At 28.0% G+C, this 141,886-nt stretch overlaps 4 protein-coding genes and 3 non-coding genes across 8 annotated transcripts in view; 3 read left to right on the forward strand and 4 right to left on the reverse strand.

Annotated features, from left to right (window-relative positions):
• The first annotated feature begins 11,848 nt into the window (after nt 1–11,848).
• LOC129963367 (putative neutral sphingomyelinase) lies at nt 11,849–28,159 on the forward strand. Its single transcript, XM_056077701.1, has 8 exons — nt 11,849–12,186; nt 15,779–15,875; nt 16,320–16,396; nt 19,021–19,204; nt 22,569–22,790; nt 24,587–24,707; nt 26,585–26,704; nt 26,794–28,159. The coding sequence occupies exons 1-8, from the start codon at nt 12,143–12,145 to the stop codon at nt 27,177–27,179; spliced, it is 1,251 nt and encodes a 416-aa protein (XP_055933676.1). The 5' UTR covers nt 11,849–12,142; the 3' UTR covers nt 27,180–28,159.
• A 1,239-nt stretch (nt 28,160–29,398) lies between these two features.
• On the reverse strand, nt 29,399–104,194 carry LOC129962950 (very-long-chain 3-oxoacyl-CoA reductase-A-like). Its single transcript, XM_056076954.1, has 11 exons — nt 104,132–104,194; nt 68,466–68,652; nt 32,761–32,807; nt 32,605–32,680; nt 32,197–32,313; nt 31,706–31,770; nt 31,567–31,611; nt 31,217–31,327; nt 30,795–30,860; nt 30,029–30,175; nt 29,399–29,649 (listed from the first exon to the last, which is right to left on the reverse strand). The coding sequence occupies exons 1-11, from the start codon at nt 104,192–104,194 to the stop codon at nt 29,497–29,499; spliced, it is 1,077 nt and encodes a 358-aa protein (XP_055932929.1). The 3' UTR covers nt 29,399–29,496.
• Nucleotides 50,454–62,664, forward strand: LOC129963872 (transaldolase-like). The gene is made up of 8 exons (XM_056078451.1): nt 50,454–50,668; nt 51,324–51,447; nt 53,502–53,609; nt 54,852–54,983; nt 56,456–56,516; nt 58,806–59,050; nt 61,209–61,276; nt 62,053–62,664. Exons 1-8 carry the CDS (start codon nt 50,605–50,607, stop codon nt 62,208–62,210), a joined length of 960 nt encoding a protein of 319 aa, XP_055934426.1. The 5' UTR covers nt 50,454–50,604; the 3' UTR covers nt 62,211–62,664.
• On the forward strand, nt 68,458–68,618 carry LOC129964417 (U1 spliceosomal RNA). The gene has a single exon (XR_008784194.1). It is a non-coding gene; the product is annotated as a U1 spliceosomal RNA (small nuclear RNA).
• A 12,101-nt stretch (nt 104,195–116,295) lies between the features above and the next one.
• On the reverse strand, nt 116,296–116,456 carry LOC129964418 (U1 spliceosomal RNA). Its single transcript, XR_008784195.1, has one exon. It is a non-coding gene; the product is annotated as a U1 spliceosomal RNA (small nuclear RNA).
• A 3,007-nt stretch (nt 116,457–119,463) lies between these two features.
• LOC129964408 (U1 spliceosomal RNA) lies at nt 119,464–119,625 on the reverse strand. Its single transcript, XR_008784186.1, has one exon. It is a non-coding gene; the product is annotated as a U1 spliceosomal RNA (small nuclear RNA).
• A 17,585-nt stretch (nt 119,626–137,210) lies between these two features.
• Nucleotides 137,211–141,886, reverse strand: part of LOC129964112 (clotting factor B-like) — a 16,974-nt gene continuing 12,298 nt past the window's right edge. For both annotated transcript variants that reach the window (XM_056078799.1, XM_056078798.1), the window contains 3 exons: nt 141,852–141,886; nt 138,527–138,693; nt 137,211–137,418 (listed from right to left, as the gene is read on the reverse strand). The exon at nt 141,852–141,886 is cut by the window's right edge and continues 225 nt beyond it. In XM_056078799.1, the coding sequence (XP_055934774.1) occupies nt 137,245–137,418; nt 138,527–138,693; nt 141,852–141,886 (376 nt within the window). In that variant the 3' untranslated portion in view covers nt 137,211–137,244. The remainder of the gene's footprint in view (nt 137,419–138,526; nt 138,694–141,851) is intronic.

The raw sequence follows: 141,886 nt of genomic DNA on the forward strand, positions 1-141,886 counted from the left end.
AATTCTTCCAATTAACTTTGACAACAAGCAACTGAGAGTACAATTTCCTGAAGTATTTTATCAGTTTTATCTGAAACTTCTTATATGTATCTTATGGATTCTGATAAATATCTTTTATAAATAAAATTTTAAGAAAAGATCCAGCAAAAACGAAAGACTGTTTTGTTTTGCAATTTAAAATATTTTGTATGTCAATTTGATGGATTGATATTTCCTTCTTCAACATTTTCTTACAGAAGCCATAAGTAATAATGAAATTACAGAATAAACGTATATAAATGGTAATAAGAAGTTAGGCTACAATTTCGAATGATTTTTTTATTAATGATATTTAAAAGAAGACTCATTCCATTTTCTTCGTTATAATTCTATTCACATGAAAGTGTGTGTTGGCTCTCTTCAGACCAAATCTTTTGCTACAGAATTTGGTTCATTTATATTTTAGAAGTGAGAATAAGAATCTGGAAATGATTTCATGTGAATTTTTAATTAGTATTTTATTAATTAAAAAAAGGCTGAAATTTAAGATTTTCCCGCGATGCTTTCTGAGTATCTTAATACCTAAAAATGTTTTTTACGCCGTTTGAAAATTCAAAAATAACCTTTTTTTATATCAATTTAATAATTGTGCTAATTTTTCCTGTTTTCGGCATTTTTTTTTTTTTTTTTTTTTGCTTAATTCCTAATAATAGTTGACTTGACAATAATATTGTTAACTTGAAATTGAAACAGTTTCGAGGATTTCTTCGAATGTTTAATCTCTGTCAGAAGCAGTGAAATCTCCAACAGTGAAAGTTAAGGTAAAAGAATTCTATAGTGAATAAATCTGCTAGTAGTATCTGTGATTAAAAAGAAATTCGTAACATAACACTAAAATTAGAAAACAGATGAGCGTGTCTCCTACTTTTTTAACAATGCTGCGATGTCATAAGGTTAATCACGCTCACAATGAGCAAAAAAATCTGTAATATTAAAACAACGCTCTGACAGTTGGACGAAAGCAGGAAAATACGTCCAAGCGATTTAACAGAAATAAAATATAAATAATATTCCTAGTGAACCAGTTCGGCGTAAAAGGCGCTAATCAACATCATATAGTAATTTTTTTTTTTTGAAATTTTCAAGAAAAAGGCGAGAATTAGACAAAAAAAGCTAAATTTCCTTGTATATTAATATAAATGCTTCTTTTTTGCCGGTCTCTGAAAAATTAAATACTTTTTCTGAGAAGGTGCTAAAAGGGAAATCAAATAAGGTTAGACATTTAGGTCAAACCCTCCATGAGGGTTTGACCTAAATGGCAATTTTTTTTTTTTTTTTTTTTTTTTTTTTTTTTTTTTTTTTTTTACAGCTCGGCTACTTATGAGATAGATCAATTCACTTAATACATATTATTTTTATCTTTATGTAAATAATCTTTAGTTTTGATACTACCACTATGCTATAAAATTCGGAAAATATTATAATTTATTCAGAAACGGTACAAATGATATGCTTTATAACGTTTCTGTAGATTTGCTAGTGTAAAGAGAAACGTGCATTCGCTATCAAGCTAGTAATGTTACATCATATATGTAATAAAAAATTGATATAGATATTAATGCATCGCAATATCCAGATTTTTTATAATGCTTTATCAAATTAATATTTGCTAGATTTCTTGTTTATAAATATTCTTTTTTCCATACGATTTTTAAGATCACTATGTTGTTTTACAATAAACGTTATTCAATGCTTAATCACTCTCCCCCTGCAATTAATTGGATTATATATTGTAAATATATAATGCAAATAGTTGATAATGCCTTACCAGTTAATAGATATCAAATAAAATTCACCTTCTTGTGGTACTCTAATATATTCAATATATTTCTGTTTCACTTACAAAAATGGACACTATTTCATCACCAGTAGATTTCTGCTTGGAAAAGTCATTAGCCCTGTTCACTTTTAAAAGTGGAAAACAGAAGCCAACAAGGAGTGGAAAAATTCTTGGAGAAAAAAGACCTATGAAACTGCATATTCTTATGTCTTCTCATTATAGTGTCAGTATAAAATACTATCAATTGTTAATGCCCAACCAATTAAAAGTTATCAAATAAAATTTTTGCAGTAACCGTCTTCTCACATCACCCACACCAATTACATTCCAGCATCTCAAGAGTTAAGATCCGTTACAATGCTAACCACGACTTACATTAGTAGCACTAAGCTCTAATTTTTATCTGATTTCTTATATTTTCTTAGTACAAAGTGATTATACAAATACTTTACTAATATATGTCCTCCCAAATAAGCAAAAACTTAATATTAAATGCAATAATTACAAGATGTGTTCTTAAAAATGATATGAAAAAAAATATATTGTTCAACTCCTAAAGTTACAGTTATAGTAGCAAGATTTCGAAACTCTGAAAATTCAACACAGTTTTAACAACAACTGTGGTTCACCAGAACACGAACTACTTTTCCATTATTTTCGCAGCCTAACCGAGTTTTCTGCTATGGATCTAATCTGTTGAATCTCTTTCGAAACTAGAAGACGACATTAAGATATGCAAATTTCCAGCTCTGGCGTAAGAGTGTGTCATGACTGAAATCATCGTCTTGCATTAAGAAAGAGACAAGAGGTTGTGATTTGAGTGCTGTTTTTAATTTTTTAACTTTTTGACATAAGCAAAAGATCTATTATACTGAAATAGAGCGGCGAAGTGGAGAGGTTTTTTTTATCTGAATGGACATAATATGACAAAGACATTGAATATTTACTGTAAAAAACCATCGGCCACGACGATGGTTTACGCCATTGGTTTCCATCCATTACAAGTTTTATGGGATTTGATATGCAAATTTAAAGAAACTTATTGCACATGTGATCGTTTTCGTCCTGATTAGCCTTTCATTCTGGGCGAGATTGTTGCAAAAGTGCACTAGTGATAGAAGAAGATAATCACCCAATATCATAAATCGACTCAATTCTCATAGGGACTTCCTAACAACTAGAGCGCCTTCAGTTACATTAATTTGTATCCCCTTTAGAATTGTAATTAGGAATTGCAGCATCTGTGTACTAAAGAAAATGCTTACATAATAAAATAATTCAGCAGCAAGAAAAAGTCACCTGTTAGCTAATTAATGCCTTACAATTTTGCAAATTGATACTTTTAGGGAATAGGATTTTACATGTCCGCTTTCTCTATTCTTAATCGTGTAATCGGCGATTCAATTTTTTGCGGCTATATTATAAATATAAAAAAAAATATTCGTGGACTGACTTTATATGATTATCTTTTTAACTAAAATACAATTTTTCTCAACAATACAAAATCGATTGCTGTCTACTATAAGCCCTAATCATGTTTTTATTAGTAAACTAGTTGCTTCTGGCGCCCAACAGGTTCCCTGAAAATGCTGATTATATTTAATTTGAGATTAATTGTTTAAATATAATTTCATATTCATGATTCCGCCAAATATAAAAACTTTGTCAGACATCAAAACTTTTATTTTCATTGTCTTATATAAGTTCTCTTCATTGTGTACAGGAACTTTTTCAATGTCCTATAATCTCAAAATGCTATTAAAAACTTAAATGTCTGATTTAGTTATCTTCTAAATTTTATGCTATTGTAATTTCACTTTTTTATCCGTTTCGTAAAACCGCACAAATGTTAAACAGGATTCTCCTTTTTCAGTTTCAATAACAGAAGAAAATCATGCAATTAAGTATTTTCTAGAACAATGAAGGCAAAAAAAAAATCAGGTAAACTTTGCTTTACTATTAAACTGGCCTAATTGAAAAAAATAATTTTTTAAATCTTGACACAATGTAAAATTCATTTTTGTACAGTGGTATTTTCGGAAGTTATTGCGGCAAAACATCGAAATTTAATTTAATTTTTAATTAATTAAAGTTTTTATTACGATTTTTAAAAAAATCACTCCGAGGTCCACATTTACACCCTCCAAGGTATATATATATATATATATTGTCTAAGATGGATGTAAAACACACACACACATTCATGTTTATAATTAATAGAAATAATTTATTATTAAAATAAATAATGTTTGCATCTAAAATTAAAATTAAATTAATAAAGTAAATTTGCGATTATGGGCAATCCAATTAACCTAATAACAATTAACCAATTGAATAAGATAGTTTTGAATTCACATAATTTTTAATTAAAGTAAGCTGCAAAGACATTTTACCTAAACTCTAAAATTTAAATAAATTGGTCTATGGTTTCAAACGACATAGACAAATACATAAAAAATATTGCACTCATTTCATTTTTCTCATAGTTTTTGTAGAAGTATAATTCATTTCTTCTACCTTAACCCACTATTATTTTTTATACTTTTCATGAACTCTCAGCTTTTATTTAATATTATTATTATTTCATCATTATTTACAAGAAGACGGTTAAGGAAGGACTTTATAATCTTCAGTCTTGATCCAGTTAACGGAACCGGGACTCATACTCTTTATTTCAGCATCACTAACATGAAGTATTTTGATCCACAGCAAGGTATTTCTTGTGTGGATCATAGCTTATGTGACTTCATATAAATTTTTATTACTGAGTGAGTGAGTTTGAGTCTCGAACCCGTAATCTTCTTGAAGTCTATACTCTACCGAATCAAATAATTTTGAAAAGTGATCTGTATGTAATAAAGGTACAACCTTATTCTGATTTCAGAAATTTAAAGAAATTATTATCATTATCACTCCCTGCCCCCCCCCGAGATTAATATCTTGCACTCATTAATAGAATATCATTAGAGTTTACTTTGAAATATTTAACGATATTACATTAATTCACTATTGATTTTTGATCATGTAATAAGGAAAATAAATACTGAAGAAAAATCCAAGTGATATTTTAAACTGCATTATTTTCAGAAGATATTCAAAAATTCATATGATCTTAAACTCTAATACTATTAAAACTATTGGTATCAAATAATTCATTTTAAAACTTCATCCTTATTTGGAAGGTCTATCGACAAATTCAGTCAAATCTGACATATAATCCTATAAAACGTCCAATTTGAAAATGGCTTTATATAATCTTGTTCAGATATTGATATTTCCTCGCAAAATTCAATCGACTGCACGCTTGTATTTCGAGTTGTTGATGGTAATGTATAATGAATTAATGATGAGAAAATCATTAATGATGATATGATTGATCCTTTTAAAGAACCGAAGCAAATAATTGATATCAGCTTTTTTTCCAACTTTTTCGTAGCTTCTAGATGTCTGCCAATCAAAGTAGAAATAAATTTCCCTAACCTAGAAATATTTAAATTCTAATTAAAATCGTCCATCTACCAAAAAATTTCGAGTAATTTAAATTAATTCCAGCAGTGAAAGGTTTGTCTGATGTTAATTTATTGATAAATTTGAAAGGAAGAAGGTAAAGAGAATAGAATTTTAATTTAACATTTCATATAGTGGAAAACTATAAATACATGTAATATAAAAATAAATGTTTACTTTTTCAAATTATTTTATTATACAGGGTGGCCATAATTAAACTGACAGTGCTCACAGTGTTCTGTAGCGCGATCTATTTACGAGAATGACGCCACATTTTGTAGGAAGAATAAACAAGACGAAAGATTCCGTAAAAAAAAATTAGTTCCAAAAGTCACCGCTAGGGGAATATTTGGCGCTGTGTAATAGAAAATAGAGTGTTAGCAAATACAAATCCATACGGAAATAAAATTACCTTTTATTTTGCACATTCAAATCATGTTCAATGTGGCTGCCGTGTTTGTGGACCACATATTGCATTCTGTGCACAGTATTCACAACAGCAGAAAGTAACATTTCTGCAGGAATCTCCCGTACAGTCCGTGATATGTTATCCTTCAACTTAACCAGGTCCTGGACAACTCCTTGATAGACCTTGGACTTAAAGTAACCCCATAGCCAGAAGCCGCTCAGCGTTCTCTGTTACCCAGTAAGTGAAATTGCAGATAGAGTCTTTATCGGTGTTTATGTAAATTTTTGGCTTTTTTAAAAGTGTTGCCATATTGCACATGAACTAAATCAGCAAATGTGTAAAATAAAAGGTAATTTTATTGATTTGCATTTGTTAACACTCTATTTTCTATTACAGAGCACCACATATTCCCCTAGCGGTGACTTTTAGAACTAATTTTTTTTTTTTTTTTTTTTCGCGGAATCCTTCGTTCCCCGTTTTGTTTATCTTCTTACAAAATGTGGCTTCATTCTCGAAAATAGATCGCACTACAGAACACTGCGAGCACTGTCAGTTTAATTATGGCCACCCTGTATATGCATATTCATACTTTGTTTTTTTATGAATATCTTTTATGAGTGTAATGTGAAGAAATACATTTTTGAAAATTTTGTCTTTACGGGGATATGGCGGATGATATTCTGCTTTTCAATACAATTATGTCTATAAATTATTCTCGCCTTATATTCGAAATTTTACTAAATAATTAATTAAAAAATTTTACCATTTCGTTAAATGCGCAAATCACGTGGTTTTCTTCTTCTTACGGAAGAATTTTCTTTAACAATAACGTTATTGCAAAAATTTTTAGTTTTAAACATACCGATTTAGAAAAATTAATGAAGATGTTAAAAGGTGAAGGGGTGGTTGAAATTAATTGGTACAATAGCGACTTTCTTTCTAGAACCGTCTTGTATACCGTTCATAGACGAATTCGGTATCTGTTAAATATATAACCTAACTAATTTCACATATACGCATTATTTTGCAACATTTCCTATCGGGAAAACTTTGATAGATTTGAAATGAAAAATATGAATTTTATCATAAGTTTTCAAAATACGTAGATTTTTATATCAATATCAAACTTATCATAAATAGAACGATTCTAATGCCGTATGTTATTACATTATGAACTCAGAATAAAATGTAGGAAGATTGTTTATATCGAGAACATCACTGCATATCTATATACAAGAATAGAATAAATATCTATAGATAGATATAATACTACAAATTTGTCCTCTTTCTTGAATTCGAAATACACAAGGAGTAAGTATTGCATTTGGAAGAATGTTCGGCCTTGAAATTTTGAAGTATTTTTAGATTTTAGAACTCCTGGTGTTCACTCCATCTAAATCCAAAAGTAGCAGCAGAGGTTTACTGACAAGGAAAAACCCAATTTCTCTTACCTAATTCCAAAATAACTCATTCTAATTAAATTTACATTTAAACCAATTTTAATTAAAACCAGTTAAATATTAATTAGATTAGTAAAATTCTTCACTTTCTTAATTTTTTCTCGTTAAAAATATTCTAAGATGTTTGAGAAAAAAAAACTTTTCTCAGTTTCTTTTACTAACCATCAAAAGATTGTCAGTATTTGAGTTTTATTTTTTATGAGATTCTCGAAGTTTAATTACACTGAGATCTAATTCTAGAAAAAATATGATTATATTGCATTTTAGATTTTAATACATAGGTCGAACACAAGCAGTAGCAATAAATCACACAAATTTGTTCTAACCTGATCATGGAAATATTTAAGCGGGTTTTAAAAAGGAATGCCTAATGACTATTTTGAATTTGATATGAATTAGACAAAATTCTTAATCTTCTGATTTTTTTTAATACTGATAAAATATTTCTGTTGCAACAAAAATAAATAAATCGAACAGAGTTACAGTAATTTATAAGTGGATAAAATTAGAATAATTATAATATATGAAAATTACATTTAATTAAAAGGGAATAGCTAAATTTAAAAATTCATAAAAAGTTTTCTTGGTTAGTTAATTTTCTAGAAAGTTAACAATACTTTTAAAATATATAATTATACGAAAAGGATTAATGCATAAGATACTGTTGAAGCAAAGGAAAACACCACAAAAAAAATCATATTTTTATTTTTATAAACCCTTTGTAATGCAGAAAAAAAAGAAAAAAGAAATTATCTTTGACAGCGATACCTTAAAGAAAATGTGAGCTTCCATTATTTCACACCAGGAAATTTTGATGAAATAATTTCATATGAATTCTTTCTTTTCTTCACTCACACTTCTAAGACCGAAGGCCAGGACGTTTCGCTCTAATGTGTCTTTTAGTTTGATCAGTGGCTGAATAGCATGTCATGCTAAATGAATGAATGTATGCTCTGATAATGGAGACTATATAAAACGAATGTAGTAGCTAAATTCGGTTTCATCACAGACACTTTTCAGGAATCCAGAATAATTAATAAAAAAAATATTCAATATGTTCTCCAAAAATCGATTCTTTTTAACGTTCTTACCTACTTAACGGAGTTTATAAATAAGAATTGTCAGCAGGAATCCAGTTGTATTTCGAGACTAAGGCGAATAAGCTCGCGTGCACGAACAAAAATTCACGATTGTTCTGACTACGCACAATATAGAATAATGTTGTTTGCTAAGAAGGCTGAAGAAAATTTTCTGTTGATATTCTTTCATATAATACTTAGAAAGATATTAAAAATGCAAATGTGAAAAACGAACTACTTAAGCATTAGATTCCCCATTGTTTATTTACATATGTATATTTAGATTTAAAAACTAAAGCATTTTATTTTTAAAAAACCAATCAAATCTTGCCTTTTAATTCCCCTACTTTCATTTTTATGCACGTGTTCTTATAGTTAAATACTTTTTTCCCCTAGGAGCTATTATAAGCTGAGATTCCTCAAAAAACGAAAAAAGAAATTTCTTTCAATTTCATACATTGATTTTTCTTGATGTGCTGCATATGAATATTCTACGAATAAATATTTTAATCATTTAAGATTTACTAAGATACTATTTATTATCCATAGTTTTTTTGAAAATTTAGAAACTCTTGAAAATTACATATAGTTTTTGTCGTAAAGAATAGCTGGAAAAAAAATGTATACAAGAATATTCCCTGATTCCATTATTATAATACTGAACGTAGAATCTGAAAAATTAGGTACTAATTTATTTAGCAAGTTTAGAGCATAGTTGAATAAGTTCTTTAAGGATAACTAAAAATCTACACTATCACTTATATTTATTTTTGTTGTCAGTTGTCGCCGGTATTGTTTGATTAATGAAATAGATTGAAATTATTTGATTAGTTTGATTAGTCTAATAGATTGAAAAAAACAGATATTTTACTATTATATGAACATAATTTACTTACTTCCGTGATCTCTACTGAATTCACATAATTTGGTTAATCGTATTATAGTCAGAGAATTATCACAGGAAAAAAAAGCATAGCAGATTAGAAAAACTTGCAAATTATGTGCCGAGGAAATAATAGTTACATAAACAAAATTAGGATTATTTTCCCTTCTATTCAATTGCCAGTTCTGAATTTTGTGACACAACCTGTTCTGAATTAGGGGACACAACCTATCGCCTTATTCATGCATAATATGAATTCTCCAATTTCTCTAATAAGTCTACATACAATTGATCGAAATGGTGCATGAAAATAAAAACTACTTTTTCATAATCATGATGACATCTTATACAAAAGAAAGAAAAGTCAGCGAAAATGTGCTATCTTAGTCAGTTGCCAAATATAGTGCAAATTATAAGCTACGTGAATGACATTTTAATCAGATGTCTGAAAATCTGCAAACTTAACGTCATCGACATCCACCGCATTGAGTTTTCAATTGGCCAATAAAAATTATCACCAAAATGCAGCATCTTATTTTCAATCTGTCAACTATTTAATCAAATGTAGTCATTTTGCTGACTTAAACCGTTATTTGGATATTTTGATTTTTACAATATATTAAATTCAAGATAGTTTAGAATTTATCTTATAAGTTAATGCGGGGGCCTCTACAATTGTTCAAAAGAGGTAAAGGTCATTACTGACATAATTTTCAATTCCTCATCATTGGGAAAGGGAGAGGGGCAAGTAGTTAACGACAAAGAGGTAATTGCTCCCCTACTAATGTCAGCTCTGCCCAACCCGTCCAAAAAAAAAGAAAGAAAGAAAGAAAGAAAACTGAAAAAATCATCTTTACATGTCCATGCGTATATGATAGTTTTAAAAAAAAAACCGCATTAGCAAGACAAATGAAATTTGGTATGTGTTTTTGCACCAAAATTAGAAATCTGTCTGAAATTTTGGACGAATAATTTTTAATATTTATTTATTTGTATTATGTCAAGATTAATTTCATGCTACTTTCGAAGATATTTTTATAAATTATATTTTATTATTTTTTTTACCTAGAAATATCACCTTAGATAAAAGAAAGTATATCTTAATTAGAAGAAAAGCATTTAAATTTCAAATTTTTGACAAATATCATATATGGAAATGATAAATATTTATATATACAAATATATGAATTGATAATTATTTATATATTTGTCAATTCATATATTTGTCATATATTTGACAAATATTTATGTAATAATGAAACATCATTACATAAAATTCTTAACACATGGATTCTTAAAACAAATTTCCATTCATACGTTGTTGACAACTTTTAAAAAATTTAAATAAAAAAATTGGAATAGATTTATTATTAGGGAAAATAAAATATAGATATTTAGATAAGCATATTTTAAAAACCACTTCAAACGTTTAAGTAACATTTTCATTCTAATGCCAAAAACAAGTTAATATTAAAAGACTTTTATTTTATTATTTGAGCTCTTATTATGTAAAAACAATTCATTCTTTAATCTATTATTCTATATTAATTACATCAGATTTTGGAGATGTTTTTTTTAATTTTATACAGCAGAGGAGAGGGGGAGATGAAAGGACAGTTTGCTTTTTCTCCTGTAAAAATTTCTTGGAAATTTTTTGAATTTTTCTTTTAAAGTTAAATTTTTTGTTTTTTGCTATCATTTATTTATTTCCAAGTTGATATTCCTTCATAAAATTCACAATTCCCATTTATAACAGAAATATTGTATACAGGCCATTAAGATACAGTTACAATTCAACAATTTCCGACTGTGCAGCTGCTTAAGGGTCGGAGAAAGGGTCGATTTAAAAAATAATTTGGCAGCTGGGTTAGAAACCCAGCTGCCAAATGAATAAATTTGTAAAAAATAAAAACTATAAATTATAAAATATTATGATTAGATTCTGTGTTTACACTGAATTATTGAAATTATTATTAAATAAATAAAGTATAAAATATTATTATTTGCTTATTTATGCAGTATATTGGGTTACAAATTATTTATTTAACCACCTAAGTTATATTCCACCAGATAAGTACTGTAAAATAAGAATTTCAAACATTATATTTATTTGAAGTTTGTTATTTCTTTCATAATAATTAAATAGTTGGATTTATAAATTGAGGAAATCTTTAACTAATAAGTTTTATTGACTTATACGATATTTTATTTCGATTATTTTTTCATGATATGCATATTTAAAAAATCACTCAGCTACTTATATAACAAATTAAATTAAAATAAAACATAATCATGTTAATTAAATTGAAAATGATTCGCGTGAAAATAAAATGATCATTTATTAAAACTGAGATCTCATAATATAGACTGTTCAGAGCCGCAATGCTAAATCGCTAACTGAAATTCAATAACATACATATTATAACAAAAATCAATTTATTATTAAAGAAGTCGTGCGTATTATCTGATCACATAAAAATCAAAAATAAATAAATAAATGGACTATTTCCTTTGGAAATCCCTTAAGATCGGTTATTGCTTAAAGTAAGTGAAATATTTCAGATCCATTATGGCTTATGCAAAAAAAAAAAAAAAAAAAAAAAGGAAGGGATTTTTTCTGTAATGCGGATGTCGATTTCCCATTCATTAAATACTTTTCCTTGTGGACGTGCCTCGATGAAGTAAAAGTGGAAGAGATCCTTGCTCTCCTTCAGTTCTTTGACCGATATATTTAGACCTTGTTCTGCTTTGTTGCCGATAGACGGCACTACAATCGAAATTATTCTGCTATACGGAACTACAGCTGGTGGTGAACTGTGTGTCTCTGTATCTGTACCCGTTTGATACTTTTTTTTGTGTGTGTTTTCCAGTATGGTTTTTACGCAAGTGGGGGATTTTTGGAACTGACCATATGCTTGTCAATGTATAGTTGGCTGAAAATTATCTTTTTGACACCTGGGAAACGGAAGCTTCTATAATACAGGAATGAAGATGGATTTAAAACTGAATATATTCACGTTAAATTGCTGGTAAGTTTTCTGTGCATAAATACATCTGGATTGTTTACGTTTGTGTATGACGTAAACTTGAATCGACAAGATCTTGTGAAATTCTATTCTGAATAAATATAATTTCTTACAAAAGCAAGCATGAAACATGAAAGAAAAGAATGTGTGATCTCAAAAAAATCATATAAATTTATTATTAGCTGTCATTTAATCAATTCATTGATCAACTTTTCTGTACAGTTCTATTAACTTCATAATATATAAACACAAACAACTTGTTGCGTTTATAAACATTTCATCTTTCTGATTAATTACAATCAATTTCAATTTGTTATTAAAATTAAGCAGATAGATAATTAAATTAAATAGTTATTAGTATGGAGTGGTTTGTTGTAAATTATAAAAAGCATGTTTATTTCATTGACAATTATTAGATTATAAAATCTCCCATGAATAAGTAATGTAAATATATTGTTTATAAATGAATTAATATGACATTTTATTATTACACAGGAAAACAGTTGAATTTAAACTATTTTGAATTTGTTTAGATTATGTGAAATGACCAAAGATATCAAAAATAAAACATTTTTCATTTAGATTATGCTTTTATACCATATTATTAATGAAATAATGATTTGATTTTAATTGAAATGAGTGAATAGTTTGAAATTTCTCTCAGTTTTTTTATTTTCATTTCATATTATTTAATTCTCTGATATTGAGTTTCTTTTTATCAGTGCTAATTTGATTAAAATCTAAAGTGCTGTATTTCTTTCGACAATATTTTGCAAAATATATATTTTTAAAAATCTGTTCACATTACTGTGTGGAAAGTAAAAGAAACACTTTCTCTGTTTTATGATATTTGTTTTCTAGTTGATTTTTGCATATATATTTATACTTTTTCATCCTTATTTTAAAGTATATTTAATACTCTTAAATTTATTTTCTTTAACAGTATTTGTTGAATTCATTTGCAATAAGTATTCTATGAATAGGTTAAGTTCATTTATTAGCAAAAAATTAAGTTCACTTATTAAATAATAATTCTAAAAGATGCCATTTCATCTTTTCAGTAAAACTAGGAAATAAATAAAATTCTTACTCTACTTTTCTTCTTTTATATGGTTTATTTTTTATCTTATAATAAAGATGAATGTGTATTGGTTCTCTACAGGCTAGATAGCTTGACCTAGACCCATTGGATTTGGCTCATATTTGGCATTTATGCCTGGATGTGTACCTGAGGATGATTTTTTTTTTTTTTTTTTTTTTTTGAAGTTTTGATTAACAATTAGGCAAAATTTTGGTGTTTTCCCACAATATTACTTGCTACTGTACCATACTGAAAAGTACAGTACAAAAATAATTTTTACATTATCTTAAAATTCAAAAAATTCTTTTAAATTATATATCAATTTTTGTTTTATAAAATTTATATTCTTAATCAATTTTTAAGAAATACTTTAAGCATATTTCCCAACAATTTATTTCACAGAAAATGAAATTTAACCTGCACAGACATTTTGCAAATGCATGCAAAAAAAATTAGCTTTTATCAATGCATTGCCATTATGTTGGCAAAAGTTGAAATTAAAAGATGAAGTTAACTCTTACTGCCAACTAAACTTAGAAAAGTGTATCTTGCAGCACATGTCTGCAAGAAATGAAATAAACTTGATATTTTCAGAAAGATATTTTCAGATACTCGTTTATATTTTCTACTTGATATTTTCAGATACTCGTTTATATTTTCTACTTGATATTTTCAGATACTCATTTATGAAAAATTTTATGTTACTGTCTTACAAAAACACATGATTTTGGATCATTCTACTGCCCATCTCAGAGACGATATGCTACTCATCATTTAAGGTTAACAATAGACTAGTTAGCCTAAAATTATGAGATTGTCTTAAAACAATGATATTCATAATTTGTGCAGATTTATTCATAGAACATAGAAATGTTTTATTATTATTTAAAAGTTGGAGTATCAAGGATTTTTCAGTAAATATGATTTCTTAGGACTAATGGCCTGCATAAAATTTGGACTTCATAAATTTATCAAAAGTACATGTTTTGACTGAAACAATATAAAATATTATTTACTACATTTAAATTCTTTTGGAAACAAAAAATTGAATTTTATGATAAGTCAGAGAAATTTTTATGAATATTGTTAAATTATTTTTAAAAAATTTGTTATGTAATACACACAATGTTGAATCCTTTTTCTGTACTCATATTTTGAAAAAAATGTTTGATTTCATCAAAAGAGTTTTTTATTAATCAAAGTTTAACTACTTCCAGTAAGTTTACATTTTATGGAGCTGATAGAAAATTAGAGAGACATAATATAATGGACAGAATAATGTAAGGTTTTATAATAATAAAGTTATATGATTATTAAAATATGGAGCTTGAAAATATTTTGCCTAAAAAGCTATTAAGAAATCAAATTGTATAAAATATTAAATTGAAAATTTTAATCAGCATTAATCACAAGGAACCAGTTGGTAATCAAAGGCGGCTGGTAATAAATGAAATAATGTTATATAGATTTTGTTAATTGTCTTGGATAATAAAAAGCTAATGAAATATTTGAAAAGCACTTACATGTCTTCAGTTATTGAATAAGAAAGTTTGAATTTTTTTATTTTACACATTTTTAAAATATCAATAAAATTATATAATTTGTTTTTGGTCTTCTAAATTTCTGCTAATATTTTCTTAAAATTTTCTTAAATATGATCATTTTTTTTGTAATTATAACATTGTTAAAAAATTAAGTCTTTGAGCAAGCATTGTGGGCAGGCAATATTATCATTAATACTTCATATGAAAACATGTAGCAAAAATATGTTTCCCTTAAATTCCATTTATTTGTCCCCAACTAAAACAAGCATACATGAATTGATGTTTGGTGTCAGAATTTGCTTTCATATTTATTATTAAAGCTTCCATTAGAATAACCTATTTAGAATTATATTCAATCAAGAATTTGAAAGATCTTAATTATTTTATATATCTATGAATAATAATGTTATGTGAAATTTCTACTCTTTGTTTTATTTATGCTATTTACAAAGGAATATAAAAGAAAATCTATGCACTTTTATACTTTCTTGGGTAAATTTTATTCAAATATTTAAAAATTTAGATTTCTTTATAAATGTGTAAAAGATTTAATAATAGTGACAATGAAGCAAAGTTCTTTCATTATTTATTTAATTTTTTAATTTAATATTTGAAACAAGCTAAATATAAATATATAGGATTTATTCTCATATTTTTATAGTGATGAATAATTTTCATGTTAAGTTATTTGCAGTGATTATTATGTCATAAAATGGTGGGGAAATTCTTGGTGGGTGTCATAAAATGGGGGAAAAGATTCTATTTTGTCATCGCAATACAGCAAATTTTCTCAAATTTATCAAAAGCAATGATTTATTTAGATTGCGATGTACATTTTTCTTTTTGTATTAATTATGTGTGTAGATGTTTTCTTTTATCATTAAAATGCTATGAAATAATTTATTAATTAAATTTTGATTTAAAATATTTATTCTTTAATCAAACTTGTTTTGATTCTTTATAATTATAGGGGCATTGTTGGTATCAGTAGACATAGAAAAGAACGGATGGAAGCAATAGCAAATCATATTGCCTCCTCTGACTATGATTTTGTCTTTCTGCAAGAAGTATGTAAAATTTTATCAACTATTTCTATTTATTTTTGTGGGAAATTTTTGAGAGGTATTTATGCCTTTGATAAAAAAAAAAAATAGATTATTGACTTAGCTACAAATTTTATAGCTTTGTTGACTGTGTATTTAATAATTCCTAAATAATCATATTTATTTGTATTTCAAAATAAAATTGCTTTTATGCTGATAAAAAAAAATTATTGTTCATTGTTAAAAACTTCACTTTAAAAATTTTTCTGTATATAATAAATTATAATTATTTTTTACTATTATTGTTTATTCCAGAATGCTTATTGCTGATAATACTTTTGACATATTAATATAAATTTGCAATTAAAAAATGCATATAAAATTGGGAAAAATTATTTATATTTGTGTGTAATTGAGAACTTGATATTTTAATTTATTGCTAAGAATTTTTTATTTTTGTTGTAACAGATATGGAGCCAAACGGATTTTCAAATGATTTGCAAGAAAGCTGCTGATATCTTGCCATATTCTTATTACTTTCATAGGTAAATATTGCTTTCTAATGTATAATATGTTTTTTATTGTAACACTGAAGTAGCTCATTTTATTCTATGAAAGAATACCAACATCCAAACTTTTGAGACATGAAAATATTCTTGAACATTCATCAACATTATAAATCTTTCTTTTTTATATACAGTTGTTATAATTCATTTATTTGATTTATAATTCACTTATTATTATGTTTAAAAAAGATCATTTGTGGTTAATTTAATGGTCTAAAGTATAATATATTAAATCATATTTAAAAAAAGATTTCTAATGTAATAAAAAGTAAATATAAACATGTAACTTTTAAGTGGAAAATTATTATCTGTTATACTTTAAAGGTTGTGCATTTTTGAAAATCTATTTATGTTTTATGGCAATTTGTAATCTGCATAGTACTATAGTCTTTTCTATGCTTATAAAATGAAACAAGTGTAATGATATTTAAATGTTATGAAAAATTTATTTGGTGTTAAATTTTCTGAAAATAATTCAGTGATGTTCAGATATTCTTTTTTTCTTTGTGTGTGTTTCCTCTTTTTTCTTTTTCCTCATCCAAATTCAGGATATCTGAGCTTTCTTTTAATAATAATAATCATTTACTCTTAAATCTCTTTAAAAGATACAGTCATTCTATTGCTTCATTTTCTTCTTAAAGCTGATAGTATATTATTAATGGAGCTGTCTGAAAGTGATAATAATTGGACACCTAAATTAATATATCATGAGTTGGTTAATATATCATGAGTAAGAGAATTAATGGAGCTGTCTGAAAGTGATAATAATTGGACACCTAAATTAATATATCATGAGTTGGTTTTAAAACTATATTCCGTGTAAATACTTATCAATTACCAGTAACATGGATAATCTTAGATATTAAAGCCTATGATATATTGTATAGTTTTATATATGTATATATAATATGGTAGTATCTCCTCTAACTTAAACTGAATTTCTTTTTTCAGTTTGTTGCATCTATGTTTAATCCCGGAAGATCTAAATCTATCTGTGTTTGTTTAATCTAATCTATGTTTTACAATTGATGATCAAGCTGGTTTAATGATAGTGGCTTTAAAATCAAACATATCTAATTAAATCCATGTAGCGAAGACTTTCGATAAATCTGAGGCATCTTTTACAGGTAAAATGGATTTGCATTGTCTGAAACAGAAGTCTGACTTAGCCCCAATATATGAACTAGTTTGCTTTCATGGAGAACTTTCTGGGAAAATTGGTCCATATTAATTAAGCACTTGAAATTTAAAAAGAAAAAACCATGCATTAATTGATTGATTTTTTAATTATACTGGTCAAAAACACAGCTAATAAATAGACCCCTAACTTTCTTTGTCTAATTCATGTTCCTCAACTGTACCATGTCTTATTTCACTTGAATGCTGATGAGCTAAAATAACTTAATGCTATGTCTATTTGTTTAAGCTGAATACACTAATGTTATAACAGACTAGATAAATTAAATACTTTTATATATTTTTATGTGTCTAATTATAGTGAAATATTATTTATGCATTATAAATAGTAAGCATACAATCTAGAATACAAATATATATATATATATATATATATATATATATATATATATATATATATATATATATATATATATATATATATATATATATATATAATTCAAAATGTACTAAATTTATTCAAAGTTTATTGTTAAAACTATAGCAGTCTAAATGCAACATACGTTCTTATGTAGATAATACAAATAAATTAGAAATATGGAATTTTAGCTGCATTAGTTTAAAAAAGTTTTAAATATTACGTTTCTGTTTAAGCTTTTAATAAACTTTGTAAAATATATATGTTTTTGATAAAAAGTTTCAAATTTTTATAAGATCAGTTTTGATAGGAATACTGCACATTAGCTACTTTTTTAAATGACACCAACATTTGTCATGCAGAACTATTCAAACTCTTTTTACTTTGCTGAAGCACTGCTTTAAAAGTAATCTTTTTTGTTATGGAGTGTTATCAGAATATTACATATCTAAATCAGTATCTATGAAAAACCTATTTTAACACCTTAAAACATATATAATAAATCCAATGCTTATTATCATTCTAAATAACTCCTAGCAAGAGAAATTGAAATTGTCTGTAATTATTGGTTGAAACTTTATGGCATATTGGTTAATATTAATAGAGTTTTTGAATTGTAGATAGATATCTCGTTGCATTTAAGATGAATGATAATAACTCTTTTACTTTTGTATATGCATGTTTCTTTTTGTAATTTTCATTGGTGATGAGGCAATTTCTTTTCCTTTCCTTACCAAAAATGCTTTTATTTTGTAGTATTTCAAGATCTTAAATATTTTATTCGTCTATTTTTTCCCACCATTTTGAGTATTCTGTACTTTTATTTATATTAAAGAAGTAAATTAATTGATTCATTTTAATTAAGTGAAAAAAAATTGTTTTGAGTTTCTTAAACTTAAAAAAAAATATCATATAAGAACCTAATAGACTTTATTTCCTTATTAACCATTATCTTCTGCTGAGATTGTTAAATAAATGTATATGCATAATATTTTGTATATTTTAAATTACAATGTATATAAAAATAAATAGCAGTTTCTTTTTGCAGTGGAGTGCTTGGTAGTGGTGTTTGCATATTATCAAAAAGTGTTATTGTTGATGCTGCACAATATCAATACTCACTTAATGGCTATGCGCATAAAATTTTGCACGGTGATTGGTATGGAGGCAAAGTTGTGGGATTATGCAAAGTTCTTCATCATGGTTTAAAAATAAATTTATATGTTACTCATGTAAGTAGTTTCATGTTAATTCTTTTTAAACATAAGAATTTTTTTTATCCTCCAAATATTACTATATTTCCAACAATTTATTTTATAATACTCATTTAAATTCAATTACAATTTTATATATACCATAGAAGTTTACATCCAATTTTTTCTAATCATAGAGATAATATGCAAAATCTGATTATATAAGGAGCACCAAATGAAAATGCAATTGCTGTTTTAATAGTGTTATTTCACATATTAAAACTTTGAAATTTTTCTGATTTATACCTGTTTGTCATAGAAATAATGAGTAAACTGTGATATGTTATTAGGTGAAATAAAAATAGATAAATAAGCAATCTGGTGCCATTACTTCACTTAAAACAGGTGATTATGGAGCTATACAGTTTTAATTGACAGATGTTAGTACAATTGACAATTATAATCAAATACGTTTGGAATTGAGTGTTTATCATGTAATACAGTTTCCCTATGATGTTATTTTGATTTTGGAGTCACCACAACTAGGTCTGTTGAAACTTAATCATTAATATAGAATACTACTCAAGTTAACTCTTCATAACATGTACTCACTCCCATAAATTTTGATTGTGGATTATGAGTGTGGAGAATTCCACCAATAGCACCTCTGTATAAAAATTGGTTACTGTGCTCTGGTCTTTTTTCAGAATCCATGGTATAATGTTATTTATTTTATTGTTTCTGTTTCATTCTGCAGTTCAATGCTCTGAACTTCTTTTTATGTACCAGACATTTTATTATATTTTTCAGACTTAAATTGCCATCTAATTTCAAAGTTCTAATACATGAGAAAATGCTGCTGGAACAAAATTTCTACTTTTATTTAGGGTGTGCGTAGAATTTTTAAAATATAATTTCTCTGAGTATTAGTTTATTTTTATAATTGAAAGAATCTATTGTTCCTTTTAAAGGAATAATTTTTTTTAATTAGGAAGATTCTGTAAGATAATTTTGTGTGGGAATATATGTATAAGGCCTTTAAAAAATAGTAGTAAAATGATTAAATATTGATTTAAAAAACAAAGGTTTATTAGAATAAGTGTATGAACCTCAAGAATTCCCACAATAATCCTAATACAAATTTCTAGTGAAGTATGTGTGTAGAATTTTCTTTTTCAGAAATATATTTGCCATTATTTGTCTTATTTGAAGATATGAAAATTATCAATGTCATCTCATTTGATTAACTAAAGAACAAAGTGAAAAGAATGAATGAGTTCTAATATGTGAAATGTAACATTATTTTTACCAGGGGTGTTTGTGCTCCGGGGATTTTGAACGACGATCCCCGGAAATTCCGGGGATCGTCGTTCAAAAGGAAGTAGGAATAATAATGAATTATTTATTTTGATCTGGGTAATTTTGTTTGCTTTTAAAGCAGAAAACGCAAGGTCAGTGTGTGTGGTGAAAACTTTTCCTTTCTTTCTCCAAAGGCAGTGATAATGCGTGAAAAGGGGGGGGAAAAACTTCTTTTTTGTTCTTTCCTTATTGCGAGTTATGACTCATTCCCCCGGTTCTCGGACATTCTCTTCTGGATTCTTTTCGGCAAGTAGGTGCGGCAGAAAAAAAAGGGGGAGACTTCGTTCGACCAGATGTGCGATCACGTGACTCTGGGTTCAAAGGTCTTATCTCTCCTGGCGTGGCGCCAATAAGTAGAGAAGGGGGATTTTTCGCCGTATTAGCTATTTGTCATTGATCGCTTCGGAACTTTTTTTTCTTCGCTGTGTAAAATTTTCGTTTCATTTATTGATGCACGTGTAAATTTTTCGTTTCGCTTATTGAAATATTTTTTTATTTATGTACGCAAGAGAATTTCATTTAGAAATTTCAGCATATGAAACAGAAATTACCCCTTAAAAATTCATATCTAATTAGTTTTACAGCATTAGATCCAGAGCTAAGAGGTAAAACCAGTACAATATTAGCTTTTGAAAAATTATCATCTTTTATGTCCCATATTTTTAGTGATAATGAAAAGTCAAAAGTAGAAGCTGAAATAAGGTTATACCAGAGTGATATTGATATCACCAAAGAAATGCTCTACACATCTGATGAAAGTGGAAATCAAGTCAAGTGTACAATTGATAAATATTGGTCTAAAGTTTTTAATTTAAAAGATGATTTCACAAATGATTATAAGTATCCTACATTGGCTAAATTGGTCAAAGCCTGCCTTAGCTGCTTCCATGGCCCATTAGTGGAAAGTGCATTCAACTTAATGGATACACTTGTCACTGACTATAGAACCTCTCTTAAGATTGATTCCCTAGATGCAGTGCAGACTATTAAATATGATTTAATGGCTTCTAAAGAAACCTCATGTGAAAAATATGGCTCAAAAAATCCAATGACTGATCCAATTCACAAAGATCTCTTACTGAATATGAACAGAAGTTGGAAAACATATCAAGAGGACTTAAAAACATGTATTTCAGATGAGTCACCTATAAAAGTCTCTGAAAAACCTTCTACATTAGCAGAAAAGCAAACTGCTTCTACCTCTGCATGTGCAGTTCTCGAGGAAATTTCTTCAACTGTAAATGAGGAAAATAAAAGTCAACCTTCCTGCAATTATGAAGTTCACCACAAAAGAAAGACAAGCCCACAAACATCAGAAAATAAAAAAAAAGCAGCAGAAATTAGATAATTTTTTTTAAAAGAATTAATTCAGGTAATTTAAAAGATTTGCATAAAATGTAGTAGTTTATATGTTTGAAAATTTATGGTTATTTTGCAAAAAAAGTAATTCATTGAACTTTTATAATTAGGTCATTCAATACTTCATAATTGTAATTTTTCATTTCTCCCCCCCCCTTCTCGAAACTCCAAAATGCCGGTAGTAAGTCCGTAAAAGTTTCAGGGGATTTTTTGGGGTCCCACAAACACCCCTGTTTTTACACATGTGTGTTCTCACTTTAATCTCTCTGAGTTATAATTGTTTTCAAAAGAGTATGCAATTTGATTTGTCCCTTAATCACTTCTCAAATTACATTAGAAAAGACGACATGCTCTGTAAAATAGTTGTTAAATATTTTTGTCTCGCATTTTTGTACTAAAAAAAATTAAATGGTCATGTTTAATGAAATGTTGCAATTTTTTTTCCCCTTACAAGAAGACTGTTATTCTTAATTTTTGAATTGAATGTTTTGTTTATCCTGAGAGATATTAAAATTAATATAAAATAGAAATTTTAAAAACAAATTATCTTAATGAAATTCTTTTATATTCTTTTTTTCATTAATAGGACATATGAAAAGTGTAAACTATGTTATCATTATTGTATCTTATTGTCTTTGATTTGATTTATAGAGTTTATTTATTTATTCACCGGTTTTTATTGCAGTTGCATGCAGAGTATGATACATTCCATGATCAATATTTGCCACACAGAGTAGCTCAGGCATTTGAATTTAGCCAGTATGTACAACATACATCTGAAACAGCTGATTTAAGTATAGTAGCCGGTGATTTTAATACAGAATCTACTGATCTCCCATACAAAATAATCATTCATAATTCTGGTTGTCTGGATACATACTGTACTCAAAAAGAGATTCATACTGTGGTAAGATTTTAAAATTTAGAAGATATTTGAATATTATATTCATTTCTTACTTAGACACTCAATTTTGTTTATATTTTGAATTAGTCATATTTAGTGAGCAGTTAGCTTGCTAGGATTTATGCTTATCTTTAATTTCATTTAAATGCTTTATGCACAACTTGATGTTCATAACTTTCTTGGCAAAATATTTTTATGCGGTAAATTATGATTAAAGCTCTATTGATTCATTCTGTTCAATTAATTATGTATATGATCTTTTTATAAGATCATAGTGTCTTCAAAATATCTCTCTATGTAATATACTTTTAATTACACGTTTTCTTTCTTAATATTATAACTTCCCTTTCGTATTCTACATATAAACTGTGCAGATAATAAACTAATTCTTACATTAGCTTTCAACAACAGAAGAAAATCATATGATTTAATATTTGATTTCACAGAGAAAATGATTTGAACATTGCAACAATGAATGTATATGCTAAAAAAAAAAAAAAAAGATTTTAAAAATTATCAAAATTTAAGAAAACTTATATGATAACTAAAATGAAATCATTAAAAAGACTCTTTAAATTTAATAGTGATGTAAAAATTATTTGTGTTCAATAATGTTTTTAGAAGTTATTGCTAAAAAATATAAAATTTTTACTTAATTTATATTTGATTAAATTTTTAGGAAATTGCTATTAGTTGAATTGCATTATATATTGATTGAATAGAAATTTAATTTTATGATTTTCATTTAATATTCTTTTAAAGAATTTCTTGCATATTTCTGCAACAAATTGTTGAAATGATATACAATCAGTAACAGGTTATTTTGACTCTCTCATTGATTCAAAATTAATTGAAAAAATAGGGTATTAATTTTATATGTGAAGAATTTGCTTCTGAAAAACTATAATTATATAAAAGCGTAAGACTTGCCAAAAGATTTTTTTAATCAAAAATGGATGATATTTTATCTATGAACTCATTTAAAAGATAGCATGAAGTTTGAAAATGCACACTTGATTAAAAAACTAGAATGGTGGTTTATGGTGTTTACAATATCCTGAAAAGTTTATTGACTTTTGAAAGCACTATTGGAAACAACACAAGAGTTAGAATTCCCTGTGAGTAGAAATTCCAAAAATTTAAGCCATGTATTTCAATTCTTTTGTTAAATTTAAGTAATTCGCACCATTACTTATCTCATTTCTTGAAACTAAATCTTTTATGCCAATTTGGTAATCAAATTAATAAATTAAAGATATTGTATTCTTATTACTGATTCACTTTATTCACCAATATAGTCATGTGAACTAATAAAAAAATACAACAAAATTATAAAATTAAAGAAAGGAAATCAAACTTAATTAAAGAATTATTACTGTATATTAATATAATCAGCATATTTAAGGAAAATCTCTACAATTATTTTTCTATTTGTAATATGATATTACCAATTATAACAAAGTTACAAATAATTACAAATTATAAATAAGCTTCATCTAAATGTTGATACATTTATCACTTCTTTGTGAAAAGAAGAATAGTTTGATAATTTATTTTCATTTTCGTGTTCTTGCATAAAATTTCTGTGTTGCAGAAAGAGAAAAGGAAATGAAAATTACATAGTGGTTTTGCCTGTGAATAATAATAATAATAACCTATTTTTTAGGTATCTTTATTCTTTTTGACAATATTGATACATGTTTGCTTTTAGTTTTTTTTTTTTTTTTTTTTTTTTTTTTTGAAACATGAAATAATTTAAATATGTGTTTTTATTTTATTTTACTTTTTTCACTCTGTAGGATAACACTTGCATAAGAACCACTTGTGGCCATCCAGATAATATCTATACAAGCAGCAAAGAGCTTAATCACTGTCCAACAGGGAAAAGAATAGATTATATATTGTACAAATGTGGTAGTGGTAAGGTCATATTTTAATGTTTATATTCTTAAAATAGCTCTACAGTTTTAGCAGGTGTAGTAAATTTGCAATTTTCAAGATAAACTTTATCTAAATAATAACAAAGTATTTATATTGCTGACTATAAATCTTGCAAATCTAAACGAAAAATATCTTTAAAAATTATTTAAATGCTTTAAATTGGCTTATTTTCTAGCAATTTCTATTCATTAACAAATATTTTTAAAAAAATTTTAAAGTTTCTTTTAGAGAATTGATTTAATGAACAATTAAGAATTGTTTGAATTATAAACAAAATAACATTGTAAGCAAAAAATATAGACAAATCCTGCAAATCTGAACAAAGAACATATATTACAAATTATTTAAATGCTTTAAATTGACTTATTTTCAAGCAATTTCTATTTATTATAAAATTTTAAAAAAAAGTGTATATTAGATTTAATGAACAACTAAGAATTGTTTGAGTTATATAAAAAAAATAACATTGTAAGCAAAAAATATAGACAGCATGCCTTTTATTTGCATGTTAAATGTACACAATAGTTGCTTATTGAAATGTCGAAGCTGCACAAAAGTTAATATTCTTTGATGAAGTCTGCAGATTATTCTGTGTAATTGTTAACAGAAACAATGTTGCATATAGAGACAAATGGAAAATTAGTCATTGAATATGCATTCTGTGATTGTTATATTGAAATAAGTAAATACACATGATTATCATAAGAGTTGTTTGGACAAAATTTTATATTCTACAATTCATTCAAATAGAACCAAAGTTCAATAAAAATTATATAAAGAAAAGCATATAAAAAATAAATATTATATAAGATGGAATAAAATACATGGTAAACTGCATGTAATTGATATGAGATCATTGATTTTATATTAAAATTTTACTGAATATCAAATTTGCTTTCATTATAGATTGCTTTAGGGTTTGTTTGTTTTTTTCCTAGTTTTGAACACTCTTTTTGAAAGATTTTTAGCCTTTCTTTTTCTTTCGATCCTTAACAACAACAGATGAAGGATTGAAGGATCATTAGCAACAACAGATGAATAAGTTGAAGGATTTTGAGATGATGTAAATGATCAAGTTTATTTATAGCTGGTTTATTTCTTAATCTTTTGATTCTTTTCTGAATTTTTAAGTCAGTCAATTTAGAATAATTTAAAGGAATTTATCAAAATCAATTAAAATTATTATTATTAATCTGTAAGTGTGAGAAAATTTATCAAATTATTTATATGATTATTAACTTAATTTCAAAATAACATTTATAACAGGATTTTTTTTTTCTCTCTTTTGAATTCTGTAAATCTTGTAGCTAACTTCAATCTTCATTTCCTAATCAATTTTTGTTGAATGGATGTATCATTCTTAAGTGAAATAACTTTTTTAATTCTAACAGACAAATTATTGGGTTATTAAAATATTTAAAACAAGTCTTGCATGTATTTAAATAAAGTATATCAATGATATTTTTTTGGTAATTTTATATTTAATTTTGTTCTTGCTTGTTAAAATGATAAATCAGCTGTACTGTTTTACTGTTGTTATTTAGAGTTTTTTTAAATGTATTTTAGATTTAAAAAAATAAGCAACTACCTACAAATTTAAATGTTCCATATGTTGAACATGCAAATTTCCCTCTCATTTTACAATAGAACATTTCTTTTTCTTTTGGTTTGCATATTAAAAGTTTATTGCATAGTTTAAATAAAATCCAAGTGCAAAATGACATTCTGTTAATATTTTTCAGTTTATTCTTTATAAATTCTTTGTATTAAGAAAAAAACTTTTTTATAATTTTTTTCTGACAATACAAATGAATAATTTTGTATGCATGATTTGATCTTTTTCTAATTTATTTTAGGTACCTATGCGGAGTGTTTGTCCTGTGAAACTCCTTTAGGTAAAATTCCAGATAGCTCTGTGCCATATTCTGATCACGAAGCTGTTGTTGCTAAACTTCATATCTTTAAATCAATTGATGGTATGATTTATTTCACTCTTCTAAACTTTTTTTATAAGCACAATTTTTATGAAAAAAAACAAGTCTTCAATGTCTATCCTTTTTCGTAGCTCCGAAGCAGCAAGATAACCCCAGAGCCCGCCTTGAAGCTATAGATAGCAGTCACATTATCCTGCGAAAGAGCTTGAAAGAATTGCGAAATAATCGACTTATGTTCATCCTTATCAGCTGTCTATTATTGGCCCTTCTCTTGGTCACAACTCTGATTGAAGAAATTGGTGTATTTGGCATTCTAGTAATTGTTCTCCAATTCATAGCTACTCTTCTTCTAGCCTTTTGTCTATGGATGGCTCTAATAGTCAATAAAATGGAATATAGTGCAATTATGTCAGCTTGTAAAGCTATGGAAGTATTGACCAATTCATTAATGAATGAGTATAATGATAAACTTTCTATGGATTTTATATCCCCGGTTATACCTCAAGAAATCATATAATGTTTTGCAGAAATCTGTTGAGAAGAGAAAAATTAAGAATGCACATTAAACATATAGTGTTTAGATTATAAATGATCCTATTTTAACAAAAATCCTTAAATGATTTTAAAAATTCATAACTATTCTATGAAAATGTTTTCTATTATTTATCAATGAATAGCATTTTTATTGTGTCAGTTATTTTTATGGTATATCTGCTAAATTGTTTATATTTCCTTTGTCTAAAATCCAATCTTAAATCAATTATGTTATTTAGAATGATATTTTTCTTTTCTTTTCATTGTTAGGGCTAGACTGTGAAATACTTTTGTCTTCTATTTGGCATTAAAAAATATTCTGTGTTCATTCATTATTTCCGATTTAAAACATGCATGTTAAATCCAGTAAATTGAATATGTTCTGTAGTTAGTAAGTAGAAATGTAAATGTATCATTTAGATCCATGAAATAATATTAGAAATGGTATTTCATAGATCTACTTCATTAAGATATTAAGCTCAAGCTCAGTGCTCATGAAAAATGATCAAAGAATCTACACTTTTCTATAATGAGTTGAAAATTTTTAAATACTGAAATTTATAAAAATGTTCTTTTTAACTTGATATTGTCTTGCAATGTCATAATTTATTGTTATGTCCTTGTTGTTGAATATACATTTATTGTTACATAGTTATTTAATATTCTAAGTGATTTCCGACCTGTGATTATTAAAAATAGTTTTGCAAGGAACCAAAGTAGTGTAATTTATTCACTGATTCCATATTTATTAAGGAGCTATGATTCTATTTTTGTATTAATTTAGCACAATTGCTTTTTTTTTTTTTTTCTTTCTTTCTTTTAGAAAGATCTTTGATTTTCTAAACATTTTTCTGTTCTATTTTTGGCACCATACATGCCTAAGAAACTGTTACAAAATCTTAAATTATAAAATTCTTCATTATTCATGTTTTTGTAGATGTGTACTCATTTTGTTATGCACTCATTTAATAGTATGAAATAAAATTCTTTTCATGAATGTGGTTGCGATTTATATTCATTAAAAATTGACTGATTCAATTCATTTACAAAATTATCAATCTATATCAGCAACATTTTAATCTTTTAATGAAGGAAAAACTATTGAATTTCTAAAAAGAATATTTTCAGAAATAAATTTTGTCTGCTGTGTAAATGTACTACTATTCATAAATTTTCTCATTTTTATAATCAGTATTCCATATAAAAATTATATTGGGAACTTTTAGTTTTGTTAGAATTTCTTTTGAAGATCAATAGTTACAGAATTAAAAGCACAATTCTGACTTAAATAATTGTTTGAAAAATATTTGATTTGGTATAGTGTATATTATATTACTAAATTAAGGTATCTTTAATTTATGAGAGATGCATCATAGCAATCTGACTTTCATCTTGTTTTTGATATGGTTATTATGGCTTGGTTGCAGCATCTTTATTTTTTAAAGCCGATTAGTACAGACTTAAGACACAGTTGCGGTTAAATTTGTCAGGCTCAAACATCCTTCTGTTTGTTGTATGGGAATGCAACGAAGATATTTTTATTCATTTGTTATCTAATAACAATTCATAACAGTTCCCTATAGCAGCTAAATGATTTCATCATGCTCAATTTTGAAATTTATTATAAAGCTAGATAAATTACATTGCTAAATGAAACAGCTCATTGAGGATTTTTTCTACTCAAGTTTTGATATCCAAGCAACTAATTTATTATTTGTGCTTCATTTTATGAAACTATGTGAATAAAATATTCTTCAAATATTTAATTGCAAGACAAAAAGACAAAAAAAAAACAATTAAATACTTTAAAAAGTAATTAGATCAAATAATTGTTTACTTGAAAGATTTATAAGTAATAGAACATTTTTGCTACTGATGGTATTGACTAAATGCTGTAAGAAGGGATAAAGAGCTTTATTCTCATTGTTGTTTTTGTAATATTATTTTAAAAATACATATAGTAAAATCTATAAACTATCTAGTTACTTATACATTAGTTACCAAATTAGCATTTCTAAATGAATTCTTAAAATTCCTTGGCTTTATATGAAATTATATATGAAGAGTTTTTGTAATCTCATAAATTTTAAAAGACTTGGATAATAAATTAAATAAACCATGTTCTACTTATTTATATCTGCATTATTTTAAATATAAATTGATTGGAATTTTTGAAAATGAGTGTTTAATTTTAGTGTCAAACTTTATTTTTTAAAAAAAAAAATCCCTCTTACAGAATTTAAAAAGTAACCAAAATTTTTTTTCCACATAAAATATTTACAATAAAGAAAAAATATTTATTAATCCTTTGAAGATAGCGCTGTCTTTTGAGATTCCTTCATCTTTTTCATTTTCCTGAAATAACTTTCTTTATATTTTTTCATGAAATATATTGATAAAGCTAAATTGAACCATGCTGGCATATAAGCTTTTAACCATTGGTGGACAAAGCCCTAAAATAAGAAAAATATTTTAGATTCAATACAAATATAATCATAAACAGAATTTGTTATACATCAAATTGATAGTTATAAAGCTTTTTATAGAAAATTTCCAGGCAAAAAAAAAAGATTTTCATATGTGAATATAAAGAAAAGAAAGGGGGGAAAAAACTTTTACTGTACTGTCTATGGTAAAATATTTACACAAACCTAACCAGCTCAAATCATTTGATATAAATAAAAGATTTTATATGTTTTTACAAATATTCCTATTAATATATCATCGATTGTCTTGGCTTTAAAGTTTTCAATTGAAATTATGAAGTTTTCTGATGAATTGATGAAATTATATTCAGCAATTATTCTTAAAGCATTTTTAAGTTTCACTTACTCTCACTTTATGAGGAAAGTACCCATAAGTATTATCTTCAATTCCAACTGTCTTTATTGCACTTGATACATACGTCTTAGCAGATGGTATTTCTAAACTTGGTCTTCTACTGGACATTTTAGTTGCTACAAATGCTGGGAGAACACACTAAAAAAAAATTTTAAAAATTGGGTTGTGGAAGTTTAGTATTTATATATAATTTCTGCATTAAGTAAAAAAAAAAGTATAATTTCTTTATTTTTAATTTGCCAAAAAAATAAATTAAGTTTGCCAATTTCAAATCATTTTATAAAATAAGTATGTATTTTCAGTATTAAGTCAGTGTATTTTTCAAAATATCCGCTTGGATATTTTTAATTTCTGTCTTGCTTAATGTGTAAACTAAATAATTTTTTTTTTATTTCATGGAATTTACTTAATTGTTTTTCCCATAAAATGATTCCTAAAAGAATTGTTGCAAACATTATCCGAGCTGCATAATTTAAATTTATTTTAACAATTGAAACCCATTTCTATAAAAAAAAAGCATAGACAAAAAACGTGCTTATTTAAGCTAATTTGACAATTAAATTGCCTTATTTTAAGTTAGTTTGATACAAAGGCTGAAAAAAGTTATCCGTGCAACCTTACAAGAGAACTTCTTGATTCGTTAATTAAAATGTTGAACTACTTCATGCTTAAATGTTGCACAATTTTAAATAATATTTCTTTATTTTTAAAGAAAGTCATGATAATAATCTAGCTCGACAAATGAGAGAAAAGTTACCTGGATAGTAATTCCTTTATCTTTATATTCATACTGTATTGCTCTTGAAAGGTAATCTACATATGCCTATACCAAAGAAGGAAAAATAGTTTATATACTATTTTAATGTGTTGATTATAAATCTAATCTTATTCAAATGCAAAAATGTTTTTCAGTATTAAATTCTCTTTCTGGATCTAATCTAAAACTAATTTATTGGCAGCATTCAATTGTGTAATTGATAAGTTTAGAATTTAAAATGTTTAATATATTCAAATAATACAAATCTAATTATTTCAATATAGCTCTGAAATAAATTTTAAGTAAATGGCAGACTTCTATATAAATCCATTGCATCTTTTGAAGAGGTTTTAAGTAATTTAGTCTTATATCCTCATTTGCATTACCTCTTTAATAAATCGTAAATATATGTATATATTTACCTTACATGCTGAATATACAGTAAGCATAGGCATTGGATAAATAGCCATTAGAGATGATACATTAATAACAATTCCTTTTGTCTTCATCATTGGCAACACAATTTTCATCATCTATAAGAAAAATTGCTTTTTGAATATGAAATAACATTTTTGTATAATAATCAGTTAAAAATCTACATAAAAATTTTGGGGACTTGTATAAAAGGGCTGGTTAATTTTATTCCACATTTTTTAAAAGTATTATTAAGATACTTGGGTCATTAAGAATAAAACTCAAATTTGCATGAAATAATATAAAGTATAATTATAAATATATTGTAATGTCTAAATCAATTAAAATATGAACTTACCATTGTACATGATGTAATATTCGAATTAATCAAGTCCCACATAACCTACAATTAATGAAAAATTCAACCTTCATTAATTTTTACACAATAAATTATATTAAATGACTTTTTGTATGGAAAATAGATTTTTGAAACTTACCTTATGACCATCAGGTACCAAATGAAAATATTCAGCATATTTATAACTCATCCCTACATTATTTACTAAAAGGATGAGATATTAGTTAAAATTTTATATGATTTCATTAAAAAAAAGTTTACAATGCTAAAAGATGAGAATTTGTATTCAAATCTATACATAGATCATTAATTGTTTAAATAAGATTTATAATCTCGAATATTTCAAGAATTTAATGAGATGTAAAACAAATAGCAATAAAAAATTTCCAATGCTCCAGTAATATTAATAATATTAAACAAAAACTGGGTAAACAATTTTAAAGCAATTATTCTAAACTTCATTTGACTCATTTCATTGTAGTGTTTTGATTTGATTTTTTGCTTGTTTTTTTTATTTTTGATGTAATAGAACAATTTTAAAGTGATTGCTAGAATATTTAAAGAATTGCAAGGAAAATTACTAAATATTTTAAATAGAAAAAAAAATTATTTGAATGAATACATTCTTACCTAAAACTCCTATTCCTCCCTCTAAATTTCTAAGCTGATTCTCAATTTCCTTGTAAATTCCTGGACCATCAGTAAAATCAATACATATAGTTTTGACTGACACTTTATGCTTTACCTCTAAAATTAAAGAAAAATAACAGTTGACCTGAGAAACGAAATTTTAAAAACTTTATTTTGTACAATGCAATTGAGAAAAAAAAAATTTAAAGAAAACAAGAAAGAAAAGTATTTTTTAAAAATTTACAAATAAACAGAGAAAAAAAACATGATAAAAGTTTTTTTTTAATCAGTCAAATAATCGATTCATACCTTATATGAATTAACATTTTGACTATCTCAATAGAAATTTTTGATAAGAAATTAAGTTTTAATAATAAGAATTTTGATACCCAATATGAAATTACTTACCAATTTCTTTCGCTGCAGAAGTGAGTTTCTCAACATTTCGACTGATTAAGCATATATCAAAACCTCTTGCAGCTAACTGTAAAGTCAGATATTGTTTTCAATCTTTTATGCAAAGTAATTATATAGCTTTTAAGTTTATTAAAGGAATTATGTTACCTCTTCAGCATAAGCTTTTCCAATTCCATCACTTCCGCCTGTTACAACTGAAAACAGAAATTTATTTAAAACTGTAAATAAAAAATCATACCTGGAAAAGGAATTAAAATTAGAAAATAATTACCAGCCCAATTCCCTAAATTACACCACGGGTTAAAGCCACGAAATACTTTTAAATGAAAATATAACTTCCTCAGTATGATAAATATTAATTTCAATATATTAATGCTGACAACAATAAAACCTATTGCCTTTAAATAGGTGCAATTTCTAATCATGTCAAAAATAATATAAATCATTTTTAATTGTCTTCTATATATAAATAAATACAAGTTAGCTGAGACGAAATTCTTTAAATTCCTGCACGGAAGTTATTCTTTTCCTTTTGATGTGTAACTTATCTCAAAATTGATTCAATTTCTAGACGCTGAAGGAAAATTTTGCTGCAGTATTCGCCACCAAGCTGACCGAACAAAACAAAAATCAAATGAATACAATTGCGGGGCAGCTGTTGAATCAGAACTAAAGCTTTTTTTTTTTTTTTATCCTTTATCGGCTACCTAAAAGTTGAGAGAGGATTTCATAATAGAGTACGTAAAATAGAAAATTTCCTTTTTCATTGTGTTTTATATGTGCTGGCCATTAATTGTTGAGATTATAAAACGTTCGGTGGGTCATTCGTTGCAGGATAATGAAATACATAATGAAGTATATATTTTCATAATTTTAGGTTAAAGATGTAGTTCTGATTCATATAAAAGCTAAAGATGTAATATCACTAAGTATTAGTGTTGTATCACTAAGTATTAGCAGTGTTGGTCTTCCTTTTTAATCCTACTCAAGCTTCGATTAATACAAAGGAAGTACTCAAAGCTATTATAGCATGAGCATTGAACATTCTTTCAATGTTTGGGTTCGAACATACATATGGCAGAACTAAAATTAGCGGCGGTTTTAGCTATTTTGCTGTCTTGGGAGAACACATTATGAGGTTCTTCTCTTGGGTCTATTGGTTCGAATAACATGAAAATTTAATATTAACCATCGGAAGTGGTCTCACCAAAACTTTCTCGCACATTTTCTTATACAAATGTTATCCCAGAGAAATCCTAGCCCGCGGTGGTTTGGCGGTAAGGTTTTGGCCTCAGAACTGAAGTATTTCAGGTGCGAGACCCGACTCCACCGAGGAACCGTCATGTAAGCGGGTTTGATGCACGTTCAATCCATCGGAGCCAAAAGTCTTCTCACTCGTGTGGTGTGGAAATTTGGAGAGGGGGTGCCAGATCAGGTGTCGTTCTCGTCGTCTGACTGCGGTTCAAGATTACGAGGTCCGACCCAAAATAGTCCTAGTATTGCTTTAAAACGATACGTTAATAAAACTAAACTAAACCCAGAGAAATCCTTGAATGGTATTGGCAAAACATTAACATTTGATGTGAATTTAGAAACTTTGCTGAATATGATCCTTGGCAATTTTTTTTCAATTAATCGCTTGCAAGCGATTAATAGTATCCGAAAATGCACTTGTAGTCACGAAGTCCCGTACCAAATTTGATATGTTTAAGTCATTGCGTTTTTGATTATTCCGTGTACATGTTTCTAAAAATACAGTCCGACAGATAGTCTACCAGTAGTTGAATTTGGCTTAAAATTTGACAAATGCCTACACTATAGATATTAAATCTGTGTGTTGAATTTTATCTCTCTCTTCGTTTTTTAACTATCGCGTTAACTTATATTCGAACAGCTATACAGATGGACTTTAAACAGATTTTACTCAAAATTTGATAGAAATCTGAAAATTCGGTGTAAAGACCGTGTAGCAAATTTCATCCGTCTAGCTCAAAGCGTTTTTGATATGTCTTTATCACATACTGACGAGTATTTTCCAAAAATTGTTTTTCGAACTCAGAGAGGTCTAAAATGAGGAGATGAGTCAAAATCTCAGGTTCGAAGTTTTTACTAATTACAATACTTTCTCTGCCGGCGTCCTGGCATAAGGGTAGCGCATTTTCCCCGGCGTCCCGGGTTCGAATCCCGGTTCGGGCATGGTTGTTCTTCTGTGTTCTATCTGTGAGGTGTGTGAATGTGCCCCCCCCCCCTGTAAAAAGGGGTTGTTCAAGCGAATGTGTGAGTTTCATCTTCATATGAGCTAGAAGTCAGACTTCTGCCCTCGGGTGCTTTACCCTTAGAAGCTACTGCACCCCCTTTCTGTGGTAGCGCGGTCACGACATCATCATCAATACTTTCTCTACACTTTGTATACGAGAAAATAAAAAAAACATATATATCCGTGTAGTATTTTTTGAAATGTAATTGTAAATATTTAGTTCAATAAAAAGTATAATCGGTGTGTGAATTGACATTAAATTTCACTAAATAATTCATTTTGATATCCGTTTCTTTCATATTTTTTATTTAGTTTGAATTCCGAAATTAAAATTTTCTTTTTTTTATTTAAATTAAAATTATACAAATCCAAGCTTTTTTACAAATCTCGTCGTACTTAATAATGCGGAGCATTAAGACAGGAAAGTCCAAAATGTATTACAGGAAAAGAAATGTATAAAAATGAATTTCTTTAAGTAATTTATTTCAATTGCTAAGGAATTAATTTTGTACTTTTTGTAGAACATCCATAATATTTTCGAACGAATTTTCTGCAAATTTTTATAATACATGCTGCATAGTAAAACTGTGGTAAAACAATTATCACATAATACGTAATAATAATATTATAACATAAAATTAACAGCAATTTTTATAATCAAAAGAAACCTTCTATGAATATGATATATAAGGACTTGACATGAAGAACTTTGGAAGGTTGGAGAAAAGAGTATCGAAGATAGTATCTCTAATATCTGGTTGTGATACAATATTACAATTCAGGTTAAAGCCAATTTTCTAAACTAGGTTAAAATTATAAATTAAACTAACGACAAAATCTCGGAGATTTAGGTGTGAAGAACCCAAATGCTCCTTCAATGTACAGTCGTCACTGGCAAAACTATGAAATCTGCTCTAAATAACTTTCACATCAAAATTGGATATTAACCTAAAGAACTAAACTGTCTCTAAGAATATAAAAAGAATATAAGAATTATATTTCCAAAGTAAATATAATTCTTCTGTAAAAGAATATAAAAATTGTATTTCTATATTTTCTTCAAATTACATTAAATATTTATATAAAAGCAAGCAAGTCAAACTCGGCATTGTAACCTCACGTATATCTAAAGTCTGAATAAGTTTACTAACTTTTGCAAACGGAGTTCATTTAAATTTCCTGCAAGACCCAAAATTAATGTCGCATATAGTAAGTTTTGCAAACAAAATTTTCCTATTATATAAAAAAAAATGCCATTTTTTGAGACTGGTTCAAAATTTGATATAGATCTGCAGTACTAACAGAAAGAACAATTCAAGATCACATTTTTTTTTTTATTAATCTCGGTTTTTTTTAAAAATTAATTAACACGCTTATAGCCCAGCAGAAGGATCGATTGATAAATTTTCTCATATTTCATCCAAAAGTTGATAGAAAACGACTACTTGAGCGAAACACCGCATAACAACTACATTCATCTAGTTCGTATTGTTTTTGAATTATTGCTTGTTCGTATTGTTTTGAACACATTACAATGCACAGCATGCTTTATTTTGTAGAAAGTTAAATAAAAAGATTCTCTAGAGCATGTTAAATTGTTAATGCAATAAAAATAATCAATTCTGACTCATTAAGCTGTGTAACATAATTGCAGACCATGACTTTTACACCAGAAAAATTGTGGGTCATTACGTGATTGAAATTTCCGCAATTTCAACTAGTTCGTTTAGGCGTTGACCTTAAAAGTCACTCGGGCAGGTTAAGGTCAAATATTAGCCAAATAGTTCTTTTAATCTGTTGCAATTCCATTAAAACACTTTTAAAAAAAACATATACATATTCTTGAGAGAGTTGAATATTTTGAGAAATAATTGTGAAACGTTAAAATTTAACAAAACAGATAATTCTAATATAATATTTTTATTTATCTGTACTAAATGAGCTACTTTGACTTCGACAAATCTTCTAAGGCAGTAAAATATCTCAAACGATGGATCAATTAATCTGCCTTAAAGAAAAAGAATGTAAAAATTTGCACAAAATTCTTTTTATTTTATTAAAATTATCAAACACATTTTTATTAATCTGTAGGAAAAACCAGCGGGAATGATGGCCAAAAAGTTTCTAGCCTACTCCTTAATAAGTTTGTCATGCCACAGAGCGCCTTATATGCCATTGGCATATAATATTTATGAAGTGTTAGCTTTTGGCTTGAATTTAGCACTCCTATTGAATCTGTCCTTGGGGAATTATTAGGTGGGGAATCCCTAGCATGAGATTAATAGTATCAGAAAATCAAATTTGTGTTTTAGACGCATTGTTCTGAATCGATTGAAACAAAGATTTGACACAAAACTGCCTTTATATTTACCAAATTTGATACATTTAAATCATTGTATTTTCGAATTATCGCATTTACATATTTCTGAAAGTACAGACCGACAGACAGTCGACTCGTAGTTGGATTTGGCTCAAATTTTGACAGATGTCTGAATCGAATTTCAGCTCTCTTCGTTTTGTAATTAACGTGTTAACTTATATTCGAATAGCCTGACAGACGGAATTCCTTTGAACAAATTTTGCACAAAAGTTAGATATATATTTTCAAATGTAATGTAAAAAACATCTACTAAATTTCAACAGTCTAGCTCAAAAAGTTTTTGAGTGATCATTGTCACAGTCGGACATTTTCTAAAAATGTCCGTCTGTGTTTCGAACTCAGGGTGGTCTAAAACGTGGAGATTCGTCAAAATCTAGAATTCAAAATTTTTTGGCGATTGCTATACTTTCTTTATACTACGTATACGAGAAAGTAACTAGATAGTAAGCATTCCTGGTGTTAGAGAATTCAAGTTCGTATCAATATTTTCTCTCTAGCCGATTACTTGCAAGATACAAATCAAACGAATGAATGAAAATATTTAGAAAACTAAGAAATTTTTCAAAATTTAATAATTATTTTTGATTTTTATTCCCCCTTAATTTTCTTCAAGTTGTTTTATATAATAAATTATAAAAATTAATATTATTGAAATATAGTAGAACAGTGTATTATGATTTTTTTTTAATTCAAGAGCGTTAAAAGCAAAAAAATTTCTGTGATCGTTGATGAATCATTTTATACCTTGAAAAATTTAGAATATAATAAAAAGCAATAGATGACCAGTACACCAATTGGACTCAGTAAATATGCAATTTTTGTCGTGTAGCGCATTAAGGTTAAAATACGAGAGAAGCGATGCACCTTGAAGTACACGTACTTCCTGCGGCGCCGAAATAAAATAGAAGTCATTAACGACATTTTTGCTAAACTTTTATCCTAGAGATCGGAGAAAAAAAATGGAATATTAAATGATACTACACGTAACACAAAACGTTCTCAGGACGGAGTTACATCCTTTTTGCAGGAAATCCTCCAAATTGCAATCGGCGCCTTTTAAGAATAAAATTTTGAAAGACAGCATCCGTCTTCCTTATCGTTTATATAATATATGCACGATAATTTATAATATAATAATTCGTATATATATTATAATTCGCATATATAATATATATATACGATATATTATATAGATATGAATATATATATACTTATCGTATATATAATATTTTAAATAACATTATCCAAAAAAAAAATTTCATATTTATTCTATATATTTCTTATTTATAAAAATTTAATCATTTACGTAATAGTTAAATTAATGTAATAGAAAATGTAAACACTTTCCATTTAAAATTTTAAAAATTACTCATTTAATGAACACAAAAATAACCATATAAATGTATATTATAATATATCCATATTTATGTAACACTACAAAGTCAATGGTGTCTAGTTAAAATGACATGACAAATTTCATCTAACTAGATCGTTGCGTTTTTATTTTTTTCACTTGCACATAATCAGATTTTCTGCCTACAAACTGCATCCAAAATTTTTCAAAAATCTATAATAATCTATAACTGGAACATATGCCAAATTTCATCTATTTAGTTTAAAGTGTTTTTTTTTTTATCGTGTTCACAGTCATATCTCTTAAAATGTTTTACTCGTACTCAAGATCTAAAACACGAAGTTTCATCAACGTCTCCAGGTTTTAGAATTACAATATTTTCTCATACTTCATATACGACAAAGTAAAATTTAATACGCTAAATGTTAATATTACCCATTCGTTATTTTTTTTAGAAAATTTATAACTAGCAGAAATTATTAAAAAGAGCTACATTTGACAGAAAAATGTATTCCTTTTCAGCAGGGAGAGGGGTTTCAGACATGTTTAATACTTCCTTGATGGCTACAAAACAGCATTGTATTATTTCTCGACCTTGAAGTCTTGCACGAAATATTGCATTTTAACCACCAGTTGATGGTATTGAAGATCGTTAATGATCGAAGTACAGAACCTAACTACAATTCACACAAACCTGTTTCGTTGTTTTTCAAGGCCAAAAGAAAATGTCTGTAAAAATAAGTAATTAAGTATAGGTTTTGAGTTTGAATTCTATTTCCCTGGAGTCATCCAAATGATTTCGATGTTTTCATATGCATAATATTCTAGAAGAACATTATATTTCTTATTATAGAATTTGTAAATGGTAATAACTGCTGGGAGAGATGAAATAAACAAGCACTAAAAATGCATTTAATTCCAAATTTAGTTTCATTACAATACACCATCGATTTCAAAAATTTTCATTAATTTGAAAAATAGAAAAAAAATCACTTAAATAAAGCATTAATTCATTAGCAAAATAGAAAAAAATAATATGAATAATTTATAAGTAATTTAATCTAAAATATACAAGAAAACGGATTACGTCGTTGTTTCGGTTTTTATTTATTTTTTCTTATTAATTATTTTAATAGAAAATAATCATCTGTTTTGGAATGCTATATTTGATAGAATAATGCAACGATGGAATACTCTTGGAATGACAGAATAAAAAAAACAAATGGAATAGTCTTGAATAACACTTCAAATTAGCTAAATGAATTTTACTTGGTAAAAAAATATATATATATAAAAAAAATCATCCAATTTTATATAATCTCCAAATATATGCACTTTGATTTCTAATTTCGCTCATTATATTAGAATATTTAATATGTTCCGATTTTAAATTGCAGAGCAATTTTTTTTTGTCTATTATTTTTATTTTAGAATTTGTTATAATTTTGCACAGTAAAATATTCTGTATTCTTTATAGATATTTATATTGTCAGTATTTATACTGACGTATTGTGTTATAACTATTTAACCCTTTCTAGGGCAGTGGGAAGTATGCTTCCCACCAAATTTATCAATCTTTGTATGAATTTATGAAGGTTGGCATAAGTTCTGACACATTTTTTTAGTAATCAGAAACTTAGATGCTTCCGTTCTTTATCTCAGACAAAATGATGTGTCTTGATTTGTTACTTAATTATTAATTAACCAAATTAATTAATGAATCAAATTAAATTTATCTAATAAGCTAAATGAATCCCTTTTCTTATTCTAATTTCAAGCCTAAAAATATTTTAACATAATATGACTAGAAAAAAATGGCCCTTTAAAGGGTTAAATCATATGAAAACTATAAAATTCTTTAAAACATTTCTTATATATCGATGTAGAAATTTATTTATTTATTTTATTGAAAATTGTAAAAAAAAAAGAAATGTTTTAACTCAAAAAATTATTTCGTTTGTTTCTATTATTTCTCATATTCCACCTGTGAGAAGGGGAAAATTTTTTTTTTATTTAGTATATAAATTATCTGGAACCGATGGAAATGTCACATATTTTAAGCTCTATGTTTCCAGATACAGGGGAAGCACTTGAAACTTAATCTTGGTGCTATGATATACAGCAGACACAATTTGACAGTTTATTTTTGAGAAAATGAATGATCGATAAGAAAGAAAAAGAAAAAAAAAATGTGTGCCCTTCACTTTATGGACAGGCCTGAAACCAGACATAAAACCTGTTTTAAAGATAGAGAAAGTAAGTGTAGTATTCAGAAAAAGGAAACTCGCAGGTGTGACGTTTTTTTTTTTTCTTCTCTTTTCTTTTTTGGTATATCCTGCTTCTATGTTCCCGTTCCTTACTTCCTGCTGTGAACAGCATCTGCATCTTTCTTTCTATGGGTTAAATTCGTAGTCCTAAACTTTGCGATTCTAGGCGCATTGAGGGATTCTACATTTTTTCCAAAGCGCTCTTTGTGTATTCTATCAAATATTTTCTAATAAATAGTAAATATTTTTTGTTTAGATCAAATAAAAATAAATAAGAAACACATTTTAGTTTATTTTATTAACAACTAATTTTATCTTATATAAGAACTTCGTGAATTTATTTTAATAAAAGAATATGCAACTACATATGCCTTCTCACTATATTTTCTACATATTATTTCTACATATATTTTCTCAAAGCCCAGAACTGAATTGGATTCCGCAACCGTTGCGACAATAAATATCGAAAACCCAGTTTCTCCCAAATATAAATAACTATAACAAATAATAAATATGGTCAATAACAAATGGAACTAAAATTTCCTACGCTTTAGAACTTACTAATAAAATTTATTTTATACTGACTATCAAACCCCAGTTGACTATAGTTACTAAATTTTCTTTTAATGAATTGTCAGAAGACAAACTCAGTCAGATAATGTTCTTCTGCAGGAGTAAATCCGGGTGAGGCAATATTACTAAATGGATCTTGAAACAATCCTTAAGTTATTGATACTATAATTATGAAAATATATTCTTCAATCAAGGTTATAAGTGATTTACTACTATATATCTTGTAACGCTTCTGTGAAAGAGTTATGACTTTTAAGAGCCAATAAGTTAAAATTAATTTAAATATTTAAACATTAATGCAAATTAATTTAAATATTTAATAATTTTAAGGCAATGAAAAAAGTTATTAGTTTGTTGAGAATGTTCCAACCCTTTTAGAGTAAAATTTATAAAAAGGGCTAAGAGAAAAATAGTTTCCCATGAAAAATTTCTTTAAGGTGCAGTTAATCAGAGGTAAGTTTCGTTTAAATAGTCTCGTTTTGACAAAGAATTATTTTGAAACAGACCTCATAATTTCGAATCTTGACCAAATGAAGATAATGACATTCTTCTCCGCACTTTCACACCACACTTCTACATTCGATACTCATGAATAGTAAATTCACGTGCATTTCTGTGTACAGTGAGCAACTAATAGGGAAATGAGTCTCGAACATGAAACTATTAGGTTTCGAAACCAGAATTTTGTCATCTGGCCATGGTAGATGTAATCAAGGCCGGAAATGAGTCATGTTGCAGGGGTCCTTAGATAATGTCAGGTTTTAGGTTCCCTTTTTTCTCCAACATCCAAAAAGAGATTTATTATTATTATTATTATTGTTTTGAATTTTCTTTTTGTGTCAGCATTCATCTAATTGAAACAACAAATCATTCATCTACAGGTCACTAAACCTTCAACAGATTTGATTTCAGTATATAGTGTATAAAAAATTTAAAATTTAACTTTAAAAGCAATATAAAACATGCTAATCAATTACACAGCTTTTTTAATATTATCTAAATACTCCAATGTAAAGTTTGTCAAGATTGTTAACTTGGACTACGAAAAAAAAAAAAAAAAAAATTGCACCTCATTGATTTGCAAATGAATTTTAAAACATGAAATGAAATTCTAAGCACAATGGTCTAAAATTCAAACATTATTTGATTTTAATTTGAATACGTTCGTGTACGGGGCTCTTTTAAATGAAAACACTAGATGACTCTGAAAAAAAATCTTGAGACTCAGGCAGCACCGAAAAATATGGAGTTTCAGGTACTTGTCTATTTTGCCAATTTGATGATGTAGCTTTAGCCCTAATTATTCTTAAGCTGCATTCGTTAGCGTAATCGGTGCTGTTACTTCGAGCGGAAAATATGTGATAAATTTACTACTTTATTTTTGTTGCATTCAATCAAGATTTTTTTTTTTCTTTTTGCTAATTAGGTGCAACAGGGAATTAATAAGAAAACTGTCTAAATGTTTACCATTTATATTATTAGATAGTTGCTTTTGGCCACCAGTTGGATCGTAGGGTATATTGGTTGTATTTAATTCTAATTAAATCGATTGGATATTTTCCATGCCTATGATTCCGCCTGCACTCGTTAAAAGATGTGTTCTTAAAAGATGCATACTCTCTGTTTATTAAGTATATGAACCTTTCTCATAGAGACCACTCCTATGATGTAATAAAATGTAAATCTTCTTTTATCTTCTAACATTCGCGCTGTTGTATTTTATTCGTCTTGTAAAATGCACAAATAATTAACATAATTATTCTTCTTTAGCTTTCAACAATGGAAGAAAATCATGCAATTTAGTATTTAATGAAACAATAAAAACGGTTTGAATTTCAGAGCGGCGAAATAACCTACAGTTAAAAATTAAACAAAAAAAAAGAATTTTTTTTAATGTCAAAATACCAGAAAAATTTGCACGACTATCAAATTAGTATAATTAAAAAGAAATTTCTTTAGATTTCAAGATGATGTAAAATTATTTTTGTATTGTAATATTTTTCGGAAGTTTTAATTGCAAAACGACACTATTTTGTTTAATTTTTAATTAATTAATTCGAATAATAATTTCAAAAAAAAAAGGAAATGTCACTCCCAGTCTACCCTCTAAAGCGTATATGTGCCTAGTTTGGTAACTCTAAGTCAAACAGTCTGGGCGGTAGAGCACCAATAAACACGTATGCACGCACACGCATACATTCATCTTTATTATTAGAAGAGATGTGCGGTTAGAAGCAAACGTCTGTTATTTAGATAGAAACATATACTTCCAAGACATATATATATATATATATATATATATATATATATTGAACAAGTAGAATACAATTATACAATTCTATAATAATTTCTGTGAGGTTTGGGAAAAATTATAGAAAAGTACTTTTCAAAGTATTTTTAAATTAATTTGCAACAATTGTGGTATTGGTGTATGCAGCCAGGAGACAAAGAGGAGTATCGATGTCTAATACACCATTCTTAAGAGGCGTCATGGAAACATAACATTAGTGCGTCTACTTATATGTCACTAGGAACAAAATAATCATAGTGTCTCCCGGGTGACTATTGAATAGTAATTTGTTTATTCAGCAAAAATGTATTTCTCTAAAATTAAAATAAAAACACTCAAGAAAAAATAACTGCAATTTATTTTCATATTAGTTCAGAATTCTTATACTCGGTGTTTAATATTATACTTTCCTTATTTCAACTGAATTGAACCAATAATTATTGTTTGTTCAATCAACTAATATAAAAAGAAAGTTATCTTTTGAGAAGACTTATCTGTAGCATATGACTTCTTATGGCCCCTTACCTGTTAATCACAACAGAAAATGTCCTTTTAAATGTAATTTATTTTTATTTTTTTCCCCAAAAAGAACTTATTTATCTTTATTTTAATAAAAAAAGTGAAATATACCAAAGAAAAATATTACTATATAATAATAATAATGCCAGAAAACCCATATTTACAATTTTAAAAAAATTGGGGCAATCAAACGAAATATAATCACTTTTTATTATTTTGTTTAGATCACCGTAGTCTGCATAATTTTTTCTAAGAATTTCATATGGAATTTCAGCGGTTACATTATATATCTTGATGCTGAAATGAATGGATTTAAATTCTGTTTTTTATATCTAGTGATTAATGCGTGGGAAGTACGGAAATTTCTGCAATTGTTCAGAAATTCAGAGTAAAACATCACATGATCAGAGCATTGGAAATAAGGAGGAGGGGAATTCTTGATTCCCCTCTCCCTTAATTAATAGCAAATTCCTAATGGTACTCTCAAAACAATTGGTCCCCAAAAAACTTTCGCGAATACTCTTTAATAAAGCTCATACACCAAATTTCACCCATCCAGTTCAAAGCGTTTTTCAGTTATGTGTTAAGTGACACAAAAGTCATAATGAAAAAAAATCGGGGAAGCGGGGGGACGTGATTGAGAAAGATCTGAAATATGACTCAGATTCGAATTTTCGATGATCACAATACTTTATATTTGTTACTTCATGCACGAAAAAGTAAACTAAAAAAGGAAACAGAGAAATGCTTTATTGAAATTCTGCTTGTTATTATCTTCTAACATGTTATACTTTCTCTATTTAATTGCAACATATTTTCTCAGCCAGACAGATCGCTAAATCTGTTACATACTAGCATTATTCAAAGAAACAGATTATTTTCTTATTCAAAAATGTCAAAGTTAATGAAAGAAAAATAGTTACTTATAATTGTAATCACTTTAAACTCATTTTTCTTACGATGCATATTTCATAACAAAACAGAAATGGGATACTATTATTAAGCTTCTCATTTCTGCTTAGCAAGTTTGATTGAATTCTTTGGCAACAAAAGTTTAACTATCATGTTCCTAACTTCAAATATCCGGTATTTTTTATTGATTTTAATTTAATTTTTATAAAATAAGATTTAAATACCAAATATTAATCAAACTGAAATATTAATAGCAAATCATCTTCATAGAAAGTTTGTTTAAATATCTCACGTACGAAAAACAAACCTAAATTGTGAGCTATTTAAAAAAAAAAAAATAGTAAAAATATTACAAAACTTTGTCATGTAAATACTAAGTATCATAAAAGAACTTTAACACAAAGATTGCAACAGCGATCTGTTAAATTAACGAGTTCGTAAATAAGCTATTTTTTTAAAAGAAATATTTGCATTACATTAACTCTAATTTGAAAGTACGAAAAAGTCGCAATGATGGCGTTTTTAAAATTAAAGCTTATTTTTATTTAAATTTAAATAAGATTTGTAATCAACCCATTTCATGTAGTAAATCAAATAAAAGCATAAAATTACATTAAAAAACATTGCAAAAAAAAGAATAATGATGTTCTCGATGCTCCTAAAATCCGGTGTTTCTAGGGGATTGTCTATTTTGTCTGTTTGATAATTCGGTCGTGTTACTCTGTCAATATTTGCTATCCATAAAAATTTTAAAATAATAAATCACTTCTAAATAATTTAATAAAAATAATAAATCCCTTCAAAATAATCTAATAAAAATAATAAATCACTTCTAAATAATTTAATAAAAATAAAAATTCACTTTTAAATAGTGTGATAAAAATAATAAATCACTTTTAAATAATCTAATAAAAATAATAATCACTTCTAAACAATCTGATAAAAATAATAAATCATTTTTAAAAAATAAATTGCTTCTAAAATCGTAAATGTTTTATTAAACATTCTAAATGCTGTAATTTATATAATTTCTTTTTAGCGCGTATTGTGCTTTTTTAAATAGAATTTAATTATTGCATTCTTTTCGAATTCTCAGAATTTACATGGAAATTGCATTTAAATTGCACCATCTATTTAGAAGTATACATATACTAATCACATGATAAAAATATTTTTTTTTTCGAAAAATGATTTTACATCCTTGAAATTACAAAACATAACTATAATCATTTTTCCTAAGGATTTTTATTTTATTTATTTATTCATTTTTCTGAAGATTTTCTTCCCTTTTCCTTAATTTACTAAAAGAAAGATAGAAATGCATTTCAGAAAGAAATAGAATGTAAACAGAATTAGAAACTTGGATAATGCTCAGTCACGTTTATGTAGGGGAACCCTATTTCATGAATTCTTTTTACTAAAAAATTCGTCGTTATTAAAAAAAAAAAAAAAAAAAAATCAAAAAAATGGATTATATGAAAATTTTAAACTTACCATTATTTACGAAAATGGTCAAAACAAATTTCAAAAACAAAGTGACTTTTTTCGATTAACATCGTAATTTGGAATTCTCACAAAAGGATTATGAGAAAGTAAGAAACAGATTGATAAACTTTATTCAAGCAGTGAGTAATAAGACATTAATACGCAGACACCCTTTGATCCAAATTTTCCTACCATACAAAAATTAAAATGCTTTAGTCAAAATCTATTTAATTAATTATAGGCCACAACACTAAAATAGACCGTAATTTGATAAAACGGAAAATGAAATCATTTTATTGAGAAAGAGCAGCTTTGTGGAACAGGGATATTTTTGAATCAGCGAAATTAGTTTGATTTTTACAATCTCTTTTATCATCTTAATCTAATTTAATTAGTTCAGTTACTTAGCTAATTTGATTATTTAGTTCAATTAATTTAGTTAACTAACTTTAATTCATAAAAGAGCTTGGTTAAATTTGTCTTTTAAGAGTTGCGCCAAATGATTCTGCAGCATATTTCTTCATGCTGTTATTTAAGCAGGCGTTCGGTGTTTCTAAATTCTATAATTATAAAGTGAACATGATGGGAATACACTGGAACAATAATTCTTGTCAAAACGTTAATATTATCCAAAAGTTTTATGATTCATAGATTTGTATTTTTTTACAATTTATTTACTTTGCATTAGTAACATTTTTTAATCAGCCTGCCTGTGGCTTTTCTGTAAGCCCAGTGACCTAGGTAACTGCCTAGTCGGAAATCTGCCTTTAAATATTAGTAAGTATATTGAAAAACCCGCCCACGTTCATTCGTGTAAGCGTCACAGTGAGATAAACTAATATTTATCAATTCGTGTAGACGTATAGATCATTCTGTGGACCTGATTAAACAACTTAAGTAAATTATCACGATTAATAAGAACAAGTCAAAGAATTTTATCTCTGTATATTACGTTTCGAGACGAACGTGTTATCCCTATTAGTATAAGATTTGTTCTGTATCTTTCAATATATAGTTTCAAGTAAAAGACATTTATTTATTCCACCCTATTGTTCGACAACCGTTTAAATTATTTTCAAAAATTATTTCTTTGTTTATATAAAAATTATTTTTATTTAAAATTCAAAATTTGCGTATCAATTTATAAACTAAGCAAAGCAATGTATTTGAATTGCTCGTTCCCATAGCTTGACTGAGAAAAACACTATTCCAATCAAAAATTAAAATTCATTTATAAACATATCCATTAACAAAAGAAACCGTAGTAACTCTTTCGAGAAGTGTTATAAAATTTTAAGTGGTTTCTTTGAAACTTTCTCGTATACTCCTTAAGGAAGATGTAATAAAAAAAATTGTATATTTGTATTGATATTGTAAAAATTGTGTATTTTAAATTGTAATTGTAAAAATTGTGTATATTTATTGTAAAAATTAAAATTGTAAAAATTGTGTATATTTATTGTAAAAATTAAAATTGTAAAAATTGTGTATATTTATTGTAAAAATTAAAATTGTAAAAATTGTGTATATTTATTGTAAAAATTGCGATATTTGGGCAAGACTAAGAAAGCCATGAGTGCTCAAATTTTTATTTTTAAAATCTCACAGATCAGTGTTTTATTCTTTGTAATATAATATACAAACTGTAAAATTTTGGCAAAGCCGTGAACGGCATGAGTGCTCAAATTTTTATTTTCAAAATCCCACATATGAAAATTTATTCTTCATGGTATAGTATTGTGAAGAAAATCAAATATGCATTTTAGACTTTTTTTTTTTTTCTTCTTTTTTACCAATCGAAATCAAAAGTTGACACAAAATTAATTTTGTTTTTAAGTGCAAGTTAAATATTTTTTTAAAATTATTTAATGAATATTTAAATATTAATTAATTAATATTTTAAATTAAAATTTTCATTGACATTATTAAAAATTATTATGAGATTACTTAATGAATATTTCGTATATTAGAAAGAAACAATTATATCTTAGTGAAGTTTAAACGAAAAGATTTAACGAATCGAAATAGAAAACACCTTTTCAACATTCTGAACATTTAATATATTCTTTTGTATTTAACTTCTTATAACTGTATTTATTATTTATTCCTAATAGAAAACATTATTTTTAAGTATAAGTTAAATTACAAAATAATAATAATAATTTGTATTGAAAGAAAATGTTTCACTATAAGTTGATTAGAAAGTACTCATAAGATTTCTATACCATGTACAGAAACTGATCTATTAATATCTGTTTTCTATTTTAATAATTTTTAATAAATGACTCACAAGAATTCATTTGACCTAAAATATAAAAATTGTATCTTAAAAAGGTTTTACGTTTTTTATGTTAATTATATATTTGTTTTGGGTTTCTCTGGTCATCAATAAATGGTTAGATATCTATAGCGGACCTTTTTTTTTTTTTTTTTTCTCATTTTTTTCCTATAGAAGGGTTTTCGATTTCTTAGAGGGATTTCACGTTAGAAAGGAACAATGGAATGAAAAGCATTGCAAATAATCAAATTTTGAAGGAATAATCGGCTTTCAAATATTGCATTTTTGGAACTGAATATTAAATTATTATACCATCAAAAATGATATTTATTCCTCCATATAATTAAGTCAGCGGCAATGTTTTCTCCTTCATCTTCTTGACTGTTCTTCTATACTCTGCACATTCTGAATATGCAGCAAAAATGGTGAAGTAGAAAGATTTGAAACTTTCGAAGGTAACGGTAACCCGCAAGCTAAGTGCATCCTCCCCTACTTTCACTTTCGCATGAAATGGCGCAAGAGACCTTTCCGCTTCGTATTGTAAAAAAGGAAACTAAGTATGCATTTTGAAAACCATTTTTTACATTGAATGGATTTAAAATTTGTCACAAATCTACAATTTCGGCTACTAGAATGCGTACCAATTTAGTTTATCCAAATCATTGCATTTTTGAATTAATGCATTCATATACACGTAAATATGTAAACAAATAATACTTCCGCTCTTCACAGATTTAATCAAAAATTGAATGCACAGAAATGTTTCTAATAATAAATCTGCATCATTAGAAATACCAAATTTCATCTATATAGATTTGGATTTTTGAGTTTCATATCCAAATGCATACGGAAAGATATAGATTTTTTTCAACATATTTTATTCAAATTTTCATAAAACTTCAATAAATTGTATTAATACCAAATTTCGTCACCTCTCTGTATTTTTCAGTTATAGTTTGCACAAACAGACATAATTCCAAAAATAGGTTTTTTCGTATCATCTGACAGTTATAATAGTTTTCCTTTGTATATTTCGCAGACAAGAAAATATGTAAAACATTTAACTCATCCAAGTATATATATATATATATATATATATCTGCTTTTTTGATAATCAAGGACCATAAACTTCAATAGAAATAGAATAACAAAATATTTTGAAAGTTTTTAGTGCTCTTTTAATTCACCTGTTTGACGCAAAAACTCATAATAAATATTCCATTTTTTTTTTTTTTCCAATCTTTCATATAAAATAAAAATAAATGTTTTTTTCTTTTTAGAAGTGTATTTTAATCTCAAATAAAAGAAAATCGTATCTGAGGGTATTACACATACAATTAAGCCTCCCATATAAGCAATCCTCGTTACTGGAGCTTGAATAGAAAATTAATAGAGCTTATAAAACGAACCATAAACGATACATGATTCGAACGCTTTACCGGCCGGTTAGGCGAGTGCAGATAGGAGGCGCTACTGCGTAATGAATTGCCCAATAATCATTTTCAGATTCCATGCTTTGTTCTAGAGATTGATACACGTTATCGTAGAGCTTGTCAGGCTACATTTCCTTCACGTCATTCTTTCAGCGTGTGTTTGTGATCACTCGTGAGTCTAGAAAATTTATAGTCGGCTTTTCTTAAACACGGAAGTAACGAAAATTTAACTTTCTAACCAAAATGAATTCCTTGGAACAGTTAAAAAAATACACTGTGGTTGTTGCCGACACAGGAGAGTTTGATGGTAATTATAAATTTACTTTTAATCTACAGTTTCTGTAATTTGACTTCTATATATACTTGATTGAAACAAAATTGCTCTAAGACTAGAATAACAGTTATTACTTATTATATCTGCTCTTGAAAAATCTCTATTGGGAAATGGCTTAAAAACTAAATAGCTATAAAAAAAACCATGAAAATTTTAAGTCAAAATTTGTATATTATTACGGAATTTCCGATTCTGTTTCACTAACAAAACCTAACGCTTCTATTTTTATATTTGGACTTCAAATATAAAAATCATGAATATGTATGCATATCAGCTAGATATTTAATAAGATCCTTCGAAGATTTAATTTTTTTTTTTTTTTTTTTTTTTATATGAAAACGAAGATAATTTCGTATTTTGTACTTGAAATTAACTATGTTATTTGACTTTAATATCCAATGAAAAAGTGGCATTGAAATAGAAATTTTTTTTCATATAATGCTGAATAAAATCTCATTAAAATTTAATGTAAAGCATTTCAAAGTATTAACTAAAAATTTGAAATACTTAATATGAGTTGATGACGATTGTTTTTATGAAATCTTGTATCGTTTATTATGAAAAATGAGCTATTATAGAGTTATATTTGTTGACTATAAATTAATATATGTTTTCTCCCATTTAACAGCTATGAAGGAATATCAACCAACAGATGCAACCACAAATCCGTCTTTGATTTTAGCTGCTTCAAAATTAAATCATTATCAGCACTTAATAGAAAAAGCAGTAAACTATGGGAAAACTCATGGAACGTAAGTTTATTTTATTAGTAAGAAACAGAATCATTTGTTATGAATTGATTAACTTGCTATTATGTTGATTTCATTGTAATGGAAATGAGAATATTCTTACATTGATAAATGGAATTTATAAATATATCATTGATTATTTACTTATTTTAAATCGTATGTAGTTATGCTTGATTGCAGTGTAATTAAAAATAAATTAATTTATTGATTTAAAAAAGAATGCATTGACAACAAGTGACAATGGCTAAAAACTAGTCTTGGTCTTTTGCAAGTAATATATTCTATATCTAATAATGGAAGTTTTTATCTATTAATCTATTTTTCAAGTTAAAATTTAAATGTTGTCGGTATTCTTTGTCCATTTAAATTTAATAATTGGGAATATATCAAATTTTCATGAATGTAAAAAATGTAATATTTAATTGGATTTTTATTTTAAATGAGTATGGAATTATTAGTTTTTATAGCAGGAAAATTAAGTTTCATGTTTTTATTATAAATTCCATCCTTTTGAGGGATAAGAACTTGCATTTTAAAAAATAAATGTGATTCGAAAACAGCAATATTTTAAGAGATTGTATTTTGTATTAGTTTACTTTTACTTCTTTACTTTGCATACTTACTTTACTTTGCATTTGAGTAATATTTTATTCAGTAAAATAGTTTAAATGCAATACATTGACTAATAATTTTTAATGATTGTAATAATTTCTTAACTTTGTATGAATCTTCCAATGAAACAGTAAAGGACTTATTACTTGAAAAGTATGTTGTTGTGTTAAATAACTGCAATTATTATTCAATAACTTGGAAAATTGCAGCAAATTTAGAATAAACATTTTCACAATATTAAGTAAATCATCTCGTTAATTATTTTAAATCGTATGTAGTTACGCTTGATAACAGTGGAATTAAAAATAAATTAATGTATGGATTTGAAAAAATGCATAGATATCAAGAAAGGCTAAAAACAACTTAAAAGTAATTTAAAATACTTTATTCCTTTTTGTTACAAATTTAGTATAAATATTTATTATTGCTAAATAATTAAAATGTCTTTTTTGTATTTATTATAAAAGGTTAATTAGTTTAAAATTTTGGATGTTTAATTATCTAATTTTACATTAAGAAAAAAAAACTCCTTTATTTTTCTTTTGTCACATTTTAATACTAAAGGCTCAAAATTACCTCAACTTCTATAATTTTTTTTGCTGAACAAATGTTGAAATTAATACTGAATTTTTATTGTAACCTAGTTTTGACTGTTATAACATGATTTGTAAATGTCGTAAATGAATACTAGATTTTTGGAGAATCATAAACATTTAATTAGGATTGTGTGTGTAAAAAATACTATAATAAAAAAGACTTTGTTATAACTATATATTTGTATTATTAATTAGTGCTTACTATATAGAATGTTCTACTATTAGTTCCATATTGCATACTTATGACTGAATTTAGATCAGCATTAGTGCATTTGCATTTCTACTCAATCAAAAAGATTGTAGAATCTTAATATGAAAAAACTTGAACTAAATGCAAAAGGCAATTCCGATTTGATCAAACTACCTCATATGAGAGAAGAAAAAAATTATGAAGAGGAATGTTGAATGGGTTTAAGATAAGTTGCAAGAGATAAAAATACAATCTCAGTTTAGAAGAGTACTTAAGGTGGTTAATTTATATAATTCCAACTATAGTATATTTTATATACATGTTTTTTGAGCTATTCATTTCATCCTTATTATACATTTATTTTAATATCAGTAATGGTGTATAAACATATATAATGTGTTATTTCAAATATATTGTCATCTGTTATTATATCAATAAGGATCTGAAAAAAATTGTTAAATAAATTTACATTTAAATTTGTGAATGTACAGACTTAAGACTCGTATGTTTCTACATTCATATTTGCATTTTTTTCTGCATCTTTCTGTTCCAAATAAATACTTTGCTTTGTTATGTAAAATCATTTTTAGACGGTTTTTATAAAATATATATGTGATCTACATAAAATATTTATAATTTTTTTTTTTTTTAATTTTTAGAACTGTTCAAGAACAAATAAACTCTGCAATGGATAAGTTATGTGTTTTGTTTGGTTGTGAAATTCTGAAAATCATTCCTGGCCGTGTGTCTACAGAAGTGGATGCGAGGTAAAACTTTACTGTACAAGAGAGAATTAAATTAATACAGGAAATCAAATAATAGGAGAAAACCAGTTTTTGTTTAAATAAGTATTTTTCAAATATTTTATTCTTAAAAAATGCAATACACTTTTATGTAAGACAGGCATAAAAGAATGAGTTGAATTATGAGCATTGGAAATTTTAATATTATTTATGCAATGTAAAATTCATCCCTTTTTTTTTAAATGGGAGTTCAGCTCTGTTCATTTTAAAAGACAGTTTTATACATATTGTCAATAGAATCAATGTTTTATAATTTATAAGTTTTCATGATGAAATTCATATATTAATTACCTCATTTTGTTCATAGGTTGATGGTAATTTTATAACTTTTCATTCTTGAAAATCCAACATTCTTTATTATGTATATTTATATTTTTTTATGCAATAATAAGAACAAATTTTACCATTTTTCTTCAGCAGCATGAATATGCAAAATAAATAGAATATATAATGTTTCTGAAAATATATTTGCATATGATTGGTTATCTATTTATTCCGAACATTATTATTTGAATATTCATATTTTTTAGATAAAGTATTCTATCATTCTCAAAATTTCTTGTTTAAAAAAAAAAACCACTTTGTTAATCGTATTATTTAAAATTTCCATATTTTTAGACTGAATATAAATCATTAACTTAGAATCATGTAGTAAGGGGAAAAAAAAAAAACTTTTTCATTTCAATAAATAATCTCTGCTCAAATATGAGAGTCTTAAAAGTACACTATCAACATTAATCAGTAAATAAGTATTAAGATTTTTGCATTCATAAAAAAAAAAAAAAAAAAAAAAAAAAAAAAAGTTTTATCTTATCTGCTTAAAACCAAGAAATTTTACTCTAGTAAAAACAATAATGAACCCACTTGATTAAAATATTGACATGTGTTAATTAAGCTGAAGAAAAGGAACTGTTAAATTTTAATAATATTTTAACATTTTTCAGCAAACTAATTAAAAGAGCTTTTAATTAGTTTTAAAAATTAGTCTAGTTGCTTATTTTTTATTTATAAGTAAAATACAATGGTTTTAAATTTTTGTTATTTGATTTTGACATAGTTCTGCTTGGCAAATCATAGTTTTGGAAAAGCTTTTTTCCTTCCCTCAATTTTGTTCCAGTTGGAAATAATGGAATTATTTTCTTAGTTTTTAATTTAAATTAATGTATGTGTTTATTAAAGAAACAATAAACATTTTATGTTTATTAGGTTGTCTTTTAATAAGGAAGCTTCCATAGAGAAAGCAAGACAGTTGATCAAACTTTATGAAGAGGAAGGAATACATAAAGATCGTATACTTATCAAATTAGCTTCTACATGGGAAGGAATTCAGGCTGCAAAGTAAATATATTTTTTATAAATAATGGTATTTTGTATGTGTTTGATCAGAATGATTTTTTAAACTAAATTATAAAACATATAAGGTTGTATATTAAGTATACACTAATGTATTAATCATCAAAAAAACTTAATTTAAATTTTCTAACAATGTAGCTTTATTTTGGAGGAAATTTCATTTCAAATATTGCATAAAATTTCATTTTGTGTGCATTTTCAGTAAAATAACAATTAGAACCTTACTATTCATGTTTAAGTGTAATTCTGAAATAGTGAGTTTTAAAAATCTGCTAATCAGTTTCCAATTGTTTCATTGTCTTTTTCAATCAAAATGTTGCTTACATTTTATTACATAAGAAATTTGCCGAACATGATCCGAATTAGAAATACACAACTTTATTTAGACATATAATCCTTAGATTAAATAAAAGCTATACAAAACATAGAATATTTGGATGATAATCGTTGTAGTAGTTTTATCAATTTTTAGATAGTTTCAGGTCATGAACTTTTAATTTATTCTATATTTAGTTTACTAATATTTTGAAAAATCTTAAATTATATTATAGCAGTTAACAAGGCTGTTTGATAAAAACTCTGAAATGTAGTTCAAAATTCCACTTACATTAAAAATCATTATTTATTCAAAGAAAGAAAGACTGTATCAACTTTTCTCTTTTAAAGTAACCACAAAAAGTGTAAATTATGCAACATTAAATTCTTGTGAAAGAAAAAGTACTTATATACAATACTGTCAGAATGTATGCAAGATTGGATCTAAATGTATGCTACTATTTTTCTGTTTATTCAATTATGCAATGAATTAGAAAGAAATTAGATGAAAATTATTGATATGATGACTGAAAAAGTTTGCAGGCATCAGTAAATGAGGAAACTGATAATTAAATACTTCCTTTTTTCAGATAATGCCATCCTATTCCATAAATGTGTATTGAAATATCCTAATGATATAATTTTATCATTCTTGTGTAAAATTAAATTTTTATTTGAGAATCTTGGAAAAGTTTATTTCAGATTGGAGGGAGGGGAAGGGGGGCTTGGAGGTGAAGAAAAAAAATTCTAAAATTGCAAGATTTATAATGAAAGATTATTGCATTAATTTATTCCAAATATGCAAGTAAGAATTGAATTACATAATATAGATAGCAGCAAATCAGAAAAAATATTTTTTATAAGCAACTCGCATAAAAATAATTAATTTCAAGGTTTTTAACAAAATATTCTTAATTGACCATATCTCATATTTTATCAAATATGTTGATGCAATATAATCCGGTCATAGAGTGTAAAATGCTGCAATATTATGTATATTTGAAGTTTTAGTTTGCAAAAGATGTCATTTTTAAATTAGTGAACATGTTTCTGCAGAATGGGTACAGAACCTATTCATTATTCTTAAAATTGTATATATTATCATTTTGATAAATACTTAATATTTTTTCATTTGTTTGAAGGGTTTTGGAAGAAAAATATCAAATTCATTGCAACATGACCCTGCTTTTTAATTTTGCACAGGTTAGTATTACTTCAGAGTATTATTTCACTATATATGAAACTTTTTTTATGCCGTATAGAAATTGTTAAGCCTATATTTGTAAAATGCAAGTTATTTCAAGCAATCTTTTGTAAATACTTTCATGAATAACATACAAATTATTTTAATATTTGGTTTGATGTCATATTATTTAAAACGTTTCATGTTCATTGCAGAAACTTAAATGAGAACCAAAAAACGTTTCTATGTATTGAATGTCTTCAAGATTTTCAGTGTAATGCATTTCTAATATACTTTTTAAGTATTTGTTCAATATTGTAAAAAAAGATAAAAACTTGTGCTGAAGAGTGAAATTAGTTCAAATTTCCAAAATGACTGTAAATATTTCAATATCTTCCCTACAACAAAGGAACCTTTCAAATGCATTTGCTGTTTAAGCCTACTTATATAATCATAGTTATAAAAATTACAGCCTTATAATTTTTTTAAACCACATGCAAATCTTTATTAAGAAAATCAAATAAGAAACAATCTAAATAAAAGGTGTTTTTTATTTTGTCATTTAACTAACGCTAGAAATGTATTTAAAGATGTAGTTTTCTAGATCTGTATTTATAGAAGTTTAAATTATTCTTGTATTTTCACCATTAGAGGTGCATCTTGTATTCTTAACTTAATGTATAGTTAATTTGATGTTAGATAGTTTTATATAAACTAGTAAATTTTTTATAGTCTCCAATAAATATAATATTCATTTAAAAATTGTTGAAATTAACATTACTGTTTTAGTTACGTAACTTTCTAGTCATTGATATATGTATTCCAGAAGAAATTTGTATCTTAATATGAAGTTTACCAGGTTTTCCAATTGTCTTGATGCTCGATAACTAGTTTATTAACTGACAAACATGGCTACTTTGAGTTTGGTGAAAAGCATTGCTTGGTAACAACACCTGTGATCAATTGTAGTTAAATTTCCAGGAAAACTAAAGACTTTTGGTTTTAATTCATGTAATAGAATATAGGGAATCAGGGTAGACTACTATATTCCCTAATATTTTGAACTAGTATGTTATAAATGTGCATTAGCATTCAGCTATATTTATTAAATATGTTTAATTGTTAAAAAATAAATGCATTTATATTGTAAAAGTGTCCTATATCACTACTTGCTATGCATGTCAGATAGAAATTTCTCTATTAAAAAATGCAAAGAAGATGTGAAATTCTAACCAAAAATGTTTTATCATTAAATCTTAGCCTTGATTAATCTATTTTTAAAATTTACTCTTATTTATATAGCTGCAATAATGTGCATGCATTAATATTATCACAGCTTGTATACATACATACAAACAATTATTAATACAATGAAAAGTATTGATATGATATAACTTAAATATTATCTTTTAATATCTATAATGTTAGAAAAAAATTATGCAGGAATAGAATTGGTTTCACTTAAGTTTATTTTTGGAGTTTTAAAATTTTATAAAAATATTTCTGTGTGTAACAATTTATCATTAGTTATTAGTTGAAAACGTAAAGTTTAGTTGAAATGCAAGTTCTTAAAAAATCTTTTCTTAACTATCATTTGCTATCCACAAAGTGACTATGCACTAATTTTGGTAGCTCTGTCAAACACTGTGCCTCGTCAAATGTTTTGAATGGTGCACAATGCATAATTTATATTTGGGATACAATTGACAATATGCTAGTTTATAAAATTTATGTTGCAAGATTGCAAAACATCTTGACTTTTATTTCTACTGGATAATATCTTTAATCTGGCAATTTGCATACTTCTATTATGCCTGTGGGCTTTATTTATAAGATAAACATATGACCAACGAACAGCACATGAAGAAAAATATTTTAATTATATGCATATCATATGTAAAAATAGTTATCTTTCATTAACTATTCACTGAAGTAGTAATATTAGTATATAAATATTCAAAAGACTTGTATTAAGATAGTAAAAAAAAGAATAGATGCAAGAAAAAAGATGAATGAAAGACTTTATCAATTTTTATTAAGTCTTCAAAGTAAATTCAATTTTTCATCAATCTTTTTTTTTTTTTCCCTTATGTTTACTGCTTTTATATATATAAACTGCAGGCTTTATCTTGTAGGAATAAGTAGTATATAATCTTTTACTTTTAGGTGTTACAACATTTGCTCATTCTAATTGCAATATTTTACAGAGGAAAATTTTCTAATAATTTAGGTTATTTTAATAGTTTTATTTCTTGTTTAATTTTTGCTTTATTTATTTTTGGATTCTTATGCTTATTAATTTTTTACAGGCTGTGGCATGTGCTGAAGCTGGTGTCACTTTGATTTCACCATTTGTAGGACGTATTTTAGATTGGTATGTTGCCAATACTGATAAAAAGTCATTTGAGCCAAAAGAAGATCCTGGTGTTATTAGTGTCACTAAAATCTATAACTATTACAAAAAGTTTGATTACAAGACTGTCGTCATGGGCGCTTCATTTCGTAATGTTGGTGAAATAAAGTGTTTAGCTGGTTGTGATCTGTTGACTATCAGGCAAGTATAATCATTAAGATGTTTGGAAACATCTTTTTAAATACTGTTTCATTTATTTATAGGTTTTAAGCAAGACATGTAAAAATTAGATAATTTATTAAAATTTTTCCTACTTTCAAATATAAGCAAGTTTCTGGTATTGAATTAATTTTATTTATTTAAAAATTCATTTATGTATTGTTATTTATCTTTAATTATGTGATCAAAGAGTTACTTAGATAAATGAGATATATTTTATCTACCAAATTTAGGGGAACTATTTTGTAGTAATACTTTTGTACCAAATATTAAAAAAAAATCTCAGATAGCTTTAAAATAATTTTGATTAGTTCTTAAGGTAACCAATTTAACTCGTTGACTGTTGTGCTCAGTTTCTTACAATATATTTTATATGGACCCATTGGTTCCTGGTAACTTGCATGGTAGTCAAGATATTAAAGTAGTATTTTCTTGACTTGTATTCATTTCAGAAATGTATGAATATTTAAACAAAAAAATCTTGATTCAAATAGATACACTTAAATGCATAAATACTGATAACCTATTTTTGAAAGTAGTTTGGTTTATGTGTTTAGTATGTACTGAAACTGATGTTATTTTTAAATGATTCATAATTTTTAAAAAATATTTTCAATCATTTTATAAATATTGTATGGAGTGTTGGCAATATTTCCTGAACAAAAGTTAGAGAAGCTAAGCAATCTATATTATAGAATAATCTCTAATGTAAATATTTGAAATCTCACAACATTCAAAAGATGTCTGTTTATGATACATTTATGCAATGAATATTTGTCTGATTAATCTGTGGAATTGAAATAAGTTGAAAAGACATTAACATTATAATTTTTTGTATTTGGGTCTTATTAAATATATATATATAATATATAAGATGGCAACTTCACGGCTTAAAATTATTAAATATATATAATGTAATTATGAAGTTTGAATAAAAAGCATTTTGGGTAATCATATGAAAGGATTCAAAAGTTTTCCTGATTTTTGCTGTAATATTCTCTTCACACATACACCTTCTACCCTCATTTAAAAAGCGATGATAATTTTTTATGTGACAGAAATGTTGCCTGTTGCAGATGTATCTTGTGTATTTATATATATATATATATATATATATATATATATATATATATATATATATATATATATATACTTTATTGATAGAATTGTTTGTTTTTTATGTTTTATTATCACAACTTGTAAATTATGCTTCATTAGCAAAATCAGATTGTACTATATCTATAATTAATTGCTGTAATTTTCACGATTTAAATTTTTCAATATAATGTTTTAAGTTTAAATATCATATGAAAAGGGCTATTTAAACATATGAAAATGTTTATATATGTATTGAGCAAGCTGCAACACAAAACAGTGTAAATTTTATAATGAAGCACCATTTACTTTATTTTATTCTTTCCCTTATGATGTAGATTGTATTTTCAGAATTTTGTATTTTTTGTTTGCAGCAATTACAATTCAACTTTAATTATGAGGCACCATTTATTCTTCTTCTAGTGATGTTCAAATATGAAGTATTGAACGTTTTCTTGATAATTTTTCTAATCAATTATTTACTATTTTGTTTAAAAGCTGAGTTTCAAGGATATGAACAAGTTGAAATCAAATACTGTGCAGTTCCAATGAAATATTTTTTTAAAATTTTGGTTCCAAGATATAAGAATAAGATAAATTTTTTTTAAAAATTTTGCATCTCTAGTGGGAGTCATAGAATATTATAAATAGCATTAGGTAAAAATGGAATTTTATTCATTGAGTAGATTGAAGATGGGTCGATATATATATATATATATATATATATATATATATATATATATATATATATATATATATATATATATATATATATATATATATATATATAGAGAGAGAGAGAGAGAGAGAGAGATAAATGTTGATTTTATAAGCATTTCATACTATTTAAATGAACATTGTATGGGCTATTGTAGACTACTTCAGTGAAAGCATTGGCTTTCCTTATTTATCCAATTGTAAACAAATTATGATTGTCAAATAATGGTTCAGTAGCTGCATGCATAAATTATGTTTCAATGTTCTATTTACAGTGGTAAACAACTTTTATGTAATTATTTTATTTTTTTTCTCCTCTCCTTTTTAGTCCAAAACTTTTGCAAGAACTTGCCAATTCTAAAGATGAAATTCGTCCATATTTGAGTCCTGAAACTGGTATGTACAAATTTAACTAATTATTCCTTTGAATCTTAAGAAATAATTTGATTTTTTTCCTGGATAATTTGCTGTGTATAAAATAAGATAAATAAAAGATAAAATACTTTGTTTGATAAAATTATTTAAATCTAACACAAGAATTCAAGTTACCTTATATGTATTTTTTAATAAACGAATATTTTTCAAATTGACTGAAAGGAATACTTGAATTGTGTACACACATATCAATAATATATATATATAATATGACTTAATTTTCCACATTTTTTTATTTTTATTTTAATGGTTGCATCGGTATAAGCTTTGCTGATTATTTGTTGTTGACAAACCATATTTGGTTCCTATCTCATAAAATTCTGCAAATAAATCATATTTTAATACAAAAAGTATATATTAGACATTATAAGTTACATGTGCGAGATTGAAACAATAAAAGATAAATTGGAGTAAAATTTCTTAAAAGTTTCTTAACTTTTTAAAGATTTAACTTAAGATTTTAAAGCAATTATTCTAAAAGATTTGAAAATCATAAGTTGTTTTTAAAGAAATAGATAGAATGGAGTGAATTTGCAATCTAATTTCTACTGTTAACTTTCATCAGTATACTGAACAACTTTAAATATATAACAAAGATACCTCTACTTTAAAGTGGTTGCTTTTTGTAATATTCAAGTAAATGCTTTTAATAATTCTAGAGTATTTCATACAGTTTTTTTATAGAACTTTCTAACTTAAAAAAAATATTCCACTTATGTATCGTTTTTCTTGTTTAGCTAAGAATATGAATATTGAGAAAGTAAGTTTCGACGAGCCTCAATTCAGATGGGAATTGAATGATGACCCAATGGCAAGTGATAAGCTGTCTGACGGCATCAGAAAATTTGCTGCAGATGCTATTAAACTAGAAAACTTATTGAAAACCAGAATATAATTTGTTTCCACACAATAATTGCCTTCATGTAAATATTTTCAGAATTTTCAAAATAAATAATAATTGCTATGTGTGATGTTCATAAAATATATTTTTGTATGCAGAATTGGTATTTTATATACTAATTCTTTAATAAAGCAAAGCTTCCTTTACTTTGAGCTTTTTATCATTTCGGATATTTTTTATACTTTTTTACCATTTAATTTTCTATAATGTGAATGTTACTTGCGTACTTATAAATTTTTACCTGTTTCAAATAATCATAGCTTTGATTTTTATTTGTGATATAAAAATTCCTTCCTATTCAACAATCACAAATCATGCAATAATCCAACAAATAATTTCTGTTTTTTATGTAAGCTTTGATTATGTTTCAGGCATTCCTATGAGATTATTTTATTGAGAACTGTAATTAATGTACTTACAGAAAAATAAAATAGCTTTTGCATTTGAAGTTTGTATTCCATTATTTCTATCTCAACATTTTCATGTAAAACTTTAATGGATAGCATTATTATTGATTACTTGCAAATGCAGAAAAAAAATCTATTACAGTATATCTTGATGGTTACCCAAACTTTTGCAATATGCTTTATTTTAGTATTAAGAACAACACTCATTAGCATATTTGTCTGAGAACAATTAAAATAAAGAAAACACAAGAATATACTTGAATACTGATATAGAATAAGATAAAATATATGAAAAAATTTTGCTAACAATTATTCAAATGGTTTTAGTTTTAATCATACATTCCATCCTTGTACAAATCCATAATCACTCATATAAAATAGTAAGATTTGTTCTTTATTATTATTTAATGAATTATGGATTCTGTTAAAAAAAAATCTATATATAGTGCATTGTTGCTTTAAATATTCCTGTCGGGTAATTCATTTTCTACATGTGATCTGTACAAAATTTGCTTCTATTTTGTACAAATTGTCTTAAATCTCATTTAATTTAAAAGCTTTTCCTCTTCAAAAAAGTTATTTTATTTACTTTCCTTCTGTTTTAAATTAAAATTATTGGTTTATAAGTTCTAACGAATGAATGATTGTTTTGCAAAGGATAAAAAGGAGCATTGTTGCTTTCCTAATATTACATATTAAAAAATAAAAATCGGTTTTCCAATTGAAATTAAAATATGCATGCATACATACTAAAATTACATACATACCTTTATTGCAAAAATGTATTCTACTATGTATAGTTTCACTGAAATCAATAAATAACATAACAGAAAAAACATGGCAAGTCAGAAGCGAAGATTAAATTACACCACCACATAAAAATTTCTCTTTATTCTTTCAAAGAGGATATTTTAATTTAAAAATATATTAGAATTACTTTAATTTTTCTGTTAATATTTTTTTTAAATCTGAAAATATTTTAATAGAAATATAAAGAAGTTAAATGCAAATTTCTGAATAGTTTTTGAGAATTCTAATGCATTCATGCAAAAATCCATCCATTCTGCTTCGGTACAAATATTCAGTTTTTCTTAATTAGTAAATTATGGCCTGCACAGGAATATATTTTTATGAAAATATTAGTGAAATAGCAGAATGCTATATACTTTGAGCAAACTAGGAATATATATATATTTCAATTTCAAATTTTTATTTTCATGCAGCTTGCATCGAATTATAAATTTAAATAACTTAAAATTCAATTTCATTCATGGTAAAATTAATTATAATAAAAATTTAAGATTAAGTGGTAAATAATTCTTATGATATTAAATTCTTTGTCCTCTAAAATATATGGCACTTTCTGAATTTCTGAGGTACTTCTTTTTATTTTGATGCATAATAATAAAAATACAATGTAAAACACACTTAAGATATATCAGTATGTCACCATTACTTCTGAATTATTTCTTCTGATTTTTGTATCAAATTTTATATTGTGATGCATGAGTCAAACTGATAAATGTATGTGAAAGAACTAAAAGTAACTTGACAGTAAATTATGGTAAGTTGCATCTGTTATATTCTGGAATAAATTTGATTTTTGGAAAAAGTAATTGCATTTTATGAAGAAAAACTTTTTCCTAAATATTTTATAACAAAATTTTCATCTTTGGAATGAAAAAAAAGAGATTAGATATACCTCTTTTTTTTTTTAAACTTCATCTATTTTGCAGTAAAAAATCGGTTTCTGTGTGCTCACTTGATTCCTTGATGAATTGATACAGTTCTGAAAATTTGATAAGAAAACTAATTATTTTTAATAATATATTTGCTTTAAAATATATTTCAATAATTGAGATTCGTTAATATTTTACTATTAACTAGATTACACTTGCATTACACTATGGTTACTATTTGAATTAATGCTGATATTTAAAAAAACTAACTAATCATCATGATAGACAAATATGCTACATGAAATTTTTTTAATCATGGCAACACTGAATTACAAAACCTTAATCTGTTTTTCCTTGAAAATGAAAATTCTCAAATAGAGTTTGCAAAGCTGGTCAGTAGAACATCTTGCAAGTGCTAAAAATAAGAGGAAGAAACTTTAGCAGAAATAAAAATTTTAGCAAAAAATAATTTCTTTATGGAACCACCATATGGTGTCTAACTTTAATATCTTTACTGAGAAAATCAGCTGTAAATGCATTTCTACTTAACAGAGGAGTGTGACCACAACTCTACAGAATGAGTTTGAGATTGATTCAGTGACCTATTATAAAATGTCAATGTTACTGTACTGTTTAGTAGTATGAAATAAATATTCAATAAATGTATGATTTGTCAGAAAATTCATTAAGGTAGAAATATTACAGAAGTTGAACTGGGAGAAACAAATACTTGAATGAATTTGTCAACTGCTAACTGTATTCATTAATCAGTTGGACATAAAACTGGCATATTTCAATTAATAAATATTCATTCATTTTTGATTTGCTCCACAATTCTCATTTACATAGAACATGAAACTTATGCTATTTTACTTTACAAATATTCTTCTTAAAACAATCTTTTTCTTTCAGTAGAAAAAGATTGCAAGTTCATTACTTCACAATTAAATTAATTTATCATTTTAAAATGCTTTTTTTTAATTTAAAATTATATTCTTAACCATTATTTAACTAACTTGGGCAGTTTTATATACCTACCAGCTAATGAGCATATATGATGCATTAACGACATCATATACAGGAGAGGAAAATCAGTGTTTTATATTATTTTTTGATGAGAAAGAAACCAAATATTTTTCCCCTTCAATTAAAATTTCTTTTCAGAAATAACAGATAAAAAAAAAGAACACAAAATACTTAAACAGCTATGTTTTATCCCTTTTTAAAGAGAACTACCCCAAGAACATAACATAGTTGTTTCCATTTTAATCAACAAAAGTACACAGTCTTTTAAGGGAAGTAATTGCAAATTTTTGAATAAATAAACTTTTAGTCAGTCAATATTGAGTAAAAAGAAATACTGAAATAGTTACGATGTAATTAAGGCCTTTGAATAATTACTTTTATATCTTTAAAACTTCACTGAATAGCATTTTATTTTCACATGATTGGTGGATCTGCCTCATAATGTCAGTCACATTATAATGTATATCAAATGCATAGTTATTGAAAGACTAGAATTCGGTGGCCCTTTTAACCCTGCTGCTAATGTATCATCTATTTTGACCCAATGATTTGTAGCTATTTAATTTTGCAATTAAAAATAACATGATTATAATGTGTGGGCTTATGAAAGTGTTCTTTTTGCTATTCTGTGAAATATATTTGCTTATTTTCCCCCTTTCTTTTGTTATAATTGCAGCATTAGCCTATTTCTCAAAAATTTTACATACATGCTGTATTCCATGTTTTTTGGACCCTTATATTATTCATGGATTTAAAAAGAAAAAGCACAATTTTCTCTTTTGTAATATAGATAATACATTTATTTATAAATCAAAAATAAAAACTATTATGAATATAGATACTTGTATATTCATAAGTTTTATTTCATGCTTACATTTTACTGCTGGAAACATGTAGTGGAACAGAAAGTCTACAAGTCTAAAGAGAATCAATACGAAATTCAAAAAAATTATTTGAAAGAATTCTCCACAAAATCTTTCACCTCAAACTATCTGTAAGACAAAAATTAGAAAATTTTCAAGAATTTTTTCTTTTTGAAAACAGAATTTTCTCTCCTATTTTGAAATTGGCCTGAGAGCTCTTGTAATTAATAATGTTCAAACCAATCCCAACTAATAAGAGTGGTTTTTTTATTATTAACTGAATGATGGATAAATCTTATTAGAAAAAGAAATTCATGGTATGCTTTACTAGTTGCTTCAGATGTTGAAGTTATTAGATCACATTCCTAAAGCTTCTGAATTATCTTTGGACAAAGATAATAATTCAGAAAAAATTGAACATACAGATAGCATCTATATATTGAAAGATAAGTTGATTCAGTATAGAAGTGAACTTCCTTTTCAAGCAGGTAAATGTTCTCGAAAGATAATTTGAATTTTACAGTTGGACATACTAAGATTCCTTCCTCAAAAATTCATGATGAACTGTCTGTTTTTAGGGTATTTCATAACAACAGCAAAAAAGAACAACCATGGTGGAAGTAGTCATTGTGAGCTCAGTTATAGAAGGAAAACGTATGTGTAAGAATAAATGGAAAGAAATTGAATAGTACCAAATCCTGAGCCTTTATAAGTTTTCTTTTGCTTGCTGATATATTCAAATTCTGCAATGAATGTACAGAAAGTCTGTGAGATGCATAGAATCAGTGAACTATTTTCAGGACTACGATAAGTTTGCAAAGATTCTTTCATCAATAGTTTTGAGATTTAATGATTGAGAAACATGTCCTTGCAAGAGAGAAAAGGAAAAATTAACAGCCATTTTCTGATATATGGATAGATATATTGCCAAAACAATCTAAAACTACCACTTATCTTAAGGTCTCAAGTAATGGTATGTCTTATGGCAATATAATAAGTGACAACTTTTCCTCATATACACTTGGACAAATGTTACTGAAAAGGAATATATGAGAAGAAACAAACTTTTCACTCTTCATGAACTATTCCTAAAACATGAAATCCATGTATTCACCTACATTTATATTCACGAATAATACTATGCTCGAGCATACATAACCTAAAGAAATATATTACTATTCAAAGCACACTACACCCTAAAAAAAGGTTGTCACTTCAAAATCTAAAAAACCTCAAGTAATCCTTTATTATAATTTTACAAAATCTGTACTTGCAGAAGAAAAATTAACTTGTGGCCAATTGTTATATTTTCAAATATTTGTAATAAGTATGGCATTGATACAAAATCATATATATATAGAAGAGGTGAGTTCCCCCATCAAAAAAAAAACTTCTGCTAAATTAGTGAAAAGAGAAGTCAATATGCTTCAAAAATTCTATTGCTATATTGGATACTATATTAGAAGTACAGTTAGGTAACTTAGTACATTTATATGGCATAAGCATAGAAAAGCATATACATGGTATAATCATATTTGTTATATTTCAATTATTACTATTACTCTTAATCGAATATAAAGATAATAATTAAAATATAATTAAGATATCTGATAAATGAAACAACTAATTAAATATACTTTTTTTTAGATTTCTTTCATGTACAAAAATGGAAGTTTCTGATATTTTTAAATTAATTTTTTTAACCTTCTATAAATAAATGAGGATAAAAATGGATAAAAAGTGTCTTAAGTCAATATAGTAAAGTTTACTGTCAAATACTTTCTAAGACAAAAATAATTCACTAATTTTGTTCAAAAACTGAAAATGAAAGAATTGTTATTAATTGAAATAAGAAACAATGGATCCGTTTGGAACCAAACACAGCATGTGCATATTCCAAAAGAACACATGGTAAGATAACTTTTCTTTTATTTTTACGCCGCTGCAGGCATGAATGCGAGATCCTGAAGAATGTATTATTTTCAAACCAGCGCCATCTATATTTCATTACCAACAGTGCACAATATCAACTGAAATTTAGAAAAATTAAATTCATTGCCTAAACTTCATTAATTAAATTTTTGTGCTGGCCTAATTATTCTCCAGATTTATTAATTAAAAAAACATTATTATGAATATAAAACGCTTTAAATATTCAAAACTAAAAAGATGGATACTAACCGATATTTTTAAGATTTCCAAAAACCTACCACTTTTTCTATAAAAACTGTAATGTATATAAAATTTCGAGTTTCAATTGGAATTCATACTTACCTGGCACTGGGGATGCCTTGATCAACAAGGAGGCTCCCCCGAGCAGAGACCTTCCATTGCACTTCGGAGGGTTGACGTTCGCCACATCCGCAAATCGCGGTTGCTTGGGGTGCACAATTTTTGGTAGCTGGGACTGCGTTCGCGCTGTCCCTCTCGATTCAAAGAAAAGAACACAATTACTGAGTTTCTAAGTTTTAATGCAGTATCAAATACACCTTTCCTTTTATAGTTCATATTGATTTTTTTTTTTGGGGGGGGGGGGGAACTCTTCGAGGAGCCATAGCGGCTTAAACAAGTCGAATTATTTAAAAAGAATTTAATGAATACTAGTAACTTTACAATCTCAGTGAGCTCAATCCTCTATGTGGTTTTGCAGAAAAATCATAAAATATAACATTCTTCTCCTCCCTTTCCACTTCGGACAATTAGAGATATTGCTTAAGGATGAAAAGCTGTCTTTATTTGGAGCTACTTTTTAATAAATTTACGATTGACAAACTAAATTTCTATTCTTTTAAGCCCAGATTAAATGTAATTTTCGCACATTTTTTCTCATCTTGATTTCATTGTCGTTATTTCATAGAATGTGTCAATCGATTTACATGGAATGATTCCAGAAGGTCAAATATTCGGCTTTAAGTGTATGAAAAGGATCAATTTCCTTACGAACTGCAGTGCGTTTGGTGGATGATGATCTTTCATTTTTAATATTTTGAAGATTACATGCGAATACCTTGTGCGTTTGAATTTGAGATTTAAATACCAAGTTATTGAATACATAACTTTTTAACCACAAAGATTTTATTTAAAATTAAATAGATGAAATAATGATTCAACATCTTTATTTTTAATAAAATATCTAATTACAATAGTTTTAAATATACACACTAGTTGAAAGTAACGGTTCCCAGAAATCGTAATCTGCCCCTGCTAGAACTGGAACTATCAGACTCGCAAAATATTAAGAAATTACTATGTTCTGATCATTAAAAACTAAACAGTTAAGTTCATGTTCAACCATTAAAAGCATACTAAATAGCAATTGCAATTTCCGCTTACTACCTGTTTGTTGTAACGTTCACAAGTTGATGATTTTTGGTAATATAACCAAATCCAATCAGCAAAATCTTCAAGAATAAGCAGTGTGACAGAGCTTGTCAATGAATTATAACTAATGCAAAAAGTTGTGGTCAATTTCACCCATCAAACGAAAGCAATCATTCTATTGGAAAACGGGTTCAGTTTGAAAGTCTGATAGGCATCGGACCACCTAAACTACGTTCAGAGCAATCTCTTATTTATAGGAAGATTAAAGAAATAAATATTTCTAGTGGTAATTTAAAGTTTAACGAGAAATCGTTATATAATCTTTCCGACATGTAAAGTCAGATTTAAAAAAAATTCAGTTGGAAAAATCAAAAAGATAAAACCATAATACTAGTGGTAAAGAAAAATTACTGTTGTACCTATTGCACTGATTTTAGAAAACATTATTTAGACCAATTACTGTGGTTACTGTATACTGCGAATATTGTCAGAATTTGCTTTTAGCGCCCTCAGTAGGTACAGCGCATCCGAGAATAGTCATTTAAATCACAAGGCATAACATGCACTTTAATAAATTCCATCGAATTGAAATTATATTATTTTATTTATTAATCTCAGCTAAGAGATGAAAATAATCATGCACTGACCAATTTAATGTCGCAAGAACGAAAATGTTTTTCTTTGATGTGGAATATTAAAATTGGTTATATGCATAATTTGAATATAGTTGACATTTATATATTTCCGTTTAAAAATTAATTCATTTATTAAGGCAATATTTCCTTGTTTTCATTTGAAATAAAAAAAAAATTTAAATAATGGATAAGGAAGCTGACAGCGCCATCCTTCACATTTCGAGATCCCGACGGCGAATATGAATAGTATAGAAGTAGAGAAGGGAATAGGTTTTTCGCAAAAAAATGTAGTATAGAATAAAGAAACAGTCTTTAATTCAAGAAAGGAGTATAAACAGCATTTATTTACTTTAGTTGCCATACTTTATCAACTGTTAATATCAATATAAAATACATGAAAAAACAAAAATAATTCTTTATTTTAGCAAATTTTACTACTATCTTCGTATATTAAAGTGTTCATAGTATTTTTTTTTTTTTTTCTTTTTCTATGAAATAGTACGGTCAGATAACCATTCTTTACAATTGAAATCTTTAATTAACCTTTATTTCGAAGAATAAAGGTTCGGACCATTATATTCGTTAACCATATTATTTAATTAATGAAAATTATTGTAAGTGATTGCTTATTGAAAATGTTAAGTATACATGCATTAAAAGAATTTTGAAAGACTAGCAATTCGAAATTATAACATTAATGATTTATAATCAAAAAATGATCGCTGTTTCTTTAATAAGATTCCAATAAATTTTTGTTATTGTTAGTTCCATACCTTTTGATTTTTGTTTGATTTACTAATGTTCATGATTCAAACACACTAACATTTATTGATATGTATAAGAAATGTGAAATTTTATGTTTTGAAATGTTAATGTCAATTTTTATTAATAGTTGCAATTTTTAATTGCTTTTAAAATTTATAAATTTAGAAACTTACTCTGATTTTTCAGAATTCTAAAGTATTTATAAGAATTTGATCTTTATAAAACTAAACACATCTAAATAACTAATATTAGTTCAATTATTTGACGATAAAATATAAATGCTAGGAGAAGCAATTTTGTTCATCATTATTTAGTATAGAAATTTTTAAACAATATAAAACATTTCTTTCCCTCTTTGGAATTTAAAAAAAATTAATTTTGAAGAAAATGATACATTTATATTTACTGTGATCAAATTATGCTCTCCTTTTAACTGCATTATAGAGAAATATTACAAGCAAATATTAAAAATGATACACTTTCTTTTAAAAGATTAATCACTTTTAATATTTGTTTATTTTTCAATAATATAATTAAATTCTATATGTACTGCACTTATCTAATTCGCATGATATGAAGCAAGAAAGATAAAATATTAAGAGAAAATTTGTGCATGCATGCCAACAAATAACAGAAATATGACTTGATTTTAGAAAATTTATTCTCATAAACACATTTATTGAAAATTGTCTTGTAAAAATTTTCATATTTGTAAATTTTTATATTGTAATATAATTTTAATAAAATTATTAAGGAATTATTTTACACATACTCATTTACTTTATAATTTCTTTCAACAATTAGGATGAGAAATCCTGATGAAAAATAAAAAGCCAAAATAATAATAATAATTTTTGTATGTCGCAAAAGCAGTGGTAGTAGTAACGATGAGAATAATCTTAAGTTGTATTGTATACATACAGCACTTTCAATGAGAATTTCAGAAGTGTGCAGGTATATATTTATTATACAAGTTTGTGAATTCTGCTATTGAGTTATTTTAGAAATTCAAGGGAAAATGTGATCAATCAACTAATTCATTTTTAAACTCTCACATATTTTATCCCTCTAAATAAGAGTCTAAGCCACAGAAAATATGTTAATGGCCCTATAGAGCACATAAAAATTTTTTTAATAAAATTATTTTACTATAGTTTTTAAAATTCCTAATTAAACTCCTCAATATATCAATTTCAAGAGAAACTGCATGGCATCAAAAATGTACAGAAAAAAAAAAGATTTTAAGGCTGAGAGTTGTAAATGAAACAAGTTTGAGAATTTAATAATATCTTTGGAACTATAGTTTTATTCATTTTTCTCAATATTCACCATAGATATGGAACTAATACCTAACCATAAGCAATATATCAAAGATATGATTTTGTTTAGGTTTAAGATCAAATTCAATAAAGACGGAATGCGAGAATTTGAGAAATATTTCTCAAACAGGTTTGAAAATTGAGATTAAATTATTTCCCTGTTTTGAAGAACTTATAGATCTGAGTAATTATTTTCTCTTATGTTATGGAATAAGTTTTCTGTCAGATCCAGAATTACTGATATACACCTCGTATCATTTTGAAATAAATTATTGTAGACAACATATTCCTTGAAATTAAAAAAAAAAAAAAAGATGAGGGTAGTTGAAAGAGAATGCCATATTCAGGAAGAGCAAGATTTTGTGTAAACATTTTAAAATAAATTATTGAATCCATAGGTCAGGAATCTTTATAATTGATGATACCTATAATTTGATCTGAGCTAATTGATACTGATATTTGATAATAATGAATACAGATAATTTGATATTATTTAATTACAAATTTCATTGTTTTTTATTATAGTTGCAAATTAGATTATACAAGTTAGATTTTTGAATTTTGATTACAATGAGATATTTAAAGCAGATTGTAAGTGAAACTGGTAATGCAAAATATCATACATGCATATATGTATAGTAAATAAAATATAAGTACATAATTTAAACATAGTAAATATTTTAATAAATTTAACCCTGAAGCTATGACTTGGATAGCTGTGAGAGGATCAAGCTACAGAATTGTATTTAAATGCTTTTTTTATATAAAATAAAATTTCTTATGTTTGAAATCTGCAATGGATTAAGAATCTCCGACAAATAATTTTAAATTAAAAATTAATTTTATATAACACTTTTAAAATAAGGAACATATAATAATGCAAATATAAATTATAACTAAGCATATCAAATATTTCTATAATTTGCAATTTATAAATTTTTATATAGAACAAATCTATTCAGCAGATACATTATAATAAAAAGTTATAGCAACTCCATTTCTCAAATTTTAAATTGAATATGCTTTAAAAATCTAAAATAATTTTGAATAATTCAGAATGTTTATGTGGTACACATGCAAAAATGTTTATTTTTAAAAGTTGCTGGATTTGGTCTAATCTGCTGATACAAGAAGCTAGATTATTTCATTGAACTTAATACTATCTAAAAGTTTTATGTTTTCCCAATATCATATTTATAAATTTTTTTAAAAGCAAAATCCAAAATTCTGCACCTGTAAAAAATTCTTGATTTGAGAAGGAAAAAAAAAAAATATCTAGAATACAATAAGTCCAGTACATAAAAAAATCTAAAGCTATTGCAATATTCAATATACACACTTAAGAAGAAAGATAAACAAAAGAATTTGCCATTGTTCATTTCATTTCAGTATAGACATACATGAATAAGTTTTTACAACATATGATAATAGTCTTTTAACAATCATAAATATAAATCTTTAATAAAAATGAAGATTAATCTTTAAAAAAATTTTCAGGTATAATGAAATTTTAAAAGACCTTTTATCATATAAATAGTTTTTTTCTGAGTATATGAAAACAGTGTTTGCAGTGCTTTTCTTTACTGCATATAACGAAATCATTATTCGACCAACGTTATAGAGGTTTATTGCAGTTTATTGGCCACCGGCCGGGGCCTTCAGCTGCATTTGTGGAAAAGCTTTGACTTCAGGCGAGTGAAATTACGTGGAGTACAGAAAAACATGGGCAATTTAGAAAGCAGAAATTTTTTTTTTTTTTTTTTTTGTAAAATGACTAAAATGAAAATAAAAAATAAGTAAGAGCATTAAAAGATTTACTATAGAAATGATAAATTAATAATAAACATTAGGAAGAAGTGCTAAAAATTTATTTATAGAAGCTTTTGGAGACTTACGAAAGCAAAATTAAGGCTAGGATAGAACCTACGTAAAATAAGTTAATAGGACAACGCCAAACCAACTGCACCAGATAAGCATAATATATGTTTGCAAGAACAAGCTACAAGAGGAAATGGACATATAGGGCGTGGTTATGGCATTGCGGAGGAGGAGTTAATAAAAGTCTGAAAATAACCGCTATGGGGCGCTTTTTATTTTCCGGAATGAACCGTTGTAAAATGGAATTTTTCTAATAGAAGGATTTTTAATATTTGTAAGATTATCAAAAAAGTTTTTCGATAGTTTAATGAAGAAATCTTTGATTTTTTGGAATTTGGGCCTTGTTTAATCTCTTCATAACTCAAAAACCGTCTAGCATTAGCGATCATTCTTAAGGTTTTATTTTCCATGACTTCTATTTTTTGATATTGTGATCAGTAGAATGACCCCAGACAGGACATGCATAAGTAAGAAATGGACGCAAGTAGGACAGAATAAAAAGGTGCATAATTTTAAACATGCATTCCCATTCAATATAAAGTATTTTTTTTTTATAAATATTTCTACTTTTAAATGAAGAAAAGCATTTTCTTTAAAAATTTTACATGCAAAAATATTATAATAAAAGACTATTGTAATAACAAAAATCCTTGAATAACTTCCATATTTCACAAGCAATCTTAAAAATCTTAAGATATCAAAAACAAGAAGATTGTTTATTTTAATAAATGTTTTTACCTTGTTGAATACAGGGTCAGACGTAGCCTAATTGGGGCCCGGGGCAAAAACTTATTTGGGAGGGCCCCTGTCTGTTTCACTACTTCAGTAATGAAGAACCGAACGTTATGGAGGTATTTAAAATTTTCACCTCATTATAGATATATAACATAAAAATTAACTAGGAACTAGGAAAACTAACTAGTGCATTACATTTATTACTAACACATGTAAACTTCAGAAAATATATGGACAAAATATTTCAGATAAACAAAGTAGAATTCTAAATGTAACTTTCATGCTTAATAATCTGAAGAAAGTTACATGAAGGATTTCATAGAAAGTTATTTTATTGGTAACGATAAATATTTGCTCGAATTAATATCTAATCCTATATTTGTTTAAATGACATGGACAGATTCACAAATAGAAACATTTGATGAGCTAGCTATACATGATTCAAAAGACGGAAATTGTAGCTGTCTGGCTTGAGATACAAATTCCAATTCTTGCATATATACCTAATACAATAAATACTCTGAAAACTGGTAATAAAATGGAACTCTGCAAACTGGTAATATAGCAATTAATTGTAATAAACATATATATTTATAAAATTCTGAGATGCAACTAAAACTAAGAGTTGAAAGGACTATTAAAACAATAAATATTAAAACATTTTATATTAATCGTATGCATTCACACAACTGTCATTCTTAAAAACAATCGAAAGTGCGTCAAAAATGTTTCAATTGCACACTACAATCACATTTAAAATTAATTCAAACTAGGTTCAAAACAATCTTTAGCTGTAAAAAATAACCAACGATACCAGATCGTTAGTGTTAACTAATAAGCTATTATTCTGAAGATTTTCCCACCGGAATTTTTTTTCGGGGCAGAATTTTTGGTGAAGGCTTAGTCACTTCTTTACATTACTCTTTCTAGTTGCAGTTACATTTTCGCTGTTACTTTCTGAAGAGATTCGTTTTTGAGTTATTGTATAACTACAAGTTGAGCATAAAACATCCGAATTGTTTCAGAGGTGCTTGATGGCAAATAGAATCAAAGTAGTCTCTGTATAGATAGATCATGCAGATAAGCGACAATTAATATTCATTTGCGAAAACTAATATGGTTCAAAATCTTAAGAAAAACGATCGACATGATATATCCTGTTATTTGTAAGCGATGGAAACGATAATTTTTCGTAACTAATACTTTCTGTTTTTTGCATCCAGCAGTTGGAAGGAAAATTTGTCACCTTATGTTCATACAAATGTGAGGGGAAAAACAATTCAGAAATAATTTGCGGAAAATGCTGCTCCCCCCCCCCCCGATGTGAGTATTTGATAAGTGCTGCTTGTTAAGAGACGAGTGGCATTTTTTATTAACAAAATGTTCATTAGTCTGTGATTTACTACTTGAATTTTTGTACTTTTCAGCTCAGTCTAAATATAATTTTTGCATACCTTTTCCAACAGCGTTGTTACTATTTTATAGAATGAGCAATCTATTCACTTAATTTGTGGATTTAATAAATTTCAGATGAACAAATGAACGGCTTTCGGTGTTTGAGGAAGAATAAATTTCCTTAAGAAACGAATGATTTGAATGATCTATCAGCTTTTATTTTCAATCTTTCAAGAATTAATATAATTATATCTATGTACTCGAATTTTCAATTATTGAATCCATTTAATCTTATTCACTATTAACAAAGATTAATGAAATTAATAATAAAAAATTGAATATCATCAAATAATGATTCAATATATTTATTTTTAATAAAAAATATAGTTATAATAGTTTTTAGTATGCACAAAAACAGACTAGTGGTTCCCCAAAAGCGTAATATACCCCTGTATGTAGGTATGCCATAATTGGAACTATTGAATTCCCGAAAGATTAAATAATTTGGTTTTGATCACCAATTTCATAAAAAAAATAAGCAGTATGTTCATTTCCAACTAATAAAAAACGAAAAAAGCATGTCTTTACTTATGGCCAGTTTGTTTAAAATTTGTCGTCATGGTCATGATTAATATTCACGAATGGATCACTTCTGGTAATATAAACTTAAATACAACCAAAATCAATCTGCAGTATCTTCAAAAATAAGCACAAACACGGAGCTTGTTAATAAATTATAATTGAAAATTTTTACAAAAGGAGATGGTCAACATCACCCACCACACGAAAGCAATCATTCTATTGTAAAACGGGTTCAGTTTGAAAGTCTGATGGGTATCGGACCACCTCAATGCATTTACCAAAGAATCTTTTATTTATAGGAACAGGACAAGAAAGAATTATTCTAGTGGTAATTTAAAGTTCTTATTTAGCATGTTGTCTTTTCGAAGTTTAAAATAAATTAGGAGACATAATTTCTGTTGGCAAAATAAATGATATATCCGCAATGATGCGAAATTACTAAACTGTAATTTCACAGTATTGCGTAAGCATTGATTTTATGAAATATTCTTTATTGTGATTATTGCATGAATCGATAGTCTGAAAAGTTTCCGATGATGAGCTTCTTTTAATATAAAAATCATATTCCTGTATACTCAATTGAATATTCTAAGAATCTGTTTTTAGCATCCTCAGTCGGTACAACACGTCCACAAATTGTCTCTTAAATCATAGGACAAAGCATGTAATTAGATAAATTCCACCAGTTCAGAATTAGATTATTCCATTTATCAATTTCAACTAAATTGCGAAAAGTAATCCTCATCCTTCCTGCGCGTATCATAAAAATATTCTATAAGATGCACCAAACAAAATATTTCTTCAAAGATAAATTGAAAAATTAGTCATAAACAAATATTATATTTAAGAAACAAAGAATCTAACTGACATTAATTTGTACAAATTTATGTTTTAAAACCTGTTTCATCTATTAAAACAGTTCGCCATTAAATATATAGAATCAATATTTAACTAACTATTTAATCATATTTAATTAATTTTGTTTAAATATTAAAATAATATTTAATTTTTTTAATTTAAAATAAAATACTGAAAATAGCTGCTGTCAGCGCAACCCTTTAAATTTTTATGTCCCGGTTGCAATTAAAGAAAGTGTGAAAGGAGTTATTTTTCTCTCTCCGAATTAAAAATTGAAAAAATATCTTTTAATTTTTACTAAAAGAAAGAACTTATGCAGCATTTATTTATCTTAATAACAATATTAATTTATCACTCATTCATATTAATGTAAGAGAAAACAAAATTATCATCAATTTTTTTATATATATATTTCAGCAAGTTTATGCATTTCTAATGCTAGAATTTTTATATAATTTATTTTCTACGGAATAGTATAGTTAGATAGCCTTTCCTGCACCATTGAGGATATAAATAGTTAAATTTTATCCATCTTTTAAATGGAAGTGTTTATGTGGGGGTGCTCTTGTTTGTATGGTCTGCGATAACCAGGCAACTCTATCCGCGTTTACAGCTATGTTTCAACTATAATTGAAATGGTGACACAATGCACCAGAAATCCGAATTTATGAATTTATGTTGAAAATTTTTTTATTTCATATTTTGTTGTTTTTGATGATTTTTCATGTATATTTTTCCATGCTATCATTTCTAATGATGGGGGGGGGGACCTCCGCACCATTAAAGACAAAAAAAATAAAAAAAACCTACGTCGTTTTAAAGAAATTTATTTTATCTATGGTGTAATTTACTGAATTTTGAGATTTTTTTTTTTAAATGCTATTTATCTGGACAGTTTTTTAAAAAATTTCATTTGTTGTTTATGAATTCCGGTTGCGTTTCTTATTGCCTCGATAGAAACATATCTGGTTTATAGGACATTCATTTTCTTTATTAGAAGTCACTTAAAAAAAACCCAGTCATATAGATAATTTTCTAAACTATTATTCAATTGAAAATTTTTATAAGGAGGGATCTACTGTCATTAAATATTGCATTAAATTAAAATGGTGCATAACCTCCAAAAATTTTATTTTTGCCGCTTTCAGTGAGTGAAAAATTGAATATAAAAATAGAGGTAGTTTTTGCCCGATTTGACTATTATTCAAAAGTTTTCAGCAGAAAAATTCAGTACCAGTGAAAATATTAGAATTCGAAAGGATTCTGTTCTGTTATTCTAAACATGATTGGTTATTTGGTTAGATGTAAAACATGCCTTATTTTGTTTCCGAATTTTATTTTACGGCAGAGATAATATCTGAAGAAAGAAAAAAAGAAAAAAAGGCATTTCTTCAGAGTTAAAGCATTTCTTCAGATTTGAAAATTAAGCCACCTTTGTGGTTAAAATTTTAAAAAATTCAATTTTTTTTTTTTTTTTTTTTTCAGCAGTACTGTTAAATTCTGAGATGAGAAGATGATTGTTTCAGAAACTTGATACTGTCGCTTTTGATTATCTTACTCTCCAAAAGGGATTCACAGTAAATAAAAAAAGCATTCTTTATTAGATCTTGTCATCTTGTTTTTTGGTGCATTAGATTCTTTTCTGTTCTTTTTTCTTCTCTCTTTTCATTTTGCTCCACACTTTTTTAATTCGGAACTTGTGTATTTACTGTTTGTTTGCCTAGTCAATTTTACGGTTTATCCTCACTTATTGCGCTTCTTAATTCTGTTGATAATCGAGGGGTCGTTAGATAAAATGTAAATATCTGCACCTCTATCTTTCATCTTATTTTGGTTAAATCAGCGCCCCCCTGGTGTGCGCGCATTAATGTCACGAAAAGCTCAAACGAAAGCTCACGAAACTCAAGGTGGGGAGTATGTCACGAAAACCACTTCCACTTATACTGAGACAACTCGATAAAATTACATCTCCTATGGAAAAGAGGTAGCTGCTTCGTGATTTTTTGGATCTCTAGAATATTTCTTCTGTGAGAATTGAGTTCCAATGTGGTGAAACTCAAGGTGGGGAGTATATCACGAAAAGCACTTCCACTTCTACTGAGACAACTCAATAAAACTATATCTCCTATGGAATTATGGTAGCTGTTTCGTGATTTTTTCGCATAACTTCTAAGCTGCCCAAGATACTCGGACCGAATCCGTTTTCTTAGATCTTCACAAAGTTTCAATCTTTAAAGATATCTTTTTTGCAAACTTGAAGATTCGATTTTATCCATATCTAGAACTCCATTCTCTCTAAGATCCCTCAGAAACATCGCTGGAGTCAGTGGTTGGAGTTCCAGGTCTTCAGAAACATAAATTATTGGTCTGGAATTAATGACATTCTCATAATCGCAAAGGATTGTTGAAAGCTCCTCATACTTTAAGCAAGCCTTGCCGAGGACTTTTCTTAAGATGGTTTTCATTAGACCAATCAATCTTTCCCAGAATCCACCCCACCATGGCGAGCTGGGCTGGATGAACTTCCACCGTATTCTTGACACAGATGTGTTGGTTTTGATTTTTTTGCCAATCCACTCTTCAATCAATCTTTCCCAGAATCCACCCCACCATGGCGAGCTGGGCGAGATGAACTTTCAACGTATTCTTGAAACAGATGTGTCGCTTTCGATTTTTTGCCAATCCACTTTTCTCAGAGCTTGATTGGATCCATGAAAATTACAACCGTTATCAGTATAGATGGTAGAAGGTCTTCCTCTTCTTGCGATAAACTTACATAAAGAGAGAAGGAATTTGTCAGTCGTAAGTGATGTTACTAATTCAAAATGTACTGTGCGGTAAACTGCATAGGTAAATAAAACAATCCAAGCTTTGGATCCATCCTTTAAAAACAAAGGACCTGCTAGATCAATACCAGTAATTTCAAAGGTAGCAGAGTCGCTTAAACGGTCTTCCGGCAAAGGAACCGGCTTGTGTCTCGGGATGTTTAGCCTCAAATCTTTTATAGGTGATACAAAATTTTAGGACCCTGCGAATTGTTTTGCGGCTTCTAATTAACCAATAATGTTCTCTCAAACTTGACAAAAAAGTTCCGAATTCGTTTTCAGGAATTCCAGGAGTTGAGTTGTCTCAGTAGAAGTGGAAGTGCTTTTCGTGACAATAGAGCGAAAGATTCCTATATCTGAAAATAGACTACATAAAACGTTAAAATTTTTCAAAATTCATTCATTCTGTCATTTAAAATTTTTATGCTGTAAAAAGAATCAAATTTCCCTTTTTTTTAATTTCTGTATGATACAAATGGGTTTGACATTCTGCTAATAGGCAGGTAATTTTTTACTATGGTTAGCAATCTAAAAGTTAATGCAATTTTGCTATCACAGAATAATTTCTCTTTTGATACAATTCCACGTCCTTTTAGTTTAAAAGTGCATGCTATTATAACTGATAGTCTTGCAGTTGTTTTACATTTTGCGCCCGTAATTGAATTCTTTTCTCCCCTTCTGTCGGTGGAATTATTGCTCATTCATGATTTGGGTGCTGGTAAACAATATTAATAGGGAAGGTGCTATTAGAAGGAAACAAGTTTCGTTTTTAAACGTTCTGTCAATATGCATGTGCTTTTGTGTTATATCTTTCATGAGTAAATTTATAATAATCAGCTCTACGAAAAACCAGTCTAGACGAGCACACATTTTCTAATACAGTTATTCTCAACCACTGTGCCGCAGCACTTTTGTGGGCAACCAAATTCTTAAAGTGTGCCTCTAAATTTTAGAAATGTATATAGTAAAAATTATAATGCTTTTTTTATTACGAGTAAAGTTAGTTTAAATTAAAGAAGTCTCAAAAGATTTTAATAAAACTATTCAAAAAATTGTTTAAAAACTAAAATTTTTATTGACCATTTGATAACATTAGAGGAGAGAATTATTCATTTTTTTCCCAAATTTAGATATAAAAAATTTTTTATTGGGTTCGTAATCCATTTGTGATAACGAATACTTCTGTATTTGAATTAACTTTGAATGAAGAGGAAGAACTAATTTCGCTTTCTAATAATCGAGATTTAATTTTAAAATATTCAGAAGAATCAATTAATTAATTTTGGATTAACATTAGATGCGATTATCCCATGATAGCCAAACAAGTTTAAATTTTTCTTATTTGTGTGAATTCGGATTTTCAGTATTAACCAACATAAAAACGAAAAAAAAGGACCAAGAGTGTTAAATGTAGAAGACGATATGAGAGTAGCATTGTCATTTTTACGACCAAATATAAATGAAATTATAAAAAACCATCAAGCTAAAATTTATCATTAAAAGTATTCTTATTATTACCTTGTAGTTAATCCCTTAATAAACGTATTGTTGTTTCTGAAGTACATATTATATTATTTTATTTTACATTCAAAATTAATGTCGTAAACTATTTTACACAGTGTATTAAACAACTTTTAAACTTATCTTTTTCTTTGTATGCCGCCAAATTCTGAAATCGTTAAAAGTGTGCCGCGACAAAAAAAAAGTTTGAAAATCACTATTCTAGTACATCATATATATTGATTAGTACAGCGATTCTCAACCTGTACCTGTGGGGCGCGCCTCCTAGGGGGGCGCGAGCACAATAGAGGGGGGGGGGCGAGAATCCCTCTCGATTCAAAGAAAAGGACACAATTACTAAGTTTTATTGCAGTAACAAATACACCATTCCTTTTATAGTTCATATTAATTTTTTTTTTCGGGGGGGGGGACTCTTCGAGGAGCCATAACGGCTTAAACAAGTCGAATTATTTAAAAAGAATTTAATGAATACTAGTAACTTTACAATCTTAGTGAGCTCAATCCTCTATGTGGTTTTGAAGAAAAATCATAAAATATAACATTCTTCTCCTCCCTTTCCACTTCGGACAATTAGAGGTATTGCTTAGCGATGAAAAGCTGTCTTTATTTGGAGCTACTTTTTAATAAGTTTACGATTAACAAACTAAATTTCTATTCTTTTAAGCCCAGTTTAAATGTAATTTTAGCACACCTTTTCTCGTCTTGATTTCATTGTCGTTATTTCATAGAATATGTCAATCGATTTAGATGGTATGATTCCAGGTGGTCAAATATTCGGCTTTAAGTGTATGAAAAGGATCAATTTCCTTACGAACTGCAGTGCTTTTAATAGATGATGATCTTTCATTTTTAATATTTTGAAGATTACATGCGAATACCTTGTGCATTTGAATTTGAGATATAAATGCCAAGTTATTGAATACATAACTTTTTAACCACAAAGATTTTATTTAAAATTAAATAGATCAAATAATGATTCAACATCTTTATTTTTAATAAAATATATAATTACAATAGTTTTAAATATGCACACTAATTGAAAGTAACGGTTCCCAGAAAGCGTAATCTGCCCCTGCTAGAACTGGAACTATCAGACTCGCAAAATATTAAGAAATTACTATGTTCTGATCATTAAAAACTAAACAGTTAAGTTCATGTTCAACCATTAAAAGCATACTAAATAGCAATTGCTTACTGCCTGTTTGTTGTAACGTTCACAAGTTGGATCATTTTTGGTAATATAAACTAAAAATATAACCAAATCCAATCAGCAAAATCTTCAAGAATAAGCAGTGTGACAGAGCTTGTCAATGAATTATAACTAATGCAAAAAGTTGTGGTCAATTTCACCCATCAAACGAAAGCAATCATTCTATTGGAAAACGGGTTCAGTTTGAAAGTCTGATAGGCATCGGACCACCTAAACTACGTTCAGAGCAATCTCTTATTTATAGGAAGATTAAAGAAATAAATATTTCTAGTGGTAATTTAAAGTTTAACGAGAAATCGTTATGTAATCTTTTCCGCAATGTAAAGTCTGATTTAAAAAAAGTTCAGTTGGAAAAAACAAAAAGATAAAACCATAATACTAGTGGTAAGGAAAAATTACTGCTGTACCTACTGCACTGATTTTCAGGGGTGTTTGTGCTCCGGGGAAACCCCGGAATTCCGGGGATTTTGAACTTCGATCCCCGGAATTTCCGGGGATCGTCGTTCAAAAGGAAGTAGGAATAATAATGAATTATTTATTTTGATCTGGGTAATTTTGTTTGCTTTTAAAGCAGAAAACGCAAGGTCAGTGTGTGTGGTGAAAACTTTTCCTTTCTTTCTCCAAAGGCAGTGATAATGCGTGAAAAGGGGGAAAAAACTTCTTTTTTGTTCTTTCCTTATTGCGAGTTATGACTCATTCCCCCGGTTCTCGGACATTCTCTTCTGGATTCTTTTCGGCAAGTAGGCGCGGCAGAAAAAAAAGGGGGACTTCGTTCGACCAGATGTGCGATAACGTGACTCTGGGTTCAAAGGTCTTATCTCTACTGGCGTGGCGCCAATAAGTAGAGAAGGGGGATTTTTCGCCGTATTAGCTATTTGTCATTGATCGCTTCGGAACTTTTTTTTCTTCGCTGTGTAAAATTTTCGTTTCATTTATTGATGCACGTGTAAATTTTTCGTTTCGCTTATTGAAATATTTTTTTATTTATCTACGCAAGAGAATTTCATTTAGAAATTTCAGCATATGAAACAGAAATTACCCCTTAAAAATTCATATCTAATTAGTTTTACAGCATTAGATCCAGAGGTAAGAGGTAAAACCAGTACAATATTAGCTTTTGAAAAATTATCATCTTTTATGTCCCATATTTTTAGTGATAATGAAAAGTCAAAAGTAGAAGCTGAAATAAGGTTATACCAGAGTGATATTGATATCACCAAAGAAATGCTCTACACATCTGATGAAAGTGGAAATCAAGTCAAGTGTACAATTGATAAATATTGGTCTAAAGTTTTTAATTTAAAAGATGATTTCACAAATGATTATAAGTATCCTACATTGGCTAAATTGGTCAAAGCCTGCCTTAGCTGCTTCCATGGCCCATTAGTGGAAAGTGCATTCAACTTAATGGATACACTTGTCACTGACTATAGAACCTCTCTTAAGATTGATTCCCTAGATGCAGTGCAGACTATTAAATATGATTTAATGGCTTCTAAAGAAACCTCATGTGAAAAATATGGCTCAAAAAATCCAATGGCTGATCCAATTCACAAAGATCTCTTACTGAATATGAACAGAAGTTGGAAAACATATCAAGAGGACTTAAAAACATGTATTTCAGATGAGTCACCTATAAAAGTCTCTGAAAAACTTTCTACATTAGCAGAAAAGCAAACTGCTTCTACCTCTGCATGTGCAGTTCTCGAGGAAATTTCTTCAACTGTAAATGAGGAAAATAAAAGTCAACCTTCCTGCAATTATGAAGTTCACCACAAAAGAAAGACAAGCCCACAAACATCAGAAAATAAAAAAAAAGCAGCAGAAATTAGATAATTTTTTTTAAAAGAATTAATTCAGGTAATTTAAAATATTTGCATAAAATGTAGTAGTTTATATGTTTGAAAATTTATGGTTATTAATTTTGCAAAAAAAGTAATTCATTGAACTTTTATAATTAGGTCATTCAATACTTCATAATTGTAATTTTTCATTCCCCCCCCCCTTCTCGAAACTCCAAAATGCCGGTAGTAAGTCCGTAAAAGTTTCCGGGGATTTTTTGGGGTCCCACAAACACCCCTGGATTTTAGAAAACATTATTTAGACCAATTACTGTGGTTACTGCATATTCTGTATACTGCGAATATTGTAGGAATTTGCTTTTAGCGCCCTCAGTAGGTACAGCGCATCCGTGATTTGTCATTTAAATCACAAGGCATAATATGCAATTTAATACATTCCATCGAATTGAAATTATATTATTTTATTTATTAATCTCAGCTAAGAGATGAAAATAATCATGCACTGACCAATTTAATGTCGCAAGAATATTGTACAAGAACGAAAATGTTTTTCTTTGATGTGGAATATTAAAATTGGTTATATGCATAATTTGAATATAGTTGACATTTATATATTTCCGTTTAAAAATTAATTCATTTATTAAGGCAATATTTCCTTGTTTTCATTTGAAATAAAAAAAAAAATTTAAATAATGGATAAGGAAGCTGACAGCGCCACCCTTCACATTTCGAGATCCCGACGGCGAATATGAATAGTATAGAAGTAGAGAAGGGAATAGGTTTTTCGCAAAAAATATAGTATAGAATAAAGAAACAGTCTTTAATTCAAGAAAGGAGTATAAACAGCATTTATTTACTTTAGTTGCCATACTTTATCAACTGTTAATATCAATATAAAATACACGAAAAAACAAAAATAATTCTTTATTTTAGCAAATTTTACTACTATCTTCGTATATTAAAGTCTTCACAGAATTTTTTTCTTCTTCTGTGAAATAGTACAGTTAAATAACCATTCTTTACAATTGAAATCTTTAATTAACCGTCATTTCGAAGAATAAAGGTTCGGACCATTATATTCGAATTTCCAAATCTCGAATATTAACCCTTAAACTCTCCTTTGTTATTCAAAATCTAATTAGATGTTTTTAATGCTTTGATAGTCGCGTCCATCGATTCAGTTCTTTAAAACACAAAATAAATTCAATAAAGATCTATTTACACTGTTTAAATAAAAGACTTAATTATATGTAATCTAACATCTCCGTGGTGGAGCCACGAGAGTACAAAATGCTAATAATTCCGTCATGAATAATAAATATCCTGTTTGTTTCCATATGTACTTAATTTTTGCCTGCAATATTATACTCAGTTTTATTGGCTTTTGACAAGAATTTTTGCTGTCGAAATTGATCAAGGATTCTTAGATTAAAGTTAAAACTTATTTTTGAACTAAAAACGAAATGCAGTATACAATTATACAACTGCAATTATATGAAATATTTGTGATGTCTCCAAGAATTATTTGTCAGCTGCCGTTTTTCCTTCTTCTGGAATAGCAACAGTGTAGAAGTTTGAAAATCAAAATAAATGGAGTCGGATTTGTTGTGTTTACATGGAGTGAAGTTTGAAAAGAGTTATAAGTAGTTTAAGAGGCTAACAAACACTACTTTCTCTATCATGCAAATATTTAAGTCAGAGCAGGATATGTTGCATAAATATGTTCCGACGCTCGCAACACCATTCCTTTGAAATATGAATAAACCGTGCTTTTCTATACTGTTTATAATATGTGAAACAATTAAGGAAGATTAGAGGATAACTCGGAAAGGAAATTTAACACATATACAAGAATTTGATTTTTGATAACATTATAGTAAAATATAATATAATGGAAAAATAGCATTTGCTTCGTAACCATGTTGTTGTTGTTGTCTTGTCCAGTAGTGTAATAGGATTAGATCTGTCGAAAACGGAAGAAGGGAGTTGCCAGAGCCTCCGGGGAGGTTGTACTTCTACCTGTTGGTCCGTGGAAGGTATTTTATTTCCCTTCTACCACCCAAAGGAAAAACCAATGGAGGCACTCCCCAATCCGCCTCCTGGGGACGCGCCATCTAGGGGTTACAAGCTACACCGAGGGCGTTCGCAACCTGTTAGAAATTTAATCAGTGCGAAATCAGAAAAAAAAAAAAAAAGATCATTCACGCGTCATAAAATGACGTGTCAATTAAAAAAAATTTATTCCTCATTTCCATTTTAAAAATAGTGCAAAAAGTGAATTTAATGAATGAAACAGTTTGTTGAATCACTTGATTAATTGTGTTGAAGTGGCGCTGCTATCACTAAAGTATACGTGTATTGCGTAGTTTCTTATGATTCGAATCGTTGTAAACGTTTGTGAAAGTTGCGGAAGACAGTGTCTTATCGTTATCACAGTGTCGTTAAAAAAATAAAGTTATGGAATTAAAATGGTATTTTTTTTATGCATTATGATGCAATCCACTTTTAAAAATCAGCTCTTCTGCTGCATAACACAGTTCAAATACATATTCAATTATCTCCATAAGGTAATTTTGCAAGATTCAAATTGTCGGATTTACCATAGCATTTATTTCATTTGTAACAGTATTAGCTCAAGATATTGTTTGATATTTTGAATGCCAAATGATACTGTGAATATTAGCCGTATATTTTGAAAATGAGGCAAGTCCATTTTTTGTCATTGCGTGATATTTAAAGGTTTGCATTTCAATAAATTTAAAAATATTGTTAAGTATTAAGAGAGATATTTTTTGTATTTTGTGTATTCCAAATAATGCAAGTTTATAATCCAATAGTATTTACAGTGTTGACTAAAAAAAAATGAGTTTTATTATAACTAAATGGATTTGCCTCACTTTCAAAATTAATGAATTATTGTAAACGTTCATTTAATTGGGAAATATTTCAGTTACATTAGTCTTTTTTTTAATAACAAAAACAAAATACTATTCAAAAATTAATAATTATTTATTCATTTGGTAAAAAGTGAAAAAAACACACATTCTTCTAGAAAATATAACATAACAAAAAACAATTCAGATTTATTAAGAATTTCAACGAAATTATACATTTTCAGTTTATACGTAGGTATATTGAGTTTTATTCAGGATTTAACATTTTAAAATGTTCACGATGAACAGGAGTTATATATGGTAATAAAGCCATCATGTCCTTGCATTTTTCAGATGTAATAGTTCTCCTTTAATTCATACATAAAAGATAATTTTTGGTCTTCCTCGTTGTGGTGGCAAATCGATAATTTTAAATTCATCATCTCATCCTATCGCAGTTTTGTAGAACAATTTGTATAGTGCATCCCTTGTAAATCTGATACAGCGTATAGTTAAACAATTCAAGGTTTCTCCATCGGTATTTTTATTTCTTTTTAAAACCGATTACTCCAGATGCTGGAGAAATCGGTTCTACCACTCCAAAATCACGATCGTTCGAAAAATTGAATGTCCTGACAACAAAAATTTGTGATCAACGACGACGTGATGGGTATTTCGACGGAGCACCTGGACTCGTAGGTCCTTAATCTCCGAAACCTTATAATAATTTTAATAATTTAGTACTAGTATTTATGATTTAAACATGAATATTTAATTGCCTGGATATCTATTGGACTCTGTAAGGGAATATGGTTATTAAGATTAAAAAAAAAAAGATAACATGCCTAAAAATATTATATTACTAATTATGATATATAACTGATTAATTTTAATTAGGTATCCATTACCTGCTGTAGGCACGCCTTCGTCGATTCTATCCGGTCCAGTTAGGTAGTCAAAGGGTTATCAAAGGGTTAATGATCACGACTTTCCTTAATAGCCCTGATAAGGGCATGTACGGTCAATGATCATTAATTTTTACTCTTCCAGGAGGAGTGTTCTGGGTCTTCTCTTCTTCTTAGGATTTCTTGGGTTGTAGGTAGGTATATTTGCTATTGCAGGGTTGTTATGATTATCTATTGCATGGAAGAAATTTATGGCTAATTTTTTTAAGTAATTGGCTATTGTTTGTAAATGGAGTTCTTTGAGGATTTGCCTGTTTCTGATGTACCATGGTGCTTGGGCTATTTGTCTGGCTATTTTGTTTTGGGTTGTTTCTAGTTTGTTGATATGTGATTTGGCTGCCGCCCCCCAAACTGGTGAAGCGTAGCTCATTAGCGGCCTGATGATGGTCTTGTATAGCAGAAATTTATTTTTCAGAGAGAGTCTGGACCCCTTTACCCATCATAGGGTAAAGTTTGGATCTGCAGGCTTTGACTTTGTTTATGATATTTATTTCATTGTCACTGGACTGAACAATCGGTGTTGGAAGTAAACATATTATTATCGAAACACAAAATTAAGATATACTTTCTATTATTTATGATACACTGTACAACCACCGATTTTCATTATCGAAGATAGATAGATAGAAACACCCTAGATTTCAGACATGATATCAAACGGCGACATTTGCCATACAGCAACTGGAAATAAATTTTGCCGTAATATATATATTCGGTCAAAAATAATTTCAATCTATGATGGACTTATTTGCACAACTTTCAAAATAAACAGATTTTCAATGCTGTTAAGAGCTAAAACTTCCATCTCCAAAATACTAGAATCTAATTTTTCTTTCTTTCTTTCTTTCTTTCTTTCTTTTTTTTTTTTTTTTACTTTAAATTGTTTGCGCATAAAAATATCATAATAAGTTTTATCTATAACAACCATTATCAAAATTTTTTTCAAAAATGGACTTGCCCCACTTTCAAAATAAACGGCTCATATGGATCTAATTAGATGCAGACTTGATGCAGGCCTAATTAGATTAAGTTCTATTTAGATGCGGATCTAATTAGATGAAGATCTGATGCGGGCCTTATTAGATGCAGTTCTGGTGCGGGCCTAATAAAATGCAGACCTGATTCAGATATAATTAGATGCAGATATATTTAGACACGGGCCTCACTAGATACAGTGCTATTTATATGTGGATCTAATTAGATGCAGATATGATGCGAGCCTAATTTGCTGCAAATCAAATTTGATGCATTTACATGCAGTTCTGATCAGATGCAGGTCATATACTGGCCTAATTACATGCAGACCCGATTCCGATCTAATTAGATGTAGACCTGATGCAGATTTCGACATGGATCTAATTATATGGATTATTGCATATAATTATGGATTAGATGCTAGATATATTATTATGGATTAGATGCAGACTAGATTCAGGCCTAATTAGATGCAGACTAGATTCAGGCCTAAATAGATGCAGATCTGATGGCAGCCTAATTACATGAAGACTAGATTCAGACCTAAATAGAAGCAGTTCTATTTAGATGCGGATCTACTTAGCTGCAGATCTGATGCGGGCCTAATTAGATGCAGATCCAATTACATCTATTTACAGGCAGTTCTAATCAGTTGCTGATCTGATTCAGGCCTAATAGGATGCAGCCCTGATTCAGATCTAATTAAATGCAGGTCTGATGGGAGCCTAATTAGATGCAGACCTGATTCAGATCTAATTAGATGCACATGTCTTTTGAAGCGGGCCTTATTAGAGGTAGATCTGAGGCCGGCCTAATTCGATGCATGTTTCATGAGAGTGGAATTAGATGCACATCTGATGCAGATTTATTCATATATGGATCTTATTAGATGCAGACCTCATACAGGCCTAATAAGATGTAGACTTGCTACAGGCCTAATTACATACAGTTCTATTTAGATGCAGATCTGATGTGCGCTTAGTCAGATGCACGTTTAGTTTCTTTTGTAATTGGATGCAGTCCTGGTTCCGATCTAATTAGATGCATATTTCGATATGGATCTAATTAGATGCAGATCTGATGGCGGCACAGTAAGATGCAGTCTACATTGAGGCTTAATTAGATGCAGTTCTATTTAGATGAGGATCTAATTAGTTGCAGATCTGATGCGGGCCTTATTAAATACAGATTTGAATATATCTAGTTGCTTGCAGTTCTAAATAGATGCAGATTAATTAGATGCAGTTCTAATGCAGGCCTAATTCAAATATAGTTACATACAGATCTTTATAGATGCGTGAATGATTTCTTTGCCGCCGACCAAAGAAATTATCAAGTTGCTGACTTAGTATCGAAAATACCAAGGTTCCGATCCTTGCGGTTTTTTAAATAATTATTTAAATTAAATGAATGATTTAATACAAATAGAGATTAATGAATATAATGAGTGCATAATTAATTATTATATAACTAAATTTTTATGCAAAAATAAATATTTATTCTCCTAAAAATTGAATTTTAACTTAACTTTGAAACAGAAAAATAATTATAAATATGAGTATGTTTTTCTTTTCATTGTCTTCAACATTATTTAATTTAAATTAACAATTTAGGAATAGTTTTAATGAATATGGTTCTCACTATTAGGCATACGTGGCATAGGCGGTCTTCAGAATACTTTAACCATGTTAAATTAAATAAAGAACGACATACGACACTCCAATCATAATAAAGTCCAAAAACTTTTTTTTTATCATGTGAGAACACGATGTTGTTTTGGTTTGAAGCTTTTGAAGCCTCAAAATGCGTAGGCAACAAATTGTTGAAGACTCAAAATGCATATGCAACAAATTGTTGAAGCCTCAAAACGCGCAGGCAACAAATTGGCGATTTATCGCTTTTGAGGCATCAATTTTTCGCTTTTAGGGTTGTTAGAAAATAATCCAGAAGGTTGTCACATTTGGCGACTTATCTACAACTAAAGTTGCAACTTGATTTCCAAATTGTTCACTCTCTGAATTCTTACGAATTGTCTTAATTAACGTGTCATTCGCCTGGTTTAACCGGTTTGAAACAATCACGAGACTATCAGATTACGCATGCGTCGATATTTAGAAAAACGATGAGGTTTTGTTCATCTCAAAATCGGTGGAGCTGCAGATCTTTGTTTGCAGCTAGAAAAATTGAAAATGAAAGTTTAAAAAATTATATATATATATATATATATATATATATATATATATATATATATAGAGAGAGAGAGAGAGAGAGAGGGAGAGAGGGAAAGGGATGGAGGCCGATAGAGAAGTCTCGTGATTGTTTCAAACCGGTTTAAACTGGTTAATGACTTAAATTAATTAAGACAAATAATGACTTAAAAAATAATGTACTCACATGATACAGATTTTTCCTTACAGATATCTGATAGTGCTTTTTGATAATAGTTCTTCATTTGGTTTCTTTCTCGTATCCTTTTTTGATGTGCCGTGCATGTCATCTAAATATTGAAATAAATATTTTTATTTATGATAAAATTTTTACCGCAACCTTAATCGGATTTGAGAATTCATTACAATTTGGAGCCATCTACCTGCTCATTCATTCACTTAATACTAACTTTCTACTATTTCCCTTCAATTATTAAAGAGAAACTTTTGCTTATATATTTAATAAATTACCAGCTTTTCTTTTTAATTTCTGAGACAAACAAAGTTTCTTAGAATGAAACAAATAATTTTTTAAAATCTAAAAATTCAAACCCTTAAATGATTTTAAGATGACAATAATAATTTTAATTATTTATCACAATTAAAATCATTGTTTTTAAAAATTAAAATCTCATCAGAATTCAAGTATCAAATGAATGCAAATTTATTTTTGTATAAAAATGATTAACAGAAATTAAAACTATTTGTAAATCATTAATTTAATAATTTGCAATTATTTAAAAAAAAATCGAAACGATGATTCACATTATGGATACGAAAGCTGATCGCATATGAACAGGCCGATAATTTTCTAGCATATAAGAAAACCTTATCTAACAAATATAAATGATCTAAAACTTATTTAATAAACCTATTTTGCCATATCAGATAGTTTGAAGGCTATTTTCTTGGAATAGTTGGTTTGCGCTTTAATATTTTTTATGAAAGGCTATTCTGAGGGCCATACTATAATTATGCTAAAATCTCATTTCGAATTCAATTTGCTATGCCGCAGTCATCAGCAACAATATTTTCAATGCTCAACATTTATTGTAATCAAAATTAATAATTGAAATTGTTATTTAAATTATCATATCATTCATAACATTGTTGTAATAATACGTTTAAGTTATTGTTAGTGAATTATTATTATTGGCAAATTCCTCATAAATTTTGAATTCCGTGAATTTCATCCTATGATTGAAAAAAGCAACGATGAGTCACAACACGAAATTTTTCCTTGTTGCAAAAAGGGCAAACTACGCCTTGTAGTGCCACACAAAGGGAGCGTTCAGTGTTCAGCGACAGCAAGCCCCTACCCCCTAACAGGTAAGAAATTTTAGGAGAAAGAGCCGAATATACCCAATCGCCGAGCCGCCAGCGTACCAGCAGCTCGGCGGATAGAATGAAGACCTCGACCGCTCTTCAATAGGAAAGGCGGGAGTCTTGAAAGAAATAGAGAGAATCGACACTGTTCTGGCCAGATCGGCTAAACGAAAGCGATCATGACCCGATGTGCCTGAAACCTTCGCTCCCGAAACAGTTACCAAGTCTAGTTATATATATACTTTCATTTCCTCAGTAAATGGAAGTAGTGGTAGATTACCAAAATACTTCTGATAATTTCTTTACATTAATTTATATACTGTCTTTTTGTAAGAGATTTTAATTACGATTATGGATTAAATTTTATGATTTCAGATCTTTTATATTATCTAAGTGAATTCCAAATGCATTCATTCTTAATCACATTTTGGTTTTCATCCGTTTCACATTGATTTACAATCTACGATGTAATCTGAAAATAAAAATGTGTCTGCTTTAAATAAATAATAGAGAACTTCAAGAGAAAACCTTTGTTTTGTTTATTTCCCATAATATTTTTAAATAATTAATGCTGTATACATTGATGTAGTTAAAATTGATGCAATTCTTAATAACTGAAAGAATAACAGAATAAGATATAGATTCTTAGAGAAATATTAAAAATTCTTTACTTAATATTCATCTACACGTAGATGAATTAAGTCTAAAGAAAAAAATATTCAATTGCTCATGCATTTTATTTATAATTTGTTCCGAAATAATATGTTCAGTTAGTCTTTATTTATTTTCGTAAAAGAGAAGGAAAACGCATAATTTGCTATATTTTTATCGAAGTGGGAGCGCTGCGGTCGTCTAAAAATAAGAGAACTCTTTATCATTCAGAGAAGCGACACCTTAGAACAATATACTCTTTCTGAACAAATTTTGAAACTTTTGGGGAAAAAAAGAAAAAAAGTGACTCCGATCACCATTTTTCTGATTCACAATTTTTTTTGTGTCCATGAGTTAGCATCATTTTTCTAAATTACAAATAAAATATTCAAATGGCATAATACTAATAGACAAGTATTAGTACGTTAGGATATAAATAAACGACGGCAAAAATTAATGTTTCATGAGCATCAACAGTGATGAAATCAGCCATTTTGAGGTTTTAGTAATGTATTTAATTTCACATTTTATAACTTTTTCAATTTAATCAACAACTTAATGAATTATTTTAAAATAATTTTTATATTAATATCTTTATGAAAATATGCTAAGTATTATTTATTTGTTATGACTCATGACTGAGAAGTATTCATATTTGTACAGACAATCAGAAAAAATAACAAATCAATTACTATTGCTCGTAATTTATAGAAGTCAAATCGAAGAAAATATGTTATTCAAAATGAAAGTGTGTCCTATTTAACCGAGTTTCAATTGCGATGGAAATCTCGTCTGAATGCTAACACGACTGATCTCTGCGCATGTGCAGAATCCCGACCTTAGATTTCAATTAAATTTATAGCTATTTTGACGTTAAATTTTGTTTTAAGAAGTAGGAAAATTGGACAATTTCATTGGAACTTTAGAATTAGTATGGAGAATAATTATGAAATTAATATTATGTATATAAAGTTATTCGACGGTTTGAAGACTCGAACTCAAGACCTGCTAAGAGCAGTGGAAAGCACCCTGTCGTTTTTTCCACCAGGCCAAACAGAGATAGGGAATATTAGATATCGGGCAGTAAGATACTGCATACGATTGAATACGTAAGCTGTGTTCTCATAAGGGGCCATCTACATATTTATATTATCATCATTTCTGAATTTTGCAATTACAATATTTATCTTTTATGTTAAAAATTTTTATATTTTAATTTTTTAAACATTTTTTTTATCTTTTCATGTTTTTATCTTTTATTTTTATCTCATTTATCTTTTAAAAACTTTCGCATTTTAAATGATTCAGCATACAAATATATAAAATTTTAAGCAAATCGCTTTAACATAATCAGAGATACATTTGAACAAATATTTAAATTCTGTTTCAATATAAACAAAACTAACAAATAAGTCACTTTATTAATATTCGTCTTTAATAAAATTTTCTTTTCGCTGATTAATAGATAATTCTGTTAAAAAAATTGTTGAGTTCTTCTTTTAATTAAGTACAATAAAATATATTAAACAAAAATCCGGTATGCATGTCCGTTTACAAATAATAATAATAATAGTTAAATAAAATTTTCAGGTGTATTGTTTAAAATCATAAAAAAAAAATTCTTGCTTTCTATAATTAATATCTACTTATAATAAAAGGAAATGTCTTTGTGTCTGTGTGCACTTTGGAGCTCTACAGGCCAGATTCTTTAACATATTTTAATGAAATTAATTTTGATACATTTACACTTCAGGGAGTAAAAATATGCACCAAGGAGAGATTATTTTTTCTTTAAAATTTTAAATTAATAAAAATTAAGCGAAATTTTGGCGATTTTCCACGATAACTTCCAAAAATATTACAGAAAATATAATTTTTATACCATGCGAATATTTAAAACATTATTTTTTCAATCATACTTATTTTTTGCAGTATAATTTTTTTCTTATTTCTAATAAATTTTCTTAAAAAATATTGTATGCATATTTTACATTATATTTCATTTTTGAAGTGAAACTCGAACTGTTTTCATTATTCTTGCTAATATTACATTTTGTTTTCCCCCATGATTGATGATAAAGTTTAAAGCTTTTAATGTAATTTTGAAATTTGTTGTATTTTCATTTAATATTTAGATCCGCAAGTAAGCAACGATGATTTTTTAAAAATTGCATATATTTTTAAATACTGCCATGTTTTAATATAATACAATTGAATGTATAAAACACGTCACTTTTCTCACAGCATTAAAATTGCTATCTAAATTTTAGTGTACTGTAATTCTTGTTGAATTAGAGAACTTTTTATTCACTAGTCCTCTGAGTAATTGCGCATACTAAGAAAAATATCCTATTCTACATATGAAACTTCAATGTTGAACGATTTTACTATCAGTTCTCTAATTTCATAAAAAAAAAAAAAAAGTTTTCCCAATTCTTTGAAGTTAAAGATTACTGTTTTCCAAATTAAAGTTCGCATTTTAGGCGATATGAAAGGAATATGTATTGCAGAATGGACAAGACCTTTAAAACAAGATGTTTTATATATCTATTAAATATTAAATATAAAAATATTTTTCCCAAGTGCCATTAAATACAAATTACTTTAAACATTTAAATGACAACTTAAATAATTATTAATCCAAAGGAAACTTCACAAAAGGCGGCTAGTATAAATGAAGCAAATTTATACTAAAAAATATATGGAGCAGTTGAAACATAAATTTTTGGTACTTACTTTCTGAAATGTTCCTTTAAAACTGAAACAAAATTTAAGGTAATGCTATTAATTTGCATGTTAAAATTTCGAACAAACGATATTTTAAGCCATTTTTGAGATATTTTTTTAACCAACGGACCGGAAATCCCATTATTTGGTCTGATACGATGAATTCGCATGCACAAAATGAAGTTTCGTTCTTATATTCTAAACGGTTGTTTTGACAACTTCTTTTTTAAAATATTCTGTATATTTAAAATACTATAAAGGATGTATTTTATTCTAAATAGGTTTATTGAATATAAATGTAAATATTATACTTGTAAGTTTCTTTTAAAGGATATAATATTATCAATAATAGCCCAACACGGGACTAGTATTTTTCTATTAAAGACCATATAAGCATTACCGACACATTTTCCAAATATTCACATTTTTAATATATTCATAATATGAATATATTATGAATATTTACATTTTTTCAAGAAACCATGCAAATATTAGAAAAATAAAATTAGTGAAAATCTTGTATACGTAATATTGACGTGCTTGAAATGATGTTCAACAAGCATTGTTTTTGATAATTTTGGAACAAAATATGTTGCAAAATTAGCTTCGTATTCAAATCTATGTTTCTATCATCAGAAGGAAGCGGCAAAAATTACGTTACAAAAAAAAGTGTATTATGCTTTCCTGTCTGGCTTGACTAAAATTAGAAAAACGTCATTTTTATGGGTACATTTTTTTTTTTTTTTTGGACATCAGCAGAAATAGAATTGTCAACAACTGCAACATTATAAGGCAAATCATTGATAATTTACTATTCCTAGGGGAACGTGTATATACTTCGTGTAGCAGTTCAAAACACATTCATGCTGTTGTTTCTTATGGAGCTTGCCATGGACAAGCCCGCTGTTACGAGACAGCGATTTTAAGCCGGTGGGAGAGCGTCTCTTTTTTTATAGCAGCGTCAATTAGGGCCAAGAGTACGACTTTGCTACTCACGCATCACTCATTCGCTTGCATAACCCCTTTTTACAGGAGGGCACATTCACCCATCTCACAGATAGAAAAACAGAAGAACAACCATGCCCAAACCGGAACTCGAACACAGGACGCCCAAATCACGGGGAAGACGCGCTACCCCTATGCCAGAACGCCGGCAAGCGCATTCATGACAAGGACAATTAAAATCCGTTGGAACTTAGAGTTGTCTCATTGGATAAAATAGCAAGTGATGCAAATTGTAGAATTAGAAAAAAATGGCGAAGTACTTCAAGTATCTTATCTTACTATTGGTTTTATTGGGTTGGCAACTAAGTCATTGCGGATTTTGTCAATATATAGTTTTAGTACATTCTTTTGTTTTGTCAGCGTGTTAAAAGCACCTAATATATAGTTTCCTTATTGTTTTGACTTTCACCTCTAATTTAGAAAGAAATGGTATCGATTAGTTATTTAATTTCGTTTTTATCGTAATTTAAAGATAAAAGAATAAGACGCTCATTTCAGACATATTTTATTGTGTTATTTCCGAAAAGTTAAGAACCAATCGCAAGCACACAACAAGTTATGTGCCATATATGGGAATAAAGACTTGAAAGAAAGGCAGCGTCAAAACTGGTCTGCCAAATTTCGTTCCGGTGATTTTTCACTGAAAAATGAACGATCTGGCCGCCCAGTTGTTTATGAGACCCATATCAAACCTATTATCGATTCATATCGTCATAGCACAACACGTGAAATTGCAGAAAAGCTCGATGTATTGCACACATGCATTAAAAAAATATTAAAACCGCTTGACTCCCTTAAGAAACTTTATTTATGGATCCTTCAGAAGCTTAAGAAAATTCATTTGATGCCACGCAATAGCATCTGCGATTCGTTTCTGAAACACAACGAATTTTATCTATTTCTGAAACGATTAATTACTGGTGACGAAAAGTGAATAGTTTATAACAAAGTAAATCAGTAAAGATCATGGATCGAAGATGAACTAGCTCAGACGATATCAAAAACTGAGATTCATCATCAAAAAAAAAAAAAAAAAAAGATTATGCTGTCAGTTTAGTGGGATTATAAAGGAATTTTGCACTTTGAACTTTTATCATGAAACCAAACGATTAATTCAAACGTTACATTCAATAACTCACCAAACTGAGGGACGCGGTTCAAGAAAAGCGGGTAAAATTGGCAAATCTTAAAGATATTGTTTTCCAGTATGATAATGCAACGCCACACTCATCTTTGGTCACTCGTCAAAAATTATTGGAACTATGTTGGGATGTGTTGTCACCATGGAAAGATTTCTGAAATTTGTTGATGGCAGATAATTGTCGGGTACACGTAGTAAAGATAATTATTAATACTTCAAAAGTTAATGATTTTTCACCCTCTGATTCACTGACAGTAGGGTTCTGATAATATGTTCGAAATAAATAAAGTTACACAACTAGGAATACTTGAGCAATGTTCAACAGCAGTACATTTACAGTCCAGGTTTCACCTAAATTATGAGAAGTGGTTACTGACCACTGGACAGCATTTCTGCTGTTTGATTTTCTCTGACTTTTCCCTGTTATTTCCATTTTTCTCTAAAAAATTTGTCCGCCTTTTTTTGCGAAAGTATATAAAATCATCAAAATGTTTTTTAGCATCACTTTCGTTCTCTTATGTATTGCAAAGTACACTCTTAGCAGTATGTGAAAAATAGTGATATAATCTGTTTAAAATCAATATAGAAAAATATTTAATTCTCAAAAAACCAAACAAAAATTATTTTTCAATCATTAGGTTGTAGATTAACATAATTTTTGTAAGCATTTCTCCAATTTTTATAATCATACTAATCCAGCGTTTCTCAACCTTTCAGTATTCGTGGCCCAATTTTCAATCTTAATTTTCATCTCGACCCCCCCCCCCCTCCGCACTTACAATAAAAAAATGTACAACAATAATGTATATTAGTATTTTGTATTCTGTTTTTAAATTATTTTTAATTAACTGCGAAAAAAAGAGTAAAAGCGAGCCAACACTGGCGGGAAACCACATTTGGCATTTTGCAAAGCGGGCAGTGAACAGATGAAGCGAATGAAAGTTGGGAAAATTTAAATATTATATTTGAAATGAAAGCCAAACAGGGAGATAACGTTAAAAGAATATGAAAGTAGAAAAATTCGTTAATGGAAGTTAACCTAGACGAGGTGAGCTAAATTTAGAAACTGGGAATACATTTTTTCGAATAATAAAAGAAATAAAACAGAAGCATGACTAAACAAAAGAGAAAAAAATAAGTAATGTTTGTGGAAGAGAATCCACACGACCGATGCCGTCTCGAGCATGCGCAGATGTTTTCTTATAGGAAGAAGGAAAATGTTTGATAACGCGTTTCAATTCCAGCCAGTCTCATTCGAATCGATCCTTCTATCGCTATCGAATATATCGTGAATGTGTATGTTATATATGTTTTCGTGTTAATTGCAATTCACCAAATTAAATATTTACGGCAGCAGATTTATGCAGACTTATGGATAAATTTTTAAGCGGAAGTAAGTGAGCATTAGATGACAGTCAAGCATCAACAAGTACACAGACGAGTGTGGTTCCGAAAATAAAATCAAGAAAATATTCTCAAGAATGCTAAAAGTTTGGGTTTACCAGTACTGAAGTAAATGAAGAAGAAAGGCCGATGTGCATCATTTGCTCAAAAATGTTGGCCGCAGGCAGCATGAAACCTAATAAACTTAAACGACATTTGGAAACGCTTCATAGTGAGTACGTCAACAAACCCAGAGAATTCGAATTAAAATTAAAATGATATAAAAAGCAAAAATCATTTTTTAAAGAAATTTTGTTTGTGAATAAAAAAGCTTTAATTGCATCTTACAAAGTTTCATATAAAATAGCCAGATGTAAAAAAACCTCACACCATTGATGAAGAGCTTATTTTGCCAGCAGCAATTGAGATTGTAGAAACTATGTTTGGAGATAATTTTTCAAAACAATTGCAGTCCGTACCTATTTCAAATGATACTGTTGCTCGTCGAATTGGTGATATAGCTGAAGATGTACAGTATTAGTTTTTTTCGAAGTTGCGTGACAAATTGTTTTCAATACAGCTTGATGAAGCAACAGATAGTAATAAAGATGCTCATTTAATTGTCTATGTTCGATTTTGTGATAATATGTCAGTAGTAGAAGAACTACTTTTCTGCAAACCAATAGAACTCAAAACAACGGCCCTCGTATTATTTGCTATTTTAAATGATTTTATGAACTAGGCAAACATAGATGGAAAAATTGCGTTGGAATATGCACCGATGGTGCTCGTTCAATGTCCGGAAGATTCCAAGGTATACAAGCACCTGTAAAACAAAAATCGCCTCAGTGCATCTGGACACATTGCATGATCCACAGAGAATCTTTGGCTCGAAAGAAGAGTCCTGGTCTGAATATTGTGTTGAGTATGGTTGTAACCGTAGTAAATTATATAAAAATGAGCCCCCCGAAATCGGGAGTCTTTTTCGCACTTTGTAAAGACATGGATTCAGTACATTCAGCTTCACTATTTTATTGCGAGGAAAGATGGTTATTACGTGGGAAATTTTTGCAACGTGTTTATGAATTAAGAGAAGAAATCGCCATTTTTCTATAAGAAGAAAACAGACCGGAGGCCGAGAATTTTCGCGATAATTTATTTTTGATGAAATTAAGCTACTTGGTCGACATATTCGAGAAATTAAATAACTTGAATCCTCAATTTCAGGGAGCAAATACACATATGTTGGATACGAGTGATAAAGTTAATGCTTTTTGTGGAAAATTGGAATTGTGGATCAGAAATTTAAAGCAAAGAAATCTAACAATGTTTGCAAATGTAGATGATTGTACTAAAACTTACAAGGCTGAAGAATATGTAAAAGTTGTTTTTGTAACCACTGAAAATCATTTAGCCATGCTGGCAAAGAATTTTAAAAAGTATTTTCTTGCTGACGACAAACTGATAACAGGTTACGAGTGAGTTAGGGATCCATCTCATAAGACTTTTGAAGGACTCTCAATTGAAGAGGAAGAAAAATTCATAACTTCACGACAAGTGGCGAAACTAGAAGACAATTTAGTAATAAATCACTATTTGAATTTTGGGCAGGAGTATAAAATGATTTTAATTGCACTAAAAACAAGGGCATTTCGCATTCTATTACCATTTTCAACATCCTACCTTTGTGAAACTGGATTTTCTGCTGTGGCTACTTTGAAGACAAAATATGGATCTCGGCAGAACTGAGAGTGGCTATTTCTAATATTAAGCCTTTCTTCGAAAAACTTTGCTCTGCAAGACAGGCCCCAGGAAGTCACTAATAATTATTAAATTTGTTTTAATTTAGTATGTTTTGATTAAGTAAGTTTTGATTTAGTAAGTTGTTTTACTTTAATAAGTTATTAAATATGTCGAAATGTATTTTGTTTTCTATGTATATGTGTGCTTTCCTTTCAGTCAGTTAATTTTTTAAATAATATTTTCTCTTGTATATTCTCGCCCCCCCCCTCTATTGTGCTCGCGCCCCCCTAGGAGGCGCGCCCCACAGGTACAGGTTGAGAATCGCTGTACTAATCAATATATATGATGTACTAGAATAGTGATTTTCAAACTTTTTTTTTGTCGCGGCACACTTTTAACGATTTCAGAATTTGGCGGCATACAAAGAAAAAGATAAGTTTAAAAGTTGTTTAATACACTGTGTAAAATAGTTTACGACATTAATTTTGAATGTAAAATAAAATAATATAATATGTACTTCAGAAACAACAATACGTTTATTAAGGGATTAACTACAAGGTAATAATAAGAATACTTTTAATGATAAATTTTAGCTTGATGGTTTTTTATAATTTCATTTATATTTGGTCGTAAAAATGACAATGCTACTCTCATATCGTCTTCTACATTTAACACTCTTGGTCCTTTTTTTTCGTTTTTATGTTGGTTAATACTGAAAATCCGAATTCACACAAATAAGAAAAATTTAAACTTGTTTGGCTATCATGGGATAATCGCATCTAATGTTAATCCAAAATTAATTAATTGATTCTTCTGAATATTTTAAAATTAAATCTCGATTATTAGAAAGCGAAATTAGTTCTTCCTCTTCATTCAAAGTTAATTCAAATACAGAAGTATTCGTTATCACAAATGGATTACGAACCCAATAAAAAAATTTTTATATCTAAATTTGGGAAAAAATGAATAATTCTCTCCTCTAATGTTATCAAATGGTCAATAAAAATTTTAGTTTTTAAACAATTTTTTGAATAGTTTTATTAAAATCTTTTGAGACTTCTTTAATTTAAACTAACTTTACTCGTAATAAAAAAAGCATTATAATTTTTACTATATACATTTCTAAAATTTAGAGGCACACTTTAAGAATTTGGTTGCCCACAAAAGTGCTGCGGCACAGTGGTTGAGAATAACTGTATTAGAAAATGTGTGCTCGTCTAGACTGGTTTTTCTTAGAGCTGATTATTATAAATTTACTCATGAAAGATATAACACAAAAGCACATGCATATTGACAGAACGTTTAAAAACGAAACTTGTTTCCTTCTAATAGCACCTTCCCTATTAATATTGTTTACCAGCACCCAAATCATGAATGAGCAATAATTCCACCGACAGAAGGGGAGAAAAGAATTCAATTACGGGCGCAAAATGTAAAACAACTGCAAGACTATCAGTTATAATAGCATGCACTTTTAAACTAAAAGGACGTGGAATTGTATCAAAAGAGAAATTATTCTGTGATAGCAAAATTGCATTAACTTTTAGATTGCTAACCATAGTAAAAAATTACCTGCCTATTAGCAGAATGTCAAACCCATTTGTATCATACAGAAATTAAAAAAAAGGGAAATTTGATTCTTTTTACAGCATAAAAATTTTAAATGACAGAATGAATGAATTTTGAAAAATTTTAACGTTTTATGTAGTCTATTTTCAGATATAGGAATCTTTCGCTCTATTGTCACGAAAAGCACTTCCACTTCTACTGAGACAACTCAACTCCTGGAATTCCTGAAAACGAATTCGGAACTTTTTTGTCAAGTTTGAGAGAACATTATTGGTTAATTAGAAGCCGCAAAACAATTCGCAGGGTCCTAAAATTTTGTATCACCTATAAAAGATTTGAGGCTAAACATCCCGAGACACAAGCCGGTTCCTTTGCCGGAAGACCGTTTAAGCGACTCTGCTACCTTTGAAATTACTGGTATTGATCTAGCAGGTCCTTTGTTTTTAAAGGATGGATCCAAAGCTTGGATTGTTTTATTTACCTATGCAGTTTACCGCACAGTACATTTTGAATTAGTAACATCACTTACGACTGACAAATTCCTTCTCTCTTTATGTAAGTTTATCGCAAGAAGAGGAAGACCTTCTACCATCTATACTGATAACGGTTGTAATTTTCATGGATCCAATCAAGCTCTGAGAAAAGTGGATTGGCAAAAAATCGAAAGCGACACGTCTGTTTCAAGAATACGTTGAAAGTTCATCTCGCCCAGCTCGCCATGGTGGGGTGGATTCTGGGAAAGATTGATTGAAGAGTCGATGGACGAGAAGAGTGGATTGGCAAAAAAATCAAAACCAACACATCTGTGTCAAGAATACGGTGGAAGTTCATCCAGCCCAGCTCGCCATGGTGGGGTGGATTCTGGGAAAGATTGATTGGTCTAATGAAAACCATCTTAAGAAAAGTCCTCGGCAAGGCTTGCTTAAAGTATGAGGAGCTTTCAACAATCCTTTGCGATTATGAGAATGTCATTAATTCCAGACCAATAATTTATGTTTCTGAAGACCTGGAACTCCAACCACTGACTCCAGCGATGTTTCTGAGGGATCTTAGAGAGAATGGAGTTCTAGATATGGATAAAATCGAATCTTCAAGTTTGCAAAAAAGATATCTTTAAAGATTGAAACTTTGTGAAGATCTAAGAAAACGGATTCGGTCCGAGTATCTTGGGCAGCTTAGAAGTTATGCGAAAAAATCACGAAACAGCTACCATAATTCCATAGGAGATATAGTTTTATTGAGTTGTCTCAGTAGAAGTGGAAGTGCTTTTCGTGATATACTCCCCACCTTGAGTTTCACCACATTGGAACTCAATTCTCACAGAAGAAATATTCTAGAGATCCAAAAAATCACGAAGCAGCTACCTCTTTTCCATAGGAGATGTAATTTTATCGAGTTGTCTCAGTATAAGTGGAAGTGGTTTTCGTGACATACTCCCCACCTTGAGTTTCGTGAGCTTTCGTTTGAGCTTTTCGTGACATTAATGCGCGCACACCAGGGGGGCGCTGATTTAACCAAAATAAGATGAAAGATAGAGGTGCAGATATTTAGAGGTGCAGATATTTAGAGGTGCAGATATTTACATTTTATCTAACGACCCCTCGATTATCAACAGAATTAAGAAGCGCAATAAGTGAGGATAAACCGTAAAATTGACTAGGCAAACAAACAGTAAATACACAAGTTCCGAATTAAAAAAGTGTGGAGCAAAATGAAAAGAGAGAAGAAAAAAGAACAGAAAAGAATCTAATGCACCAAAAAACAAGATGACAAGATCTAATAAAGAATGCTTTTTTTATTTACTGTGAATCCCTTTTGGAGAGTAAGATAATCAAAAGCGACAGTATCAAGTTTCTGAAACAATCATCTTCTCATCTCAGAATTTAACAATACTGCTGAAAAAAAAAAAAAAAAAAAAAAAAAAAAATTGAATTTTTTAAAATTTTAACCACAAAGGTGGCTTAATTTTCAAATCTGAAGAAATGCTTTAACTCTGAAGAAATGCCTTTTTTTTTTCTTTTTTTCTTTCTTCAGATATTATCTCTGCCGTAAAATAAAATTCGGAAACAAAATAAGGCATGTTTTACATCTAACCAAATAACCAATCATGTTTAGAATAACAGAACAGAATCCTTTCGAATTCTAATATTTTCACTGGTACTGAATTTTTCTGCTGAAAACTTTTGAATAATAGTCAAATCGGGCAAAAACTACCTCTATTTTTATATTCAATTTTTCACTCACTGAAAGCGGCAAAAATAAAATTTTTGGAGGATATGCACCATTTTAATTTAATGCAATATTTAATGACAGTAGATCCCTCCTTATAAAAATTTTCAATTGAATAATAGTTTAGAAAATTATCTATATGACTGGGTTTTTTTTAAGTGACTTCTAATAAAGAAAATGAATGTCCTATAAACCAGATATGTTTCTATCGAGGCAATAAGAAACGCAACCGGAATTCATAAACAACAAATGAAATTTTTTTAAAAACTGTCCAAATAAATAGCATTTAAAAAAAAATCTCAAAATTCAGTAAATTACACCATAGATAAAATAAATTTCTTTAAAACGACGTAGGTTTTTTTTATTTTTTTTATCTTTAATGGTGCGGAGGTCCCCCCCCCCATCATTAGAAATGATAGCATGGAAAAATATACATGAAAAATCATCAAAAACAACAAAATATGAAATAAAAAAAATTTTCAACATAAATTCATAAATTCGGATTTCTGGTGCATTGTGTCACCATTTCAATTATAGTTGAAACATAGCTGTAAACGCGGATAGAGTTGCCTGGTTATCGCAGACCATACAAACAAGAGCACCCCCACATAAACACTTCCATTTAAAAGATGGATAAAATTTAATTATTTATATCCTCAATGGTGCAGGAAAGGCTATCTAACTATACTATTCCGTAGAAAATAAATTATATAAAAATTCTAGCATTAGAAATGCATAAACTTGCTGAAATATATATATAAAAAAATTGATGATAATTTTGTTTTCTCTTACATTAATATGAATGAGTGATAAATTAATATTGTTATTAAGATAAATAAATGCTGTATAAGTTCTTTCTTTTAGTAAAAATTAAAAGATATTTTTTCAATTTTTAATTCGGAGAGAGAAAAATAACTCCTTTCACACTTTCTTTAATTGCAACCGGGACATAAAAATTTAAAGGGTTGCGCTGACAGCAGCTATTTTCAGTATTTTATTTTAAATTAAAACAATTAAATATTATTTTAATATTTAAACAAAATTAATTAAATATGATTAAATAGTTAGTTAAATATTGATTCTATATATTTAATGGCGAACTGTTTTAATAGATGAAACAGGTTTTAAAACATAAATTTGTACAAATTAATGTCAGTTAGATTCTTTGTTTCTTAAATATAATATTTGTTTATGACTAATTTTTCAATTTATCTTTGAAGAAATATTTTGTTTGGTGCATCTTATAGAATATTTTTATGATACGCGCAGGAAGGATGAGGATTACTTTTCGCAATTTAGTTGAAATTGATAAATGGAATAATCTAATTCTGAACTGGTGGAATTTATCTAATTACATGCTTTGTCCTATGATTTAAGAGACAATTTGTGGACGTGTTGTACCGACTGAGGATGCTAAAAACAGATTCTTAGAATATTCAATTGAGTATACAGGAATATGATTTTTATATTAAAAGAAGCTCATCATCGGAAACTTTTCAGACTATCGATTCATGCAATAATCACAATAAAGAATATTTCATAAAATCAATGCTTACGCAATACTGTGAAATTACAGTTTAGTAATTTCGCATCATTGCGGATATATCATTTATTTTGCCAACAGAAATTATGTCTCCTAATTTATTTTAAACTTCGAAAAGACAACATGCTAAATAAGAACTTTAAATTACCACTAGAATAATTCTTTCTTGTCCTGTTCCTATAAATAAAAGATTCTTTGGTAAATGCATTGAGGTGGTCCGATACCCATCAGACTTTCAAACTGAACCCGTTTTACAATAGAATGATTGCTTTCGTGTGGTGGGTGATGTTGACCATCTCCTTTTGTAAAAATTTTCAATTATAATTTATTAACAAGCTCCGTGTTTGTGCTTATTTTTGAAGATACTGCAGATTGATTTTGGTTGTATTTAAGTTTATATTACCAGAAGTGATCCATTCGTGAATATTAATCATGACCATGACGACAAATTTTAAACAAACTGGCCATAAGTAAAGACATGCTTTTTTCGTTTTTTATTAGTTGGAAATGAACATACTGCTTATTTTTTTTATGAAATTGGTGATCAAAACCAAATTATTTAATCTTTCGGGAATTCAATAGTTCCAATTATGGCATACCTACATACAGGGGTATATTACGCTTTTGGGGAACCACTAGTCTGTTTTTGTGCATACTAAAAACTATTATAACTATATTTTTTTATTAAAAATAAATATATTGAATCATTATTTGATGATATTCAATTTTTTATTATTAATTTCATTAATCTTTGTTAATAGTGAATAAGATTAAATGGATTCAATAATTGAAAATTCGAGTACATAGATATAATTATATTAATTCTTGAAAGATTGAAAATAAAAGCTGATAGATCATTCAAATCATTCGTTTCTTAAGGAAATTTATTCTTCCTCAAACACCGAAAGCCGTTCATTTGTTCATCTGAAATTTATTAAATCAACAAATTAAGTGAATAGATTGCTCATTCTATAAAATAGTAACAACGCTGTTGGAAAAGGTATGCAAAAATTATATTTAGACTGAGCTGAAAAGTACAAAAATTCAAGTAGTAAATCACAGACTAATGAACATTTTGTTAATGAAAAATGCCACTCGTCTCTTAACAAGCAGCACTTATCAAATACTCACATCGGGGGGGGGGGGGGGAGCAGCATTTTCCGCAAATTATTTCTGAATTGTTTTTCCCCTCACATTTGTATGAACATAAGGTGACAAATTTTCCTTCCAACTGCTGGATGCAAAAAACAGAAAGTATTAGTTACGAAAAATTATCGTTTCCATTGCTTACAAATAACAGGATATATCATGTCGATCGTTTTTCTTAAGATTTTGAACCATATTAGTTTTCGCAAATGAATATTAATTGTCGCTTATCTGCATGATCTATCTATACAGAGACTACTTTGATTCTATTTGCCATCAAGCACCTCTGAAACAATTCGGATGTTTTATGCTCAACTTGTAGTTATACAATAACTCAAAAACGAATCTCTTCAGAAAGTAACAGCGAAAATGTAACTGCAACTAGAAAGAGTAATGTAAAGAAGTGACTAAGCCTTCACCAAAAATTCTGCCCCGAAAAAAAATTCCGGTGGGAAAATCTTCAGAATAATAGCTTATTAGTTAACACTAACGATCTGGTATCGTTGGTTATTTTTTACAGCTAAAGATTGTTTTGAACCTAGTTTGAATTAATTTTAAATGTGATTGTAGTGTGCAATTGAAACATTTTTGACGCACTTTCGATTGTTTTTAAGAATGACAGTTGTATGAATGCATACGATTAATATAAAATGTTTTAATATTTATTGTTTTAATAGTCCTTTCAACTCTTAGTTTTAGTTGCATCTCAGAATTTTATAAATATATATGTTTATTACAATTAATTGCTATATTACCAGTTTGCAGAGTTCCATTTTATTACCAGTTTTCAGAGTATTTATTGTATTAAGTATATATGCAAGAATTGGAATTTGTATCTCAAGCCAGACAGCTACAATTTCCGTCTTTTGAATCATGTATAGCTAGCTCATCAAATGTTTCTATTTGTGAATCTGTCCATGTCATTTAAGCAAATATAGGATTAGATATTAATTCGAGCAAATATTTATCGTTACCAATAAAATAACTTTCTATGAAATCCTTCATGTAACTTTCTTCAGATTATTAAGCATGAAAGTTACATTTAGAATTCTACTTTGTTTATCTGAAATATTTTGTCCATATATTTTCTGAAGTTTACATGTGTTAGTAATAAATGTAATGCACTAGTTAGTTTTCCTAGTTCCTAGTTAATTTTTATGTTATATATCTATAATGAGGTGAAAATTTTAAATACCTCCATAACGTTCGGTTCTTCATTACTGAAGTAGTGAAACAGACAGGGGCCCTCCCAAATAAGTTTTTGCCCCGGGCCCCAATTAGGCTACGTCTGACCCTGTATTCAACAAGGTAAAAACATTTATTAAAATAAACAATCTTCTTGTTTTTGATTTCTTAAGATTTTTAAGATTGCTTGTGAAATATGGAAGTTATTCAAGGATTTTTGTTATTACAATAGTCTTTTATTATAATATTTTTGCATGTAAAATTTTTAAAGAAAATGCTTTTCTTCATTTAAAAGTAGAAATATTTATAAAAAAAAATACTTTATATTGAATGGGAATGCATGTTTAAAATTATGCACCTTTTTATTCTGTCCTACTTGCGTCCATTTCTTACTTATGCATGTCCTGTCTGGGGTCATTCTACTGATCACAATATCAAAAAATAGAAGTCATGGAAAATAAAACCTTAAGAATGATCGCTAATGCTAGACGGTTTTTGAGTTATGAAGAGATTAAACAAGGCCCAAATTCCAAAAAATCAAAGATTTCTTCATTAAACTATCGAAAAACTTTTTTGATAATCTTACAAATATTAAAAATCCTTCTATTAGAAAAATTCCATTTTACAACGGTTCATTCCGGAAAATAAAAAGCGCCCCATAGCGGTTATTTTCAGACTTTTATTAACTCCTCCTCCGCAATGCCATAACCACGCCCTATATGTCCATTTCCTCTTGTAGCTTGTTCTTGCAAACATATATTATGCTTATCTGGTGCAGTTGGTTTGGCGTTGTCCTACTAACTTATTTTACGTAGGTTCTATCCTAGCCTTAATTTTGCTTTCGTAAGTCTCCAAAAGCTTCTATAAATAAATTTTTAGCACTTCTTCCTAATGTTTATTATTAATTTATCATTTCTATAGTAAATCTTTTAATGCTCTTACTTATTTTTTATTTTCATTTTAGTCATTTTACAAAAAAAAAAAAAAAAAAAAAAAAAAAAAAAAAAAAAATTCTGCTTTCTAAATTGCCCATGTTTTTCTGTACTCCACGTAATTTCACTCGCCTGAAGTCAAAGCTTTTCCACAAATGCAGCTGAAGGCCCCGGCCGGTGGCCAATAAACTGCAATAAACCTCTATAACGTTGGTCGAATAATGATTTCGTTATATGCAGTAAAGAAAAGCACTGCAAACACTGTTTTCATATACTCAGAAAAAAACTATTTATATGATAAAAGGTCTTTTAAAATTTCATTATACCTGAAAATTTTTTTAAAGATTAATCTTCATTTTTATTAAAGATTTATATTTATGATTGTTAAAAGACTATTATCATATGTTGTAAAAACTTATTCATGTATGTCTATACTGAAATGGAATGAACAATGGCAAATTCTTTTGTTTATCTTTCTTCTTAAGTGTGTATATTGAATATTGCAATAGCTTTAGATTTTTTTATGTACTGGACTTATTGTATTCTAGATATTTTTTTTTTTTTTTCCTTCTCAAATCAAGAATTTTTTACAGGTGCAGAATTTTGGATTTTGCTTTTAAAAAAATTTATAAATATGATATTGGGAAAACATAAAACTTTTAGATAGTATTAAGTTCAATGAAATAATCTAGCTTCTTGTATCAGCAGATTAGACCAAATCCAGCAACTTTTAAAAATAAACATTTTTGCATGTGTACCACATAAACATTCTGAATTATTCAAAATTATTTTAGATTTTTAAAGCATATTCAATTTAAAATTTGAGAAATGGAGTTGCTATAATTTTTTATTATAATGTATCTGCTGAATAGATTTGTTCTATATAAAAATTTATAAATTGCAAATTATAGAAATTTTTGATATGCTTAGTTATAATTTATATTTGCATTATTATATGTTCCTTATTTTAAAAGTGTTATATAAAATTAATTTTTAATTTAAAATTATTTGTCGGAGATTCTTAATCCATTGCAGATTTCAAACATAAGAAATTTTATTTTATATAAAAAAAGCATTTAAATACAATTCTGTAGCTTGATCCTCTCACAGCTATCCAAGTCATAGCTTCAGGGTTAAATTTATTAAAATATTTACTATGTTTAAATTATGTACTTATATTTTATTTACTATACATATATGCATGTATGATATTTTGCATTACCAGTTTCACTTACAATCTGCTTTAAATATCTCATTGTAATCAAAATTCAAAAATCTAACTTGTATAATCTAATTTGCAACTATAATAAAAAACAATGAAATTTGTAATTAAATAATATCAAATTATCTGTATTCATTATTATCAAATATCAGTATCAATTAGCTCAGATCAAATTATAGGTATCATCAATTATAAAGATTCCTGACCTATGGATTCAATAATTTATTTAAAATGTTTACACAAAATCTTGCTCTTATTACATTTTAAAGTGTTTAATTTTTTTCATAAATTCATGTCCTTCTTTACAGCAAAGATATCAAATTCATATGTTAGCATGGGCAAAATAAAGGTTTATGCTCATATGGGAGACAAAAAAAAAAAAAAATGTTTATCTTTTTGGAAATGTTGATTTATTTTTTTAAAAAAATGTCTCATAAAACAGAACAAAGACAAACTGATATCAATACTTCCTTCCTTGAATATGGCATTCTCTTTCAACTACCCTCATCTTTTTTTTTTTTTTTTAATTTCAAGGAATATGTTGTCTACAATAATTTATTTCAAAATGATACGAGGTGTATATTAGTAATTCTGGATCTGACAGAAAACTTATTCCATAACATAAGAGAAAATAATTACTCAGATCTATAAGTTCTTCAAAACAGGGAAATAATTTAATCTCAATTTTCAAACCTGTTTGAGAAATATTTCTCAAATTCTCGCATTCCGTCTTTATTGAATTTGATCTTAAACCTAAACAAAATCATATCTTTGATATATTGCTTATGGTTAGGTATTAGTTCCATATCTATGGTGAATATTGAGAAAAATGAATAAAACTTTAGTTCCAAAGATATTATTAAATTCTCAAATTTGTTTCATTTACAACTCTCAGCCTTAAAATCTTTTTTTTTCTGTACATTTTTGATGCCATGCAGTTTCTCTTGAAATTGATATATTGAGGACTTTAATTAGGAATTTTAAAAACTATAGTAAAATAATTTTATTAAAAAAATTTTTATGTGCTCTATAGGGCCATTAACATATTTTCTGTGGCTTAGACTCTTATTTAGAGGGATAAAATATGTGAGAGTTTAAAAATGAATTAGTTGATTGATCACATTTTCCCTTGAATTTCTAAAATAACTCAATAGCAGAATTCACAAACTTGTATAATAAATATATACCTGCACACTTCTGAAATTCTCATTGAAAGTGCTGTATGTATACAATACAACTTAAGATTATTCTCATCGTTACTACTACCACTGCTTTTGCGACATACAAAAATTATTATTATTATTTTGGCTTTTTATTTTTCATCAGGATTTCTCATCCTAATTGTTGAAAGAAATTATAAAGTAAATGAGTATGTGTAAAATAATTCCTTAATAATTTTATTAAAATTATATTACAATATAAAAATTTACAAATATGAAAATTTTTACAAGACAATTTTCAATAAATGTGTTTATGAGAATAAATTTTCTAAAATCAAGTCATATTTCTGTTATTTGTTGGCATGCATGCACAAATTTTCTCTTAATATTTTATCTTTCTTGCTTCATATCATGCGAATTAGATAAGTGCAGTACATATAGAATTTAATTATATTATTGAAAAATAAACAAATATTAAAAGTGATTAATCTTTTAAAAGAAAGTGTATCATTTTTAATATTTGCTTGTAATATTTCTCTATAATGCAGTTAAAAGGAGAGCATAATTTGATCACAGTAAATATAAATGTATCATTTTCTTCAAAATTAATTTTTTTTAAATTCCAAAGAGGGAAAGAAATGTTTTATATTGTTTAAAAATTTCTATACTAAATAATGATGAACAAAATTGCTTCTCCTAGCATTTATATTTTATCGTCAAATAATTGAACTAATATTAGTTATTTAGATGTGTTTAGTTTTATAAAGATCAAATTCTTATAAATACTTTAGAATTCTGAAAAATCAGAGTAAGTTTCTAAATTTATAAATTTTAAAAGCAATTAAAAATTGCAACTATTAATAAAAATTGACATTAACATTTCAAAACATAAAATTTCACATTTCTTATACATATCAATAAATGTTAGTGTGTTTGAATCATGAACATTAGTAAATCAAACAAAAATCAAAAGGTATGGAACTAACAATAACAAAAATTTATTGGAATCTTATTAAAGAAACAGCGATCATTTTTTGATTATAAATCATTAATGTTATAATTTCGAATTGCTAGTCTTTCAAAATTCTTTTAATGCATGTATACTTAACATTTTCAATAAGCAATCACTTACAATAATTTTCATTAATTAAATAATATGGTTAACGAATATAATGGTCCGAACCTTTATTCTTCGAAATAAAGGTTAATTAAAGATTTCAATTGTAAAGAATGGTTATCTGACTGTACTATTTCATAGAAAAAGAAAAAAAAAAAAAAATACTATGAACACTTTAATATACGAAGATAGTAGTAAAATTTGCTAAAATAAAGAATTATTTTTGTTTTTTCATGTATTTTATATTGATATTAACAGTTGATAAAGTATGGCAACTAAAGTAAATAAATGCTGTTTATACTCCTTTCTTGAATTAAAGACTGTTTCTTTATTCTATACTACATTTTTTGCGAAAAACCTATTCCCTTCTATACTATTCATATTCGCCGTCGGGATCTCGAAATGTGAAGGATGGCGCTGTCAGCTTCCTTATCCATTATTTAAATTTTTTTTTTTATTTCAAATGAAAACAAGGAAATATTGCCTTAATAAATGAATTAATTTTTAAACGGAAATATATAAATGTCAACTATATTCAAATTATGCATATAACCAATTTTAATATTCCACATCAAAGAAAAACATTTTCGTTCTTGTACAATATTCTTGCGACATTAAATTGGTCAGTGCATGATTATTTTCATCTCTTAGCTGAGATTAATAAATAAAATAATATAATTTCAATTCGATGGAATTTATTAAAGTGCATGTTATGCCTTGTGATTTAAATGACTATTCTCGGATGCGCTGTACCTACTGAGGGCGCTAAAAGCAAATTCTGACAATATTCGCAGTATACAGTAACCACAGTAATTGGTCTAAATAATGTTTTCTAAAATCAGTGCAATAGGTACAGCAGTAATTTTTCTTTACCACTAGTATTATGGTTTTATCTTTTTGATTTTTCCAACTGAATTTTTTTTAAATCTGACTTTACATGTCGGAAAGATTATATAACGATTTCTCGTTAAACTTTAAATTACCACTAGAAATATTTATTTCTTTAATCTTCCTATAAATAAGTGATTGCTCTGAACGTAGTATAGGTGGTCCGATGCCTATCAGACTTTCAAACTGAACCCGTTTTCCAATAGAATGATTGCTTTCGTTTGATGGGTGAAATTGACCACAACTTTTTGCATTAGTTATAATTCATTGACAAGCTCTGTCACACTGCTTATTCTTGAAGATTTTGCTGATTGGATTTGGTTATATTACCAAAAATCATCAACTTGTGAACGTTACAACAAACAGGTAGTAAGCGGAAATTGCAATTGCTATTTAGTATGCTTTTAATGGTTGAACATGAACTTAACTGTTTAGTTTTTAATGATCAGAACATAGTAATTTCTTAATATTTTGCGAGTCTGATAGTTCCAGTTCTAGCAGGGGCAGATTACGATTTCTGGGAACCGTTACTTTCAACTAGTGTGTATATTTAAAACTATTGTAATTAGATATTTTATTAAAAATAAAGGTGTTGAATCATTATTTGATCTATTTAATTTTAAATAAAATCTTTGTGGTTAAAAAGTTATGTATTCAATAACTTGGTATTTAAATCTCAAATTCAAACGCACAAGGTATTCGCATGTAATCTTCAAAATATTAAAAATGAAAGATCATCATCTATTAAAAGCACTGCAGTTCGTAAGGAAATTGATCCTTTTCATACACTTAAAGCCGAATATTTGACCTTCTGGAATCATTCCATGTAAATCGATTGACACATTCTATGAAATAACGACAATGAAATCAAGATGAGAAAAGGTGTGCGAAAATTACATTTAATCTGGGCTTAAAAGAATAGAAATTTAGTTTGTCAATCGTAAATTTATTAAAAAGTAGCTCCAAATAAAGACAGCTTTTCATCCTTAAGCAATATCTCTAATTGTCCGAAGTGGAAAGGGAGGAGAAGAATGTTATATTTTATGATTTTTCTGCAAAACCACATAGAGGATTGAGCTCACTGAGATTGTAAAGTTACTAGTTGGCATGAAATTCTTTTTAAATAATTGGACTTGTTTAAGCCGCTATGGCTCCTCGAAGAGTTCCCCTCCCCCCAAAAAATAATCAATATGAACTCTAAAAGGAAAGGTGTATTTGATACTGCATTAAAACTTAGAAACTCAGTAATTGTGTCCTTTTCTTTGAATCGAGAGGGACAGCGCGAACGCAGTCCCAGCTACCAAAAATTGTGCACCCCAAGCAACCGCGATTTGCGGATGTGGCGAACGTCAACCCTCCGAAGTGCAATGGAAGGTCTCTGCTCGGGGGAGCCTCCTTGTTGATCAAGGCATCCCCAGTGCCAGGTAAGTATGAATTCCAATTGAAACTCGAAATTTTATATACATTACAGTTTTTATAGAAAAAGTGGTAGGTTTTTGGAAATCTTAAAAATATCGGTTAGTATCCATCTTTTTAGTTTTGAATATTTAAAAGCGTTTTATATTCATAGTAATGTTTTTTAATTTTAAAAAACTTAATTTTAGTAAATCTGAAGTGTTAGGTCAGCACAAAAATTTAGGTAATTAAGTTGTATTTTAATTTTTCTAAATTTTAGTTGGTATTGCATGCTGTTGGTAATTAAATATAGATGGCGCTGCCTGTTTAGATGGCATGGTTTATGCCTGCAATGACAAAAAGTTGAACGAAAAAATTATCTACGTTTCGAAATGAATCGGTTTAAATAGGGTAATGAATTTTATCCTTTCAGTGATAGTACGAGTATAATTTTGCATTATTTACGTATTATAATTTGAGTATGATGACTATTCAGAATCGTCACAGAAAAGATAATCACATTCAACAGATTCTTATGAATCATGTGAATAAAAAATGAAATGCTATTATTCAGCAAGTGGGACAAAATTAAATATCCAAAGGCTTTAATTTACATCTCAATTATTTCAATATCTCATAATATTTCATTTTATTAACAATCTATAGACAGCCAGTGTATTTGTTCAAACATCTTTGCAAATGGATCCGTTATGAGATTGTTTTCATGAATTGAAATCACTGCTGTTGTGTTAAGCTTATGGGATAGATTTTCTTTAAAAGGTTAAAACGCAACTAATTAAGTTTTCTGTTCTTAGTTTTTTCTTTATTGTTGCTAAAAATAAATTTTATCAAAAAAAATAAGTTTATTTTTCTCATTTTTATATTTATTTCTGATAACTCTCAAGAGTTGTTGAAACAGTTCTTTCCTTTACAGAAGGAATTTAAAGTAAATATTTTCTACTCCAATACAAGATATTGTTAATGCATCGCATATGCTCGTGAACTGAAAAGGCATCAAAGTCATAACATATGTACGATTCTTCTTCCTTTTTTTTTTCTTGTTGTTGTTGTCCCTAAGACATTTCTGTGCGTTATGTCCTTTAAAGTATTTCCTGTATTTCTTCACAATTCGTATTTCACTCTGCCGCATATGTACAGTAGCAGAAGAAGCTTTTCAATTATTATGCATGCCTTTGAAGCAAAGAAAAAGCATAGAAAAATGGATGTTAGATACATAGTTTTTAAAAGAGAATTGGAGCTTCCATCATGTAAAATTTTTTTGAAAGCTTAAAATTTTGAACTACATAAGAAAATGAAGGAAAATTCATTTAAATAACAAAAAAAGAATTTGTAATTGTTTTTAATGTTAAATTTAATTAAAATCTTTCGAAATTCAATTTTTTAAAAACTTTTACTTACTAATGTGACGAATCTTAAAGGTTAAAGGAAGCTCTTTCAAATTTTCTGTAACCCCAATATTATGTCTAAGATTCCGACTCGTAATTTAAAGAGCTTTATTTTTGAATAAAATATGGTAAGTTCAGTGAATACAACTTTTAAATGAATGTCAAAATCAATATTCTAAATTAAAATATCATAGTATATCTACAAAAAAATGCAACAGAGATAAAATATTTTCTTTGTCGGACTGCACATGCAAAATCAATAAATTCAGTGGATAAAACCATTTTTTCGTACATATATCAACGTAAAAGTTTTTGATTTTTTTAGCAGGAAGAAAAATAAGGCAAAATAATTTTAATTAATTTTCAATAATATTAACAATTTTTTAAATTTTAATAATGTTATGTTTTTCTTGTAAATTAATAAAAATACTACATGTCATACTTATTAACTAATAAATAATGCAGTAAATTTACAATAATACTAATAAATAATGCATACTAATAAATAATGCAGTAAATTTACAAAGCAAGTATCACTTGCTTATCTGTATCTATCTTGCTTATCATTACATTACAAGATCATTTTGTTGTTGAAATTCACCGGCGTAAATCTTTATAAAAATCCCTAGCAAAATACAAAAACGTAAACGAAAGATTTATTATTTAAATTAATTTAACAATTATTGCCATCGATTAAATAGTAAATTTCTATATTTGTCGTTGACGATCATAAAAAGAACTCAAACTCATTAAATAAAGGCTGTTTTAGCGGACTGTAATTCACATTCATTAATTTGACGAGAGTCGATTTTACAACTCTTCCCTGCTGCTCGCCGCTGTACACACTGTTTCAACAAACTGTTTATTTCCTACAGATGGCGCTACGGCATTATGCGCAGATGCAATACCAGATATTAAATTATTCAAAATTAATTTTTTTTAAAAAAAGGCAAACTATTTATGCTGTGCGAATATGCATTACTGTAAAATTAAAGATAAAAATTCACATAATTCTTCACAATTAATTATACAAATCATATGCCACTACAAATGAAAGGTATTTCAAACCGTCAGAATTCAAGCACAATAAAAATCAATTATAGTCGAAAAGAAAATGCTTTTTTTAATCGATTTGTAATACATTTTTTATTCAATTAAACCATTACATCTGTAAGTTTTAAAACTTATAAATTTATTTATTCTAAAGCAATTAGCTGGTTTTTCAAACATTGCTAAAGAGTAGTTCTAACACACAGCAAAACCTAATTACTTCACTTAATAAATACATTTACCGAGATATATCCTAATGCATTTCACAAAAGATGTTTAGTAAGTGAGTTCAATCTAGATAATTTACATGTGAAACGAAAAACATATGCTACTGAAATATTTAAACTGTTACAGAAACATTCTCGTACCAGCAAACATTCTAAGAATGCCTTTATGTAAATAATAAGTGGCGCTGCGATCGTTTAGAAAAATTCTGCGTGTCATCATGCTAAAAACTGAATAACGTAAAAATAAAAAAACACCAAGGCAAAAAAAATGTGTGGGCAGTATTAGTAAAATAAATGCTGCGGCATTGAATGGATTTATATGCACATATTGTGTATATGAGAATTTCTACTTTTATTAAACCCGGGAGCAGCGCGAACGCAGTCCCGACTACCAAAAATTATGCGCCCCAACCAACCACACTTTGTGGAAGTGGCGACCGTCAGCCGCCCGAAGTGCAATGGACGGCCTCCGATCGGGAGAGCCCCCTTCGTGATCAGGGCATCTCCGACGCCAAGTAAGTATGAACTGAAGTGTAACTCGAAATTTTATATAAATTACAGTTTTTATAGAAAAAGTGGTACCAAACATTACTAAAATGAATCTTTACGTTATATTTAAAATAGTGCTTTTATGTTGATTTCTTGACAGAATTTTCACTTGAAATGCGATAGCATTTTATTTATGTCCTCAGGTGCATATTCTTCACATTAAAATAATTTTTTTTTTACCTTCATAAGTAATTTCGCCAAATAACTATAAATATGTATATTATGTACTTACGATGATATCACGATGCACGCGTTGTTTTAAACATGAAGATTTAAATTATAAACATTCATAAACATTTGCATTTTTACTCTGTTATTTTGAATCTCTATAATTAATTAAAAACCATGTAAGCGCTTCAACGTCCAAGAGAAACGGAAGAGGAATAGAAGGGTCGTGCTGTCGCGACAGTGTCTGGAGGTGTGGCGCTGTTGAGAGCGCAAAGGGGAGAACACATTACTGCGTATATGTTAGTTACTATTAAAAGTAAAAAAATCATGAATGAATGAAGAAATAATATTGTGTCCTGGGCTTTATTTGTATTTCCTAAATTATGAGTGACGACGGGGGGGGAGAGTAAAAATATATGACATATATCCGGGCACCAATTATCCGCGCAACGCCGTTGGAGCCGTTTATAAAAATGCAATCATATAATAACAAAAACATTCCGGATACAAAAATAAATGGCTTGGCAATACAAAAGCAACATTATTCATCTTCTAAAATATAAATGATATTTCTCTTTTTTAAATAAGATATAACATTTCGATGTCCAGACGGAAAATGGAACGCGTCGGAATAATACAGGATAAATGCAAAAGTGATTTTTCAAACAAATGTAACTGCTCTTTATCGAAAGGAATATAAAGACTTAGGAAGAGTCAAGTTCGCTGCCAGATAAATAAAGAATTTGACAAAATGCGACTTCGTTTCAATCTGTAAAGTGAGACATTAACGTTTGTTGTCTTTGAGGGTGATAAAATTCTTACTATTCGTTTAAACACCGAAGAGCAAGTAAGACATTGATAAAGAACCTGAACAGTGACTGAACGCATATAATGTATGTAAATATATGTAATTAACCATCCACGTCATTTTAGATTTTGCAAAATGAATGGATATTTGAACTATTGTTGCAACCACAATGACTTTTTAATTTCTTTATGAAATTAATTTACGTACCCTGCATGGGTAAAATGGGGGTTCTTACTGTGGATGGTCGTCAAGTAGTAACAAAGCGAGCGATAGCTAGCTGACCGACGTAGGTGACCCATTCGGTTTTTTTTTTTTTTTTTACCCCTATGAGTGTTGATCTGTTAGGTGTGACGCGGTTCTTTACATCCGCTTTAGCACATAGATCGTAATTTTTGTTGCTTTCGGTTTTATGCTTCCGCTTTGGCATTAATTTCTATTTAGTAATGATATTATTAAAAAAGAATATTAATAAAATGGATAATAAAAGTTATTTGCTAATTAGTAAATTAATTACCTATATAATTAAACGTTTTTTACAGAAATTATTCCCCTATAGAAATAATGATTTTGTTCAAATATATGTTATTTTTTAATGATACCAATAATTTTTTTTACTGTATTTTAAATATTTAGTGTTGTTAATTTAGTCGCTTTCTATTCCTTAAGGTACATTGAATAATTATTCCTTATATTATTTTCAAACTTTTTTTTTAGCAGATTAATATTTTCTCTTCCTTTTCAATTCAAGTTTCGGTATAAAACTGACGTCAGTGTTGAGAAAAGAACTGAAAGTTTAAAAAATTATTATATGAATAAAGTACTGTAAAAATAACAAAAAGAAAATGCGAAATTATAGTAATGTGTTAATCCCTGTTCTAGTTATATTTATATTATCTTTAGGCTTCTTTTGTTCATTATAATGATATTTTTGTGTGTATTTTTTCAGAAACTAGGCTGAAATACTCAGATGGGGGTAAAGGGGGCGGTCGCCTAAAATTAGCATATACAAGTTACATTTTTAAAAAATCTTTTGATTATATATTTTTATGAAAATAAAAAATATCTTGTATACAAATTTTATAAAAATTATTAATTAGTATCCTTAACATTTTCTGCTAAAGTTTTTATACCAATAGAGGGTAGGATTAAATATGGCTTTTTAACAGGATCGTTTTACAAATAATAGTTTAGCTATATAATAGTTAACCTATAAATTTTAAGTTATAAATTAAGAAAAATAAAATCGTCTCATGGAACTAAAGGAACTTTTTTGCAATTTTCAAAGTTTTTGGAAAGATACAGGGAGATTTCTGATTGAAAAAGTTCTGGTGATTCGAAGTGAGCAGTGGACTGTACTTTTGCTTAAACTTCTTTATTTACATTATATACACTCCTTTTGCGGTGAGTAGATCATATTATACATGGCTGATTGCGGTATTGCATTGCTGTTGGCTTTGTTAAGCCTTACAAACAAGTTGTTTACAGCTTTTGCGGGAGCTGAGGAGCCGATGCGGGTCAACGTTCTAATGAACCCCTGAAAGACTCGACCGGAAGGGCGGGTAATGGGGTTGCCGTAATTTTAAGATTGCCAAGTTTGGCGTTAAGCGACATTCGCGTGAACAAGTTCGAAATAAAATTCTGAAACTAACAAACTAAGCAACAGCATATTCTTCTAAAATGTCCCAGAAAATTAATTATTCCCATGATAAGGTGAGGAATGAAGCGAAACAAGATAATACAAGGCTAATTACTTTACTTATTTTGCCATTGCTTGGTTAATTTATTTTCGTTAATAGTGAGCATATTTTTTAAAAATTTAACAGAATGAAAAAATTTCACCGATTTTTATGAGATTTATAGGGGCTGCATCGATAGTTCTTTTAAGTATTTTTTAAACCCCCTTTTCAAAATATTTTTTTAATAATCTTATATAAGAAAGTATTCAATCTCAATTCATAAGAAATGTAAAGTATCAGATTGTGTTTGATTAGCTACATTGATCGAGGAGCTATTTCAGTTTGAAATTCTTTCACGAGAAATTTTTCATAAAAATCTATAAATTCCAAATTAGTAATAGTAAGGGACAGAAAATTATAAAGATAGAATATATGAAAGAAATTCCTCTGATAAAGGAAGAAGGAGGATTAGAGGTTCAATTGTTAATTTTTGAAGTAAAGAAAGTTATCTTGCACTTTTTAATAATTGTAACAACAATAAAACCTAAAATTGTAACAAATAAACCCTTCTGCTTTATTTTTTTTCTAAAAAGAATACAATGAAAGCCTTTTAATGAGATCACGGCTAATATTAACACTCACTTTATATTATCAAAATCTTCTGGCCCAGAACTGATGTATTAGAATGTACACAAAAATTTCCATTTAGTGTGATCACAACATCGCTCGATGTTATCAGTTTTGAAGTACAGAACTGAATGATCTGTCATTTGTAACTAGAGATTGACATTCATGGAACTCTTTGCCTTTTTCTAAGTAAACATCCGCAATCGAATTCATTTTCCCCATGCGATGGGGATTTACATTCTTTTGTCTGGACATATGCAATTTAGAATGCATAAATCTTTTGAACAGACATGCACTGAATATACAGTTGATTTTTTCTGCGACTGAATTATGAAAGAAAAATGGATTGAAAAAAATGAGACGAAATTCAAACTTATTGTTAAAAAACGAAAATGAAAGCCTTAACAGGTAGGAAAGTTACCTGAAATGACTTATGGTGCAGCTAAAATTTTCAAAGCCTCTTTTTAAAATTTTGAAAATAAAGCGAAATAAAATTTTGAAATTCGTAAATAAGTTTTAAAAATCAATACAAGTACGAACTTTATACGAGTGAACTATTAAGGAATAAATGTTATGTATTTAACTAATGAATTTTTTACATGCTATTTTTGAAATAAATTATCGATATTCCTGAAGCGTTATTTCCCCCTTTATTTTGATTTGATAAAAGTGTAGTTGATTTTACCCAATTCATTTATTGCTATCAACCAATTAATATTATAAAAATTGTAAATCCCGAAGTGATCATATTAAGAGGTAGCTACTGTACATCAATATATACTGAATGTCAAATAAAGCTAAAACTTACAAAATTGATTTTTAAAATTTTGAAAATAAAGCGAAATAAAATTTTGAAATTCGTAAATAAGTTTTAAAAATCAATACAAGTACGAACTTTATACGAGTGAACTATTAAGGAATAAATGTTATGTATTTAACTAATGAATTTTTTACATGCTATTTTTGAAATAAATTATCGATATTCCTGAAGCGTTATTTCCCCCTTTATTTTGATTTGATAAAAGTATTGTTGATTTTACCCAATTCATTTATTGCTATCAACCAATTAATATTATAAAAATTGTAAATCCCGAAGTGATCATATTAAGAGGTAGCTACTGTACATCAATATATACTGAATGTCAAATAAAGCTAAAAATCTAAAGCTGTTTTTAAAAATCTATAATTTTCAAAGGTTAATTTTGTTTTTTTTTAATTGGCTGTCTAACATTAATTTAATTTAATTAAACAAAAAAATTTTAATAAATAATCTATGTATTTGGTATATTATATTAAGTTTCTCCCTTCATGAAAAAAAAATGATAAACAAACTACTTCATAAAAATTTATCATAAAAATTTATCGTTTCTCTAAAGGAAAAATTTAAACATCATATCAACTAAATGTAAGCGGCTTTACACTGCTATTCCTTTCTGTGGCATAAGAGAAAATAAAAAGTTTTGGATTGTTTAATAGAAAAAAAGGGATAAATAGGGAGAAAATATAGTTTAAAATAACAATGATTGACTTGGAAAATGACAGGAAACTATATTGAGAAAATTAGAAAAAATAATATATATATAGATGAAATTTTCCAGACTTGAATCACTGGGCAAAAAATGTTAATAAATGATTTCATCAATGTTATAAGATATTTTTTTTTATGATTTGTGCTTATTTGAAACAAATATTTCATTCCTATTGAAAAAAAATAGTAGAATACATATCTTTTTAATTGAATTTGTTAAATGATTTCTTGGTGTGGTATTTGAAATTTGGAGAAGAGTGCCGGCTCGGTTGTAGTCCTTATCACTTGACTGCAATTGAAAGTTATATCTATCTCAAAATAGTCATCATGTTGGACGAAATTCAAAATCGGATATTCATCTAATTAAACTAACTCGGTAAATGGAAATATTTCGAGTACAGGATATTACGTTTTCTTCAAAATCCAATAACATGATAATTTCTGCTTCGGACACTTGTTACAACACTTCTTGAAATCAAAATTTATAGAATTTCCTCCTTCTCTTCTTGAGTTGTTTATAGATTCTGTCTTTTAGCATCGAATTATAGCATCTATGGATGACTTGATTTAAAACCATCATTTTAAAAATCTAAACATCTGCTCCTCATTGAATGTAACATTAAAGGTTAGAGGTTAATTTTTATGGAATAAGATATAACCAAGTAAATTTCTTATAATTTTGTTAAGGAAATATTTAATAAATTAATTTTTTATAGATTTTTTTTTAATAATAAGCACTTGTTTTTTAAAAATCATTTGTCACAGTCTGCAACTTTTTGTGCAGTTACGAGATTTGAAATTTATTTAGTAAAACTGATATTCTCATTTTAAGAAACATAAAGCTGCAGACTATAAGAGAATTATGCGTATTATAATATTTCCTATAAACATGATTTTATATTGCATTATATTAGCCGCAATACCCGTAATCCCATCATCGTTAATTCGTTTTATTTGTTTGATAATAAAGCAAAAAATATATTCTTAGTTTAACATTTTTCGATATTCTTATAAACGATCCTTTTAGATTCTTAAACGTAGTAATTAATTAATTACTACACTAAAGCTTTAGGATAAACGACAATTTTAGTTTTGCAATATGGCACATGATAATACAATAAAAACTGAAAAACTTATCAAGTAAAAATCTTACTTCATGAATTCAACCTGAAAAAAACAATAAAAACAGAAATGATATTTGCTGACTTCAAGGATTGATCGGGGAGTATTTGAACTCGAAGTTCTTAACCTCCATAATGTTAATCTAATAATGTTGAGAGAACAATTATACTGAAGATTTTGATAAAAATTCAAAAAAATTGATAAAAATTCAAAAAAAAAAAAAAAAATAGAAATTTCCAAATACCTAATAAAAAGTGAAGATTTGTAGATGCGAGGAAAATATAATAAATTTTAAAAAATAGCCAGGAGGATTGGTGAAAAATTTATTTAATAGAAATTCCGCAAAAGTATTTTGAGGACTCGAAGCATTCGAGAATGTTTACTCAATGCATTACAATTTTTTAATCAAAAAAAAAAAAAAACATGATTCAAAAATTGGCCAAACAGTTGAAGATATTGCAGTTAATTCAATAGTTAAAATTGCAGCTATTCAAAGTTAATTAAAACAAAATCTGTGCGATGTTATCGAACTTGGCATACATGTATATTGGAGGGCTGGAATGCACACTTTAGGCCGATTTTTTTTTTAATATTTTGATTTGAATTTTAATTAAAAATAAGCGTAATTTTTGCATTTTCCTGCTACAACTCCTGAAAATATTTTGACACACTGATAATTTTTACATTAACATTAAAAGATACCGTTGAAATTCAAAACATCATCTTTTTAATTATGTGGGTTTTTTTCTATTCTAAAGACATTTTTTTTTTAATTGAGTAAGCGTTTTTTGTAACAATAAATTTCATTGATGAAATGAAATTCAAATCGTTTTTATTGTTGCTATTAATCTTTAATCCTGGCCTTTTCCCCAATGTTTCTGAACGAAAACGATTTGGCTTCTTTTTCCATGTAGAGTAGTTTCCATATAAAATATGGTTTTGATTTTTTTTTTCTTTTACCATTAAGGTTTTAACTTCAGAATCAAATAATGGCAACATTACTGTCATATAACTGAATGTATAAATTCATGAGTAGAAAATTAAGAAAATGCATAGCATAATGAATTGAGTAATGTATGGCTTCTAAAATAGTACGAGTTATAAATGTATCAATGCTTGAAGATTTTCCTGAGAAAGCAAGGAAATACATGGGTACGAAAAAAAAATATTGAAATAAAATTTTTTTACAGCCATTGACAATGGCGTAAAACTGGTCGACAAAGACGACTATTTCATTCTCAAGTAGTTTCATTTGTGATTTATATACAATCGAATGAAAACATTAATAATTAATTACTTAGATAACAAAATATTCAGTTAACACTCATACACCACTTAATCCTCTAGGCAAGGAAATACATGGGTACCAAAAAAAAATATTGAAATAAAATTTTTTTACAGCCATTGACAATAACGTAAAACTGGTCGATAAAGACGACTATTTAACTCTCAAGTACTTTTATTTGTGATTTATATATAATCGAATGAAAGCATTAATAATTAATTACTTATTTAGCAAAATATTCAGTTAACACTCATACACCACTTAAACCTCTAGGAAACTTTTGCAATAAAAAATAGTGTACACTTAAATAAAAATTTGTCTTAAGTAATAAATAAAAATGAACCAGTTTAAATATATTGAAAGAAAATCCCTTATTTTGACATAATTTATTTCACCTGGTTTGCTAATAGTTTATTATGCACGATGTATGTTTTTTTAATTAAATCTATTTCCAATTTTTTTTTTAACCCTAAATTGGAAAATGAATTGTGGGTTCAAAATTGAATTTGAAATATCTTATTGACTCTTTCAAATCAAGGTGTGTATAAGGAGCCCTTTCCCCCCATTCCCCCAACGAGCCCCATTTAAAGCAGGAAGTAGGGTCATAAACATTCTACCCCTCCTTCTTCCAGTGAGAGTTTCCCGCCTGTCCTTCCTGATGGATATCCGAAGGGTGTAATCAATCAATGCCGTCCATTATTTGGCGTGAAAATAGTAGAAAGGTAGCTTTTAGTGACCAAATCAGCACGAGGCCACCAAACTTTACGCCTACTTTAGATTTGGAAAAAAACTGAATTAAATGCCATTTTTTTAAATTTGAAAGTAAAAGTTTGTGGAGAAAATATTTATTAGATTTTGTTTTATAGAAGAATTTTCTGAAAATTATACTTCTCAATTTTTTATTCTACATAGAATATAATCTTCAATTTGCAAAAAGAAAAAAATTCTTCCGATTTCTGGGGGGGGGGGAATTCCTTCATCTGTTTAATTTATTATTATTACTATTTTTTCTGAATTGGAAAAAAAAGTATTTTAAATGCTGAGTGACGACCTCGTACAACAGAAGTGGTGTGAAAGAAAAAAATTATAAATTTATCAGTCGTTCAGTGCATTTTCAGTGCTTTTAATTATTATTTTAAAATAAACTGTATACTGCATTATCATCTTTTAAGAATCTTTTCAGGATTTATTGATGAAAAGGCATGAAAGGAGATTCTAAGGATTTCATTATTTTTCAATGCAGAATTATAAAATGATTTACTTAAAAGAAAAAAACGAACTCTTTAAATTCAGAAATTTTTAATGGAATATTTCCTTAGTTTAACTGGAAATAATGCCTACACCAACGAATATTTTTCAGATGCCTAATAGTTGTGTTAGTGAAACTATTCAGTAAGATGAAATTACTAAAGATTCTATTAATTAGCAAGATTATAGTATTGAATTAGATATTGTATAGAATTATATAGATTATTTCACGATTCCTAGAAAAAAATGTACAGTGCAAGGAAATAAATTTACAATTAAACATTAAAAAATAAGAATAAAGAAAAAGTAATATTTTCTGATCACTTACTTTCAATTTGATATCTTTTAATCAACTTTTTCATTAATTGTTAATATAATTTCGTACATAGCCTTTTTCCTTAATATTTTTCAACTATCAATTTATTTTCACTATTCATACTATAATTTCATACCTCATACCCTCAACCTCAACAACTGGACCGACTTCGCCATTTCATCGCCAACCTGATAATTTCGCAAACCAATTAGAACACTCTATCATTATTGTGCAAGTATAATTCAAAGAAACACTTTTGTTTACATTTATTCCAAATATGCATTCAATATGATAAAATATAATTAATCAAAGTTGAATGGCATAACTAAACTAATCATACTAATAACTTTTCTCTTCGGCAACAACCATATTAATGTTATTAATACATTCATATAGATCAATTTCCATTAGATATATCTTGTCAAAACAGAAGATTATATATATATACACATACATGTATTTGTTTGTTAGTTTTTTTACTTTATTTATTTGGGATGAAAACCAATAGCATTTTAAAATCGATTCGGCTGCGTTTCTCTCAATTCAGTGACCTAAGGAAAGCTGCTTAGATTACCTAGTCGGAAATATGCGACTGCAAAAGTATAGGGTAAATAAATTTGATTTGTCCTTATTTAAATTAAAAGCCTTTAATATTCCAATGAGGTAGTTTTCACAAACTTTATTGACTTTCTTTGTATGATTTGCGTTTAATTATGGTACACTGATGTCGAATCCTTAAGTTAAATATTAGTATATCGCAAGACAACACTATGAGCATCTCTAATCTGCAAATAAATATTTGCAGATTAGACAATAAATATTTGCATATTAGACATTAGAAAGTCCAACATTTTTAAAATTAATGAGGTTTCAAATCAATATTTATTCTGAATTCGAACATCTATATAAAATGATAAAGTAACCGATAAAAATGTCGTATTTAAAATTAATCAAAAGAATCATTTTATACAGCAAGATTGGCTCTTACACTTAATTTTGACAATATGACAAATGATAGTTTAAAATGAATTAATTATGAATCTTACCTCTTTCAAACTCTCTTCATCGATTTCAAATTCAGCATAATCGATTGTAATGATATCATTCAGTTTCTTTCCAAAAACAAAATTCGTCATGCATAGATGCAGAGTGTTGAGACTCATACTTAACAACTGACCTCGATGTTTCGCGTGATCATAAGATTTCGAGAAACACGACCATATCTTTCATGAGTATTCTATTAAAATCCATCGGGGAATAAATATATCTTTCTAAACAGACGAATTCATCTCCAATCGCATAACAACTGGAAGTTCCACTGTCACAACTGTTCTTCTGAGCAAGAGATATGGAAGCAGCATATAAATAAACAAGAGAGATTTTAGAACATTTGTATCATCAAGCCGCATTCTAACCTTAGGAAAGCATACTTTGTCCCCTCCCCCCCCCACCTCGGACGAAGCGAAAAAGTATACTTTATGATTCATACGCATCTCAATGGCGCCACACTTTTCTTTTATATTTTTATTATTCCTTCCGATATGTATATATGTATTGAATGAACGGTGAATGTGAAGAGATGGTACTTAAAATGAAAAAGAATACTTAAAGAATGACGACGCCACGAAAATATGTAAGCTTGTGTGACCTTACGGAGAGTCCTAGGTTTTTATTTAGATTCCGAATTTGTATAAATGTTCCAATCGACCCATTTTTTAAGCAAATAGTTCATTAAAAAAAAAAAAATTGAAAGGATAATTGTGGTAAGTTTTATCCTCAATTTTTATTATGCTCAGAATATAATTACTTCGTTTTACTGAATTTTCATAATTCCGTATCATAATTGTTTTTAATATCAGTTTTGATAACGTGCGTTACTGGATGCGTAATTGTTGCGTTACTGGATGTTGTAAAATGGATAGGCCGGAGGAGTACCTGTTCTCTCTCATTCCTATAGTTTTAAACTCGTTCGTTTTTCAAATAAAAAAAAATTGTACCTGTTTTAAATTTGACCTCAAAGTCCTTTCTTTCACGAGTTTAATTTTTTTAAAAACTGGTGTTTTACTATTAGAAAAAAAAATGTTTTTTAAATATGAAACCTTTTTTATGGGAATTAATTCGAAAGGCACATGAAAAAGACAAATAAAAGACGAGTATGACTGGTAAATAAATAAAATGTTTCATTCCAAATTTTCTTCTTCTTCACATATGGAAAACGCGGTCTTCTGCTCACGGATGCGGGATTGGAGGATTCCAGGTCCAAAGTCTGAGTTCACCAAAGAAGCGGGTATTAGTATTTTTTGCTTTTGCGCAAAATCCAACTTTTGGACATGCTGCTCCAAATTTTTGGAAGCGGGTCTGTTGATCTGTAAATCTGTTGGCCAAATTATTTCATTTAATATGGCGCGGAATCTTTGATTCAGTTGGAATGGCACAGAGAGGAAGCGTCGACTCAATTGCCTCACCGCCACCTAACAGGCAACCAATGGGCACCTTAAAATTATGAAATTTATTTCAAAATAGATAAGTCTGTTATTTACCTTCTCTGTTATGATAGGAACTTTCAATTGTATGGAGTTTCGTTATGTTCAGATGTTTTGAAAGTTCAATTGTTCATTATTATTCATTACTAATTTTAATGACATTACAGTCGTATCTCTTTCTGTAAAATAGTTATTTTTTTTTATTATTTTCAAGTTGGTGAAATATTAATTCTAATCCCTTATCACTTGCTCTTATTTCATTGATTTGGATATCGTGGAGTTATTTTGAAAGAAGTAGATATTCTTGTAGCGGTATGCAATGCGCGAGGATAGAACCTGGGACCTTATGGTTCGCAATCCAGTAACATGACCATGATACCAAAACAATTGCTCGGGTAGCAAAGCTGTTTTTTCCAAACTAGATTTAATTTTAAGTTTAATTTTTTTTAAAAAAATAGTTAGAGTCTGTTAATTTCTAGAAGATTTTATTTTTGTTTTAATTGCTTTTCAAATTTAATTTCTTGCTTATTATCAATGAATTAATTAATCGAAGCAATTTTTTTTGTTTGCAAATAAAAATATTTCTTTGAAAGCAAATATTTTCTCAATGCTCAACTTTATTATTTGAAAATATTTTATTCCATTTTCATTATTGCTAATTTTTACTAAAAAATAAAAATAAGTAAATATTTTATTAATAAAAATAATCTTATAGCACCCTTTTCTCCGAAACGTATACCATAGTCAAATTGAATATATAATTATAATTAAAATATTTTCATAATGTTAAGTAACAATTTGAGTAATTCATGGTTAGAGCCCCATATATGATAAATGTAAAATAATTCACTTAAGTTCATAATCATCGTTTAAATTAAAAAAATGATTAACTGAAAAATTTTATTAAAATGAAATTATTTGATCCAATATGCTTAAAATACTTTTATATATGAATTTTTTTTGAAATACTTCAGATGTTTTTTACTATTACTCTTTTTTTCGAAATCTAAAAGTTTTTGTTTTAATGTTGCTTCCCAGTTTTTTCTCTTTTTTTTTCCATCTTAATTAACCTCGCGATTTTTCGAGCTAAAAGTGTCATTTTAAATCCATTTTATTTTATTACTAGCCGCCTTTGGCGACCAGCCGGTTCGCCAATCTTAATGTTCGTTAAAAATTTTAATAATTAAATATTTTATGCAATTTCTACTTTAATAGCTTCTTCATCAAAATATTTTAAAACTTCAAATTTTGATTATCATATAATTCATTCATAATATTATAAAGGTCTTCAGTCATAACGTAATATGTATCTCTCTCATTTTCTGTTAGCACCCGTAGAATTTATGCTTTAAATTAAAGTGGAAAGAATTTATCTTCAATTAATATAATAATATTTTTTACTGAAACAAAGCATTTTTTTATAATCTGATTACTGAAAATAGAGTCACTCAGCGTTTAAACTTTATGGACACTAAAGAATATCTTTTTTAATTTATGTAATATCTCAAGAGTTGGTCAACAAAATTTTCTTAGATTCATTATGAGCAGATCGATTCATTAACAATGTTTAAATTTAAATGCATCAAACACTAAGAAAATAAAACGAATCGTTTAAAATAAACAGTTGAAAACAGGTTTTAAAAAAACTACTTGAAAAATGATGTACTTAAAACTATAAGCATATACAAAAAATATATAACTAACATAAATACAATTTACTTTCAAAAGCATGCAACTAACCCAAAAATAATTTAAATCATCCATTGATAACGTTGTCATGGCAACAATCAGAACAGAATGCGCATGCGTGAATTTTCTTCGCCGGTTACGTAACGCAAATACGTGATTTTTTCTACGCCAGTTGGGGTAACGCTATGCGGATTAGAAATTTTTAATTTCCTTTATTCTGTTTTATTTTAATTCAAAAGTACTTCAGAATGAATCTGAAAGATTGATTCATTAACAATGTTTAATTTTAAATGCATCAAACATTAAGAAAATAAACAGAACCGATTGAAATAATCCGCCGAAAAATTTTAACCCTAGCCTCATTACTGTTGGGAGAAAAAAAAAGTGAAGCCTTTCTCGTTTGGCGCTGGGGATAATGGAAGATTTTTTTGGCGAAAAAGTTGGCGGTGGGGAAAATGGAAGATTTTTTTTGGCGGGAAAGCTAGTTTTTAATTAATAATTAAAATTCTAATTAAAAATTAGAAAAAAGAAACCCCAGGTGCACATTCCCAACCTCCAAGGTATACATGTACCAAATGTGGTAGCTGTATGTCAAACGGTCTGGCCTGTAGAGCGCCAACACACACACACACACATTGAGCTTTATTATAAGTACTAGCCGCCTTTGGCGACCAGCCGGTTCGCCAATCTTAACGTTTGTTAAAATTTTAATAATTAAATATTTTATGCAATTCCAACTTTAATAGATTCTTCAGCAAAATATTTTAAAACTTCAAATTTTGATAGTCATATAATTCACTCATAATATTATAAAGGCCTTCAGTCATAACGTGATATGTATCTCTCTAATTTTCTGTTACCCCTCGTAGAATTTATGCTTTAAATTAAAGTGTAAAGGATTAATCTGCAATTAATATAATAATATTTTTTACTGAAACAAAGCATTTTTTAATAATATGATTACTGATAATAGAGTCACTGAGCATTTAAACTTTATGGGCACTAAAGAATATCTTTCTTAATTTATGTAATATCTCAAGAATTCGTCAACAAAATTTTCTCAGATTCATCATGAACGGATCGATTCATTAACAATGTTTCATTTTAAATGCATCAAACACTAAGAAAATAAAATGAATCGTTTAAAATAATCGGCCGAAAACAGGTTTAAAAAAACTACTTAAAAAACGATGTACTTAAAACTATAAGCATATATAAAAAATATATATATAACTAACATAAATACAATTTAATTACAAAAGCATGCAACTAACCTAAAAATAATTTAAATCATTGAAAACAGGTTAAAAAAAACTACTTAAAAAACGATGTACTTAAAACTATAAGCATATATAGAAAAAATATATAACTAACATAAATACAATTTAATTACAAAAGCATGCAACTAACCTAAAAATAATTTAAATCATTGAAAACAGGTTAAAAAAAACTACTTAAAAAACGATGTACTTAAAACTATAAGCATATATAAAAAATATATAACTAACATAAATACAATTTAATTACAAAAGCATGCAACTAACCTAAAAATAATTTAAATGATTGAAAACAGGTTAAAAAAAACTACTTAAAAAACGATGTACTTAAAACTATAAGCATATACAAAAAATATATAACTAACATAAATACAATTTACTTACAAAAGCATACAACTAACCTAAAAGTAATTTAAATCGTCCGTTGATAATGGTTGCCATGCCAACAATCAGAACACAGTGCGCATGCGTGAATTTTCTTCGCCTTTTACGGTAACGCAAATGCGTGAATTTTTCTACGCCAGTTGGGGTAACGCTATGCAGATTATACATTTTTAATTTCCTTTATTCTGTGTTATTTTAATTCAAAAGTACTTCAGAATGAATCTGAAACATGGATTAATTAACAATGTTTAATTTTAAATGCATAAAACATTAAGAAAATAAACAGAATCGTTTGAAATAATCCGCCGAAAAATCTTAACCCTAGCCTCATTACTGTTGGGAGAAAAAAAGAACTAAAGCCTAAATCATTTGGCGTTGGGGAAAATGGAAGATTATTTTGGCGAAAAAGTTGGCGGTGGGGAAAATGGAAAATTTTTTGGCGGGAAAGTTAGTTTTTAATTAATAATTAAAATTCTAACTAAAATTTCAAAAAAAGGGACCCCAGGTGCACATTCCCGACCTCTAAGGTATACATGTACCAAATTTGGTAGCTGTATGTCAAATGACCTGGCCTGTAGAGCGCCAACACACACACACACACACACACACACACACACACACACACACACACACACACACACACACACACATTGAGCTTTATTATAAGTATAGATAGATATAGATATAGATAGATAAGAGTCACATTTCCTTGAAAAAAGAGTGTTGTTGCTATTTAAAAAATTCGAAATTACGTCATTAAAGTCTTTACTGTGGGAGCTGGATTAATATTTATCGTATAAATTTTGAATATATATTGCATAATACCATATCTATATTCAAAATTTTGTTCTGCATTTTCGTATGGTATGCTCGCTAACAGGTCATATATCAGCAAAGTTGTTTGCTTTTTCATAATCACCATGTAATATGATATTAAGAACAATAGTATAATGATTTTTCATATTGGCTATTAGAAGAAATATTTCTTTCCTGAAGTATTCTGAAATATTTCTTTCCTGAAGTATTCTGAAATATTTCTTTTCTAAGCATTCGCTGAAAGCATGATTGAATATATGAAGCTAATTATGAATTATTGGCTTTACTACATGTGAAATATTTATTAATCTTATTTCCGTTTATCATCTTAAAAATGCCTCATTCTTCGAATAAAATATTTAATATAGCGACAATCTATGAAAATAAAACTAAAACGTTAATTTCTTTGTTCCTTATGGAAATATGAATTATATTCACAAATATAACGAAGCGCGAGAAAGATTTTAGTTACGGTTTCGTAATAATTAATAAAAAAAGCCAGTTTTTTATTAATTTTAAATTATGCTTTCAATTAGCATACGTACAAACGATTGATTGGAGATCCACAAGATTTGTTTAATGAACTGAATTTAAGCAGTCAAAATCTAAGGAGAAGAATTATTTAAGTAAACCAAGTTTTACTTTACTGATATTGACAAACGATTTTTAATCTAAAAATTGTTTTATAGGGTTTTTTATTACTTACAAATTAATTCAAAACTTGACTAATGATTATTTGCTTTTAGCAGAGAGAGAGATTGAATTTGCTGTTCAAAATGGCTGAATTCATAGTTCATATTGTAAGCACATATTTAAGTTGCCACTTGCAATTTTTAATTAAATTTTTTATCATTTAAAAATTATAGATAATTTTATAAAAAATAAAATTTTAGCTGTTTTTAAAAATCATTTGAGGTGGTCTATAAGATTTCGTGGAATTATGAAGAATTAAAGTTTTTTTGGTGTAAAATATTTTCTTTTTTAATTAAATATTTAGTTGCAAACGATAAGAAATATTTTTATACATTGTAACGATAAAATATGGAAAATATATGGGATATATAGATATATGGAAAATATTTTATATAAGATAAATTTTTTAACCTTACAATAGTTTACATTTTCCATTCTAAAATTGAAATGTTCAAGAATCATTTACAATGTACTGGATTCAAATGTTAAATTGTGTCTGAAACTTGTTAACGAATACTTGAATACTCACTTGATATATTTCAAAATTTCGAAAGATAAAAAGATGGAAAAAAATTTCATTTATTTCGTCTTACACATTTTGAATCATCAAAATTTTTGCTTGATTTGGGTGATTTTTGCGAATGGTGATTATCTTTCAAAATATTGTTTCGAAGAATTCATTTTTTCCATTATACACAATTGTATATAATTATGAGTTTGAGTTTTCAATTTTATATAATAAGTTTCTAAACTAACAATTCATTGGATTTCTGAAATTTCAACTATCGTTAGCCTTGACAAGAATGATAATACAGTTTTTGAAAACAGAATTTATTTTTATTATCTCTAATAAATAAACATTATTCATATATGTACTATTATGGTTTGAAACCCGACAAGAATGATAATACATTTTTTGAAAACAGAATTTATTTTTATTATCTCTAATAAATAAACATTATTCATATATGTACTATTATGGTTTGAAACCCGACAAGAATGATAATACATTTTTTGAAAACAGAATTTATTTTTATTATCTCTAATAAATAAACATTATTCATATATGTACTATTATGGTTTGAAACCCATACCTTGGAGTTCCTTTTTTAAGCTGCTGGCATCTTCTGCACCAAAGTTCCTTCTCTTCCCTTCACTTCGTTTGCCGTGGTGTCAGAACAGCGATGTAATTGTTGATATATAATATCAGCTTTAAATTATTCAGTTAGATAATTTCGAAAAAAATTTAAATTCTAGTGAGGTAGCTGAATTAACATTACTAATAAGAATGGTGAACCAGCTGGTCGCCTATCTTGGCTAGTGTAAAGTGGAAATGTATTTAAAGTGATAATTTTTACCATATGCGCATTAAATGTAGACATTCACATGTAAACAATACAATAATTGAAAAAATAACCGAAAAAATTAAGACGCCAAAAGAAAACACGAATATTTTATTACAATTTGAAATGCTTAGCTTTTCATATTTTGCAATATCCAGTTCATGTGACTTGAGACACGTGTGTACACTCCTGGAAATCCTGGTTCACCGCACCGGAAACCGAAGGAAACGATACCCACTTGCACCCATCGGATATTGCGAAAATAACCTTCATCTGGGTACATCAAAGGACCGCCAGAATCACTCTGAAAGAAAAGGAAGGGAAAAAAATAGATGAGAGCAAAATATAATATTTATACTGAAAATATCTTTTTTAAAATTTGAAGTTTGCAGAATGTTTTTTTATTTTTTTAAACTTAGTTTAATATATGAATAACATTTATTTAATAGAAAACGATATTTATTTTAATATAGTGGTTATAAAGGATATTGACTGTAGTGTACTTTTCCATCAATAGCTTTATTCTGTTGGAGAAACTTAAAGTATTTTTTACTATATAGGGGAAACTGAATTCCTAAGAGATTCATAATGCTACCTTTTTGCGAGCAAATTTAAGAAATAGCTAGTTTTATGTAAATAGAATCGTTGGTTAATCATTGTTCATTAGATAGGTTTGCCATATGTACTGTGTACACGGTATTATTACTATATTTCAGTACTCAGTTCTATTCACTCTGTCTTTCAATACTCATTATTTGTTCCGTTTTAGCCCTAAACTCTGTATTAAGGATTGTAACATTGGTATTCTATTCAATCACTTTGTAAATCTAAAATTCTATTTAGAAAAAAATAATAATCCATCTAAAGTTGGAAAATACTATAGAATTCAGTAGGGAAGAGAAATTAGCCCAAGGTTTTTGCGATTGTTGTCTAGTAAAACTCCGAGAATATGTATTTGCCAATCCAGTCCAAGTTTGAAGAGATTATTTTTTTTTTCTAATGTTTACTCAATGTTCGGTCGCAAGGAACATGTTGCCAGTGAAGAAAGTAGTGCCAGTGTAGAAATCTTATAACTATGTGAAAAAAAATACTATAATTAAAAAAGTAAAATGAATTTTAAAATATGATTGGATCAAAAAAGATTAGGCTCGAGATTTTTTATATTATTTTATGCTTTTATTTTATTAGATTACTTTAACTTTATCGATTTCTCTTAAAAATCAGAATAAAATAATAAACATGCAAGATATATTTATCCATTTTTTGCATGTTTCAGTGTTTGGTAGCCATGGCAAACCTAACGATAAATCATATTGTCTAGTATTTATTATCGCGGGGATTTCAAGCTATCTATAAATATGTGAACCTGAAAGTGTGAATGTCTGAAAATTTATCTATAAATGTATTCTTACTTGACAAGCATCTTTGCCTCCTTCCTCTAGACCTGCACAAATGAAGTCATTGGTGATGCCCCTTGGCAACCGACTCCTGCCAACTCGGCGATAGGCTTGACGACATTTTTCATTGGGGACAACAGGAATGTTTTCTACAACCTGCAATTTATCTGTCCCTTTGCCATCTTCAAAGAGAAAAAAAGAATGTAAGGAAATCAGGAACTCTAGGCCAAAAGATCGAAACATGATAATATAGGGGTGATCAGTATATATTTTTATATCTTTTTTCACAATTTGTCCTAAATTATAATAACGGTAACTTGAACAAAAAAAGTATTAAATGTATGTATTCATCGAGTCGCACACGAGTATAAATTCAATAACTCAAATATAAAAATATTGTTATGAAATAAAAAAAAATTAAGATGAGTAACCACGCAAGGTTACTCAGCCTCGCCTAATTAAAGGCATTCGGATTAAATTTGAATGACCTGACCGCTGCGACAGTATTTGTGGGAACTAAGGTTGAGTCCTAAGGGTCATCATCGGGCACAGTACAACTCTTCCCGTGGGAAAGATATCTCGTCATCAGAAGGAGGTAGCCGACCCCCTACCATTTCTGTACGAGAACCAACCAGCATGCCGGAATCTTCAAAAGAGGTGCCCTCTCGTGGGAGTGTTAAGATGAGTAAAAAGAAAAGGTGTACTGAAGTAAAACTGATATCAATGAAAATGTAACTGTTTAAATTGTAAAGTGGAGTAATAATAGTTTTTATGCAATAATTGACTATTAAGGAAGAACATCACGTCTACTAAATTGGCATCATTGAATCGGAGAAGCGTAAAAGCGATGGGTGTGCAATATTATTTGTGGAATTTACAGCTGAAAAAAATTAAAATTTTAAAAACTTTTATATAATTAAAATTCTAAAAAAAATTTAAATTGTTCCAAGATGTCAGATTATCACCGGGCAATTTATGAATATGAAAGCTCTATATCTAATGATTTTTTCTGTAGAAAACTAACACACTCAAGCACGTAATCACACACTCATTCGCTTTTTTATTAGTAATGATTGACTTTTTGTGATGACATAAAGAACAAGACATGTAGAATTTCTTCTGATCCTTCCAGATTCACAATTATATTAAATCGATGGCGACTTTTGTTTGCTGTGGGTAGATGGCGCCACAACAGCTGTAAGAAGGTTGAAGATTCATCGTCCGAAGTCACTAGTATGGAAGATTGTTATGAGTAAGGATAGAATCTGGGACCTTGTGGTTCGCTGCCCAGTAACATGACCACGATACAAAAGCAATTGCTCTGGTACCGTAGCTGTTAACTTATAAGCTTTCACCACAGTATCATGAAATGTTCTCTCTTGTAGGATCTTTCTTTCCTAGATTTTTTTTCCTTACTTAGAAGTCTTAATAAAAGAAATTTGCTTCAATTTTTTTTTTTTGTAAAATTTAACTTCATTATGAATAGAACAGAGAGAAAAAATATTATTTAACAGTTCAGTCAATTTATTAAAGATCAACTCCCCGGTACTACGATTGATATCTCGAGGAATACGAATTACAGAATATATAAGGCGATTAGTAATCGGATTTTCGATTAGGCAACTGACTAGAGCCCCTGGTCTGAGGGAGGCTGTATGGAGATCGATTAAAAAATATCAGTAACCTAATTTACAGGTAAATAAATTAATAAAAATTATAAGTTTTATGAGCTTAAATTTTAAAATAATGCTGAAACCTGGTAAAGTATAATTGGCCCGATTCCAATCTGTTTGAATCTGAATCTTCGTTCAGATTACTGTAGTCAGATCAGGTTACTTCGTTCAGATAGTTATTACGGTGTTTATAAGTACTAAGCGTTTATTGAAATAAAATAATGTATGGACATATATAAATCATAATAAGAACTCAGTCATAAATCATAATAAATGAATAAAACCTCTGACAAAATTAGTAGAATAAAGTAATATCTAAAATAAATCATAAGTTAGCTCATTAAGTACAAAATGTGTTGAAATGTGATATTAAACTGTCCAGTTTATTAAAAAGGAACCTCATAGTGTCCACTGCCTAGGGTAATAAAATATCTAAATCCCTCACTGTTCCTCATACAAATATTGTCTCAAATTTGTATGAGGAAGAGTGGAAGTTCTCACGTGAGCCAAATGGCCTTTAATTATTGTTACGGATTTCCCTCTATCATTATCAATCCTTCGGGTTCGTTTACTTGTGTGTATTTAGTGGTTGTGTATGGTATGAAGATAATACAACACAATGATCAGTCCTTTCAGTAGACGAACACACAACACTTTTATTGACACTACGACACACAGGACAGCACAAAGACGACAACTATATAGAGCATAGAGAAGACAATTATCTTCAACCGAGACGTGCACACAACAAGACTCTACTGCAGACAGTAGCGCACAGCTTAGTTCAGAACTAGCTTGACTCCTTCGCTGCTCTGCTAATCTCTGGAATACCCGTTGTTTAGCGTCGATTCCGACTACCGCTCTGGCAGCAGCAGACTGCCTCCTTTTATAGGTCTCAGGAGGCGGGGCTAGAAGCCTCTCAACCAATCATGAACTTTTGAAGCGTATCTCGGTTCCCAATGGACGAATCGGGAAAATTCTCGATGTTTCGGGTATAATCTATTTGGGCGCCAAAGTCGCCAAATGGTCGCCAAGTTCTGAGACCTCCGACGCGACACCCGGACTCCGTCCAATACAGATGACTGTAAAACAGTCTTTCTGATGATGGAACCAACTATGCTGGGAAGCAGCATCACAGATTCGAAACAATATGTTGCAAAATGAGAAAAATAATCTGCCAGTGCTTAACAGAGAAAGCATACAGGCAGTCCATCAGTATTCTACTTCGCTGGCAGTTAAGGAGTTGATTATAGAGAAAATGAGATATTTTTTCTATCTCAATTTCATACCATGCTGTCATACTCTTTGTCTTAGCTTTGATCTCTACTATATTAAATGCTATATTTATCATAAAATGATCTGTAACATATAACCTGGAATGGCAGGTTTGACAGATAACAAATATTTCGCTTCTTTGAAAAAAAGAAAATGATTTAACATTCTAATCAATTTATAACGCTAATTATTTCAGTGAAACTTTAGTTCATATATAAATGACTGTTTGCTTTATGTAAAATTCGAGCACTCTGTAAATAGTGCCTTTATAGTTTTGTTATGATATGGCCTATTATTAGAATGGAAATATCCATTAGTCACAGAATCGAACCTTCATTTTATTATTAACAATAAAGCAGTTTTAAATAATAATAAAATATGTTTGGACTTACGATATGATGTGTGTCCCCATCCCAACATAGATGTG

Source organism: Argiope bruennichi, chromosome 3 (genome assembly GCF_947563725.1).
Source record: "Argiope bruennichi chromosome 3, qqArgBrue1.1, whole genome shotgun sequence".
NCBI lineage: Eukaryota > Metazoa > Arthropoda > Arachnida > Araneae > Araneidae > Argiope > Argiope bruennichi.

Coding starts and splice junctions, on each gene's coding strand:
- LOC129963367 (XM_056077701.1), top strand. CDS start 12,143: ATGAAGATGGATTTAAAACTGAATATATTCACGTTAAATTGCTG. Junction 16,397..19,020: donor TATTCTTATTACTTTCATAG/GTAAATATTGCT, acceptor TTCTTTTTGCAG/TGGAGTGCTTGGTAGTGGTG. Junction 26,705..26,793: donor TATCTTTAAATCAATTGATG/GTATGATTTATT, acceptor CCTTTTTCGTAG/CTCCGAAGCAGCAAGATAAC.
- LOC129963872 (XM_056078451.1), top strand. CDS start 50,605: ATGAATTCCTTGGAACAGTTAAAAAAATACACTGTGGTTGTTGCCGAC. Junction 51,448..53,501: donor TATGGGAAAACTCATGGAAC/GTAAGTTTATTT, acceptor TTTAATTTTTAG/AACTGTTCAAGAACAAATAA. Junction 56,517..58,805: donor TGCTTTTTAATTTTGCACAG/GTTAGTATTACT, acceptor AATTTTTTACAG/GCTGTGGCATGTGCTGAAGC.
- LOC129962950 (XM_056076954.1), bottom strand. CDS start 104,194: ATGGTAGAAGGTCTTCCTCTTCTTGCGATAAACTTACATAAAGAGAGA. Junction 32,808..68,465: donor CAAGGCATCCCCAGTGCCAG/GTAAGTATGAAT, acceptor TTCTGTTTTCAG/TTGTAACAGGCGGAAGTGAT. Junction 30,861..31,216: donor CTGTATATTCAGCATGTAAG/GTAAATATATAC, acceptor TCTTTGGTATAG/GCATATGTAGATTACCTTTC.